Below are 138,460 nucleotides of genomic sequence, written 5' to 3' on the forward strand. Positions count from 1 at the left end.
CTACATTGTTACATAATTGCAACTGATCATACATGTGGGATGTCTTGTTACTATCATATGACATGCAGACAATTTAGCAACATGACACTCACTGATGTCATAGTAAGAAATTGTAATGGGAACCCAGGTATAGACAAAAGATTAGACAAAGGATTCTAAAAAAAGGCATCTTTCATAACTACACCATTTATTCTGGGTGTGCCAGTCAGGATAGGCAAGGTTAGGCTGCAATAACGTACAGTGCCAAAACTTCAGTAGCTTAAAACAACGAAGGCTTATGAGTCACTTTCAAGTCTAAAGCAGGTTTCTGGGTTGGGGAGGGGTATTGGGGATCTGCTCCTTGTGGTTAATGGAGCCAGGCTGATGGAGCCTCCATAGCAACACTTGCTTCCTTCTAGAAGAAGGAAGAGGATGTGGGGAGTCATGCGCGAGCTTCCACCAGGAAATGATAAACATCACTTCCGCTACTGTTTCATGGTTCAAAGTAAGTCCTACCTAACTTCAAAGAGCAAGGAGGTACGGTCTTTCCACATGCCCAGAAGGAGGAGAATAGGAACTTTGGGAAGTCCTGAGGGCTTCCCCAGTCTGCCCTTCTCGTCACCAGCATTCATTTCTCTTTTCTCCACACACACGGAGCATATTCTTCCCCATGGAAGAAAACCCAAAGTCCTAGCTCAGAGTGGGGGATCAATGGCTTACTCAGTGCTCTCCTGGGGCTTCTTGAGATCTTGAGATCTGGCTCTTACCCCAGACCAGTGGAATTCTAGTGCCTCAAACCAAGCTGGCTCCTATGAGGAGTATGAGGCCAAGAAGTTGTGTTCCCTGTACCCCAACCCACTCACCCTAGGGATAGCTCCTGGTTTGCTCTGCTGAGTGTCCTTGGTAAACTGTACCTTCCATATCATGCATGTAACACAGAGCCCATTTTCTTCAAGCCTACAGCCCACTATTAAAGGAAATATGGTCGGGTGCAGTGGCTCACTCCTATAATCCCAGCACTTTGGGAGGCTGAGGTGGGCGGATTGCTTGAGCCCAGCAGTTCGAGACCAGCCTGGGCAACATGGCAAAACCGTATCTCTACAAAAAATACAAAAATTAGCCTGCTGTGGTGGTGCGTGCCTCTAGTTCCAGCTACTCGGGAGGATGAGGTGGGAGGATCGCTTGGGAAGTTGAGGCTGCAGTGAGCCTAAATTGTGTTACTGCACTCCAGCCTGGGCAGCAGAGTGAGACCCTGTCTCAAAAAATATATTAAAATAATTTTTTTTTGAGACGGAGTCTCGCACTGTCGCCCGGGCTGGAGTTCCGTGGTGCGATCTCCGCTCACTGCAAGCTCTGCCTCCTGGGTTCACGCCATTCTCCTGCCTCAGCCTCCCGAGTAGCTGAGACTACAGGCGCCTGCCACCACGCCCGGCTAATTTTTTGTATTTTTAGTAGAGATGGGGTTTCACCGTGTTAGCCAGGATGGTCTCCATCTCCTGACCTTGTGGTCCGCCCACCTCGGCCTCCCAAAGTGCTGGGATTACAAGCGTGAGCTACCATGCCTGGCCTAAAATAATATTTTTTAAAAGGAACTATAGTGTTGTCCTTACTGGGAGTTAACAGGGAGTTCAGCATCTGCTCTTCCACACCCCCAAGCCTGGTGCAGTGTCTGCCAATGATGCTGATAGCAATCTTCTTTTTTTCTTTTTGGGATACAGTCCCTCTCTGTCACCCAGGCTGGAGTGCAGTGGCAAGATTTAGTCTCACTCCATCTCAAACTCCTGAGCTCAAGTGATCCTCCCACCTCAGCTTCCGGATTGCTGGGACTTACAGGGGCCAGCCATGACACTCGGCTGATTTTTTTATTTGTTGTAGAGATATAGTCTCTCTATGTTGCTCAGGCTAGTCTTGAACTCCTGTGCTCAAGTGATCCTCCCACTTTGGCCTCCCAAAGGTCTGGGAATTACAGGCGTGAGCCACCATGCCCGGCTGACAGTGACTTTTTAATCCCTAGTGCCATAGTCTTTTTCATGCTTCCGACCAGAGGTGGCCCAGGCTGGAGTCTTCAGGCTTCTGTAATTCTGGTTGTCTTTGATCGTTTGTGGTTTATTGTCCTTGAAAAATTATTTGCGAGGGTTTCCAAAGCCTAGGTTACATGTGCCTGGCTGAGAGAGGCTTTTAAATTCTGCATATGGAGATCACAATGAAAGCACTGTATCCGTCATTGAAATCCACATAATGAGGAGTAAGACATTGCTGTTGCAGGTTTCTTTGTGACCACGCACCTATTAGTGTGGCAGGCTGAGATTCAGTCCATTATGGAGAGAGGGAAGGCTGGGGTTGTTTGTGCTTCTTCTTTTTTTTTTTGAGATGGAGTCTCACTCTGTTGCCCGGGCTGGAGTGCAGTGGTGTGATCTCGGCTTACTGCAACCTCTGCCTCCCGGGTTCAAGCAATTCTCCTGTCTCAGCCTCCTGAGTAGCTGGGATTACAGGTGCCCGCCACTATGCCCTGCTAATTTTTTGTATTTTTAGTAGAGATGGGGTTTCACCATGTTGGCCAGTCTGGTCTCGAACTCCTGACCTCGTGATTCGCCTGCCTCGGTCTCCCAAAGTGCTGGGATTACAGGCGTGAGCCACCGCGCCCGGCTGTTTGTGCTTCTAATGGACATCTTGAATGGTCCTCAAGCCTGCAGCCTCCTCCTGGCACCTGCTCTGAGCCTGGGACCTGAGAGGTTGCTCACCATGGCAACCCAAGAGGAGCTAGGGATGCACACACATCTGTCTGTGTGAAACTTTTCAACCCTGTCTGTGCATGTGTGACCAGCGCTGCAAATAAGATCGGACCTGCTTTCCTCTCACTCCCCTCCCTGCTGATCTTCATCCTGAGAGATGCTGCCAACAGATGGTAACACAGGCATGGAGAGGAGGTCACAGAGTGTGCAGAAACAGTGTTTTCTGAAAATGAGAAATGGCATGTCCTGGTTAGCTGAGTCAGCAATTATCATTATGGGGTGGGATGCAGCCATCGGAGGATTAGTCATCATGAATCTGAAGTCTCCAGGCGAGGAGAGAGTCTGACGTCATGCAGGCCAGCTTCTCTCCCAGGGCCGGCATGCCCCCCAGAGCATCCCTGGAGGATGGTCAGACAGCGATGGGGAGCTCACTACCTCTCCAGACAGTTCAATTGTTAGGTTGCACACCGAGCTGACCGCCTCCTCATACCCTGTAGCAGTTAGTGTCAACACTGTGCCCTCTGCCCCAGGCACCTCCTGCAGGTTAAAGGAGATCCTAAGCATGCTAAACTCAAGCTGTGTGTATGTGGCGTTAGTATGGGTGGCCACTCCATTTCTGGCTCCTTGAGTCTCCCTGCCATGTCCAGGAGACAGGTGTGGACAGCATAGGTAGCCCCCATGGGCTTTTGGGCTCTGGCTCAGGGCTTCTCCATGCTGACCACCTCTGTGGGCCACCCCTTGCCCAAGGGCTTCTCTGGTCTCAGCCGTCTGGGCACCTGCCAACTCCTTTGACTCAAGGACCTTATTTAGAAAACTCTCTTCATGTAGTGACAATGAGTGTAGCACCATGTAGCATTTCTCAAACTATAATGTGGCCAGGAATCGCTTGGGTTCTGGTTAAAATGCCTGACTGGGTGACGTTTGGTTGTCTTTGTCGGGTTCCATGTCACAGCTATGCTAGATTTGTAAACTGAATCAGAGCACATTCTCTTTTTTGTTTTCTGGATGGCTTAAACAGCCTACAAACATTCTTTGAAAGTCTGAGAGAACTTGTCTGCTAAACTCTCTGACCCACACCCTGTTGGGAAATAGTCCTCTGTCAGTTTTAAAGTTGATTCCCTGGTTTTTTACTTCTCTTGGCAATTCTCATTTTTCTAGAAAAGTGTGCTGTTATGGACTGAATTGCATCCCTCTCAAATTCATATGTTGAAGCCTGTGACCCCCAAATATCTGAGACAGGTCTCAGTCGATTTAGAAAGTTCCTTTTGCCAAAATTAAGGATGCCCCCGTGACACAGCCTCAGGAGGTCCTGACGACATGTGCCCAAGGTGGTCGGGGCTCAGCTTGGTTTTATACATTTTAGGGAGACATGAGACATCAATCAGTATATGTAAGATGTACATTAATTCCATCCAGAAAGGCGGGACAACTGGAAACAAAGGCAGGACAACAACAAAGGTAGGGAGGGGGCTTCCAGGTCATAGGCAGATAAAAGACAAACAGTTGCATTCTTCTGCATTTCGGATTAGTCTTTCCAAAGGAAGCAATCAGATAGGCATTTATCTCAGTGAGCAGAGGGAAGACTTTGAATAGAATGAGAGGCAGATTTGCCCTGACCAGTTCCCAGCTTGACTTTTCCCTTTAGCTTAGTGATTTTGGGGTCCCAAGATTTATTTTTCCTTTCACAAGCCTTAACCCTCAATGTGACTGATTTTGGAGATAGGGCCTTGAAGGATGCAATTAAGCTTAAATGAGGTCATAAGGATGAGGCCCTGATCTGATAGGACTGGTGTCCCTAGGAGACGAGGAGGAGACACTAGAGCTCTCTCTACTCCTGCACAGAGGAAAGGCCAGGTGTGCACAGAGCAAAAAAGGCTGATATCAGCAAGCCAAGAAGAAAGGCCTTACCTTGCCCTGCTGGCACCTTGATCTTGGACTTGCAGCCTCCAGAACTGTGAGAAAGAAATTTCTGTTGTTTAAGCCACCCAGTCTGTAGTATTTCCTTAGGGCAGCCCGAGCTGAGGAAGACACGTGTTCTCCACTGAACTCTCCCAGCTGACTAGCACACTGCATGCATTTAATACTCTTCTAATTTGAAACCTCTCCTCTGTGTCTTTGATTACATTTCCTTGACTTCTCTACTGTGTTTCTGTGTTCTCTCTCGCTCACTTGCTTCCTACTTCCTCCCCCTGCCCACCCCACAACCTTTTTTTTTGAGTCGGAGTCTTGCTCTGTCACCCAGGCTGGAGTGCAGTGGTGCGATCTCGGCTCACTGCAACCTCCACTTCCTGGATTCAAGCAATTCTCCCATCTCAGCCTCTCGAGTAGCTGGGATTACAGGCGCCTGCCACCACGCCTGGCTGACTTTTGTATTTTTAGTACACATGGGGTTTCGCCATGTTGGCCAGGCTGGTTTCAAAGTCCTGACCTCAGGTGATCCACCTGCCTCGGCCTCCCAAAGTGCTGGCATTACAAGCATGAGCCACCGCGCCTGGCCGTGTGACCCCTCCCTTTATTGGGCTTCCACAAGGCTGGGTGTCCTACAGCTGTTTACAAGAAACCAAGTCTTTGATTTATCAGTTCTATGGATTTTTATGTTTTCTATTTCATTAGTTTTTATCTGTATTTCTGCTTCTCTCCCTGGGTTTATCGTGTTGCTTATTTTCTAGCTCCTTAAGTTGGATGCTTCATTTGCCTTCAGTCTTCCTTGTTGAATAACAGAAACATTTGCAGCTATGGGGCGTACTTCGGTTTCATTCCCTAAGTATGGCTACGTGGAGTTCCAATTGTCATGACGTTCTGAATGGCCCATAACTGCAGTTTTGTTCCTTTCTTTGATTCAAGTTATTTAGGCATAAATTTCCAAGTGATTTCATTTTTTTGTTGTTGTTGTCTATCCTTTTGTTTTTAATTTCTGTTTTTATTGCACGGTGGATAGATAATGTGGCCTGAGAAAACGATGGCTTGTTAGTGCCTGTGAGGTGTTCTTGGTGGCCTAAAATGTCATCAGTTTTGGTCACTTCCTTACAGATGTTTGAATTAAATGTCTTCCCTGTTTATACCTATTTATTAAATGATGCTTGTTTTTCCACGCTGGCATTGCTTGGAATGTGAGTCCTACAAGCTGCTCTGGGGATTGTCACACTGTACCTTCTCCTGGGGAATCTCAGTGGACATCAGCACAGATCCAAGAAGGCCTAAGGAAAAGCCAACCATGAACCTTTGCTTCACTCAGTGTCTCCCAGGTGCAGCCTTTTCTCTTTAGCACCTGTTGCTACCTCTACCAGCTAGTTTCCTGTGGAACTAGTTGAGAAAACTCTGTTTTAAGGTTTTCTCGTATTTCTTGGGGAGTAACTATTTGTTAAGGGTCATCAGTACTCATTTCTCAGGTATAACCTCACTCTGCCTCACCAAGGCTAGAGTGCAGTGGTGCAATCTCGGCTCACTACAGCCTCTGCCTCCCGGGTTCAAGCGATTCTCCTTCCTCACCCTCCCGAGTAACTGGGTTTACAGGTGCCCACCACCATACCCAGCTAATTTTTGTATTTTTAGTAGAGATGGGGTTTCACCATGTTGGCCAGGCTGGTCTCGAACTCCTGACCTCAGGTGATCCACCTGCCTTGGCCTCCCAAAGTGCTGGGATTCCAAGCATGACACTGTGCCTGGCCAAACTCTTCCTTTTTTTTTGAGACAGAGTCTTGCCCTGTCGCCCGGGCTGGAGTGCAATGGCTTGATCTCAGCTCACTGCAACCTCTGCCTCCCGGGTTCAAGTGATTCACCTGCCTCAGCTTCCCGAGTACCTGAGATTACAGGCATGCACCATCATGCCCAGCTAATTTTTTGTATCATTAGTAGAGATGGGGTTTCACCATGTTAGCCAGGCTGGTCTCAAACTCCTGACCTTGTGATCTGCCCGCTTTGGCTTCCCAAAGTGCTGGGATTACAGGCATAAGCCACCGTGCCCGGCCAACTTCCTCCTTTTTTTAAAAAATTAGAGACGGGGGTCTTGCTTAGTCACCTAGGTTAGAGTGCAGTGGTGCAACCGTATCTCACTGTAGCCTGGAACTCCTGGGCTCAACCAATCCTCCTGCCACCACACCTGGCTAAGATTTTAAAATTTGTTTTAGAGACAAGGTCTCACATGTTGCCCAGGCTAGTCTTGAACTCTTGGCTTCTGCCTTAGCCTCTTGAGTAGCTGGGATTACAGGCATGAGCCACAGTGCCCAGTTGACCTCTTCCTTTTCATCTCTGGGCCTATCTGTGAGTGCTGAGCTGCTTCTCTGCTGGAGTGGAGTGTGTCCGTGTGGCTTCTGTCTGATGCTGAGGCTGTCTCAGTTCAGGCTGGATTCTCTGTCCTTTTGCTCTTGGAGACTTGGTTATCGAGGGACCCAACCAAGGAGTGAAGCTGTGTAGTGACTTTACTGATGCGCCCAAGGGTTTTTCTCTTTGTTGTAGCAGCCCAAAGTTAGCTGGACCTCAGGAACAACCCACACCTCATTCCAACATCAGCGCAGGAGGGCGTGAGATGTGGCCACAGCCTGTGGCACCATGGGATGGGCCAGCCCTCCTGCCCCTTCAGCAGGGGCAACATCAGCGCTGAGCTTTAGTCCTCAGTGATACCTGGTGGCATTTGCTTCTCTGCCACCTGCTGCTTTGAGCTTTTCAGTTTTGTGGAGTTCTACTGGTATTATGCTAGAGTTCTTCCAGAAGTAGACCCTAAGATGAGATTTCAGATATAAGTAGTTCATTCGGGAAGTGCAGGTAAGGCTGTGGAGAAAGAGTAAGGAAGATACATTTATAGATGTACTCACATACCAATATTTAAAACTAATAAGAGTCAAAAATTATAACAATTTTTTGTATTTTCTTTTCTTTTCTTTTTTTCTTTTTTTTTTTTTGAGACAGAGTTCTACTCTTGTTGCCCAGGTTGGAGTGCAATGGCGTGATCTCGGCTCACTGCAACCTCCACCTCCCAGGTTCCAGCGATTCTCCTGCCTCAGCCTCCCGAGTAGTTGGGATTACAGGCATGTGCCACCACACCTGGCTACTTTTTTGTATTTTTAGTAGAGACGGGGTTTCTCCATGTTGGTCAGGCTGGTCTCAAACTCCCAACCTCAGGTGATCCGATCCCCTCGGCCTCCCAAAGTGTTGGGATTACAGGCGTGAGCCACTGCACCCAGCCTTTTTTTGTATTTTCTAAAGTTTTAATGGGCATATTTTTCTGTAACAAGAAAAATCAAGCAAAAATTATATTTAGAAAAGCATGGAAACTAGTAAAGACTTTCAAAGGTCAAAGTGTGAAAAATCCCCCACGTGATTCAGCTGTCTACTTCAGTGGGCATCTGAGGCCTTTAGGGGAAACTGTGGGAAGTGATACAAAACACTCAACTCAGAACTACCCCACCCAAGGGGTGGGGGAGCTGGGGCATTTACACCCCAACCCTCAAGAGAGTCATTTGTTAAAAGCTATTTCTGGGGTTGTGAGATAGGAGGTGAGACTTGACTCCAGAGGTGGGGCTCAAACACTGGTCTAGATTGAGGACTAGCTAAAACAGGGCTGGGGTGAAGGCAGCTTTCAATCTGACACAGCCACCAGTGTGTTAAGTCAGTTTACTGTTGCCATGGCAACACCCAGGGTTACCACCCCTTTTCAAAGCAATGACCTCAAAGTTACCACCCTTTCCTTAGAAATTTCTGCATAAACTGCCCCTTTATCTGCATGCAATTAAAACTATGTGTAAATACGATTGCAAAAGTGCCCTGAGCAGCTACTCTCTGCCAATGGGGTAGCCCTGCTGTGCAGGAACAGTCACAGAGCTATAACACCGTCTTTTCAATAAAGCTGTTTTCTTTTACCTCTGGCCCTTGAATTCTTTCCTGGGCAAAGCCAAGAACCCTTGTGGACTGAGCTCCACTTTGGGGCTTGCCTGCCCTGCATCATAAGGTCTTTGGCAGTTCCATCCTGTCAGGCATGGGCAGTTCTGGGAGCAAGAGCCTCATTTCTAGTTGCAGAGGCTGGAAGTGGAAGCTGGCCAGAGCACACTGAAAAGTCACAGGGATACAGGTGGGGTGCAGGCCACTTGTGCCATGGGTCCCTCCAACTTAGAGATTCATGTCTTCTTACTTGGTGACTTACGGGGTAGTCAGTCCCACAAATGCTTAAACAGCCAGCATTTTAAAAAAAGCATCCATTTGTAGCATCTGCCAATTTCCATGTTGTCAATATTCCCACCATGGCCAATTTCAAGCTACCAGTGGTTTAACAGCAGTCAACAGGCGAGGAAAACAGGTAAAGTAACACTCCTCGAGATAGACCTGTAGCAAGTGACAGAGTTGGGGGTGCAGCCCAAGCCTGCCAAACTAAAATACTCTTGCGCCCTTTTTTTTTTTTTTTTTTTTTGAGATGGAGTCTTGCTCTGTCACCTAGGCTGGAGTGCAGTGGCAAGATCTCAGCTCACTGCAACCTCTGCCTCCCGGGTTCAAGTGATTCAGCAGCATGAAAACAGACTAATACAGCCATGTTGGTCTGGCTGGTCTCCAACTGCCAACCTCAGGTGATCTCCCCATCTCAGCCTCCCAAAGTGCTGGGATTATAGGCATGAACCATCGCACCCGGCTTACTCTTGCACTTTTCGTGACATCAGGTTCAGGTGAGCTCAGGCGTTTACGGTGTTGACCTTGTGGGTCAAAGATCTCTGGTGGGAAGACAGACAGACATCCTTCTGATCAGGATACAGTGAGTGCAAGGATGAGGGGACAGCTGGCTGCTGTCTTTCAGATAAAGACTGAGCTGGCCTGGAGGATAAGCAGGAACCAACAGGCTGTAGGAAGGGTGTTCCTGGCAGGTGGACCAGCATGAGCAAAGCACCGAGGCAGTAAGAGCGGCTGGGCTGGGGACTATATATGAGATGTCCCCTACAAAGTGGGCTGGCAGGGGAGGGGTGGAAATGCACATGGAGTTCAGACCTGAGGGCATCCTTGCTGGGTGCTGAAGTGACGGGTTGCTGAGGAAGGCTTCAAGTAAGGAAGTGATGTGGACAGGTTTCCATCTTATTTTCTGTCTCTGGGGCCTGTGGTTTTAAGAGCAGCAAGAAAGGCAGGGGGCCTGGTTAGGGGGCTAAGGAGGCAGAGATTAGCCTGGAGTGGTGGCTCATGCCTATAATCCCAGCACTTTGGAAGGGTAAGGTGGGTGGATCACTTGAGCCCAGGAGTTTGAGACTAGCCTGGGCAACATAGTAAGCCTCCGTCTCTACAAAAAATGAAAAAATTAGCCAGGTGTGGTGGTACACGCCTGTGGTCCCACCTACTATGGAGGCCGAGGTGGGAGAATTGCTTGAGCCCAGGAGGTTGAGGCTGCAGTGAGCTGTGATTGTGCTACTACACTGCAGCCTGGGCAATAGAACTAGAACTTGTCTCAAAAAATAAAAATAAATAAAAATAAAAAAGCAGAGATTAGAGAAATCTGCCCAGAGAGGTGGTTTATAGAAGCCCACCCACACAAAGCCATGGTCTAAGCACAGCTGGACTGTACAGGAACCCAAGCACACAGCAACCACCATTCTCAAGCACAACAGGAGGATCCCCTCTGAAAGACCAGGGCAGGAGAACACATCCCAGACAGAGGACAGGACCCCCTGCCAGCCCTTGCCAGCCCCTCCCGGCCCCTCTCCCCTGGTGAGGGCCACACTGCTGCAGAGGGTAAGGAGAATTGGATTCAAAACCTAATAGACTGGTGGCTTTGAACAAACCAGTGCCCCTCCAGTGCAGGCTTCTCATCTGTAAACTGAAGACTGACTAGAAGATCGTATTAAACACTGCCGTGCTCAGGGCAATCTTTTCCTAGACTACGCATTTAGCAAAAGTGAAGCTGATTGAATTGAGAAGTAAATTCTAGCCCTATTGTTTCAGCTATCCTGGTCTTTCAGCCTTGTGGAAATGTGAGTGAGTCGGTGTGGGCCAATTCCACCAGACACAGCACTGGGCCGGTTCCTCACTCTGCGGGGTCCGCCTTATGTTCCAGTTCACCTCAAGGGCTTCTAGCATGTGTCTGGCCTCCTCGCTGGTTTACATGTGAATATAGATTTTCCTGTGTTTTTCCTTTGACCATTTTAGCAAGCATTTGGCAGGGAGCAGTTAAATGGATCCCAGAGTCAGTCATCTGGAAATCCCTTTGCTTTTAACCTTTATGTAGCATTTCATTGGCCCTGGGCTTTTTGTAAACAAGCTATTTGTGTATGGGGAGGGAAAGCTCTGCCCTTTGCTCTCACTCTGTCTTCTCTCCAGGAGGAGCTGCTGACCTGGTATTCCAGATTGAGGAACCCACTTTTCCTGGTGGGAGGGTCGCTCCCTCTTTTACTTTGCTCCTCCTGGGTCTGGGAGGGGGCCATCTGCCCCTTTCTTGGCTCTTATTTTCTAACACACCTGTTATGGTGTGCTGGGTTGCTACATGCGATCCAGGAGGCCAAGTTAAATTTCAGATAAACAATGAATAGTTTTCTTTAGCACAATGTCCCAAATATTGCTTGGGACATATTTATATTTAAAAAAAGTTTAGGCTGGATGTGGTGGCTCACGCCTGTAATCCCAGCACTTTGGGAGGCCGAGATGGGTGGATCACCTGAGGTCAGGAATTCAAGACTAGCCTGACTAACATGTTGACACCCCGTCTCTCCTAAAAATACAAAAATTAGCTGGGCGTGTTTTCCATTTTCTTTTGTTTCTTTTGAGAATCTGTTCCTTGGAACTTCATGAGGAAGGTTAATGGGTGCCTGCAATCCCAACTACTCTGGAGGCTGAGGCAGGAGAATCGCTTGAACCCAGGAGGCAGAGGTTGCAGTGAGCTGAGACCACGTCATTGCACTCCAGCCTGGACAACAAGAGCGAAACTACGTCTCAAAAAAAAAAAAAAAAGAAAAGAAAAAGAAAAAGTTTAGTGTTTGTGTGAAATTCAAATTTAACTAGGCGTCTTCTATTTTTATTTGCTGAATCTGGCAACCCATGTACTCTAAGAACTATTCTAAGGGGTTCTCTGGAACAGCTGGCCGTCAGATCCAGATTTGGGTTTCCATGGAGCCTCTGGTTAGGTCTGCAACGTCATTATAATAATGTGGAAACACGTTTTCCGTTTTCTTTTGTTTCTTTTGAGAATCTGTTCCTTGGAACTTCATGAGGAAGGTTAATGGGCAGGGTAGGACTTGGGTATTCCCTCCAGCGAGCTGCCATCATATATCATTAAAACCTCACTTTGGCTAGGCGTGGTGTCATGTGCCTGTAGTTGAAGCCACTCAGGAGGCTGAGGCGGGAGGATTGCTTGAAACCAAGAGTTCAAGTCCAGCCTGGGCAGCCTAGCAAGGCCCTGTCACTGAAAAAAAACAAACATAACCACCAAGCCAAAAACAAAACACTAAACATCTCACTTCTTTGAGGTCTAACAATCTGTAGTTTAGATTTTGCTTTTTGATTCAACCTAAGCATTTTAGATGAATTTAACTCATGCACATTTATTATGACGGCTGTTACCCGTGGTCTTAATTCTGTTATCTTGTTATGCTTTTTGTTTTTAGTGAGCCATGTTTTCTTGAATTAGTTTTCTTTGGTGTCTTAGAAGTTACACATCCTTTATTATATCAGAAGTTATTTTAAATAGAAAAATATTGAGACCATTTTGTTTACATATCAAATGGCAAGAATAAAAATAACCAGAATACCATCTCATTGGTTGACGACATCACTCATCTACTTCCATTCACTCCTGCAAACCAGGAGTTTTGATTCCTTTCTTTTCCTCCTTCCCCATGTCAAATCCATTATCAAGTCCTGCAACTCTTAACTTCTGAACAGTTTTTGGATCTATCCAATTTATCCTCATCACTACTACTCCAGTACTATTGACCATTATCTCATGTCCAGTCTAAGATATGATTCCCCATGCCATTCTTCTTTTACTTCCTTTCATGTATTTCTTTCTTTTTCTTTTTTGTTTTTTTTGAGACGGAGTCTCCCTTCGTTGCCCAGGCTGGAGTGCAGTGGCATGATCTTGGCTCACTGCAACCTCCGCCTCCTGGGTTCAAGCGATTTTCCTGCCTCAGCCACCTGAGTAGCTGGGATTACAGGTGTGCACCACCATGCCTGGCTAATTTTTTTGGTATTTTTAGTAGAGACGGGATTTCACCATGTTGGCCAGGCTGGTCTTGAACTCCTAACCTCAAGTGATACACCTGCCTCGGCCTCCCAAAGTGCTGGGATTATAGGCGTGAGCCACCATAGCTGGCCCTTTTCATATACTTCACACTTGGGGAAATTATTTGGGATTTTCAGAACCAGATGGTTATGACCTTCCTACCCTAACCTGGTCATTAATAAACAATTATTTTAACATATTGTGTATCTTCAGCTTTAATATTTATTTTGGACATATGCAATAGGTTGCATGCCTCATTATTTGTGGTCAGCCCTGTATTTTTGCATTTTCATTGTTGGCTTTTATTTTCTCTGTACTGTTTCTTCCCTATTTCTGAATTTGCTGTTTGGATTCCTCAATCTTATTCTCTGCTGCTAGGCCATCAAATGCTGGAGTCCTGTGAGCTTAGTTTTCTCTTCTCTCTTATTGTCTAGATGTAGATAACTCACCAGTATGCATCTGGAGGTCTAAACCATCTGCATAGTGCAAGCCTGTGAATCCACATTGGACATCTCATGGATACCTCATACTTAACCTTCTCCAAACCAATCTAAAACTGACCTTCCTGCCCTAACCTGGTCCTGTTTTAGAGTCTCCATCTGTACTAGTCAGGGTTCTCCAGAGAAACAGAATGAACAGGATAGGAAAAATGAGGAATTGGCTCATGTGATTATGGAGGCTGAGAAGTCCCATGATTTGCCATCTGTAAACTGGAGACCTAGGAAAGCTGATGGTAGAATTCAGTTCAAGTCCAAAGGCCTGAGAAGCAGGGGAGATGATGATATAAATCCTGGTTGGAGGACAGGAGAAGATGAGAAATGTCTCAGCTCAAGCGGTGAGTTAGGAAAAAAGGGACAAATTCCTCCTTCCTCTGCCTTTTGTTCTGTTCAGGCCCTCAGTGGATTGGATGGTGCCCATCCGCATTAGGGAGGGCCACCTCCTTTACCAAGTTCACTGATTCAAATGCTCATCTCAGCCAGAAACACTCTCACAGGCATACCCAGGAACAGTGTTTAATCTGGGTACCCTGTGGCCCAGTCAAGTTGATGAATAAAATTAACCATCACCCATTTCCTCTGCTGACATCACCCATCCACTTCCATTCAGTCCTGCAAACCAGAAGTTGTGATTCCTTTCTTTTCCACCTCCCCCATGTCTAATCAATCACCAAGTCCTGTTACTCTTAACTTCTGAACAGCTTTTGAATCAATCCAGTTCTCTTCATCCTCATCACAACTGTTCTAGTCCTATTGGCTATTATGTCTCGCCTAGTCTAAGGCAGTAGTCTACTAACTAGTCTCCCAACTCCCTTCTGGTCTCTGTCTTCTAGACCTGACCCTGAGGGAAGGTCTAGAAATGCAGGCAGGCTGTCCCCATTCTGCTTCCTCTACACTAAGATCTAGTCAGGATCCTTCAGGTGCCCACAAGGCTCTGCACCCTCCGAGGGCTGCCATACCTGGCCATACCTGGCATGCGCTTCCTTCCTATCCTCTCTGCACACCAGCCACACTGGCCCATCCTGGCCACTCCTGGGCTCCGTGCTCTCTGCCACCACATGGCCTTGGCATCTCCTGCTTTCTGTTGTCTTCTTTCTTTACGTGCAGAAGCTCCTGCCTGGCCTTTGGAGCTCAGCCTCCCCTGAACTCTCTGACTCAATTAAATTCCTCTATTCTTTACCCTCGTAGCCTCACATGCCTTTCCTTCATAGCATTATATGACAACTGTCATTTTACATTTATTTCTTTCTATTTTCTGATGAATGCCTGCCTCCCCCAGTAGACTATCAGTCCCCAGAAGCATGCACCTTGTCTTTTTCAATTCATTGCTGTATCTCCAGTGCCCAGCACAGCACCTGGTGCATAGCAGGTGCTCAAGAAGTATTTGTTTTGAATAAATGAATGATTTAGAGCTGATCACAGCTGGAAGAGCCACTGAAGGTCATCACTATTATTAAAAGTAGATCTCAAGGCTTAGATCCCAGGGAAGGGAGGACCCCAGAGAAGCCTGTGAAATGAGAGTCAAATTTTAGAGTGTTGCCGGGCATGGTGGCTCACCACGGCCATTTGGGAGGCCGAGATGGGTGGATCACCTGAGGTCAGGAGTTCGAGAGCAGCCTGGCCAACATGGCAAAACCCCATCTCTTACTAAAAATACAAAAACTAGCCTGGAATGGTGGCGTGCGCCTATAGTCACAGCTACTCAGGAGGCTGAGGCAGGAGAATGGCTTGTACGCGGAAGGCGGAGGCTGCAGCAGGTTTTCTGTGTTTTTAGTTTCCTAAGCTTGGCTTGGCACAGCACACACAAAGCCATGGGGACCCAGAGCTTGTGACTTACACCGTGAAGCACAGGGTGGGGAAGAATGAGTGACAGTGAAGAATGTTCCCTTGCCCAAAAGGAGATGATTCGGAAAAGAGCAGATGGAGGAGGTGTGGTTAGGGATAGGAGTTACTGGGTCCCCAAGAATGAGTCCAGCACCCCATCCCTCAGAGGATAGAAACCCATGTTAAGGTTGTAGGGATCCCGGAAGACTCACAGAGAAGCCCACTTTGGTGGAGCAGCAGTGGCAAAGGGAGGTGTTGGAATGCAGTGGCCTCAGGACAGCCTCCTGGGGATCTGGGATCCTGCACAGTGTGAGGGAGCAGATTAGAGTTCTCACACCCCTGGAGAGAGCGTGCACGTAGCTGGGGTGGATGACTGTCCTGGGGGGGCTCAGGCTCCCAGGAATGGGTGATCAGGGACCATGGCAGACCTATAGTCACCTCTGCAGAGGCAGTGGGGACTGGGGTGACTCAGACTCCAGCGAGGTCAGCGAGGAACCCTCCCAGCCAGGCGACTCACCCCAGATGCTGGAGTGGTAGGTAAGCCCCTCCCCACACCAGCTGCACCACCTCTGGGTGGAGTGTGTGTGTGTGTGTGTGTGTGTGTGTATGCATGCCGGATGCGTGTCTGAAATCTGAATTCAGTGAGTGTTTACCTAAAGAACAGTGGAGTGAAGTGGCTGCTGTACTTCATGTTTGCAACTGTTTCCCACCTTCAGTGGAAATGGGAGCTTAAAAGCTCAGATAAGCCGGGGCGATGGCTCATGCCTGTAATTCCAGCACTTTGGGAGGCCAAGGTGGGTGGGTCACTTGAGGTCAGGAGTTTGAGACCAGCCTGGCCAACATGGTGAAACCCTGTCTCTACTAAAAATACAAAAATTAGCTGGGAGCGGTGGCTCGTGCCTGTAGTCCCAGCTACTCGGGAGGCTGAGACAGGAGAATCACTTGAACCTGGGAGGCAGAGGTTGCAGTTAGCTGAGATCACACCACTGCGCTTCAGCCTGGGCAACAGAGTGACCAAAAAAAAAAAAAAAATCAAAAACTCAGATAAATTAAATATGCAGAAATAGAGAAAGTAATAGGTTTTTATCCCTGAAGATATAGTCTGGGAAATTTATACTCATTCCATAGTATTTATACGAGTATTTTTACTCATTCCTTGTATTGCTTGAAGTTCCAGCGAAGAACAGAATCCTACTCAGATGGATTTCATGGACTATTATGGAGAGGTGGGCGGGGCAAAGAGCCCCAACCAAGGCTGCAGAGGCTCCCAGGCACCAGCAGCAAGGGGAAGCCTGCCGGGGTGGGGTAGGGGATTATGCTGTTGAAGTCCATTGACAGCTGGAGACAGAAAGTAGAACCACCCAGCAAGAGCTGGGGTTGAGGGACTAAGCCACTGCCCAGAATGAGACCTGAAGAAGGAAGGAAGCAGGAAGAAATATCCCTACTTCTCTCTCTCCTCCCAGCATCCGAAACCTGGAAGCCAGCCAGCAACGATGTGTGGGTGATGCAGTCCACAGGGGCCAACCTTCCAGGGCCCACGGCAGGGTGGAAAGATGGGTGGAGGGGGGCTTGAGTTAAAGAACAGATGGGGAAACTGAAGCCCAGACAGGGTAAGGACTTGCCTAAGGTCATTTAGCAATTGAAGGGCACCATGAGGACTCAGCCCCTGACTTCCTTCTTCTCATAGGAGGGCTTCCTGCTCAACACCGTGCTTTATTGCCTGCACACACAGCTGCGTGGTCGCTTCTCATTTTCAGACTTTGTTGTAAAAAGAAGTCGGAAAATGCAAACATTGTATGAAGAAGAAAAGAATGTGTTGGCGTCTAGTCTTCCAGGCTGCCTCTCTGTGTGTGGACACATATTGATTTATTTTAATGTTCTTAATTTTAGATTCGGGGGGGGTGTGTGGGCAGGTTTGTTCCGTGGGTATATATTGTGTGATATGGGTTTGGGCTTCTGTTAATACCCAAACAGCGAACATAGGACCCGATAGGTAATTTTTCAACCCCTGCCCCTCTCCTTCCCTCCTTGCTTTTTATTTATTTTGGAGACAGGGTCTTGCTCTGTCTCCCAGGCTGGAGTGCAGTGGCACGGTCTCAGCCCACTGCAACCTCCGCCTCCTGGGTTCAAGCGATTCTTGTGCTTCAGCCTCCGGAGTAGCTGGGACTACAGGCGTGACCACCACTCCCGGCTAAGTTTTGTATTTTTAGTAGAGATGAGGTTTCATCACGCTGGCCAGGCTGGTCTTGAAGTGACCTCAGGTGATCCACCTGCCTTGGCCTCCCAAAGTGCTGGGATTACAGTCGAGAGTCACCACCGTGCCCGACTCCTCCTTGCTTTTAGAGTCCCCAGTGTCTTTTGTTCCCAAATGTGTGGACACACATTTAGTAAAAATGGGAGTGGGCTTTGTAAACCTAAAAGTATTTGAGACAGGCCTCAATCAATTGAGAAGTTTATTTTGCCGAAGTTAAGGACATGCCCAGAAGAACAGAACACAGAATCACAGAAACAGTCTGTGCCTTTCTACAAAGATGATTTTGAGGGTGTCAGTACTTAAAGGGGAAAAGCAGGCTGGAGGGAAACGAGGGAGGGTGTGGTCATATTACTGAATTCACATGTTGCAAGAGAAAAGGAGTAGATGGGGGACTCGTCAATTATGTATTCATCTAGCACTCAGTAAATTGGCACTTTAAGTAAGATAAGGTGAACCAGAGTAATTGGAGATATCTGGCCTTTTATCTCTACCTATCTGCTTAGGCACAAAAGGGAAGGCGTTTTCTTGCATGACTCAGCTTTCAGCTTAATTTTTTTCCTTTGGGTAGAGTGAATTGGAGTCCCAAGTTTTATTTTCCTTTCACAGTTTAGGAAGTCGGGAGAGGTGGGTTCGCCTGGGAACTCATAGTGAGACCTGCACTCTGAATTCCTTGGAAGACAGAGGAGAAAAATGAAGGGAAAAAAAAAAGGTGGGGAGGTGGTGGAGGGAGAGAGGGAATGGTTGGTGCTTTGGCCAAGCCTGAGTTTCCCCAGCTGCTCCTTGTTTAGGCAGGAGAGACAGGCAAACTGCAGAGCACTTGTGAGTTCCCATGGGAGCCCCTGCGCCCTGTGGGTCTGTTTCAGCATTGTCCTCCGTGCTGGGGATATCCCAGCTCCCAGCTTCCTGGAAGGCTGTCGTGTTAACCACGTTAACACTTTGTGTGGGGCTCAGCACTTGTGGAGTGCCCGTTTAGTTCTTAGAGTCGCCCTGTGCAGGGCCAGGTAATGCCTACCACGTCCTAAAATGCACTGCGTGCCCCACTGTGCCCCACTGGAGGTATGTGAGTGACATTTCATGGTGTTTTGGTGGACAGTTTTAATTTCAGTAATTACATATTGATATGGTTTGGGTTTGTGTCCCTGCCCAAATCTCATGTCAAATTGGAGGAGGGCTCTAGTGGGAGGTGGTTGGATCGTGGACGTGGATTTCCCCCTTGCGTTCTCGTGGTAGGGAGTGAGTGCTCATGCGATCTGATGGTTTAAAAGTGTGCGGCACTTCCCCCTTCATGCGCTCTCTCTCCGGCTCTGCCATTGTGAAGATGTGCCTGCTTCCCCTCTGCCTTCTGCCATGATTGTAAGTTTCCTGAGGCCTTTCAGCCATGCTTCCTGTACAGTCTGGGCAACTGTGAGTCAATTAAACCTCTTTTCTGTCTTTCTTTCTTTCTTTTTTTTTTTTTTTTAGACAGAGTTTCGCTCTTGTTGCCCAGGCTGGAGTGCAATGGCACAATCTGGGGTCACTGCAACCTCCGCCTCTCGGGTTCAAGTGATTCTCCTGCGTCAGCCTCCCGAGTAGCTGGGATTACAGGCATGCGCCACCACGCCTGGCTAATTTATTTTTATTTTTTTTTATTTTTAGTAGAGACAGGGTTTCTCCATGTTGGTCAGGCTGGTCTGGAACTCCCGAGCTCAGGTGATCCGCCCACGTCGGCCCCCTAAAGTGCTGAGATTACAGGCGTGAGCCACTACGCCTGGCCTAAACCTCTTTTCTTTATAAATTACCCAGTCTCAGGTAGTTCTTTATAGCAGTGTGAGAATGGACTAATACACATGTGTTTTAATGCATCTTAGCGGGGCTGATCATAAACATATTTGACAACTGAATGGCACAGGCATCAACGAATCAGAACGGATGCTAGCAGTAAATAGCCATGAATGTCTCTGGGACTCATAACTGAACTGAAAGGGGCTCAATTTTCCCCACCCGCCTGGTGATTGGGGTGCTCATAGTCCCCCAAGAGTGGGTTCCTGCTGTTTTCACCCCACCATCCTGGCCTCCAGAAATCCACTCTGAGCTTTGAGCTTCCATACAGGGAGCTCAGGGGAGGGTAGGGAAGAAGAAAGGAGCGTGGGGGTGGGGGGAGGGCTGCTGCCTGGAGCTGCCTCTCACACAGGACCCCCTGGATGGTCACTCTGTTTCTGGGATATTTAACCCCTGAAACTGTCCCCTGAGCAGCTGTGTCACCCCTGACCTGCTGCTCAGTGTCACCCCCTCTTTTATTTTAAGAAACAGAGTCTTACTCTGTTGCCCAGGCAGGAGTGCAGTGGTGCAATCATAGCTAACTACAGCCTCAAACTCCTGAGCTTAAGCAATCCTCCTGCCTTAAGCAACCCTCCTGAGTAGCTGGGACTACAGATGCATGCCACCATGCCTGGCTAATTTTTAAATGATATTTTGTAGAGACAAGATGTTGCTATGTTGCTCAGGCTGGTCTCAGATTTCTGGGCTCAACCAATCCTCTTGCCTTGACCTCCCAAAGTGTTGGGATTATAGGCGTGAGCCACTGCGCCTAGCCTCATCTCTCCTGTTTTCATGTGTGCCTTTGTAAATTACTTGTATTTCACTGGTTACTTTTTGTTTCTATAACATGTTTTATTGTGACACATAAAATGCAGGAAAAAATGCATAAAGCTCATATGTGCAGGTTAACACAGGACTGTAAAAATATCCTACACAAAGAAGGAGAACTGGGTTCCCTGGGGCCCCCACCATCTCTTCCCATGACAGCCTCCTGATCCCCAGAGAAAAGCACTATCTTTTTTTTTTTTTTTTTTGAGATGGAGTCTCTCTCTGCCGCCCAGGCTGGAGTGCAGTGGCACAGTCTCAGCTCACTGTAACCTCTGCCTCCCGGGTTCAAGCGATTCTTCTGCCTCAGCCTCCCGAGTAGCTGGGACTACAGGCGTGCACCACTACACTGGGCTAATTTTTGTATTTTTAGTAGAGACAGGGTTTCACCATGTTGGTCAGGCAGGTCTCAATATTCTGACCTCAAGTGATCCGCCCACCTCGGCCTCCCAAAGTGCTGGGATTTACAGGCGTGAGCCACTGTGCCTGGCTATCCTAATTTTTATAACGCTAATTTCTTTGCTGTTCTTTATAGTTTCACCACTTAGGAAAGCCCTTGTTTGTTTTGTTTGTAAAATGACAGTCTTTTTATTTATGAAAATCTTGGTAATCCTGGTTTTGTTTTCATCCCCTCCCCACCATGTCCCCTCCTCTCCCCCAGCCCACCATTTATGGCAAGTGAAATCCACCTCTGTTTACTGTGGGTATTCATTTCTCTCTTAACATGAATTATAATACATAAATACGTTTATTAAAAATTTTTTTTTGAGACAGGGTCTCGCTCTGTTGCCCAAGTTGAAGTGCAGTGGGTGATCATAGCTCCCTGCAGCCTCCAACTCTTGGGCTCAAGCGATCCATCCTCCTGCCTCAGCCTTCTGAATAGCTGGGACTACAGGAGACAGCCACCACCACACCCGGCAATTCAGAGAAAAATTAAGTAAAGAATAGCATGTATAAATGAGATGGGCAAGATGATGAAGGTGGTACCCAAAGAACTGAAGTTTGGGAAACGTTGATTATCTTCCATTTATGAAGAAAAAAAAAGTCTTGGGGAGGTCTCTGGAGGGTCAGGGACTGGAATCCAGGTGCGCTGACCTAGGCCGACGTGGGCCACCGGGACACCACAGCCCTTGGGGCGCCGGCGGCCGGTGTTCCTTCAGGGAGCCCAGAGGCTGCAGTGCCGCTATGCACCACCAGAGGGCAGCACGGCCCCGGCTTGCGGCTCCCGGCCACTTCCCACGCGGGCGGCTGGGGTGGCGCTGGGCGGCTCTCCCTGGGGATTCGGGTTTGCCTGGACTCATCTTAGTCCAGAGATCCTCAAACGAGCTCTGGGACACACTCCCTTCTAAATTACCTGGGTGCTTGTTAACAGTGTAGAGTTTGGGGCCTTCCTGGACCTACAGAATCAGCATCCCTGAAGCTCCAGGTGTGTGGCGTGGGAGCTAGGGGGTTTGGACAGTGGGGTGCTGGTCAGGGGAGTTTTGAGAACACTGCTCCAGGGAGGTGGGCACTGTCTCCCAGGGTCAGAGTTTGGGGGTGATGTGTGTGTGTGTGCGGAGGATTATCACACACACCGAGAGGGATTGCCGGTCGGAAGCCTGGGCTTGCATTTGGGCCCACCTCTTACTTGGATGGGTGGCAAATTCTTCGTTAAGCATTTTGCATCTACGCACCCTCCATTTGACCACCCATCCATCCATCATCCATAAATATATGATAACTAAACCCTTACCATGTGTCCCTTCTGTGTGTGGAGATATAGTGGTGAGCAACACAGACAGCGTCCCTGCCCTCCTAGAATTCATGCCTGTGTGGAGGAGCCAGATAGCAGCAAATAATCCCTCAAATATAAAATTACATGTTAGGCTGAGCGCAGTGGCTCACACTTGTAATTGCAACACTTTGGGAGGCCAAGGTGGGAGGGTTGCTTGAGGCCAGGAGTTCAAGACCAGCCTGGGCGATATAGCAAGACCCCATCTTTACAAAAAATTTAAAATAAAATTACAATTTATAGGAGCTGCCTTGAAGGAGGAGGGATTCATAGGGTGCTGTGTGGATGAAAAGAGCTCTAGGAACCTGAGGATGTGAAGGATTCTTCCCTTAGGAAATTATGCTTGAATTGAGATCTGAGGGTGAGAAGGAGTGAACCAGGTGGAGTCAGAGGGAAGAGTGTTTCAGACAGAGGAAACTCATGTGCAAAGGCCCTGAGGTGGAAATGAGCTCACTGCCTTGGCAGAAGAGTGTGGTTGGAGCAGGAAGGAAGAGAGGGACTGGCTAGACCTGGGGTGTGGGCAGTAGACAAGGACCAGTACCCTCAGGTTCTCAAATTTCCCATCTTCAAATGGGGCAACAAGAGAACCATCTATCTTGCAAAGAGGATAACATGTAATGATGAGCCCAAAGCATCTAATGTAGTGCCTGGTACACAGTTGGTGTCAATATTGGGGGTGGGGGTGGATCTGGGCAGAGGGTACAGCCTGGTTAGAGAGCTGTGGGGAAGCACTGGGCAACTGCGGGGACCAGAGCTGTCTTGGCCACCTGCAGGGACCAGCTGAGAAGTGTGTTTAACCACAGTGAACATTACCGTTGGCATCGCTGTCTTGTTGAAAACAAAGTGAAATTGGAGAACATACTGTTGTCTTGAACTAGGCCAAGATGACTAATTATTAGACTCACTTTTGAAAGGTTACCATATACAGACATGCGCTGAGGTGGAGAGAGGAGAGTTTGGAAATCTGATTCATTCTGAAACCCCAATAGATGGAACTCTTGCTCAGTTTCTGAGCATAATGACTGTGAACATTCGGTTTAACGCAGCTGTCACCACAGGCAAGGTGCAAAACAAAATGTTTCGTACCAGCTCCTTGGAGTGTCATGGGGCAGCTCATGGCAGCCCTGGGGAGATCTCTGCTAGATGGTGAAGGGTGTGCAACGTGGGTGCTGGTGTTGGGGAATTGAGGGGACGCCAGACCTCAAATCTGGGATCTGAGTCTGAGGGATGGCTTTGCCACAAGTGGACCATGTGGCTTAGGTTAACTTCCTCCTTTCTTTGGGCCTTAGTTTCCTCATCTGGAAAATGAAGGGCTAGACCAGATGCTCTCCAAGAACTTCTCTAGTTTTGTTGTTCTATGGCCTTTGCTGGTGGTGTGACTTTGGATGTTACCTTCAGCTCCTGGGTTTTAGTTTCCTTTTGAGCATTTTAGAGTTCCCCAAGAGTGTTGGTTTATTTCACTCCCCATTTGCTGCCCCCACCAATGAAGTCTAGCGACTCGAAATCTCCTTCTCCAGACTCCACTGAGAACAAACCACCCTAGTTCCTTGCCCTGTGGGTCAGTGGTTTAATCTGGGGATGCGTGAGTCCCTTGGTCCTGTCTGGAGATGCATAAATCCACTGTGGCCCGATGTGGGGATTCCAAGTCCTTGAGGTCTAATCTGGGGATGCATGTGGTCCAGTACTCACAGACCCAAGGGGGCCTGAAGGCACCTGGACCCTTCAGGAAGTCCTGTCTCTGGGACTTACAAGGGAACATTCGTGAAGCTGGTATCAGGGCTGAACGTGGATTGGGGCTTTCTGAGGGCCAAGTGCAGGCACTCATTTCCTTCTCACATTATTCCCACCTCTGAGGGGCAGAGGGTCTAAGTAATTTTCCCAAGGCCACACAGGGAGCAAGGGGCAGAGGTGGCATGTGTGCCCAAGCCTGTTTGATTCAAACTGTCGTTAACTTTGGAAACTGACCCCACCATCTCATTTATTTCTCACAACAAATACATCCATTAACAGGTATCAAGGCTTAGAGGCTTCATAGCAAAACAGAGTGGAGACCTGGTAGGTAAGCAGGCAGCTTCCAGATTTCTCCACCCAGCCCCCACTTCCTGGCCAGGAACTGGAGGCAGGGAAGTTCCATTGCCCATATAGCTGCATGACTTTTCATTTGCCCGTTCCTGTGGTCAGACTCAGTGGTGTGAGACTTCCTGTGGTTGAGCCGAGTGATGCAAGAACGTCGCTGTGCAGGGCTGTGGTCCTACACCGTCCACTTTATTGGTTGTCTAAGACATCTTCAATGGTAAAATGGGAAAGGCATAGTTTTTGTCCTGAACGTTGTCCTTACACCTAAGCCAGACTTGATCAGATGCCACATGGGGCGTATCCTCCTGAGCATCCCACGTCTACCGCCTGCCTTGGATGTCTGACATCAAGTATGTAAGTGCTTGTGTCTGGACCTGAACTTCACTCCAAATAGCGGGGTTGGCTACAGGTCAGTTACCCATGTGAGATTATAGTGCCCTGACTGGTTATTCTTTTTTTTTCTTTTCTTTTCTTAAGACAGGGTCTAGCTCGGTTGCCCAGGCTGCCGTGCAGTGGTGTGATTGCTCTGCCTCCTGGGCTCAAGCCATCCCCCCACCTCAGCCTCCTGAGTAGCTTGAACTACAGGCATGCACCACTGTGCCAGCTAACTTTTGCATTTTAGTAGGGATGGGGTTTTGCTATGTTGGCCAGGCTGGTCTTGAACTCATGGCCTCAAGTGATCCACCCACCTTGGCCTCCCAAAGTGATGAGATTACAGGCGTGAGCCACTGTGCCTGGCCACCTGACTGGTTATTCTTATCAAGATGAGAACAGAACTGAAATTGAACATAAGCCACCATTAATTATCATCAGTAATGTATTTAAGAATATAAGGCATAATTTTAAGTTACACTAAAATAAATATAAATGGCTTGACACAAGTAAACGTTCTTGCTCAACCCTTGATACCCTCTAGGGATGGATCTGAAGATCCATCCCCTAGACACATGAATATGATTTTTCAAATCATTATTATTACAGTTTTATAGAGACAGGGTCTTACTCTGTTGCCTAGGCTGGAGTACAGTGGTGTGACCACGGCTTACTCCTGGGCTCGAACTCCTGGGCTCCAGAGATCCTCTGTATTCATCTGTTCTCGCACTGCTGTAAAGAAATACCTGAGACTGGGTAATTTATAAAGAAAAGAGGTTTAATTGCCACATGATTCTGCAGGCAATACAGATGCTGGCATCTGCTTGGCTTCTGAGGAGGCCTCAGAAAGCTTCCAGTCATGGTAGAAGGTGAAGGAGAAGCACACGCATCGCATGGCCAGAGTAGGAGTGAGTGGAAAATGGGGCACTGCTACACACTCTTTTTTTTTTTTTTTTTTGAGGCAGAGTCTTGCTCTGTCACCCAGGCTGGAGTGCAGTGGCGTGATCTCAGCTCACTGCAAGTTCCGCCTCCTGGGTTCACGCCATTCTCCTGCCTCAGCCTCCCAAGTAGCTGGGACTACAGGCGCACACCACCACGCCCGGCTAATTTTTTGTATTTTTGTAGTAGAGACGGGGTTTCACCGTGTTAGCCAGGATGTTCTTGATCTCCTGACCTCGTGATCTGCTTGCCTGGGCCTCCCAAAGTGCTGGGATTACAGGCGTGAGCCACCGCACCCGGCCTGCTACACATTTTTAAACAACCAGATCTTGCAATAACTCACTCACTCACACAACAATAACAGTACCAAGGGGATGTCGTTAAACCATTTGTGAAGGACCACCCTCATGATCTAGTCACCTCCCACCAGGCCCCACCTCCAACCCCAGGGATTACAATTCAACATGCTATTTAGGCGGGGACACAGATCCAAACAATATCTTCCTCTCACGTAGCTGGGACTAGAGGTGTGCGCCACCAAGCTCGGCCTCTGGTTTTTCAAATGATATCCCAAATCGGAGCTCCTCTCACCACTTCCACTTTGCCACTTTTATTCAAGCCACTAGCCAACAACGTGGGTTATGACAGAAACAGAAGCCTCCGCGCTCCTTTCCTCCTCCAAACTTGCTCACCTTGTAGGTGACTCTCTATGCTGCGGGATCTGTTAAGGCTTGAGTCAGATGGCAAAGTCTCTGCTCGAGGCCCTCCGATGGTTTCCCTTCCACCAGGAGTCAAAGCCCAAGTTCTTACCAGGGCCTCCGTGACCTCACTGGGTCTGCCCTGGTTCTTCTCTGGGCTCATCTCCTGCTGTTCTGCTTTTGCTCACTTCGTTCCAGCCTCTCTGGCCTCCGCGCTATTCCTTCAGGCACATTTCTGCTGTGTGGCTTTTGCACTTGCTTTTCCCTCTACCTGGAGAGCTCTTGCCCCAGATACCCATGAGTCTCCCTCTCTCCCCTCCTTCCGGTTTCTGCTCCATTCTCTCCATCCCAGAGAGGCTCTTCTTGACCACTCTACCTAAAATATCAGCTTCCTGCAATAAAATATCAACTTCCTTCACTCTTTATTCTTTTTCCCTCTTAATTTTATTATATCTCCTCCTGACATGTATTTGTTGATTCTTTCCCCACTAGAATATAAGCTCCACAAAAGCCGCATCTCTGCTCCTCTCCCTGCTACATCCTTAGAGTCAAGCCTAGTGCCTGACCACATCAGTGACATTGGTTGAATTGAATGAAGGATCAATAAAGGAATAAACTGAGGTTGGGCACGGTGGCTCACGCCTGTAACCCCAGCACTTTGGGAGGCCGAGTCAGGTGGATCACCTGAGGTCAGGAGTTTGAGACCAGCCTGAACAATACGGTGAAACCTCGTCTCTACTAAAAATACAAAAATTAGCTGGGCATAGTGGGGCACGCCTGTAATACCAGGTACTCGGGAGGCTGAGATGGGAAAATTGCTTGAACTCGGGCGGTGGAGCTTGCAGTGAACCAAGATCGTACCACTGCACTCCAGCCTGGGCAACAGAGTGAGACTCCATCTCAAAAGGAATAAACGGAGCTTTCTATGGTAAGTATCTTTGCTCATGGCAGGAGCCTCACTGACAGTTTCCTGAGTCACACTTTCCGGTTTCTGTGTTGCGTGTACATTGAAGGCATTCCAATGGTGGATCTGAGCCTCAGGATAATTGGATATCGCTTTTCAGTATGTAGTTCCACATCATCATTTTTTTGGATGCCTTTAATCTTTCTTCACTTCTTCTTCTGTCCCATCACCAACATGAGCAGTTGGATTTATTTTAGGGCCCTTTCTCACAAAAAGCAAAGTTTCATCACTTTGTGGGAGTAGCTGGGGACACATAGGACCAAGAGAGAGGAGCAGAACCATGCTGAGAGGCCCTGGCGGTGGCTGCCTCTCTCGCTGGCTAAGGGACTCAGCTTCAGCACCTGCCCCCAGTTCTGCAGTGCACGATTTGAACCCATCCCTCAGTGAAATAACGAATGATCCCAATCATAGTCCTTGAGGACAGCTTACAAGTGATTCATGGTGAACTCAAGAATGCCAAGGAATCTTGTGGGTTTATTTGCTCCATCTCTGCTTTAACCTCGATGTCCTCCCGGCTCCAGTGGCTCCGTCATGTTCTCAACTTTGTGTACTCATGGTTCTAGAATCCCAACCCCTGGATTCCTGTCTAAGGCTCAGTCTCTTGCTAGGAGGAAAGACATCTTATCAGATGTTAGGTGTGAGATGTCGGAGGCTGTGTTTGGTCTCCCAGCATTCTTGTGAGCGAAGGGCTTTTAGCCACATTCTCCCTATCGCTTGATTTCTCTCTCACTTTGTGGGAAAGTAGACAGCAGGACCATCACCCCAGTTCAGGATTGAAAACTCAGATGTTTAACTTTGCAGACTCATGATGGGTTTCTCTCCTTGGCATGTGGTCTCCTTTATTTGAGCTGTATGTGTTGAGGACCTACTGTGTGCACTAGGGCACTCCATGGGTATGGGGAGGAGCAAGACAGAACCCTTGTCCCTCAAGACTGGAATCCAGAAAAGGGTGGGGATAAGTGTGGCAACAGCTCTGGGGTAGGAAGAGGGACATGGGTAAGAGAGAGGAGAGAGCTGTGACTCCAGCTGCAGTGGGGTCAGGGAAGGACTTACTGTTTTCATAAAAATAGCACAGATGAAGGCTGGGCATAGTGGTGGCTCATGCTTGTAATCCCAGTACTTTCGGAGGCCAAGGTGGGTGGATTGCTTGAGACAGGAGTTCAAGACCAGCCTGGACAACATGGCAAAACCCCATCTCTACAAAAAAAAAAAAAAAAAAAACAACCCAAACAAAAAAATTAGCTAGGCATGGTAGAACTCACCGGTTGTCCCAGCTACCCAGGAGGCTGAGGTGGGAGGATCACTTGAGCCCAAGTGGCAGAGGTTGCAGTGAGCCGAGATCGCACCACTGCACTCCAGCCTGAGCAACAGAGCCAGACTCTGTCTCAAAAAAAAAAAAAAAAAAAAAAAAAGCTCAGATGCCTTGAAAGGCAAAACATTTAGAAAAGCTACAATAGATAAAACAAAGGACATCCCAGGTTTCCTCCCTGCAAAACCATCATTCAAGCTATGTTTCTATGTGGAGTCTCTAGATGGAGAGATAGACAGGCCTACTTTTATAAAATGGGATACTTTTGAAAGTAAAAGTTATTAGAGGTAATTTTACTTAACATAAACAGAAGACAAGGAAACAAAACCAAAGGAATCTGAATCTTAAATAAATATTACATTATCACCAATGGAATTGGTTCCTAAAAGATCCCTCTAAGTTTTTTTTTTTTTTCTTTTTTTGAGATGGAGTTTCACTATTTTTGCCCAGGCTGGAGTGCAATGGTGCGATCTCAGCTCACTGCAACTTCTGCCTCCCGGGTTCAAGTGATTCTTCTGCTTCAGCCTACCGAGTAGTTGGGATTACAGGTGCATACCACCATGCCCAGCTAATTTTTGTATTTTTAGTAGAGACGGGGTTTCCCCATGTTGGCCAGGCTGGTCTTGAACTCCTGACCTCCAGTGATCCACCTGCCTTGGCCTCCCAAAGTGCTGGGATTACAGGCATGAGCCATCATGCCTGGTCAAGATCCCTCTAAATTTAACAAGAGATTAGGAAAAACATTGCGATTGGAGTTACATAGTTTTTTCAAATCTTTGTATTTTATTATAAGCACAATTAACAATGGTATTCTTCTCAGATAAAATACTTAAATTAATCCAATGATAGGATTTTTGAGAGTAATGTGAATTTGTTCATCATTAAATCAGAAGACAGGCATATTCTATGAAAAGTCTGTAACCAAGTTTTCCATTTGTATTAGTCCATTTTCATGCTGCTGATAAAAACATACCTGAGACTGTGCAATTTACAAAAAAAATAAAAATAAAAAAAGGTTTAATGGACTCACAGTTCCATGTGGCTGGGGAGGCCTCACAATCATGGCAGAAGGTGAAAGGCAGATCTCACATGGTGGCAGACAAGAGAACAGAAATTGTGCAGGGAAACTCCCCGTTATAAAACCATCAGATCTTATGAGACTTATTCACTATCATGAGACTAGCACGGGAAAGACTCACTCCGATGATTCAATTACCTCCTACCAGGTCCCTCCCACAACACATGGGAATTATGGGAGCTATGATTCAAGATGAGATTTGGGTGGGGACGCAGCCAAACCATATCACCATTCCTGTCCTTTTCTCGTGCACCCTTCACAGATGTGCGCACTTAGTGCTCTGAGTTCTGAATAAGCTTAGCCATGTGTCCATCAAGATGTGGAGTGGCTCCATCATCCCCAACAGTCTCTGCCCCTGATGGGCTCCTCCTTCCTCACTTGGACCCTGGCAATCACTGATCTGCCTTCTGTACCTGTAGATTTGCCTTTTCCAGAGAATCACATAATTAGAAGATAATCTGTATCAGTCCATTCTCACACTGCTATAAACATACTACCCGAAGGCTGGGCACCTGTAATCCCAGCACTTTGGGAAGCCAAGGCAGGTGGATCATGAGGTCAGGAGTTTGAGACCAGTCTGACCAACATGGTGAAACCCCATCTCTACTATAAATACAAAAATTAGCTGGGTGTGATGGTGCGCTCCTGTAATCCCAGCTACACAGGAGGCTGAGGCAGGAGAATCGCTTGAACCTGGGAGGCGGAGGTTGCAGTTAGCCAAGATCACGCCACTGCACTCCAGCCTGGGTGACAGAGTGAGACTCTGTCTCAAAAAAAAAAAAGATACTACCTGAGACTGGGTAATTTATAAACAAAAGAGTTTTAATAGACTCACAGTTCTGCATGGCAGGGGAGCCCGTAGAAACTTACAATCATGGCAGAAGGTGAAGGGGAAGCAATGTAAATCTTAATTCTAATGTTTTCATCACAGTATCTCATGCCTATTATTGGCTGTGTGTGGTGTTCCTTTTCAAGTCTCTGGCTTCAACGTCTGCAGGGAGTAAATTTCCCACCTGCTGGGGGTGGGGAGCACCATTACCTGACTATGCAGGCTCATAAAAGTGGGTCTGGGTTCTAAATGCTCATCAAACAGACTCTCAGCCACTTCTGTTTTCAGCCGCTCTTGCACCCCACCTTTCAGAGGGATTCTGGTTGATGCAGAGTTTTGTGGCTCAAATAGATTTTCTGTTCTCAGGTTCTTCACCCTGCAGGCACACATAGGACTTAACTTTCTCTCATTTGCTGGGCCAATTACCAATCATTCATTCACTTTTTAATCTTCCAAATTTTGATGACATCTTTTTTTTTTTTTTTTTTGAGTCAGAGTCTTGCTCTGTTGCCAGGCTGGAGTGTAGTGGCACAATCTCGGCTCAGCACAACCTCCGCCTCCCAGGTTCAAGCAATTCTCCTGCCTCAGCCTCTCGAGTAGCTGGGACTATAGGTGTGCACCAACATGACCAGCTAATATTTGTATTTTTAGTAGAGATGGGATTTCACCCTGTTGGCCAGGCTGGTCTGGAACTCCTGACCTCAAGTGATCCATCTGCCGCGGCCTCCCAAAGTGCTGGGATTACAGGTGTGAGCCACCACACCTGGCTCTGATTGCTTTCATATCTTTGTTTTTCTTAATATCTATTATCTGTCTATTCATAATTCCATTTTCAGCAGGGTCTCTTCTGATTTTGACATTTATCATTAATTTGGGACTTCTGTAATGTTATTTGATTTCAATTTGTTTCCTTAGGTCTCTCTTTTGTGTGTCATTCTGTTGTTTAATCAACTGATCTTTGAAAGTTTGTTTTACCAAATTCCTGTTCTTGTTCTGTCGTTTTATAGCAGAGAGCACCTATGTGAAGTTTTCTTCCAGTTTTGGGGTTATATCTCCTTCTAGGCTGGATTCTTTGTCTTTTGGGTGCTTTTTTTCTTGGGGGTTTTGGTGGGAGTGTGTGTGCATAGTTTCCATCAGTTTCTTACTTGTGTGTGGGCATTTCTGTTCAAATATTCTTTTTGCTGTTATACAGTGTGAACTTGGACTCATTTCTCAGTGTGTCTGAGATAGATTTTGCCATAGTTTGAGGTCCAGATATTTTTTGTTCTTAACATTTTTCCTTTAGCCTGGGATCATGGTGGGATGAGGGGTAGGAAAGTGGAAAAGCATATTGGGGCAGTGCATATTTCTGGAAGAAATATGTTCTCACTTCTGAGGGTGTGAAAATGTGCTAGGATTGCACTTCCCTGGGGAGAAAGATAGCTTCCCTTTAGAATGTGGGATAGTCAGCTGGGCATGGTAGCACACACCTGTAATCCCAGCTACTTGGGAGGCTGAGGCGGGAAGGTTGCTTGAGCCCCAGGAATTTGAGGCTGCAGTGAGTTGTGATTGTGCCACTGCTCTCCATCCTGGATGACAGAGCAAGGCCTTGTCCCTTAAAACACAAAAACTCAGACGCGGGGTGATGGCTCACGCCTGTAATCCCAGCACAGTGGGAGGCTGAGGCGGGAGGATCACTTGAGGTCAGGAGTTTGAGACCATCCTGGCCAAAACGGTGAAACCCCATCTCTATTAAAAATACAAAAATTAGCTGGGCATGGTGGTGGGCACCTGTAGTCCCAGCTACTCAGGAGGCTGAGGCATGAGAATCACTTGAACCCAGGAGGCAGAGGTTGCAGTGATTCAAGATGGTGCCACTGCACTCTAGCCTGGGCAACAGAGTGAGACTGCGTCTCAAAAACAAAAACCAAAACCAGAACGCAGGATATTTAATACTCATTGCCCCAGCCTTGTTGGGGAGGGGCACAATAAGAAAAATCCCATCTGGCATCCTGAAACAAATCAGTATTGGGGTGAGCCCAGTGGGGCAGCTGATGGCTGAGTCAGGCTGGTGCGATGGAAGGAGCTGTGAGGGCCCCGTAGCTTGGAGCATCCCTGGTCCCCTTAGCAGCCATCATAAGACGGAGCAGGCAGGGCTGTAGTTGGACAGCCCAGTCAGGAAATGCCAGCCATGAATGAGTGCCCCATGGCTGCCTTGGGAATGTGTGCCAGGATTGGAATCCTGCAGTTGAGGATCTGAAATGTTCTGACCAGGTGGCTAAAGAGTATGACTTCAGGCCGGGCGTGGTGGCTCACATCTGTAATTCCAGCACTTTGGGAGGCTGAAGCGGGTGGATCACCTGAGGTCAAGAGTTTGAGACCAGCCTGGCCAACATGGTGAAACCCCGTCTCTACTAAAAATACAAAAATTAGCCAGGCACGGTGGTGCACGCCTGTAGTCCCAGCTACATGGGAGGCTGATGCAGGAGAATGGCTTGAACCCAGGAGACGGAGGTTGCAGTGAGCCAAGATTGTGCCATTGCACTCCAGCCTGGATGACAAGAGCAAAACTCCTTCTCAAAAAAAAAAAACAAAACAAAACTGTGACTTCATAATAAGGTCATGTTGCTAGGGACCACGTATTGACGTTTCTAGGGAGAAATGAGAAGGAATACAGCAACCGAATAAGACGATGTTCGTTTATGACATCCATGATGTCTTTCAAGGCTTGAGATACACTGTCTTTTGTCTAATTAGTCATTGTGACCATATCTCCATGGAGACCATTATGTTTGTACTCACAATAGACACGTGTGCATCCATTAAAGGAACACAGTTGCCAAACGTACGCTCTGGGCCCAGGGTGGAGTGGCTTTTTACAGCACAGTCATCGGAGCTGCTGCAAAAAGTGTCAGAAAACAAGCAAGGAGCTGTCCTTATTCATGAAGAGAGGCTCTCTCTGGTATCAGGCCCTGGGTCTAGGGGAGTGTGAAACCCAGGAAGGCGGGGTGCACACGCTCATGACAAAAGTTCCAAAGGCGTAGATTCACTCTCTTTTTTTTTTTTTTCAAATGTGTGCCAAAGATTTTTAAGCTCATTAATTAATGAAGGGACCAGTAAGATGTTAAAAACTGGCTCAGGAGAGAATGCAGAGAACAGACATTAATATAGGTAATTAGGAATGTTTTGGTCAAGAGACACAAAATTGGTTTCTTCCAAGAGCAGTAAGGAGAATGGGGAGAAGATTTAGTCTTTCATTAAAAAAATTTGAGAGCCAACAAGTGCTCAGTAGAGTGAGTGGTGCTTGGACGGAGGGGTGGACAGGCCGGATGGGACTCAAGCGAGACTGTGCTACCCAGACCTGGGCAGTGCTCCAGGGATGCTTAGCAGAGGGGCAGGAGGCTGTGGGGGATGCCGCTGTCTGGGCCTTGTCCTTTTTGTGCTAAGCATCCCCAGCTCCCTGCACAGGCCCCAAATGTGGTAAATGCATGGCAGACCTTGGGGCATGAGGGGATGAGAGGGGACCTTCCAGAAGAGTAGAGTGGGAACAGACCATGAAAGCTTGGGATTGCAGACCCTAGCTCTGCCATGGGACAAGAAACCAGTCCCTCTCAGATACCATTCGGCACTCGTTTCTGCCTCAGAACTGAGAGCAGCAAAGGGCTTCTGTGTTTGTCCTGCTCCTGGCTTCTTTTTTCTTTTTCTAGAGACAGGGTCACGCTCTGTCTCCCAGGCTGGATTGCAGTGGCACAATTGTAGCTGACTGTAATCTCAAACTCACTTCTGGGCTCAAGTAATCTTCCCACTCCGGTCACCTGCTAATTTTTATTTTTGTTTTTTGGTAGAGACAGGGTCTTGCTATGTTGCCCAGGCTGGTCTTAAACTCCTGTCTCTAGTGATCCTCCTGAGTTGGCCCCCCAAGATGTTGGATTACAGGCGTGAGCCACTGCACCTGGCCTTCTCCTTGCTGCCTTGTCCAATGGGATTTCGGGACTCATGTGACTTCAGCTACCTTGTTTGTACTGACCATCATCACTAACTACAGAAATACTACAAGGCCGAAGCTCTCAAGCCCCTAACCTGGTAGTTACAAAGGGAGAAGTTTCCTAAGCTCACCAGAGTGGCACTTGACCTAACTACACACTTCTGCCTGGACTCAGGAAGCAAACTACCATGGACCTCGTCACCCGTAATCACATGCACAGGCAGGCACTTGCTCATGGCCATTTTCTTTTGTTTTGTACACAAGTCTAATAACTCCACTATTTTTAGTAAAGTGAGAGTTGATGGCATGGCTGTTGGTAGGCACATGGACACCAGCAGGAGGGAGTAGCTGGAAGCCTGTCAGTGAGGTCAGGAACTGGAGAAATATCAAAGCAATTACACGAGGCCAGGATGGCATGCTGGGGCCGCTCAATGTCAGAGCACAGAGCGCTCTACTCTGGCCTAGCGCAGCCACTGACCGTTCTTAGCCATAGCCTTGAGTCACCCAGGAAAGAGCTTACCAACAACCAAGCAGGAGCTTTGGGATCATAAAGTTCTGGGTTCAATTCTCTGCTCCCTGTTTGCAGGGCTCTAGGCAAAGAGTCTCCCTCTTTTGCCCAGGCTGGAGTGCAATACCACAATCTCAGCTCACTGCCACCTCTGTCTCCCAGGTTCTAGTGATTCTCCTGCCTCAGCCTCCTGAATAGCTGGAACTACAGGCGTGAGCCACCATGGCCAGCTACTTTTTTTGTATTTTTAGTAGAGATGGGATTTCACCATATTGGCCAGGATGGTCTCAATTTCTTGACCTTGTGATCCGCCCGCCTCGGCCCCCCAAAGTGCTGGGATTATAGGCGAGAGCCACCACGCTTGGCTTTTTTATTTTTATTTTTTTAAAGACAGAGTCTCACTCTGTCACCCAGGCTGGAGTGCAGTGATGCGGTCTTGGCTCACTGCAATCCTGACCTCCTGGGTTCAAGTGATTATTGTACCTCATCCTCCCAAGTAGTTGGGACTACAGGCACGCACCATCACACCCAGCTACTTTTTGTATTTTTAGGAGAGGTGGGCTTTCACCATGTTGGCTAGGCTGGTCTTGAACTCCTGACCTCAAGTGATCTCCCTGCCTTGGCCTTCCAAAGTGCTGGGGTTACAGACAGTGCCTGGCTGGTCTAGGCAAATCACTTTTAATACTGCTTTCATATTAGAGTGTTGGGAGGATTAAATGAGTTTACAGAGCACATAGTAAATGCTCATGAAAAATTAGCCGCTATTGGCAGGGAAATGAATGATGGTCAACGACATGCAACAACATGGATGAGCCTCAAAATCATTCTAATGACAGGAAGAAGCAGGCACAAAAGGGCACTTACCGTCCAGTTTCATTCATAGAAATCGCAAAACAGGCACAAGTCATCTGTGATATTAGAGGTCAGGATATTGGTTATGGGGGTTTGCCATTTTTGTTGTAAAATAGAACAGATAGAAATAATGCAGCAGGGAGGTGAATTTTGAAATATTGTATATTTCAAAATAGCCAAAAGAGGATTTTAAGTGTTCATACCACAAAGAAATGGTTAATATATGAGGTGATGGATATGCCAGTTTAATACCCTTATTTGATTATTCTACAATGTATACATATATCAAAACATCACATTGTACCCCATAAATACATACAATTATTATTTGTCAATTAAAAATTAAATAACAGCCAGTGTGGTGGCTCATGCCTGTAATCCCAGCACTTTGGGAGGCTAAGGCAGGAAGATTGCTTGAGCTCAGGAGCTCAAGACGAGGCTGAGCAACACAGCAAGACTTGTCTCTACTAAAAATAAAAAAAAAATTGGCTAGGCACGGTGGCACGCACTTGTAGTCCCAGATACTTGGAGGCTGAGGTGGGAGGATTGCTTGAGCCCAGGAGGTTGAGGCTTCTCTGAGCCGTGATAGTGGCACTGCACCACAACCTAGGTGACAGAGCCAGACCCTGGTTCAAAAAAATTAAATAAAACATTGAAAAGATTACATAAGATAAACCTGCTGCAGTTTAGGGAATTACTGTGAGGCTACCCCTGAAGCTAGTCCTGATCACAGTCTTCTTCCTCCCTCTCAATATTTTGTTTCTTGATCTGAGTGTTAGTTACCCAGGGGTGTTTATGAAAAGTGGGGGAGCAGTACACTTACGTGCGCTTCTCTATATGCATATTATGCTTCAATAAAAAGCTTAAAATTAGGCCGGGTGTGGTGGCTCACACCTGTAATCCTAGCACTTTGGGAGGCTGAGGCAGGCGGATTGCCTGAGCTCAGGAGTTCACAACCAGCCTGGGCAACACAGTGAAATCCCGTCTCTACTAAAATACAAAAAATTAGCCGGGCGTGGTGGTGTGCGCCTGTAGTCCCAGCTACTCGGGAGGCTGAGGCAGGAGAATTGCTTGAACCTGGGAGGCAGAGGTTGCAGCAAGCCAAGGTCATGCCACTGCACTCCAGCCTGGGCGACAGAGCGAGACTCCGTCTCAAAACAAACAAACAAAAAGTTAGCACTTATTATTTTTCTTAATATTATTATCAAATTAACTTATTGGAGCTTTAAACTCTTCATCTGTCTAATGGGGTTGATTACCCCATTTTTTGCAGAATTGTTAGAAGTTACAGTATTCACAGCATATTCGTTGGTTCATTCAGCAGATATTTACTGAGTGCCTGCAGGCTCGGGCACTGTTCTAGGTGCTGGTGATAAAGACGTGATCCAAACAGACAAAAATCATGGGGTTTACATGCTGGCGAGGGAGAGAGACATGCTAGGCACTCACAGAGAACTATGAAATTTGGACAGCACCCTCTGGTTCAGAAAATAAGATCCTGGACCACATCTCTATCCCATATGGTGAAGTTTGTTTGGTTTGGTTTTGATTTGGCTCCTTAAATAATTAGCTTCACTATTACAAAATCTTGGTTAGCACAAAGTCAGATGAGTGAAAGTGTGTGGATGCTACATAAACAATGCCTGCCTTTTCTAGAATTTCTAGGTGCAATCAAATTGCGAATTAGAGCAAACCACCCGTCATAAGCCGCTGCGTTGAGGACCAAGGAATGAATAGCCCAGCAAAGAAATGCTTTCTCTCTCCTGTTTTGAGGAACTCGGGCCCTGTTTTGAGGCCCTGCACCCTGCAGGCAGGAAAGCGTTAAGAAAGAAATGTGCATTTCCACTGAACAAGAAAATCAACTTAGAAAAGAAATGTGTATTGGAAAATATCTATTTGCCTGCAAAATAATGTAAAAATAATGAGCTCCTATTCCCCTTTGATGTGCAGCGCACGCTTTTAAGGAAAGATTCTGCATTTCTGAGATACTGGGCCTGGCGTGTAATGAAGTGGTTGTTATGGCAACAACTTTCAAAAGCAAGTATTTTCTGAGATGTGCTCCACACAGCCAGCGTGAGAGAGGAAAACATGAAAACAGAGACAGGGAGATGAGCTAAACAGAAGGCATTAGATGCGGAGAGCATCCGCTCCAGGTCCAAGGGGGAAGAAAAGTGCCCGCTGCCCCCACTTTCCCAGCCTGGATTTGCAAAGCTGCAGGGGAAGACAGACCCCTGCCCTGGAAGGGGCCCCTTGAGGAATGGAGCTGGGACAAGGCAAGGTTGGGGCTGAGACAGTGTGAGACTGTGGAGAGTGATAGGCGGCTTGAGCCTGGGGGCTCCATCACCAGTCCCTCACCACGGCCCCCTCCTCCCAGCCCGACTCCAGCCTCAGCCTCTGCCCCTCCCAGCCTCCATGCTCTTCATTCATTCCAGGTACCAGTCTTCCCACTGGCAGTCCGGGCCTTCTGCCCATTCCACCCCATCATGTGCCTGGGGTTCCTGCCAGGCTGGGCATAGCACCAGGAGCCGGCATTCATCACCCTCTTTGCTCTGCACAGCAACCCCAAGTGCCTGGCAAATAGTAGCTGCCCGATCTCTATTTGTGGAGTCAATAGGTGGTCCTTCTCTGACAGCTACTGCTATTGTCCCCATTTTGTTGGTGAGGTAGTTGAGGCTTGGAGATGTTGAGTGATTTGCCCCAGCCCTGCAGGCAGCGGGCAGTGGAGCTGGGCTGCCCCCACCCCTGCATCGTGCTGCCTCTCAGTACCCCGATCCCAGCCTCCCTGTCTTTGTTCATACTGTGTCTCTGCCTGGTGCACCCTCTCTTGTCTCGTAAGACCTGACCCAAAGGCCATCCTGTGGCCATGATGTCATGAAAATGCTGCCTCTAAATGAGACTCCTGGATGTGTCAGTGTCTGGGGATGGGGTCCTCACTACCTGCTAGGGAGTCTGGGCTGGGCACACATGTCCTGGCGGCTGGGAACTGCCAGGAAGAGAGCCGCCTCCAGAGGGACCGTGTCTGTCCCATTCACCATGCTCCTCCCCATGCAATGCCGGGCACAGCGGTGACACTCAGGAACCCTTGGGTGAATGAGAGACTTTGGAACGCAGACAGTTTGGAAAGGTCCTGGTCGGTCAGGTTTTGGAGATCTTTGGGGCTGCCCCAGCCAAAGCTTTCTTGTGATTGGATAACCTCCTCAAACGCAGCCCAAGCTCATATTTGACAGTGATGGTGAGGAGGGGTGCATGTGAGTGTGTGTGGCATGTGAGTGTGTAAACGTGTGTGCATGGCCTTGTTGGAGGTGATTTGCCTGAAAAAGGAGTCTGGGCTACACTCGTGTGTGCCTCTGTCAGGGGTGAGGGAGATGCGTGTGTGCACAGATTTGAGGAGATCTGTCTAAAGGGGCATGCATCTCAATATGTGTGTTTCAGGAGCAGGTAGTGTGTGTGTCTGTGTGCGTGTGAATGGCCTTGATTGACAGGACTTGCTCTGTAAGGGGTCGTATGTTTGTATGCAGGTGTGCCTGCATGAGGGTGTGTCTTGTGTGTGTGCACCTGGTCTTGATGTATTTGTGTGTGTGCATGTGTGAGAGAGATGAGCATGTGAAGGAGTGTGCTTCAAAGAGAGGTTTGTATGAACGTGTGTGTATCAGGGGTGTACCTGGGAATGTGGGTATAGATGCCGGGGAAGAGCAGTGGATACATTCCTGGCTGCTGCATTTGTCAGGTAGAGGGAGCCTGTTGAAGTAAATGGGCTGTATTTTTGGTTCTCTGCTGCGAGAGAGCTTCTGGCAGCTGTGCTGGCAAACCTGTGAGTCACAGAGAGAGAACTATGCCATGATGCTGTCCTCTGGATCATAAAATGTAAGTTAGAGCCAGAAGCAGCCTTGGCAGTCACCTAGTTCTATCCCTTGTGTTACAATTGATGGAAAACAGAGAAGGGAAGCAAATTCTCCAGATCACACAGCGAACTCAGGATAGAGCTGGAACTTGGACTTGTGTCTGGGTCTGGGACTTCCCAATCCTCCACTTCCTGCTGCCAGGTCCCTGAGGAGGAGAGAGAGGGTTAACCACAGAGTAATTAATACCAGGCACCAGAGTATTATAAAATTTCATTTCCACTTTAATTAGGGGAACTTAAAAAAATAGAAGTCTTTGTTGTGTCAATTAGTTGATTGACTATCGTTGGTTTCTGGGTTAGGGAAACTTGATCTGCAGTGAATGAATTTGTTTATCAGGGAAAAGGAGCCAGGGGGTGGAAAGAGAAATTCAATTAAGTGTCAGGCTGCTAAGTGACAGGCTGCATTTGATAGAACTTTTAGCTTAATTGCTTGTATTTCATTAAGAGTTTTATTTATCAGGAGCATTCTTCATGTTAAAAATCTCAGGTGGTGTCTGCGTGGCTTTGGGCTATTTTTCTGCATTGATTAAGGACATTGAATTGTGGACCTGAAGAATTACCTGGGACCTCAGAGACATTCTTGTCCGGGCAAAAACCGTCCTTTATCCTAGCTCCCGGGGCTTGTGTCCCCCTCATGCCTCCCCTCCCATAGTTATATCCAAAGTTTAGTAAGTGTTGCATTTCTCTGGGGAGAATAATCTGTATTTCTTCTTTAGATTTGCAAAGGGATAGGAGTTGCATAGACAATAATACTCAGCCAGGCTGACCAACTTGTTTGGTTTTGCTCTTTGTTGTTGTTTTTCTTCCCCATAAAAACACATTTAATTGCATGCATAGTTGTAAAATTGTACATGAAGGCAGTGCTAGAAACTAAGTTACTATTACTTTGCATTAACAAAAATGACTGTAAAAATAACTATCCTTGAGAAGAAAATGAGCCTGACAAGATTTAATTTAATTAGAGATATGATTACTATCAGGGTTTTCCAAGAATGTCATATCAGCTCAAAAGTAGATGCATTTTATTATAAATCAAATGGGTCCTGGTGCCCCAGAGGTATATAAAAAATATACAGCGTGGCTTACTTGAGTTATTCTTTTCTGAAGGCCTCCAGACCCTTCTTGTGAGGAGAACTGTCCAATGCATAATCTATAATGGCTATAGAAAGGGAGGGAAGGAGGCAGGGAGGGAGGAAGGGAGGAGGGAGGGAGGGAGGGAGGGAGAGACAACCTGCTGAGCCTTGGGGCTCTATCACCAGTCCCTCACCATGGCCCCCTCTGGCCATCTGTGTGCACCTGTGGTCCCAGCTACTCAGGAGGCTGAGGTAGGAGGATCACTTGAGCCCAGGAGGTTGAAGGGGCTCACTTCAATCCCCTCTGGGCCTCTCTGAGCCTCGGTTCTCTCATTTATAAAGATGACCACTTGTTTTATAAGTGAGAGAACCAAGGCTCAGAGAGGGCCAGAGGTTTTCCGAAGGACACACAGCTAGCTATGGGCAGAACCAGGACTGGCACTTGTTCTTCCTGCTTCTTTTCCAAGAACCTGGCTCTGTGTGGGGCCTCTGAGTTGCTGGGCTTAAGTCCTTCAGGGACAGTTCAGCGGGGCAGCCATTTCTTTTCCTTTTGATCTATTAGGGCAGGAGAACAGAGTGGTTAGGACTGCTGTCACCACCTGGGCTTAAATTCTGGATCTTCTGCTTGTTTTGTGAACCTGGACAAGTGCTTTGACCACACTGGTAAATGGGATAGTAAGATCATCTGTCTCACTTGGCTGTCAGGAGGATCATGGGGTACTCCATGTAATGCACTTAGACTATACCTGGTACATAGTAAATGCTCAGTAAATACCAGCTATAATTATTATTGAGCTTCCAAGTAAGATTTCATTTGAAAAAATGTTCCTATTTTTTTTTTTTTTTTTGAGACAGGATCTCACTATGTCACTCAGGCTGGAGTGCAGTGACACAATCACAGCTCACTGCAGCCTCAACCTCCTGGGCTCAAGCGATCCTCCCACCTCAGTCTCCCAAGTAGCTAGGACCACAAGTGCACACCACCAAGCTCAGCTAATTAATTTTTCTTTTTTTGTAGAGACAGGGTCTTGCTATATTGCCTAGGCTAGTCTTGAACTTCTGAGCTCAAGCAATCCTTCGCCTCAGCCTCACTAAATGCTGGTATTACAGGCATGAGCCACCACACCTGGCCTCTAATTCTTAAAAATAATTGAGGAGCATTGTGCTGGACTAAGTAGCTCCCTCTCCAATCAGTTCTTAAGAAGAAATAATTTACTCCAGGAGATGGGTGGACTCAGACGTGGTCCATGATGAGGGCTGGGGAACCGAGGTTTCCTACCACTTTGAGTTTTTCTCTTCCTGGCACTCCCTTTGGTCCCTGATTATTTTTCTTTTCTTTTCTATGGTAAACATCTATTCTGGCTCTATTCTCTTCCTCTTTCCTCTTCCCCACCTTTCCTGTCTTATCTCTCCCTCCCTCCGTCCCTCCCTTCCTCCCTTCCTGACTCCCTCCCTCCCTCATTTCCTTCCTTCTTCCTTCCTTCCTTCCTTTTTTCCTTCCTTCCTTCCTTCTTTCCTTCCATCCATCCATCCACCCACCCACCCATCTGTTGGGTGTGGGAGGTGGCTTCTACAGTCTCTTAAGAGCTGATTGTGCCTGTCTGTTTCTGACTCTGCATTTAATGATGTCACTTGGTGGCTTGACATCAGCCATGGTGGGAACGTTTACGCCATGGAAATTGGAGAACACTACAAATAAAGGCTTTTTTTGGGATTATTTGTTTGCTATTTTGAAAACTATTTTTCAGCCTACTGTTTCATCCATCCATCCCTGTATCATGCATCCCTTTCTCTGGATGTCCAGACATCCAACCACCAAACCATCATCCGTTGAACCATTCATTCATCTGACATGTATTAAGCACTTCTTGTGAGCCAGGCCCTATACAAGCTCCACTGGGAGGGCAGAATTGGCCGGAGCCTGCTCCCTGCCCTTGAGGAATTGACACTTTAGTGGAACAGACACCTTACACACTCAAGGACTGTCCTGGACATCATCTCATTTGATGGTCATGGTCGGTATTGTTATCTCAGTGTAACAATTGAGGAGATTAAGGCTCAGAGAGGTGAAATGAATGGCCTGAGGTCACACAGCTGGCTGTCCATTCATTTGTTTACTCGTATGACAAGGTTTACAGAGGTGCTTAAATCCAGCCAGATGCCAAGGTGAAAACTGATTTTCAAACCTGTCCTTCAGAAATAAACCTTCTTAAAAAAATAAAAAGAAAGAAAATAAAAGAATAGGGAAAGTTATTTTTCCATCTTGCTTAGATGGGGACAGTTTTGAATTTATTTTTTTCAGATTGAACAATCGTTCCTCAAATGGATAGTGATAGGTGATCTAAAAAATAATCTTTAAAAACGTCGCCGAGTTGGGCATTTCCTCTGGGTGACATAACTCAGTGTGACAGAATGCATTTAAATTCACAGAAAAGAAATGGCAAGGAGTGCAATGTGGAAGGTGTTTGTGTGGCTGCCAGCTCCTTAACCCTCTCCTTTCACCATTCTTCCCCCTTTCCTCCACTGCCCCTGGGCCTGTGGGCACATTCGCTTCCCTCACTGCCTCCAGCCATATGTCTACACATACACATACGCATACGCATACACACACGCATACACATACACATACGCATACACATATGCATACACATAGCAGGGATCAAAAGCACTTCTGAAGATCCTGGGTCCCAGAATGTGGGCAGCTGATAGGCTGGGGGAAGAGGGTGTGGGTTTCCTAATGGGCCAAAGAAAGAGGTGCCAGGAATGCGTGGAAGATGATGTCTCTCTTTTCTCCAGATTCCTGTCTGTTCCCATTGTATTTCCATTCCTGCACATGGCCACCATGGTAACAAGGGAAGGGCTTTGCTTTGGGAAGGCCAGGGCCAGGCCAGGTGAGGCTCACGGACAAAGCATCTGCTGGTAACTTAGATTCAGCGTGCGAGGAAACCATGCTACAATTCCTCCCTGGCTTGGTGGGTGGCCTCCCTGTAAGAGACAGAACCCCAGGGCCATGCTAGGGTTGCAGCTGAGAGTGTGGATGGCAGCATGGTGCTCAAGGTGCTAGAGTTTCTTCTTTGTGATATTTTAGTTGTACTTCCCAAGGTATGTTCCATTATTTGCACACTGGTTTCTAGTTTCTGGCATTCTGCATCTGCCATTATGGCTGGGAAGAAAGAAGAGAGTAGAGAACTCCTTAGGGAGGAGAAAGAGGATCTGATGGAGAGGATGTCTTAAGTCAGCTTTCCTAGATGGAGATTCTTGCAGAATTTTTGCAGAGAGTAAATTATTGCAGATGGGGAGTGAAGGGAGCTGGACATGGTAGGGGAAGGACCTGAAGCTGGAGATCAGCTTTAACCTGATCCACAGGAAGCTCTGGAGTGTGAATTGTACCACAGATTGGCCCCTACTTGAGGCCAGGGGACTGGCATTTGTACTTCCACGTCAGTCACTAGCTACTGGTTGCCACTGGTGGGGATGGGAGTGAGAAGAGAGTAGCTTCCAAGAGGGGGCAGATCTGCCAAAGTCAAGTCTCTGGGAAAGGGAACAGGGTGAGCCTTCAGGACTCACAAGACCCAGGGGCTGGGGTACTAGTCTGATAAAAGGGGTGTTATGGTTTGAATGTGCCCCCTAAATTTCATGTTGCGGAAACCAAATTCCCAAATCCATATGTTGATTGGAGGTGGGGCCTTTGAGAGATAATTAAGATGAGATAAGGTCATCAGGCTGGGGCACCCATAATGGAACTGGTGGCTTTACGGGAAGAGGAAACCTGAGCTGGCACACTCCCTGGCTCTCATCATGTGATGCTTTCACCACATTATGACACAGCAAGAAGGGCCCCACCAGATGCAGCCCCTCAGCCTTGGATTTCCCAGCCTTCAGAACTGTAAGAAATACATGTTTTTTCTTAATAAATTACCCAGTCCCAGATATTAAGTTATAGCAACAGAAAGTGGAACAAGACAGGGTGTATGGGTTGGGAAGCAACAGCTACTACAAGGAGAACCTCAATAAGACAGGATAAAGGGAGAGGAGGGACTGTTTCCTTCCCTGCCCTGGGGGACTGTGGGAGGAATTCAGCAGCAAGGAGGAGGCACTCTTCACTCACTGCAAAAGTTCACAGAAAGCCCTCTTTTAATAACTGGGTGCCATCAGCAGGTAGGGGAAGAAACTTGAAAGACACATTCATGAAAGAGAGACCGAGGTGAGAGATGGTTTAAATACTTGCTGCTTTGAGTAAGGCTCCAGGACCAGCATCACCATCATCACCTGGAGCTTGTCCAAAATGCAGGCTCTCAGGTCCCACCTGAGGCTACTGAATCCAATCCGAAATTTTAACAAGATTCCCAAGTGATTTGTGTATACACTTAAAGTGTGAGATGTTCTCCTTAGAAAAAAGGTATTACACCAGGAAATGTGCCTCTTGGCTGGACAGACAGCTGAAGAGTAGCACAATATCTTCATTCGTTTATTCTCTGTTCTTTATTTTGTTTGTTCTTTCAACCCATCACTGTATTGAACATCAGTTTTCCAGGCAATGTCCTAGGGAAACAAAGCTTCCTGCATTCCTGGAGCTTGCTGTCTGTGGGGGAAAGCAGACATTGGCCATAAAATAATACACATAGTTTATTACAATTGTCATAAGTATTACAAAGAAAAAGTACAGGTGACAATAACAGCATAACACAGGGAAGCTGACCTGGTCTGGGGCTTACGGAAAGCTTTTCTGAGGAAGCAACATTGAAAAATGGGCGACAGCCATGTTCTAGGCAGAGGGAAGAGCCCATGCAAAGGTCCTGAGGCAGGAAGAAGCTCTGAGACTCTGAGGATGTTTTAAAAAATTCCAGTCCTGGCCGGGCCCATTTGTCCACACCTATAATCCCAGCACTTTGGGAGGCTAAGGCGGGAGGATCACTTGAGGTCAGGAGTTTGAGACCAGCCTGGCCAACATGGTAAAACCCCGTCTCTACCAAAAATACAAAAATTACCTGGGTGTGGTGGTGCGCGCCTGTAGTCCCAGCTACTCTGGAGGCTGAGGCAGAAGGAGCACTTGAACCCAGGAGGCAGAGGTTGCAGTGAGCCAAGATCATGCTATTGCACTCCAGCCTGGCAACAGAGTGAGACTCAGTCTCAAAAAAAAAAAACAAGAAAAAACTCTCAGTCCTTGCTGTGGACTTGAGAAGAATGAAAGAGAGAGAGGAGATGGGATAGAGAGATGGAGGCAGGGGTGCAACCCTGCAGGCCCTTGCATGCATTATAAGGATTTTGGACTTTTATCTTCAGAGCAGATGGCATCCTTGAGAAGAATGCTTAGTGTAACTCATAAGAGCGTGAACTCTGCCACTCACTAGCTGTGAGACCCTGGATGGGTGGCTGAACCTTTCAGCATCTTGATCTTCTCATCGGTAACAGAAGAACAAACTAGTGCCTATGTCATAGGGTGGTTTTTAGGATTAAATGAGTTGCTATATGTAAAGGGCTTATAACAGTGAATAGCACATGAGAATTTACAATGACAGCTGAAGGGTTTTTTTTTTTTTTTTTGACAGAGTCTCGCTCTGTCACCCATCCTGGAGTGCAGTGGTACGATCTTGGCTCACTGCAAGCTCCGACTCCTGGGTTCATGCCATTCTCCTGCCTCAGCCTCCTGAGTAGCTGGGACTACAGGCGTCCGCCACCGCGCCCGGCCAATTTTTTTGTATTTTTAGTAGAGACGGGGTTTCCCCGTGGTCTCGATCTCCTGACCTCGTGATCCGCCCACCTCGGCTTCCCAAACCGCTGAAGGGTTTTCATCAGGCCAATAATGTGATAAGATTTGTGGTGCTTCAAGAAATCACTCTCACTACTGCACAAGGGAAACTAGACTGCAGAAGAGACACTAGACTGTGGAAGGGAAAGTAGAGTGAAGGCAGAGAGACCAGTCAGAAGATTACAGCTCCCCAGGAGTAGGATGATGGCAGCTCAGACCAGGGCAGAAGCAGTGGATGTGGAAAGAGGATGGATGAATAGACTTGGTGAATTGTCGGGTTTGTGTGCTAGGGCTGGGGGAAGGGAGTGGGCGTGAGGCAGCAGAGGAGTCGAGGATGCTTCCAAGGTTTCTAGTTTGGGCATCTTGGTGGTTGGATAGCCAGTTTTTTGGTGGAAGGTGATGAATTAAATTTTGGACATGCTGAATTTGGACATGTGAGATGTTAAAATGAAGATATTGAACAGGGAGACGAGACGTGGGGCTACAGATAAAAATTTAGGAGCCACTAACCTAAAGATGACCAATAAAACCATGGGAAGAGGCCAGGCACCGTGGCTCATGCTTGTAATCTCAGCACTTTGGGAGGCCAAGGCAGGTAGATCACTTGAGGCCAGGAGTTTGAGATCAGCCTGGGCAACATGGCAAAACCCCGTCTCTACTAAAAATACAAAAATTAGCTGGTTGGTGGTGCACGCCTGTGGTCACAGCTACTTGGGAAGCTGAGGTGGGAGGATGGCTTGAGCCCAGGACATTGAGGCTGCAGTGAGTTGTGATTGTGCCACTGCACTCCAGCCTGGGTGACAGAGCCAGACCCTGTCTCCAAGCAAGCAAACAAGCAAACAAACAAACAAAAAACACCACGGGAAGAGATGAAACTACTCAGAAACAGTACATGGAGTTTGGAGTTTGGAGTCCTATAGACTTGGGTCTGAATCTCCCCACCAGCTAGCCATATGGTTTTAGGCAAGTTATTTAGCTTCTCTGATAATCAGTTTTTAATCTGAAAAATGAGAATAATTATACCTATACCCAAGGGTTATTGTGGGAGGTAAATGAGACAATATGTATAAAACACCTGGCACGGAGCTCAGTCAATATTAATCACTTTTCTTCTTTTATCCTTCCTTCCTCACTCATCACATACATTTTTTTCTACCTTGGTTTCTAAAGCCTTCTACATTCGAGTACACCAGGCCTGTGTTCACCTGTTACCCAGGTGCTGAACCCAATGTAGTGCATGTCCAGATTGGAACCTGGCTGCCCCAGGCAAGGGTGCCACACACAGGAGAGTGAGTCATGTTGTGAAATGAACACTAGTCTTCAGGTCAAGTGGACCTTGATTCGAGTCTCATCTCTGCTTCCCACTTGCTTGGGATCTCAGGTAAATCAATGCACCTGCCAGGGCCTCAGGCATTCATCTGCAAAGTGAAGCATCAGGTGATTCTGCTCTGTATTAATTTGCTAGGGCTGCGGTAACAAAGTGCCACAAGCGGGGTGGCTTAAAACAACAGCCTCGGCCAGGCGCGGTGGCTCACGCCTGTAATCCCAGCACTTTGGGAGGCTGAGGCGGGTGGATCACGAGGTCAGGAGATCGAGACCATCCTGGCTAACACGGTGAAACCACGTCTCTACTAAACAAAATACAAAAAATTAGCCAGGCGTGGTGGCGGGTGCCTGTAGTCCCAGCTACTTGGGAGGCTGAGGCAGGAGAATGGCGTGAACCCGGGAGGCAGAGCTTGCAGTGAGCTGAGATTGCACCACTGCACTCCAGCCTGGGCGACAGAGCGAGACTCCATCTCAAAAATAAATAAATAAAAAATAAAAATAAAGAAAAAACAACAGCTTCGTATTCTGTCACAGTTCTGAAGACTCGAAGTCTGAAGTCCGCAGGACCATGCTCCTCTGAGACTCTGGGAAGGACCTTTCCTTGCCTCTTCCTGGCTTTTGGCATTGGCCAGCAATCCTTGCCATTCCTTGGCTTGCAGCTGTGTCACTCTAGTCTCTGCCTCTGTGGTCACATGGCATCCTCCTCTTGGGTGTCTGTGTCTCTTCTCTTCTTATAAGGACACTGGTCATATTGGATTAAGAGCCTACCTTACTCTGGTATGACCTCATCTTGACTAATTATATCTGCAATGGCCCTATTCCCAAATAAGGTTACATTCTCAGTTACTGGGGTTAGGACTTCAACCTATCTTTTTTGGGAACAACCCATAACATACTCCTAGTATATTTTTTTCCTTTAAATCTGTAGAAAGTAAGAAAAAAAATCTCTCCAGAGAAAAGAACTGTGGAACGTTAATTATATTTTCATTTGTTGTTAGAAAACAGTTTTCTGACTCCTTGGAAATATGTGTTTTCTCTGTTAATTATGATCTCCTTGTGGCAAGTAATCATTGCAGGTAAAAGCTCTTTCTCATTTAGAGAACAAACACAAAGGCAAGAGTTGGACCCTGCTACATCTGGGGAGAAGAGATTTGTGCTAAATTGGAAAATACAACCCTTTTCTCCCTTCTTTGTTCTCTGACACAATTTCTTTCTAGGGTGGGGGCATTACCGGGGGTGGGGAAAGTTTGCTTTCTCTGTTTCCGTTAAACTGGACCTCTAGAAATCATTTGCCTTCTCCTGATAGGGGCAGCGGTACACCTTTGCCTTCCTGCTTCAAGGACAATCCAGTGTCTGGGTGTGAGAGACTCTGATGGTCTCTCCATTTCATAAAATATCTTACCGGTCAACTCCCTTGAAGAAGTCATGCCTGTGGATGCTGGAAGTTAATAAAGGGCCCATGTCCAGGAGGTCCTGGTCACCAAAAACTCATGGCCAATCACGCTCCTTAATATTTGCTCAAATGAGTTGAAAAGTTAGGTCCAGACAAAATCCTATGCGTGGATGTTTACCGCAGCTTTATTCATAATTGCCAAAACTGGAAAGCAACCAAGATGTCCTTCAGTAGGTGAATGGATAAACAGCCTGTGGTATATCCCCATGATGGAGCATCACTCAGTGATTTTTTTTTTTTAAGCTATCAAGCCACAAAATGACATGGAAGAATCTTAAAGGCATATTGCTAAGTGAAAGAAACCATTCTGAAAAGGCTACATAGTCTGTGATTCCAATGATATGACATTCTGGAAAAGGCAAAACTATGGGGGGAGTAAAAAGATCAGTGGTTGCCAGGGGTTTGGAAGGAGGCAAGGAGGGATGAATAGGTGGAGCAGGGGCATTTTTAGGGCAGTGAAACTATTTTGTATGATGCTGTAATGGCAGGTACATGACATTTGCCAAAGCACATAGAATGTGCCACACAGAGAGTGAACTCTAAACTGTAGGCTTTAGTTATTAATAATATATTAGTATTCATTCATCAAGTACAACAAATGTACTACACTAATGCAATATATTAATAATAGGTCAACTGTTTGCAGGGTTCATGGGAGAAGGAGAGGGAATATATGGAAGTTCTCTGTACTTTCTGTTCACTTGTTCTGTAAACTTAAAACGTGTTCTAAAAAAAAAAACTCTTAAAAAACAACCAACCAAACAAACAAAGAAACAAAAACCCCTCACAGGTCAGTCACTTTGGGGAAGCTCCTGGGGTCTATAAGTGTGGGACCTCTTGGGATTTCCCTTGTGAGGCAGAAGGTACTAATACCTAATGCATCTCTTCACATCTGGGTGGCCTTATTTCAACCAGTGCCCACCCTGTCTAAAAGGTTATCAGCTTTGAGTGGAGCTGCAGGCAAAAAGAGGTCCTATAGCTGGTCCAACAGCTGTACAAGTGACCCCACCACTTGGCAGGCCTGGTGGCAGATCAGCATGCTGTTTGTAGTCTGGAAAATCTTAAGAATCCTAGCAGATGGTGCTAGGCAGTGACCAGGATAAGGCAAGTGAGACGCTTGCCTGGGGCACGAAATTAAAGGGGTTAGCCAATAAGCTTTAGCCACCAAGATTTTACTATTTTACAAGATTTTCCTTAATATTACTATTTTAAGCAATGCTTTAAAAAACAATGCAAAAAATTCGTTGTAAACAAAATATCCAAACTTTAAGGTGGGATCCAACCCTGCGCTTGTGTAACTTGGCCACACTCATCTCACTCTTGTCTTGGCCCCATCACATCCTGCTTCAATGTACTATTTTGAGATTTTAGTCATCTTGGCATTAATTTTTATTTTAAAAATTATTTTGGCAAAATATTGTTTATCTTGATGACTGAGATTTTGAGCACCTTCCTTTAAATTTTTTGCTCAAGGCAAGTGCTTGACTCATTTCACTCTAGTCCAGGTCCTGCCCCTATGCCTCTCAATGATCAGGTTAATATATTCATTCAGTAAATGTTAATTAAGTGTCTACCATGTAGGTACTTGGTAGACAACATAACTTGCCCCATGGGTGTCCATCCTCCTCATTCCCTGGTCAGCCCATTGTTCAAGAGACTTACCACCATGTTGCCACAGCAGTATGCATGTATCCGACACTAAGACTTCCTGGGCTGTCCCCTCTGCTCAGTGCTGGATGTTCCAGCAGCAGATGTCTTCACCAAGTCCTCAATGAGGTGCCATAGCACACTGAGGGGATCTGGTGGCTGGTTGATTAATAGGTCCCCATTTGCTATGGAGGGGAAACAATTTGTTCTTACCAGAATAGACACATGTCCTGGATTTTCATTTCCATTATGGCCTGGCAGCATCACCATCCATGAACTTGTGAAATGTGTCTTCATAGCCACAGTGTTCCCTTGGGCCACAGCAAGTGCAGTGAGGAAATGGGCTTGTGCTCACGGAATTTGCTATTTTTACCATGCAGACATGAAGTGGCTAGCTTAGTAGAAGGATGAAGTGGCCCACTGAAGACTCAGCTCTGCCACCTTTAATGCTGGGCTACTCTTGTGCAGGACATAGTAGTATATGCTCTGAAGCAGCAACTAGTATCTGATGTGTTGTCTTCCATGACCAGAATACATAGATCCTCTCCCTTGACTCTGAGTTGCATCTACTCGGAGATCCTGAATTACACCAGAGACCACTGCTTGCCCAAGTCCTGTTTCTCTACCCAGCAGTCCAGCTTCCCAAGCTGCATTCCTGTATTGAGGGCACCTACCATTTCTCACTGTCTCCTCCTTCTGGCAGTGAGGCATATCCCCCAGACTTTTGGGAGTAGCTTGGACTCTAGCTTTAAGATGGAGGACACCAGAACCGGGACACTTCTGTTGACCTCATGGTGCTCATGCTTTCCCACTAGAGACTCTGACATCCAGATCCTCTATGTAGCCCCATAGTTTGCTCTGAGTATGCTATGTACAGGAGTATAGGTTGTGCACTGCACAAGTCCATAGGACACCATTCAAATGGAATAGATATGAACAGTGCCCTTGGAGCTGTGCAATGCAGAAGGCTTGCCCGAGCAGTTAGGCTTAAGGAACTTGCACCAACATATTGAAGGAAGGGGGCATGGCAAAGTGACACTGGTGCCTAAATTAATGTGGTGATAAAACAACAACGACATTTATTTAATGTTTTGAAGCATTGTGCTTAGCCTTTTACATTGATCATCTCAGTTAATCCTTACAAGAGCTCTGTTAGGTAATATTAATATCATCCTCGTATTACAGATGGGGAAACTGAGACTCAGTGAGGTTGGGTAGCTTGCCAAGGACACACAGCTGGAAAGTGGTAGAGCCAGGATTTGAACCCAGGAAGGTTAACTCCCCAGCCTTTGCACATGATCCAGCACTGGTTGTATTGCTGACTTCATTTCAAGACTGGGAGCTGGATCCACTTCTCAGAAGAACCTAAGACCTTGCCAGGATCCTAAACACGTTATGGGGGAAAGAGATTTAGAACTAGGCAAATGTGGATCAAAGCCATGCTTCACCATTTACCAATGCAACTTTGGCCTCATCCCATCATCTCTCTGAGCCTCCATTACCTGTTCCAATTTGCCTGTAATTGCTAGAAGGTATTGCACACTTACTGGATGTCAGGCACAGCTAAGAACTTTAACCACATGACCTCCTTCAGCCCTTTCTGATAGGACCCTGGCCTGCAGGGACATCCACTTGAGAACATGTGTTAAAAGGACTTTCAAAGTATCACCATGTGATATGGTTTGGCTCTGTGTCACCACCCAAATCTCATCTCGAATTGTAATCCCCATGATCCCCACATGTTGAGGGAGGGACCTGTAGGAAGTGATTGGATCACAGGGATGGCTTCCCCCATGCTGTTCCAGTGATAGGAGGGAGTTCTCGCGAGAGCTGATGGTTTTAAAAGTGCTTGGAAGTTCCCCCTTTGAAGCATTCTCTCTCCTGCCGCCATGTGAAGAAGGTGCTTGCTTCCCCTTCTGCCATGATTGTAAGTTTCCTGAGGCCTCCCCAGCCATGGGAAACTGTGAGTCAGTTAAACCTCTTACCTTTATAAATTACCCAGTTTTGGGTATTTCTTTATACAGTGTGAAAACAGACTAATACACCATTCCATGCACACATGTTCGTTGGCAAGAGTGACAGTTGCTGAGTCTACTGAGCCCTGACTTACACGAGGTGTTCTGCTAAGTGGTTACATGCAGCATCTTGGTTACCCTTGCAGTTACTGCCACTTTCAGAGGCATCTGAACTGAGGCTCAAAGATGTGAAATAACATTCTGTGGGCCACAAAGCTAACAGGTGGTGGGGCTGGTTTTTTTTTAACTGAGTCAGGCTTATTGCAAAGCCCATGCTCTTAAGTGTTGCTACCCAAAGGCCTCTCTGGATGGTCTTTCCTCACGGGGCCCCTTCTCAAATGCTGGAGATTAATTTAAATGCCAATTTGATAGGTGAATGATGGTATCTCAATATTTTAATCTGTGTAATGTAGATTTCCAATGGTATTAACTTTGCTCTGTCACCCAAGTTGAAGTACTGTGGTCACTGCAACCCAGGTCCCTGCATCCTGTCTCCCGAGTAGCTGGGACTACAAGCGTGCACCACCACACCCAGCTATTTTTTTTTTTCTGTAAAAAATGGGGTTCTGCCATATTGGCCAGGCTGGTCTCAAACCCCTGGCCTCAAGGGATCCTCCTGTTTCTGCCTCCCATACTGCTGGGATTACAGGCATGAGCCACTGTACCTGGTAGCAATTAACTACTTCTTCTTCTTTTTTTTTTTTTTTAAAGCGAAATCAAGTTTATTAAGAAAGTAAAAGAATAAAGGAATGGCTACTCCATAGGCAGGGTAGCCTCGAGGGCTGCTGGTTGGTTATTTTTATGGTTATTTCTTGATCATATGCTAAATAAGAGGTGAATTATTCATGAGTTTTCCGGGAAAGGGGCAGGCAATTCCTGGAACCGAGGATTACTCCTCTTTTTAGACCATATAGGGTAACTTTTGGATGTTGCCATGGCATTTGTAAACTGTCATGGTGTTGGTGGGAGTGTCTTTTAGCATGCTAATATATTATAATTTGCATATAATGAGCAGTGAGGATGACCAGAGGCCACTTTCATCCCCCTCTTGCTTTTGGTGGGTTTCAGCTAGTTCTTTACCACATCCTGTTTATCAGCCGCTCTTTGTGGCCTGTATCTTGTGCCAACCTCCTATCTCATCCTGTGACTAAGAATGTCTAACCTCCTGGGAATGCGGCCCAGCAGGTCTCAGCCTCATTTTACCCAGCTCCTATTCAAGATGGAGTCGCTCTGGTTGGAACCCCCTCCATTTTACAAGGCGATTTTTTTTTTTTTTTTTTTTTTTTGAGACAGAGTTTCACTCTTGTTGCCCCGGCTGGAGCGCAATGGCCCGATCTCACCTCACTGCAACCTCCACCTCCCAGGTTCAAGTGATTCTCCTGCCTCAGCCTCCCGAGTAGCTGGGATTACAGGCATGCGCCACCACGCCCAGCTGATTTTGTATTTTTAGTAGAGACGGGGTTTCTCTATGTTGGTCAGGCTGGTCTTGAACTCCCCACCTCAGGTGTCCCACCTGCCTTGGCCTCCCAAAGTGCTGGGATTACAGGTGTGAGCCACTGCGCTCAGCCATTGCAAGGGGATTCTTAATCCTAAGGGTTGCAGAGGGACGAAGGTACATCTTCTGCAGCTTCTTTAGGCTGAATAGGGGCCACGATATTCCTGCTTAACTATTAGGGTCTCTCGTCTCCAGGGTAGAGAGGCGCTCAGTCAGACAGCATTGGTATGCTGAGGGCCATTCATAACTCCAAAATTTCAACAAAAGGTGATATCCAAAGTCGACCAATTGGTGCTGCAGTCTATTTCCTTTGGGTCAGGGTTCTCTCCAGTATTGTCCCTTTGAGGTTTGCTAGGAAGAGGTTACTGGAAAGGGATTCTGATCTAGACTCCAAAGGAGGGTTCCTGGATCTGGTGCAAGAAAGAATTCAGGGTGAGTCCACAGAGGAAAACGAAAGCAAGTTTATTAAGAAAGTAAAGGAGGCAGGGTGCAGTGGTTCACATCTGTAATCCCAGCACTTTGGGAGGCTGAGGTGGGCAGATCATGAGGTCAAGAGATCAAGACCATCCTGGCCAACATGATGAAACCCCGTCTCCACTAAAAATACAAAAATTAGCTGGGCATGGTGGCGCACGCTTGTAGTCCCAGCTACTCGGGAGGCTGAGGCAGGAGAATCGCTTGAGCCCAGGAGGTGGAGGTTGCAGTGAGCCAAGATCTTGCCATTGCACTCCAGCCTGGTGACAGAGCGAGACTCCGTTTAAAAAAAAAAAAAAAAAAAGAAAAGAAAATGGCTACTCTGTAGGCAGAGCAGCCATGATTAACTTCATAATGCCTTTTGGTCATTCCTATTTTAACTCCTGTGGATTGCAAGGTCGTGTCTTTTGTCCATTTAAAAAACGGGAGTAGGGTGTTGTCCTCTTCATATTGATGGAGAAGAAATTTTAGATCTTATGTTCTTCATTATATGACAAATAGTATTTTTTGAATTTTAATTTTGTTTGTGGTGCTTCCTGATACACAGAAGGTAGGCAGATGACTATAGTCAATATATCAGTTTTTCTTTTTTGAGTCTTTCCTTTTGTCTTTTTCTCCTCTTGCTTGAAAAGTCATACTTCTCTTGATATCAGAAAAAATATTAATCTATATTTTATCCTAGTTTTTCATGGCTTCATTAAAATAATAGCTCTTTGATTGATTTGAAATTTATTTTATTTTATTTTATTATTATTATTTTTGAGACAGAGTCTTGCTCTGTCACCCAGGCTGGAGTGCAGTGGCATGATCTCAGCTCACTGCAACCTCTGCCTCCTGGGTTCAAGCGATTCTCCTGCCTCAGCCTCCCACTTAGCTGAGACTACATGTGTGCGCCACTATGCCCAGCTAATTTTTTGTACTTTTTGTAGAGATGGGGTTTTGCCAGGTTGGCCAGGCTGGTCTCAGACTCCTGGCCTCAAGTGATCTGCCCGCCTTGGCCTCCCAAAGTGCTGGGATTAGAGGCGTGAGTCACCACGCCCGGTTGAAATTTATTTTGATATATGGTATGAAACGCTGAACTTTTTCCTGCCCCAAATTGTTAACGAATTGTTCCTGCATTATTTATTGAGCACCCCAGAAAATTCCCCAGTAATTAATTAATTATTATTATTATTATTTTTTTTGAGATTGAGCCTTGCTCTTTCGCCCAGGCAGGACTGCAGTGGCGCAATCTTGGCTCACTGCAAGCTCCGCCTCCCAGGTTCACACCATTCTCCTGCCTCAGCCTCCTGAGTAGCTGGGACTACAGGCGCCCCCACGGCACCCAGCTAATTTTTTGTATTTTTACTAGAGACAGGGTTTCACCGTGTTAGCCAGGATGGTCTCGATCTCCTGACCTTGTGATCTGGCCGCCTCGGCCTCCCAAAGTGCTGGGATTACAGGCGTGAGCCACTACACCCGGCCTAATTAATTAATTATTTTAGATGGAGTCTCCCTTTGTTGCCCATGCTGGAGTGCAGTGGCACGATCTTGGCTCACTGCCACCTCTGCCTCCCGAGTTCAAGCGATTCTCCTGCCTCAGCTTCCAGAGTAGCTGGACTACAGGTGCGTGCTACCATACTCGGCTAATTTTTGTATTTTTAGTAGAGACAGGGTTTCACCATTTTGGCCAGGCTGGTCTTGAACTCCTGACCTCAAGTGATCTGCTTTCCTCGGTCTCCCAAAGTGCTGGGATTACAGGCATAAGCCACCGTGCCTGGCTGAAATTCTCCATTAATTTAAGTGCCACTTTAATCAATACTAAATTCCTGTGTAGACTCGGGATGGTTTTCAGGCTTATTCTTTCATAGCTATGTCTATTCTTTGACACTGCTTTAATTATTATAATTTTACAACCCATTTTATATCTGGTAGATGAAATCCATTATTTATATTTTTGAAAATTTTCTTTATTATTTAACCTCTTTTATTTTCCATTCAAACTTTAGACTAATATTTTTAACTTGTAGAAACTTTGTAGCCAGGGCGTTTTTTGCTTTTTTTTTCAAGATGGAATTTTGCTCTTGTTGCACAGGCTGGAGTGCAATGGTGTGATCTCGGCTCACTGCAACCTCCGCCTCCCAAGTTCAAGTGATTCTCCCGCTTCAGCCTCCTGAGTAGCTGGGATTACAGGCATGCACCACCACACCCGGCTGATTTTGTATTTTTAGTAGAGATGGGGTTTCTCCATGTTGGTCAGGTTGATCTCGAACTCCTGACCTCAGAGATCTGCCCACCTTGGCTTCCCAAAGTGCTGGGATTACAGGTGTGAACCACTGCGCCTGGCCTTTTTTTTTTTTTTTTTTTTTTTTTTTTTTAGTTGGAGTCTCGCTCTTGTCACCCAGGCTGGAGTGCAATGTCCAGCTCTCAACTCACTGCAACCTCCGTCCCCAGGTTCAAGTGATTCTCCTGCCTCATCCTCCCAAGTAGCTGGGATTACAGGTGCCCGCCACCTAATTTTTGTATTTTTAATAGAGATGGGGGTTTCACTATGTTGGCCAGGCTGGTCTCGAACTCCTGACTTCAGGTGATCCACCCGCCTCAGCCTCCCAAAGTGCTGGGATTACAGGCATGAGCCACTGCGTCCGGCCCTAGCCAGGTTTGAATTGCAATTCCATTAAACTTTCATATGACTTTAAGCAGAAATAATCCATTTGAAATATTGTTTTCTTTTCCTTGAATATGGTATGTTCTCTAACTGTGCAGATCTTTTTTTATATTCTCCACAAAGTTTTGTCACTACTTCAAATACTTCTGCATATATCTTTTTTTTTTTTTTGAGATGGAGTTTCACTTGTCTCCCAGGGTGGAGTGCAATGGCGCGATCTCGGCTCACTGCAACCTCCTCCTCCCAGGTTCAAGCGATTTTTCTGCCTCAGCCTCCTGAGTAGCTGCAACTACAGGTGCCCGTCACCACGCCCTGCTAGTTTTTTGTATTTTTAGTAGAAATGAGGTTTCACCACGTTGGCCAGGCTGGTCTCAAACTCCTGACCTTAGGTGATCTGCCTGCCTCGGCCTCCCAAAGTGCTGGGATTACAGGCATGAGCCATCACACCTGGCCCTGCATATATCTTAAACATTTTATTTGTAGGTTAAAAAAATTAATCAATCAATCAATCATTTATCAATCTATCATCTGTCAACTGGGATCATCTCCCAGGAGACATTTGACAATCTCTGGGCATATTTTTAGTTGTCACAACTGGAAACTAGCTATTGGCATCTGTTGGGTAGAGGCCAGGGATGCTGCTGTACATTGTACAATGCCCAGGGCAGCCCCTACACACAAAAATTATTAGTGTCAGATGTCAGTAGTGCTTACATTAAGCACCTGTCATCTGGCCTGGTGTGGTGGCTCATGCCTGTAATCCCAGCACTTTGGGAGGCTGAGGCGGGTGGATCATGAGGTCAGGAGTTTGAGGCCAGTCTGGCCAACGTTGTGAAACCTTGTCTCTACTAAAAATACAAAAAATTAGCTGGGTGTGCTGGTGTGTGCCTGTAATCCAAGCTACTTGGGAGGCTGAGGCAGGAGAATCGTGTGAACCTGGGAGGCGGAGGCTGCAGTGAGCCGAGATCATGCCATTGCACTCCAGCCGACAGTGTGAGACTCCGTCTCAAAAAAAAAAAAAGAAAAAGAAAAAAAAAAGAAACTGTCATCTATCTATATTGTGAGTGAAGTCTTTTCCCCACGGATTGTCCTACTGACATAGCTATCTTGGTCAGTAACAGAGGAGATCTGTTAAGCGTGTGAGGGGTTGGTCCATGTTCTCTGGGTGTTTGCTCCAAGCCCTGGGAGGAGCAGCCTCCTTTGAGAGGCAGCATCCCTTGACTTCCACAGAGCCCAAGAACACGATGGTGTGTGGCCCTTGACCGTGGCTCCGCCTCTTACAGGTCTCTTAGAGAGACTAGGTGTCCCAGAGGAGGTGTCTTCTGGGGAGAGACCAAGAAGGGCTGAAAGAAAATCCATGATTCCATTTAAATAAATGTCAAGAACTGGCAAAACTCACATCTGGTGATGGAAATCAGAGGTGTGGTTGCTGGGGTTGGGGAGAGGATTGAGTGGAAAGGCTGCAAGGGAAGTTTTGGGGATTATTTCTGGCACAATGAGCCTGGGTGATGGAGAGTGTTTTTCCCCAGGACTTTTTATTCTTTAAAGAAGGCACAATTATAGCTGCAGTAACCCCCCCTCTTTTTTTTTGAGACAGGGTCTCGCCCTGTTGCCCAGGCTGGAGTGCAGTGGTGCAATCACAGTTCACTACAGCGTCAGTCTCCTGGGCTCAAGTGACCCTTCTGCCTTAGCCTCCTGAGTAGCTGGGACTACAGGCATGTGCCACCACGCTTGGCTAATTTTTTTATTATTATTTATTTTTGGTAAAGACAGCGTCTCACTATGTTGCCCAGGCTGGTCTCCAACTCCCGGGCTCAAGTGATCCTCCTGCCTTGGCCTCCCAAAGTGCTGGGATTAATTACAGTTGTGAGCCACTGTGCCCGGCCATCAGAAGCCCCTTGATATCCTGCTCTGGCCCCAGCTCATTCCCCTTTCTGTCTCCCCAGAGGCAGCCAATGTCCAGAAATTGATAAGTTATCTTTCACATCCATGTTTTTGTATTTTTTCAAGCAGCGTAGTTTGGTGTGTTTTTTTTTCAATTTTTTTATTGCAGTAAAATATACATAACATAAAATTTACCATCTTAACCATTTTAGTATATTAAGTACATTAATTTAATTACTCACCTAATTAAGTAATTAAATAATTTGGTATATGAAGTCCATTTAGCATATTAAGTACAGCGATATTAAGTATATTCATATTGCTGTGCAACCATTACCACCATCCACCTCCGGAAGTCCTTTCATCTTGCAAAACTGAAACTCAGTACTCATTAAGGAATGACACTTCCATTCCCCCAGCTCCTGACAACCACCATTCTACTTTCTGTTTTTATGAATTTTGCTATTCTAGAGACTTCATGTAAGTGGAATCATATAGTATTTGTCTTTTTGTGTTTGGTTTATTTCACTTAGCTTAATGTCCTCAAGATTTATCCATATTGTAGCATGTGTCAGAATTTCTTTCCTTTTTAAGGCTGGATAATATTCCATTTTTGTGTGTGTATGTAGATACACACACACCACACACACACATACATATGCACACATACATACGGTACCACATTTTGTTTATCCACTCTTTCATCAATGGACACTCGGGTTTCTTCTACCTTTTGGCTATTGTGAATAATGCTGCTGTGAACATGGGTGTACAAATACCTCTTTGGGACACGGCTTTGAATTCTGGGTATATATCCAGAAGTCTAATTGCTAGATCATATGTAATTTTATGCAGAACTGCCATATTGTTTTCTACAGTGGCTGTATCATTTTACATTCCTACCAACAGTGTACAAAAGCTCTGATTTCTCTGTATCCTTACCAACACTTGTTTTCTCTCTCTCTCTCTTTTTTCTTTTTTTGAGACGGAGTCTTGCTCTGTTGGCCAGGCTGGAGTGCAATGACATGATCTTGGCTCACTGCAACCTCTGCCTCCCAGGTTCGAAGTTTCAAGTGATTCTCCTGCCTCAGCTTCCCGAGTAGCTGGGATTACAGGCACACACCACCATGCCTGGCTAAATTTTGTATTTTTAGTAGAGACGGGGTTTCACCATATTGGCCAGGCTGGTCTTGAACCCCTGACCTCAGGTGAAGTGCTGGGATTACAAGTGTGAGCCACCGCACCTGGCCTCTCTCCCCTTTATTAATAGTAGCTATCCTAATGGGTGTGAGGTGGTATCTCTTGTTTTCAATTTGCACTTCCCTAATGATTAGTGATGTTGAGCATCTTTTCATAGGCTTATTGGCCATTTGTATATCTTCTTTGGACAAATGTCTACTCAAGTCCTTTGTCTGTTTTTGATTTGGGTTGTGTGTTTTTGTTGCTTACTGAGTAGTGTGTTTTTAAACATTACTCTTAAAGTATCACATTGTGCATATTTTTTCTGCATTTTCTTTTTCACTTAATATTCTTTTTAAATTTTTTTCAAGACAATGTCTCGCTCTGTCATCCAGGCTGGAGTGCAGTGGTGCGATCTTGGCTCACTGCAACCTTCGCTTCCTGGGTTCAAGCGATTCTCCTGCCTCAGCCTCCCAAGTAGCTGGGATTATAGGTGCCCGCCACCATGCCAGGCTAATATTTGTATTTTTAGTAGAGTTGAGGTTTCCCCATGCTGGCCAGGCTGGTCTTGAGCTCCTGACCTCAAGGGATCTGCCCGCCTCGGCCTCCCAAAGTGCTGGGATTACAGGTGTGAGCCACCGCACCCAGATCCACTTAATATTCTTTACTTAATTTATTTTAACTGCTGTATAATACTCTACTGTGTTGCATACTTCTCTTCTCCAATCTTCTATTATTGGACATTTAGGTGGTTTCCAATTGTTCAGTATGACACTGCTTCAGTGAACATCACTACTTGTTTGTGTATATTTATTTTTTATACAGTCATAATATTGTTTTTCAGTTGGTTCTCTTGTGTTCTCTAGAAAGACAATATTATCACAAACTGAAAATAATACTTTTGTTGCTTTCTTTCCTGTAGTTATGATTCACATCTATTTCTGGTCTGGTACATTGCTTAGAAATTTCAGAACAGTAGTAAACAGCAGTGGGAACAGTGACTATCCTTGTTTTGTTCTTGACATTAATGAAGTTGCCTCCTGAATTTCACTGTTAAGGATGACTTTGGCATTTGGTTTGAAATGTTAATTTTTATTTATCATCTTGAGGTATTATTTTTCATTTGAATTTATTAAATGAATTTTATAGACTAATTTAAATATTATTATAGTTTTTTTCTTCTACAAATTGTTATAGTAATAGACTTCTAATATTGAAACAACCTTGGAGTTTTTTGATGTATTATTCTCCCAGTCTATTGCAGGATTATGTTTGCTTGTATCTTTTTAGTATTTTTGTATGTATAACATATTAAGAGTGATTGGCCTGTTTTTGTTGTTGTTGACTATCTTTTAAGTCACAGTTACAAGGTTTTGTCTTTCCTAATAGGACATTATTGAGATATCATTTACATAAACTACACACACCTTAAGTGTACAGCTTGATGAATTCTGACAAATATGTATACCTCAGTCACCATCATCTAGATCAAGATATAGCACATTTTCATGGTCCCAGAACATTTCCTCATGGCCCCTCCAGTCAATCTTCGATCCACACCCCAGCAACCACTTCCCTGATTTCTATCACCAGAGATTAGTTGGGTCTGTCCTGTCCTTGAACTTGTCCTATATATGATCATATAGTTTGTATTCCTCAGTATCTGGTTTCTTTCATTCAACATAAAGTTTTTATTAAAAAATTAAAAAAAGTTTTTTAAATTTGTTTTTTGGAGATGGAGTCTTGCTATGTTGCCCAACCTGGAGTGCAGTGGCTATTCACAGACGTGATCATAACTCACTGCAGCCTCAAACTTCTGGGCTTAAGTGATCCTCCAGCCTCAGCCTCCTGAGTAGTTGGGACTACACGGTGCCTGGCTGCATAATGTTTTTGAGATTCATTGAAAATATTATATCAATTGTTTTGCTAGCTTTGTAAAATGAACTGATAAGATTTACATCTTTTTGGCCAGGCATGGTGGCTCATGCCTGTAATCCCAGCATTTTGGGAGTCTGAGGCAGGAGGATTGTTTGAGCCCAGAAGATGGAGGCTGTAGTGAGCTATGATGGTGCCATTGCACTCCAGCCTGGGTGACAGGGTGAGACCCTGTTTCAAAAAAAAAAAAAAAAAAAGATTTACATCTTTTTCTTTTCATGCCCTGAAAGAGCTAATGTTACAAAATTTATTTGTTTTGTGAAAGGTGAGGTAACTCACCTGTGAAATCATCTGAGGCTATAACCATTTTAGGAGGCAATACTTTAAGAACTTTCTTTAAACTTTTCCTTTATTATTGTTCTATTCAGATAGTCTAGTTTTTGTTGAAGCAATTTTTAAAGCAATTTTTTAATGTTATGTTTTCCCAGAAAATAATCCATTTCATTGCAGTTTTGAAATTATAAGCATATAATTGTAGGTAGAGTCCTCTTAGAGTTTTAAAACCTATAGTTTCCCTTTTGGCATTTATAACATTTATTCGTGTTTTTTCCTTTTTCTTTTTTTTTTTTTTTTTGAGACAAAGTCTCGCTCTGTCACCCAGGCTGGAGTGCAATGGCGCAATCTCAGCTTACTGCAATCTCTACCTTCTGGGTTCAAGAGATTCTCTGCCTCAGCCTCCCAAGTAGGTGGGACTAGAAGTGCACCACCATGCCTGGCTAAGTGTTGTATTTTTTGTAGAGATAGAGTTTCGCCATGTTGGCCAGGCTGGTCTGGAATTCCTGGCCTCAAGTGATCCACCCGCCTCGTCCTCCCAAAGTGCTGGGATTACAGATGTGAGCCACCATGACTGGCCTGTTTGTGTTTCTTCTAAAGGTAGAAGCAAAGCTGTTTCATGAACCAACTCTAAAATTTATTTATTAATCCTACTGTCTTTCTGACTGTTAAGGTTACTAATCAATAATATTTGCTTTTAACTGTTTTACTGCTTTCTTCCCCTGGTTATTTTGATGTTTTATTAAAACCAAATTACTTAAATGAAAGTTTATTTTACCTATTTTTATTCTTTTCTGATTAGCCATAAAGGCCATTTAAGGCTACAAATTTGCCTATGAATCAGCTTTGTCTCATCCCATGAGATTTCTTATATGTTTTCTCTTTTCCATTGTTTTTAACTAGTCTGTTTGCCGCTTTGATTTTTGCTCTTTAGCTCAAATGTTATCCAGGAGAGCACTTAAAAATATCTAAGTGATTGGGTTGTTTAATTTGTGTGATAGGAAAGAAGTGTTTATTATTTAGAATTCTCCATGGCTTCCTAGGGAGGGTGGTTCCCATCTCTTTAGCATCGTTTGTGTTATACACAGCAGTGACAGATGTAGGTGTAGAAGCTTTAGGGGAGCTCAGTCTGAGTCCAATTACTCAGCATAAAAAAGGGTGCAAGATGGATGCCTTTTCAGAGCTATCAGGGAGATGTGAGAGGGGAAGGGTGCAGATGACTTGTGACTAAGACACGGGAAACTCACAGAATTTCCCGTGTAATTCTGTGACCCAAAAGTAAATGGGTCCAGTTGGAAGTTGGAATGTGGGTAGGAAGGGAGCTGGCTGAGAGTTAATTTTGGAATAGCATATTGGAATGAGCAAGATTTAACTGCTTTACTTGTATAGACTCTAACCTGTAGACAGTGAGGAATCATTTGGGATTTCTTGCATGCAAGTGACGTGATTGAGATTTATTCTCAATGTTAAGATCCCATTCACCTCCCAGAATGCTGGTAGCCAGGCAGAAGATGGAAAGATTCTTTTTTGGAGCATATGACAAGCCCAGGAGTAGAGCCCTAAAGACACTGACATTGGAGTCTTCTCAACAAAATGTCCTGTTCAGATCTCCTTGTATGACTCTTTGTTGAAAAGCTCAGAGGTCCCAATCAATTTTTAGTGTCTCAGTGTTTAATATGAGCAGAAAACCAAAGGTCACTTGACATTTAAGTAAAGCCTCTACCATGAAGGACAGAGACAAACAAATAAGCAAAGAAAAGAAGCAACCTAGAGGAGTTAGACGATGCAGGGAGAAGAAATCTTAAAAGCGTTAACATTCTCAGAGATACAACACAAGATAGAAAGATATGGCATTCATGAAACAAGTAAGGAATGCTGATGAAAAGAACACACAGAATTCAGAGAACAATAAAACACCAGAAACTCAAAGAAATTAAAAGCAAAAAATGCTCAAACGTGAACAATTTACCAGAAGGATTGAATGATAAAGTTGAGTCAATATTTCAAAAAGAAAGTGATATCTACAAAAAAATGGAAAACAGAAGAGAAAAAGATAAGAAAAACTAGAGAAACAGACTAGGGCGTCCAACATCCAAAAAACAGGAATTTAAGAGTGAAAGGGTACAGAAAATGAAAGGGCAAACATCATCAAAGAAATAATTTAAGGAAAATTTCTAGAACTGAAGGATGTGGAATTCTAGATTGATTGAGACCCATCATAATGCTCAATAAAACAGACCTGCACCTTTGAAAAGAGAGGTTTTTTTTTAAAGAATTATGCATCTGAAATTTCTGTTTTACTTAGAAGATAATTAGTGCTAAAATTGAAGAATACAAGTTAACTTTATTTTTTATTTATTAATTTTTTTTTGAGACTTGCTCTCGTCACTCAGGCTGGAGTGCAATGGCATGATCTCGGCTCACTGAAACCTCCGCCTCCTGGGCTCAAGCGATTCTCCTGCCTCAACCTCCCGAGTAGCTGGGATTACAGGCGCCTGCCACCACGCTCAGCTAATTTTTGTATTTTTAGTAGAGATGGGGTTTCACCATGCTGGCCAGGCTGGTCTCGAACTCCTGACCTTGTGATCTGCCCACCTTGGCCTCCGAAAGGGTGGGATTACAGGTGTGAGCCACCGTACCTGGCCCAAGTTAACTTTAATGGCAAAGTTGGAGAATACAAGATAACTTGTGATTTGCATGTGGCCAGACTGCATATAAAAGGACCTCTGGCAGCATCTGTAACAAAGTGGACTGGTGTGATGTCAAAGAAATAGACATTCCTATAATGAAAGAATGTCATGTAGAAATGTAGCATCCTAATTTTTAAAGTATTTTAGATTTGGTTGGGAGAAGAATCTGTCACTTACAAAATAAGGAGGAGGAAAAAATAAACAATTTAGCTTTTTTTTTTTTTTTAGAGCTATACGGTTTACAAAGTGCTGTGGCCTATATGTGATAAACTATTTAAATTTATCTTTTTTTCTCAGAACAATACGAACATATCAATTAATCTTAACAATATTGCAAGTGAGGCATTATGACTCCCATATTGCAGACAAGAATGAGGCTCAGAGAGGTTAAGCAAATTGTCCAAGTTCATAGAATTTGCAGGTGGCAGAGGTGGGATTTACATGGCGGTCTCTGATTCTCTTGGCCTGTTCCTTATCATCACCACGAGGTCACAAGATGGTTGAAGAAGGAAGAAGGAGAAAGGGTGGCAAACAAAGGGCAAAAAAGAATGTGTACCAGCCCTGCCTTTTGTGACATCTCTCTGAAGTCCACCCAGCAGCCTCTTCTTAAGTATCATTTGCCAGACTATGCTATGTGGCCACCTCTCTTGGCAGAGGAAGCTGGGAAATGCGGCGTTTTAATTGGACTGCTTCCTTGGGTGAAACCAAAGCTCTGTTAGGAAGAAAGATTTGAGTTGGCAGCCAGGAGTCTCTGTGAAAGCCAGGAACAAAAGCAGCTAAGGTATCCCTTTCTTTGGCTAGCTAGAAGCTGTTTACATGGATAGCCTTTTTTTCCTCCCCCCTTGGCTTTGGATAATGTGGATTATTTTCATGCAGTAGAACCAAATTTTCAATATAGTGCATGTATTTAATATTTCAATATGGCGAGTTCACTGGCTTTTTCTGTCTTCAGACAAGATTTTTATGATGGTCCCAAATCCTGTTAAGATTTGATCTGAGTTGTTTTGCTAAATAGCACTCAGTGTTTTAAGCTCCCTGAAAGTGGTTACCCATAGTTTTCTAGGCTTTTCTTTCTGTGCCCTCTTCCCCAGGACCATTTCCCCTCTGTCCTCTTTCCCAGGACCATTTCCCCTCTGTCCTCTTCCCCACTTCCCATTCTCCTTCTCCACCAGTTCAATTGCTGTCAACTCTTACTGAAATCTCAGCTCATGCAATTCCAGAGAGAATCTCTAGTTCAACGAGTTGGGGTTGCAGACAGGGAAACTGAGGCCCAGAAAGTCAGGGTGATCTCTGGCAAGGACTAATGTCCTCTGGCTCTCCTCAGTCTTCTTGAAGGAAGGTCAGTGATTCTTACTCCCAGGAGGAAAGACAGAGAGCGAAGGCCCTGAAGTAGGAAAGAGACTAGGGGCATTAAAGGAAACAAAAGGGGGCTGGCATGGCTGCAGCACAGGTAGTGAGGAGGAGATTGGCTTGAGCCAAAGCTAGAAGGGTCCTCAGGACCATGGGAAGCCAAGGCATGCAGGTGATGCTGAGGATATGGGGTGTATCGGCTTCTGAAGGGTATCAGCTGGGAAATAGTGTAATTTAGCTTAAAATCTTAAAGGGTCCTTATGCCTGCTTCATAGAGACATATTGGGGAGGGCAAGAACACAAAAGAGGAGAAGAGTGAGGGCTACTACAGTTGTCCTGGTGAGAGATAATGGAGGCTTGAACTAACGTAGAGGCAGTTGGGTTGGAGGGATGAGTGGATGGACGTAGAGTATGTTGTCAGGCTTTGATGACAGATTTGGGGATGGGAGTTTGGGAGAGGGGAAAGGGAAAGAATCCTAGGGTTCTGTCTTGTGCAAGTAAGTAGATGAAAGAGCGCTTCATGGAATTAGGGAGCACTGGGGGAGGAAAATATTGGAGTGGAAGATCCAAAATTCACTTTTGTGCTGAAATTTCTGTGATACATTCTTATGGAGATGTCAGTAAGGTAGCTAGATGTATATCATGAACCAGATTTTTCTGTTTTATTTCTAATTGGCTATTGTTATATATAGAAAAACTGTTGCTTCACGCAAATAGATACTTTTTTTTCTGAGATGATCTCACTCTGTTGCTGAGGCCGGAGTGCAGTGGTGGGAACATGGCTCACTGCAGCCTCAACCTCCTGGGCTTAAGTGATCCTTAAACCTCAGCCTCTCTATTAGCCTGGACTATAGGCATGCACCACCATATCTGGTTGATTTAAAAAAATTATTATTTTTTTTTCTGTAGAGACGGGTCTCGGTATGTTGCCCAAGCTGGTCTCAAACTCCTGCATTCAAGCAATCCTCCTAATTCAGCCTTCCGAAGTGTTGGGATTATAGGCATGAACCATTGAGTCCAGCTGCAAATATACTTTGTATTAGACCATTTTACTGGCCTCTCTTGTTAGTTTGAATAGCTTTTCTGTGATTTTTTTGGTGTTCTCATATGTAATTATATTGCCTGCTAATAATGATAAATGTATTTCTTCCTTTCCAACCATTTTACCCCTTATTATTTTTCTTGTTTTATCACATTGGCTATAGTAGAGGTCCTTTTGAAGTTAGCTTTTTTAATGTATATAATTTTTTCTTAAAAAATATGGAATGCTTCATGAATTTGCATGTCATCATTGTGTAGGGGCCGTGCTAATCTTCTCTGTATTGTTCTAATTTTAGTATATGTGCTGCCAAAGCAAGCACTACAGTTAGTTTTAATGGTAAACATAATATTGATATTTGACCAGCTAAGAGGAAGATGATTTTGAGACAAAGCTTCGAGGCAGTGTATACAGCTCAAATTATGACAGAAGCTTAGATGTGGTGTGATAATACATTTGAATAAGGTGGTGTCTTAGTTCTTGCTGCTGTAACACAATGCCACAGACTGGGTAATTTATATTGAGCAGAAGTTTATTGGCTCATGATTCTGGAGGCCAGGAAATCCAAGATCAAGGGGCCGGCATCTGACAAGGGCCTTCTTGCTATGTCATCTTATGGTGGGAGGGCAAAGAGAGGGCGAGAGAGGGAGCAAATGGTCAAACTCACAGCCTCAAACCCTTAAATTCATTCATGGAGGTGAAGCCTTCATGACTAAACACCTCCCATGAGGCCCCGCCTCCTAACAGGCCCCACCTCCTGACACTGTTGCATTGAGGATTCTGTTTCCAACACATGCTTTTTGGGAGACACAGTCAAACCATAGCAGGTGATAACTGAAGACATAAAAAGGGATATAAATACCAACTCTCTTACCCTCATACTCATAGCCAGAAGAATGGTCTGTCCATAAAACATGATCACAATGCTTCAAACCTGAAGCATGGTGGTCAAATTGACAGGAAACTAAGAATATCTAAAAGTAAAGGTTAAAGTTGGGTAGAGTGTGTTCATTTGGAAAAGAGAACAGAGAAGAAATTGATCATAATTCTCAGTTTATGAACACCTGTAAAAAGGTAGGATGAAAAGAAATAGACAGATAGGTATATTTTAAAATCAGTGTCCATGGTTGAAGCTTAATCTTCCAAAATATCCTGTAACAACTATAATTTATGTAATGCTAGTATGCATATAACATATCACTTGGTTTCCCCATCACCTCAGTGATATAGGTAGTAATTCACATTTATCCATAGTTTGACATTTTCTAACATGCTTAGATTACCTCATTTGATGTTTACATTCTCAGGGCTTGCTCCCTTGCAATTAAGGCTACAATAAAAATCCATCTGCTTTTAGTTCTTTGAACGCAATGTCCTGCATTCTCTCTACTCGGCCTTTGTCCATGTGGCCCACCTTGTGATGCCTGTTTCTCCTTCACAACCCAGTTCAGCCCCAAGGAAAGGCCTCTGTTCCATTGTCAGAAGGGAGAGGTGAGTGTAGCCAGCCAGGCCTTGAAGGAATTCAAGCCAGGTAGCAGGTATAGCACAACTCAAATATGCTGCCGTAAGCTTTGCTGAGCTCCCTTGCTTTAGGGAAGAAAAGAAAAAGAAAGTCCTCTTTAGCCAGCTGCATTTCTTCTTCCCATTTCCAGAGTGTACCAGGGAGGGTACACATGTGATTGTCCATGGGCTCACCTTTACCCATCACTCCTCTGGGGCAGATGCCAAATCATGTGTCTCGTGATGCAAGAGCTTCATGGGGGTGGAGCAGGGTTGGGTGCTGTCTAAGAGGGAATGAATGGCCCAAAGCTCCAGGTCTGGACAGTCTGAGACCCTCTTGCTGGGGAGTAGCGTTTTGGGAAAAATGAAATACACTTGGCTGGATCTGAAACTTTCTGTAGTTAGGTCTGGTTGGGTGGAAGGGGATCTTGGGTGGCCTTCAAGCCTTGGAGACCCCCAATCCAAGATCTCTAAGGACGTATACCTAGAACCTTCCAGCTTATCTGCATCGTCAGTGTTTCTCACTCTTCTGTGCATGCCCCAAGTTGTCTCTGCTGTCAGGCTGCAAGATTGTTGTGGAAACAGGCTGAGCCTATTCCATCTTGCTCAGTCACAGGGCCTTGTCTGGTGCCTGGCACACAGAGGGCTGCAGCAAGTGTTGGTTGATTTGAAATCACAGTTGAGCCTCCTGCCTCAGCATCTCAGTCAGTGCTCCATAGCCAGTCACGTGGCTGCCTACAAAGGAGAAGAAGATAAAAGAATCCCAGGTGACTTTGTGGGTTAAAGGGGTTTTAAAGCTCTTGCTTTAGAAGCTCAAGTAAAACTTTCATCCTGTGTTGACTGGATAAAGCATTCTGTCAGCCATCCGGGGCTCGTCTAGGACTGGGGGCAGGGGAGAAGGGAGAGCAATGTTGTCACTTTAATTGCATTGGCATAAATATTTGATATTCAATAAATTAGATCTGGAGCAAGGAAAACATTCTTGCAAATGGATTTTTTACCTGGAGCCCAGCCCCATTAGCAGAGGAGTAGAGGGCAGCCTGCCCCAGGGCCGGTAATTAACTCAAGTGGAGCAGAACTAAGCATTTTTGACAGCCTTCCTAGTCTGGAATTAACTGTCATCTTGGAGGGAGAAAGAAAGTACACTGTCACATTACGGGCTTATGAGAGGTTCTCCAGTGCTGCCAGCCCCCTGAGTTTACTTATGTCTCCCCTTCATGCCCTGCAATGTTATTTTCATCATTAGAGACAAGTTTAAAAGCAACTAACGATGTATTTTATATCCACGTACCAGAATCACAGATTTCACCAAAAGAGAAGACATTAGCATGGTAATTCAATTTTTTTTTCTTTTTGGCAGTTGTAATGAAACAAGATACAGTGGATGCTGTTAGAAGTCACAACACTGATATCTGGAGATAGTACAAGCTGGATTTTTTTTCTCCTCTCTGTATCAGCACTTGCCTGTAATGAGCATAGCTTAGCCACTGTCTGTGCTATCTCCCCCCGCCCCCACCCAGCGTTTATGAAAGTAGCAATTGCTTCTGAGAAAAGGCAAAACCGTTGGAGCCTGAAGCTCCTTCTAGAAGCCACTGCTTGTCTTGTTCCGTGGAAACTGATACTGTGGAAATTGGAGTTGTGCCGGGTCTGGTCCTGGCAATGTGTGCGCAGGCAATTTTTTATAAGGTTGCAGATCTCAGCCAGACTCTCAGCTAGGCTGGGTGTGAGGATGGCGTCTCCAGCGATGCTCAGCTGGCTTCAGAGGGAAGGGCTGCCTGTGCATTTGTATGTGTTGAGAGGGGTGAGCTGTGCAGCCTGGTACACAGATCATGAACATCTGCTTCTCTTAGATCTTCTGCCTACTACCACAGCAGTAAAACCACGACTCACCGCCTTCATCACTCAGCCTCAACACTGCTTCCCTCATGCCCTACAGACAATGGGAGCTGGAATCGCCCTTGATTTCCCCTTTCTGTCATCTTAAGCACAGTGGCCTGAGGCTGACCCTCCTCTTAGAACTTGACCCTCTTCCTCTGTCCGGCACCACTCCCTGCACAGTGGTAAGTCTGAAGATGTGATCATGTTCCTTCTCTGCTTGAAAGTCTCCTCAGCTTTGGCTTTCTTCTTGATGCCCCAGCAGGGGCCCCAAAACTTGGCTGTTCATTAGAATCTTGGAGACCCAGGCTGGCTGGACCAGAGTCCACAGAGTTCGCGCTCAGGCAGTGCGGAGGGCAACCCATGGTTTACAGGATCAAGCCCTAAAATCTTAGCCTAACATCTCAGCCTCAATGGCCTCCTCCCCTTTGGGCCCCAGAAGGCACGGGGCTCAGCCACAATCCTCAACCATGCACACTGCCCCTCAACTCTTCCCCTGGTCAACTTCCACTTATCCTTTAGGACTCAGTGAAATGTCACCTCCTCTGTGAAGCCTTCCCTAATTTCTCAGGCAGAATTATGGTCATTCATTCATTCGCCCATTCTCATTCAGCAAACACTCGCAGGATGCCTGCAGGTTCCACGTCCTGTGCTGGGTCCTGAAGATGACTTAGCAGCAAAAGGACAGATGCCAGGAGCTTTTCTGCTAGTGGGGAATACAGAGGAGACACGAGCAAAGCAGACAGAATCAGGGGAGGCTTCCTAGAGGAAGTGACACATCAGGGTGATCTGAAGGGTGTGTATGAGTTAGCCACAGGAGTGAGGGTGGGGAGAGGGGAAGGCCTTGGGTAGGAAGAGAGTGTGTTAGAGGACAGGAACGGTGAGACCAAAGCATAAACAGGCCAGGTTCCAGCCATCTCCCCGCAGCATGTGGTGTGTCTCCAGTGGGAGAGTGCTCAGTAGGTTTTTGTTTGTTTGTTTTTTATTTTATTTTATGTTTCTTTAGAGACAGGGTCTCGCTCTGTTGTCCAGTCTGGAGTGCAGTGGTGCAGTCATAGCTCACTGAAGCGTCCAATTCCTGGGTTCAAGTGATCCTCCTGCCTCAGGGGCCCAAGTGGCTGGGACCACAGGTGTGTACGACTGCACCCAGCTAATTTAAAATTTTTTTATAAAGACAGGGTCTCACTATTTTGCCCAGGCTGGTCTCGAGCTCTGGCCTCAAGTGATCCTCTGGCCTTGGCCTCCCAAAGTGCTAGAATTACAGGCATGAGCTGCTGCACCCAGCCTCAGTAGGTGCTGGTGGAGTGTAAAGTCAAGCGAGAGGGCCAGCTGTGGGCAGTGGTGGACATTGAGGTAGAAAGCCAATGTCAGGGATGGGACAGGATATTCCATCCATTAAGATATAGGCGATGGGGTGTCCTTGCACTTTAAAGATATATACATAAGTTTAGGGCCCTGTGAGGCTGGTATTATTATTTCCATTTCACACAGGTAGAATTTGAGGTTCCAAACAGTTAACTGACATGCCCATGGTCATTCAGCTAGTAAGGGGCAAAGCTGGGACTTGAACCCAGGCAGGGTGGCTCTGGAGCCTGTGCTTTTAACCCAGACTGTCCCATGCAGCTACAGCCTGACCTGGCTTCTCACCAGAGCTGGTCGTTCCTCTTTCACCCGCTCAACCAGCCCATGCCTGGCTCAGGGCTGTTTCCCGGCATCTGTGGGACATTTGAATTTTCAACGATGACGTTCAAGAGGGAAACAGAATTTTTGTAAAGAGAGTTCAGAACCCTTTGAGAGAATGACATGAGACCTGTGGTAGCTGTTGCATTACCTTCAGGTGTTGGGGAAATGCAAGAGTAGTCAGCTGCCCTCCTGAGAGCCAGGCCTGGGGAGAGCACAGTTCGGCACCCCCCTTGTTGCTGCTGGGCTCCCAAATGCTTGGGGAGCATTTTCTGTGCTCTGTCCATGTCAGCACCATATTTTATTAAGACATTATTGGCTGGGCGCGGTGGCCGGCCAACATGGCGCAACCCCATCTCTACTAAAAATACAAAATTAGCCAGGCATGGTGGTGCACACTTGTAATCCCAGCTACTCGGGAGGCTGAGGCAGGAGAATTGCTTGAACCCAGAAGGCGGAGGTTGCAGTGAGCCAAGATTGTGCCACTGCACTCCAGCCTGGGGGACAGAGTGAGACTCTGTCTCAAAAAATAAAATAAAATAAGATAAAATAAAATAAAATAAAATAAAATAAAATATATATACCCATTTACCACCCCCCAGATCTAGATATAGAACATTTTTAGATTTCCAGAAAGTTCCCTTGTGCCCCCTTCCAGTCAATCTCTGCTTCCCACCGCTAGGTAACCACTGATTTCTATCACTATAAGTTATCAGCTTTCTATCATTATATGTTAAATTTGTTGTGCCTGTGCTTGAACTTCGTATGATAATCATAGGCATATACTCCTATTTTGCCTGGCTTTATTTGCACAATATAACGTTTTTGAGATGCATCCAGTGTTGTTGCTGGTGGCAGTAGACTGTTTTTTCTCATTGTTGTCTATAGTATTTTGTTGTAGGAATACATGCAATTTCTCCATTCTTCTGTTGATGGACATTTGTGTGGTTTCCAGTGTGAGGCTATTAGGTATAAACTGCCACGAACATTCCCATGTAGTTGTGTCTGTGGACAGGCCGTGCTTCAGTTTTGACAGTCCAGGTGATAGTGGAACTTTCATCTCTTCAGCTTTCACTCCTAAAGACTTTCTAAAAATACCCTCATTTGCTCTCTCTCTACAGATGGGTGAGGGAAGAATAAAAGCCTCTAAGGAACAGAGGAAAAAGTTCTTGCTGGGAGATGGACATTAGTGCATCAGCAAATCTCATCCACTCTAGCTCCACAAGCTTTCTTTTTTTTTTTTTTTTGAGATAGAGTCTCGCTCTGTCACCCAGGCTGGAGTGCAGTGGCACGATCTCGGCTCACTGCAACCTCCGCCTCCCAGGTTCAAGGAATTCCCCTGCCTCACCCTCCTGAGTAGCTGGGACTACAGGCACCTGCCACCACGCCCGGCTAATTTTTTATTTTTAGTAGAGACGGGGGTTTCACCATCTTGGCCAGGCTGGTCTTGAACTCCTGACCTTGTGATCCACCCGCCTCGGCCTCCCAAAGTGCTGGGATTACAGGCGTGAGCCACCGCGCCTGGCCAACAAGCTTTCTTAAATGTGTCCGCTTGTCTCTGTTTTCCCAGCTCCCACTGGGGATAGGGCCATGTCCATTTCTTCCCTCCTCTCTGATCTGGTCTACTCAATTCTACACTTGCTACCCCCCCAGTTTATTCTAAACATGAGAGCCAGGGAAGTCTTTTCAATACCAACCAACCCCCAACCTTCCATGTACCATTAAGGCCCCCCAAAGCTTCCTTCTACCTTAGGAGAAACTTTAAATTCCCCATCCTGCACTCTAGGCCTGACAGCACATAGTTCTGCCTACCTGCCCTGCCTCCTATCCCTTCCCACAAGCTCCGAGTCTTTGCACTGGCTGTTCCCTCTGCCTGGAATGTGCTTCCCAAGGGAATCTGCATGACACACCCTGTCAGGACTCTTCCAATGGTACCTCTGTAGAGAGGCCTTCCCTGATCACCCAGTCAGACATAGCAGCCCTTTCCTCTAACCCACTAATCTGCTTTCTGTCTCTACAAATGTTCCTATTCTGGACATTTTATATGAATGGAATTATACAATATGTGACTTTTTGTGTTTGCCTTCTTTCATGAATCATAAAGTTTTCAAAATCCATTCATGTTGTAGAAGAACTCAGTACTCAACTCCTTTTTATGACTGAATAATATTCCATTGTATGGATATACCATAATTTATTCATTCATCAATGGGTAGGCACTGGGTTGTTTTCATTTCTTTGATTATTATGAATATGCTTCTATGAATATTTGTGGACATGTTTTTATTTCAACATGTTTTCACTGCCCATGGCTGTTTAATTAGTTCAATTGCTCAGTCCCTCTATGTTTAGTTTTTTCAGGAACTGTCAAACTTCTTTCCCAAAACAGCTGCATGATTTTACATTCCCGCCAACAACGCACAAGTCTTCCAATTTATCCACATCCTTGCTGACATTTGTTATTCTCTGTCTCTTGGATTATAGCCATCCTAGTGGATGCTAAGTAGTATCTCATTGGGGTTTTGGTGTACATTTCTCTCATAACGAATGATATTGAGCATTTTCTCATGTGTTTCTTGGCCACTTGTATATCTTTGGATGTCTAAGCCTTTCACTCATTATAAAATTGGATTATGTGTCTTATTATTGTTGAGTTTTAAACATATTTGATATATTCCAAATACTCTTCCCTTATAAGATACATGATTTGCAAATACTTTCTCTCATTCTGTGAGTTGTCTTTTCACTTTCTTGATAGTATTCTTTGGAGCACAAAAGTCCTAATTATTATTATTATTATTTTTTGAGACAGTCTCAGTGTGTCGCCCAGGCTGGAGTGCAGGGGCGTGATCTCGGCTCACTGCAACCCCTGCCTCCTGGGTTCAAGTGATCCTTCCGCCTCAGCCTCTGAATTAGCTAGGATTACAGGTGCATGTGCCACCATGCCTGGCTAATTTTTGTAATTTTTGGTAGAGATGGGTTTCTGCCATGTTGGTCAGGTTGGTCTTGAACTCTTGACCTCAGGTGATCCTTCCACCTTGGCCTCCCAAAGCACTGGGATTACAGGTGTGAGCCACTGTGCCTGGCCAAAAGTCCTAAATTTTGATGAAGTCTAATTTATCTATTTTTTTCTTTTGTTGCTAGTGCTTTTGGTGTCATATCTAAGAGATTCTTGTCTAATCCTAGGTCACAAAGATTTCTACCTAACTTTCTTCTAAGAATTTTATAATTTTAGCTCTTGCATTTAGATCTTGCATCCACTGTGAGTTAATTTTTATATATAGAGTGAGGTAGGGGTTCGATTAATTCTTTTTGTAAAGAAATTTTTTTGGCTAATTATCCTAGCACCATTTGTTAAAAAGACAATTTTACCCCCTCTGAAATTGTTTTGACACTTTTGTCAAAAATTAATTGATCATAAATGTAAGGGTTTATTTCTGATCTCTCAATTCTATTCTTTTGGTCTATATGTCTATCTTTATGAAAGTCTCACACTGTTTTGATTACTGTAGCTTTGTAATATGTTTTAAAATTGGGACGTTTCAGTCTTCGTACTGTGTTCTTCTTTTTCAAGGTTACTCTGCTTATTAAAGGTCTCTTGTATTTATATGTTAATCTTAGGATCAGTTTGACACTTTTTGCAGAAAAGTCTGCTCGGATTAGATTGAGATTGCTTTGAATCTGTAGAGCAATCAAAGAATTTTGCCATCTTAGCAAATTAAATCTTGCAATCCATAAACGTGGACGTTTTCCCATTTGTTTAGGTGTTCTTTAAATCTTTTCAAGGATGTTTTGTAATTTCAGTGTAAAAGCCTAAGTATTTTATTTTGTTGCTATTTGAAATGAAATTGTTTTTTAGGTTTCATTTTCTGGTTGTGCATTTCTAGTATATAGAAACAAAATTGATTTTTCTATGTTGATTTTGTATCCTGCAACCTTGATGAACTTGTTCAATTATTTTGTGGATTCCTTAGGATTTTGTACATACAAGATCCTGTCTCCTGTGAATACAGGCAATTTTACTTCTACTTTGGAAAAATGGATGCCTTTTATTATTTTTTCTTGTCTGATTGTCATGGCTAGACCTTCCAGCACAATGTTGGACAGAAGTTATGAGTGGAGACATCCTTGTCTTTTTCCTGATCTTAGGCATAAAATTTGCAGTCTTACACCATTAACTATGATGTTAGCTGTGGATTTGTTTGTTTGTAGATGGCCTTTACCAGATTGAGGATGTTTCCTTCTTTCTATTTTTTTTTTGAGTTTTTTTTTTAAATCATAAAAGGTAGTTGGATTTTCTCAGTTGCTTTTTCTGGGTCCTTTGAGATGATCGTGTGTTTTTTGTCCTTTATTCTATTAATATGGTGTATTATGTTGATTAATATTCATATGTTGAACCAATCTTGTATTCCTGGGATACATTTCACTAGGTCATGGTGTATAATTCTTCTTATAAGTTGCTAGATTTGGTTTGCTAGTATTTTGTTGAGGATTTTTATGCTTATTCATAAGGGATATTGATCTATAGTTTTCTTTATTGTCTGATGTCTTTGTCTAGTTTTAGTATCAGGGTAATATTGATCTCAAAGAATGAGTTAGAAGGTGCCCCTTCCTATTCTTTATTTTGGAAGAGTTTGTGGAAAGTCGGTATTAATTTTACTTTAAATGTTGGGTAGAACTCCCCAGTTAAGCCATTTGGTCCTGGGCTTTGGTTTGTGGGAAGTGATTTGATTATTAATTTAATTGCTTTATTTGTTATAGTTTCATTGAGATTTTCTATTTCTTTTTGAATTGGTTTTGGTAGTTTTTTTCTTCCTAGAAATTTCTCAATTTTTCTCTAGGTTATCTAGTTTGTTGGTATACAATTGTTCATAATATTCCATTGTAAACCTTTTTTTTTTTTTTTTTTTTTTTTTTGAGCCACGGTCTTGCTCCATTGCCCAGGCTGGAGTGCAGTGGTGCAAACATGGCTTACTGCAGCTTTGACTTCCCAGCCTCAAGCAATCCTCCCACCTCAGTCTCCATAGTAGCTGGGATTACATGGGTGGGCCACCACACCGGGCAAATTTTTGTATTTTTTTTTTGTAGAGATGGGATTTCTCCATGTTGTCCAGGCTGGTCTTGAACTCCTGGACTCAACCAATCCTCCCTCCTTGGCCTCCCAAAGTGCTGGGATTTCAGGTGTGAGTCACTGTGCCCAGCTTATAAACCTTTCTATTTCTGTAAGATTGGCAGTAATGTTACCTCTTTCCTGATTTAGTAATTTGAGTCTTCTCTCTTTATTTTCTCTTGTCAGTATAGGTAAAGATTTGCCAGTTTTGTTGATCTTTACAAAGAACCAACTTTTGCTTTTATTGAGTTTTCTCTATTATTTTTTATTTTCTGTTTCATTTATTTCTGCTCTAGTCTTTATTATTTCTTTCTTTTTCTTGTTTGGGTTAAGTTTGCTCTTATTTTTCTGGTTTCTTAAGGTGGAGGTTTAGGATATTGATTTGAAATCTTTCTTAGTTTGTTAATATTGACATTTCCAGCTGTAAATTTCTAAGCACTGCTTTAGCTGCATCCCATGTATGGTATGTTGTGTTTTCATTTTCATTCATCTCAAAGGATTTTCTAATATACTTGTAATTTCTTCCTTTTGGTTTTTTATTGATACATAGTACTTATATGCATTTATGGAGTACATGTGATATTTTGTTGCATGCATAGGATCTGTAATGATCAAGTCAGAGTATTTAGAATATCTATCACTTTGAGCATTGGTCACTCAGGAGTGTGTTAATATCCACGTTTGTGAATTTTTCAAATTTTCTTCTGGTAGTGATTTCTAATTTTATTTCATTGTGGTTGGAGAATATACTTTATATAATTTCTATCATTTTACATTTATTAAACCTTGTTTTATGGCCTAATATATGGTCTATCCTTGAGAATGTTTTATGTGCACCTAACAAGAACAAATTCTCTGCTGTTGTTAGGTGGAATGTTTCATAGATGTTAGGTCTAGTTGTTTATAGGATTGTTCAAATCTACTATTTTCTGGTTGATCTTCTGTCTAGTTATTCCATCCATTATCATAATGGGTTATTGAAGTGTCTAACTATTGACCTTTTGTCTATTTCCTCCTTCAATTTTGTTGGGTTTTGTTTCATGTATTTTGGAGCTCTGTTGTTAGGTTCATGTATGTTTATACAGGTTGATCTCCTTAATCAGAAAATCTGACATCTGAAGCATCTCAAAATCCAAATCTTTCTGAGTGCCAACATGACTCCACAAGGGACAAATTCTAGTCCTGACCTCACGTGCTTTGTGATGGTTCAACGTACCTGTATACAAACTTTGTTTCATGCATAAAATTATTTAAAACATTGTATAAAATTACCTTCAGACTATGTGTACAAAGTGCATATGAAACATAAATGAATTTCTTGTTTAGACTTGTGTCTCATCCCCAAAATATCTCATTATGTATGTGCAAATATTCCAAAATCTGAAATACTTCTGGTCCCAAGCATTTTGGATAAAGGATACAGCCTATAATTATTGTGTAGATTGATCCTTTTATTATTATAAAATTTCCTTTTTCATTTCTAGTAAAATATCTTTGTCTTACCATCTGTTTTATCTGATCTTAGTATAGCTACTACAGCTTTCTTTTAGTTACTGTTTTCATGGCACATTTGTTTCCATCTTTTTACTTTCAACTCATTGGTGTTTTTGAATCTAAAGTGTGTCTCTATAAATAGCACATAGATGAAAAATGTTTTAAAATCCATTCTGTCAGTATCTGCCCTTTGATTGGAGTGTTTAATTCATTTATATTTACTGTAATTACTAATAAAGTAGAATTTACATTTGTCATTTACTATTTGTTTTCTATATATGTTGGATCTTTTGTATTCCTCTATGCATCCATATTGTCTTCTTTTGTATTAGCTAGGTATTTTCTTGTGTACCATTAAAAAACCCTTTTTTTCCCCTTTACTATGTGTTTTTTGAAGTAAATTTCTTAGTGATTACCCTGGGAATTGTAATTAACAACTTATAACAATGAAGTTCAGATTAATCCCTTCTCAATTTCAATAGCATACAAAAACTTTAAAAAAATAACTCTATTACCTCCCTCCTACCTTGTGCTGTTTTTGTCATACTGATTACATCTTTATATGCTGTATGCCTATCAATACAGTTTTTTTATTAAGAGATAGAATTGGCCAGGCATGGTGGCTCATGCCTGTAATCTCAGCACTCTGGGAGGCCGACGCAGGTGGATCACCTGAGATCAGGAGTTCAAGACCCACCTGGCCAACCTGGCGAAACCTTGTCTCTACTAAAAATACAAAAAATTAGCCTGGCATGGTGGTGTGCACCTGTAATCCCAGCTACTCGGGAGGCTGAGGCAGGAGAGTCGCTTGAACCTGGGAGATGGAGGTTGCAGTGAGCCAAAATCACACGATCTCACTCCAGCCCGGGTGACAGAGTGAGACTCCATCTCAAAAAAAAAAAAAAAAAAAAGATAGAGTCTCATTCTGTCACTGAGGCTGGAGTGCAGTGGCAAGATCATAGCTCACTGCAGCTTTGAACTCCTAGACTCAAGTGATACTCCTGCCTCAGCCTCCTGAATAGCTAGGACTACAAATGTGTGCCACCGTGCGTGGTTAATTAAAAAATTTTTTGGTAGAGGCAGGGTCTCACTATGTTGCCCGGGCTGGTCTCAAACTCCTGACATCAAGCAATGCCCATGCCTCAGCCTCCCAAAGTGCTGGGATCACAGGTATGAGCCATCACACCTGCCCTCAATACAGTTTTGTAATTATTGCTTTATGAAATTGTCTTTTAAAACAAATAGAAGAAAAAGTTACAAACAAAAAATGCCTATACACTGCCTTTTAATTTACCTGTGTAGTTCACCTTTACTGATATTCTTTACTTCTTCATATTTATTCAAATTGTTGTGTAGTGTTCTTTTATATTAGCCTGAAGGACTCCCTTTAGTATTTCTTACGTGACAGGCCTGTTAGCAACAAATTCTGTCTCTTTTTTTTTAAATATAGGAAGTTCTTATTTTTCCTTCAGTTTCGAATGATAGTTTTGCTGGATATAGAATTTTTAGTTGACAGTCATTGTCTTTCAGTGTTCTGAATATGTCATTCCATTGACTTTGGCATCCATACTTTCTGACAAGAAGTCATCTAAATTAATCTTATTGAGGATCCTTTGTATGTGATGAATCACTTTTCTCTGGATGCTCTCAAGGTTCTCTCTTTGTCTTTGGGTTTTCACCATTTAATTATGGTGTGTCTAGGCATGGCTATTTGAGTTTATCCTACTTGGAGTTCACTGAGCTTCTTGGATGTGTAGATGAATTTTTTTTGTAACATTTTGGAAGTTTTTGCCCATTATTTCTTCAAATATTCTTATCGCCTTCTCTTCTCTACTTCTGAGACTCCCATGGTGTGTGTGTTGGTACACTTAATGGTGTCTTACACGTCCCTAAGGCTCTGTTCATTTTTCTTAATTCTTTTGAAAAATTTTTCTCAGACTGGAAAACCTCAATGGATTAATCTTAAAGGCTGCCTTATTTTTTATCTTTCCTGCTCAAATCTGCTGTTAAAATTCTCTAGTGAAGTTGTCATTCCACTTCTTATACTTTTCAATTCCAGAATTTCCATTTTATCGATATTTTCTATTTGGTGAGACATTATTCTTATACTTTCCTTTAGTTCTTTAGACATGATTTCTTTTGTTTTTTGAATATATTTAAAAGAGCTAATTTAAAGGCTTTGTCTATTAAGTGCAATGTCTGTGCTTCCTCAGGCACAGTTTCTGTTGACCACTTCTTTCCTGTATATGGGCCATACTTTCTTGTTTCTATGCATGTCTTGAAAGTTTGTTGTTGTTGTTGTTGTTGTTTGAAAACAGGACATTCTAAATAACATGTGACAACTCTGGAAATCAGATTCTTGCTTCTTCCTAGGGTTTGTTGTTTTTGCTGTTGGTTATTGTTGTCATTATTTGTTTATTTGGTGACTTTCCTGGACTAATTCTTAAAGTCTGTATTTTTTATTGTGTGTGACCACTGAAGCCTCTGCTCAGGTTAGCTTAGTGATCAGTTATCGATCAGGCAGAAATTTCCTTAAATGTCCAGAACCAGTAAGTCTCCCAGTCTTTGTTAAGGGGCTCTGTTTGCATGCTGGGGCACACTTTCAATACTCGGCCAAGCAATTTGTAACTCTGGTTTAGTCTTCACTGTCTGCTTGCAGAGAGGCTGAAGGTCAGCCAGAGGTGAGTGCTTAGGCCCTTCTCATGTCTTTCTTGATCATGTACACAGCCCTACACATATGTATGGCCTTCTTTTCAAAACCCACTATGGAATTTCTTTCTCTAGGTTTTCCTTTTAAGCTTTTTGGTTAGCTTGTTGTTTTCCCAAACTGTTATCTTCCCTTCAGGCATGTACAATGTTAAATAATTCTGCATATTGTTTTTGACAAAAGCCCCCAAAGGGGGAAAAAAGAATGTTCACAATGGATGAACTCTGAGTCAGGTCAAATAAAGACATGGCTTGTGAGTGGGATTTTGCAGGGGGCTTCCAGACAGGTCAAATAATGACAATTCTCTGAGAATGGAGGTTTAAAGGAGCTCCAGCCCCCTTCTAACTTCTCCAGGGGCTGGTAGGCTATTGGTTATTCCTGTGATTATAGGCTGTTAGGTTTCAAGGTTACTGTGGGCTGAAGAGCAGGAATGGGTTGAGGTCAAGTTAAAATGTCACAAAGCTCAAGGTTCTTATGAAGATTCATTGTTTTCCTTCAATAAATGCTCCTCAGATTGCTGTAAGCTTTGATTTGTTTCTAGAGTTCTGAAATAGTTGGTTCTGACAAATTCTGCCAGTGTTCTCATTGCTTTTATGGAAGAAAGAATTTTTGGAAGTTCTCACTTTGCCATTTTTTGATAATGTCACTTCTTTGTAGACAAGCATTGTCTTCTTTGTGACATCTTTTTGTTTTGTTTTGTTTTTTTTTTTGGAGACAGAGTCTTGCTCTGTTTCCCAGGCTGGAGTGCAGTGAGGTAATCTTTGTTCACTGCAACCTCTGCCTTCTGGGTTCAAGTGACTCTCCTGCCTCAGTCTCCTGAGTAGCTGGGATCACAGGCACACACCACCATGCCTGGCTAATTTTTGCATTTTTAGTAGAGACAAGGTCTCACTATGTTGGCCAGGCTGATCTCAAACTCCTGACCTCAAACTCCTGATCTGCCCACCTCAGCCTCCCAAAGTGTTGGGATTACAGACATGAGCCACTAGTGCCCAGTCCATCCCGTGGTTTTTAATGCCACTGTTAATATTCTCCAGCCAAATACCACCATGCATATCCTATATTTGAACAAAGTTGAGTTTATTGACCTTGCAACAAGAGAGACCACACACCCGGGGGAACTGTGAGGCACCTCATGAGAGGTATCACGAAGGATCCATTACAGGATTTGTGTCAAGTGATTTTGAGGAGGTTTCAAAGAAGCAAGGCTTTTCTCTGAAGTGGAAGCTTTCTGGAAGTGGAGGAAATTCTGTGATTGGATATTTTAATAAATCTTGTTTAGAAAGTGGGAAGAATGAAGTGCGATTAAAGCTGAAATTGGTAAGGAAGCAGCAGCCACCCTCATTAGCTAGCATATTGGGTATAGTAGGCTGAATAATGGCTGCCAAAGATATCAGGTCCTAATCCCTGAAACCTGTGAATGCTGCCTTAGATGGAAAAGTTGTCTTTGCAGATTAAATTAAGGGTCTTGAGATTGGGGAGATTATCAGGGTGGGTCCTAAATATGATCATAAGTGTCTTTATAAGAGAGAGACAGAAGAAAACTCTCTCTCTCTCTCTCTCTCAGGAGAAGGCAATATGAAGATAGAGACAATGGAGATTTTAAAACGTTGATTGGTGGAGACTGGAAAGTTGTGGTCAGAAGCCAAGGAATGCTGACAGCCACCATAAACTGGAAGAGGTGAGGAATGGATTCTTTCCAAGAGCCTCTGGGGAGGGAGTGCAGACCTGCAGACACATTAATTTTGACCCAGTGATACTGATTTCAAACTCTGACTTTCAGAGCTGTGAGAAAACATATTTCTGTTGTTTCAAGCCATGAAGATTGAGGTAATTTGGTATAGCAGCCTTAGGTAACTAATACAGAGGGTGTTTGTTCATTTTTGTGGTTTGGACAATGTCCTTATATTTGCATTAGTTAATGGGTTATAGATATAATCATGTTCCTCAAATTCATATGTTGAAGTCCTATTCCCCCAGTACTTCAGAATGTGACCTTATTTGGAAATGGAGTTGTTGCTGATGTAATTAGTTGAGATGGGGTCAGTAGAGTGGGCCCCTAACCCAATGACTGGTATCCTTATAAAAATGGTGAAGTTTGGACATAGAAACATACACATAGGGAGCACACCATGTGAAGATTAGAGTTATGCTTCTATAAGCCAAGAAAGTACAAGAATCTTGAGAGGAGCTTGGGACACATTCTTTCCTACTACTCTCAGATGAAACGTGGACCTGAAGTCACCTTGATCTCAGACTTCTAGTCTCCTGAGCTGTGAGATAATAATTTATATTTATTTATTTATTTATTTATTTATTTATTTATTTATTTTTGAGACAGAGTTTTGCTCTTGTTGCCCAGGCTGGAGTGCAATGGCGTGATCTTGGCTCACTGCAACCTCCACCCCCTGGGTCCAAGCAATTCTCCTGCCTCAGCCTCCCAAGTAGCTGGGATAACAGGTGTGCGCCACCACACCTGGCTAATTTTTGCATTTTTAGTAGAGACGGGGTTTCACCATGTTGGCCAGGCTGGTCTCAAACTCCTGACCTCAGGTGATCCACCCACCTCGGCCTCCCAAAGTGCTGGGATTACAGGTGTAACACGCTTCAGATATGAGTACAGAGTGGTCTAGCTTTTGTCTTGCTCCAGTGCAGTTACATAATGGCCCTGTCTGATGTTGGTGTTCTGCAAGATTGTTTATGTCCAACAAGAAAACACCAGGGCCCAACCATGGGTGCCAGGTAAGCTTCCCAATGCCAGGGGCTGCTTTTCTCTTTTTCACTACAAAGTCTTTATTCATCAGATAAATGTTCATTTTAGGTTGTCTTTAAGGGTTTTAACTAATTTATTTATTGATGTATTTATTTTTATAACAGGGTCTTGCTCTATTGCACAGGAGTGCAGTGGTACAATCATGGCTGTCTGCGGCCTCAATCTCCCTGGCTTAAGCAATCCTCCTGCCTCAGCCTCCCAAAGTAGCTGGGACTACAGGTGAGTGTCAACGTGCTCCACTAATAATTTTTTTATTTTTTTATTTTTTTTTGAGACGGAGTCTCGCTCTGTTGCCCAGGCTAGAGTGCAGTGGCGCAATCTCGGCTCACTGCAAGCCCCGCCTCCTGGGTTCACACCATTCTCCTGCCTCAGACTCCCGAGTAGCTGGGACTACAGGTGCCTGCCACCATGCTCGGCTAATTTTTTTGTATTTTTAGTAGAGATGGGGTTTCACCCTGTTAGCCAGGATGGTCTCGATCTCCTGACCTCATGATCTGCCCGCCTCGGCCTCCCAAAATGCTGGGATTACGGGCGTGAGCCACCATGTCTGGCCAGTTTGTATTTATTTATTTATTTTTAGTAGAGATGACGTCTGGCTATGTTGTCCAGGTTGGTCTTGAACTCCTGGTCTCAAGCGATCTTCCTGCCTCAGCCTCCCAAAGTGCTGGGATGACAGGTGTGAGCCACCATGCCTGGTCCAATTCTTTTTCTAAACATTAAAATATTCAATCCAGCTGCCGTTTATTTTGGAGTGGGGGATGGAGTGAGAAGTATGTGGCCTCAGGTAGAGGGCATGAGGTTCAAAGTGATTATAGGGGTGTTGGCGCTGAACTTGCTGAGGTCTTCATGGACCTGGGTGGTTGACCTGGCAGCCTGCTATGGTCTCAATGTTTATGTTCCCCGCAAATTTGTATGTTAAAATCCTCAGCCCCAAGGTATTAAAAAGTAGGGCCTTTGGAAGGTGATTTGTTCATGGAGGCAGAGTCCTCATCAATGGAATTAGTGCTCTTACAAAAAAGCCCTGAGAGAAACCTCTCACCCCTTCCACCGCGTGAAGACACAGCAAGAAGGTGTCATCTATAAAGTAGAAAGTGGGCCCTCGGGGAGGAGCCAAGATGGCCGAATAGGAACAGCTCCGGTCTACAGCTCCCAGCGTGAGCGACGCAGAAGACGGGTGTTTTCTGCATTTCCATCTGAGGTACCGGGTTTATCTCACTAGGGAGTGCCAGACAGTGGGCGCAGGCCAGTGGGTGCACGCACCGTGCGCGAGCCGAAGCAGGGCGAGGCATTGCCTCACCTGGGAAGCGCAAGGGGTCAGGGAGTTCCCTTTCCGAGTCAAAGAAAGGGGTGACGGACGCACCTGGAAAATCGGGTCACTCCCACCCGAATATTGCGCTTTTCAGACCGGCTTAAAAAATGGCGCACCACGGGACTATATCCCACACCTGGCTCGGAGGGTACTACGCCCACGGAGTCTCGCTGATTGCTAGCACAGCAGTCTGAGATCAAACTGCAAGGCGACAACGAGGCTGGGGGAGGGGCGCCCGCCATTGCCCAGGCTTGCTTAGGTAAACGAAGCAGCCGGGAAGCTCGAACTGGGTGGAGCCCACCACAGCTCAAGGGGGCCTGCCTGCCTCTGTAGGCTCCACCTCTGGGGGCAGGGCACAGACAAACAAAAAGACAGCAGTAACCTCTGCAGACTTAAATGTCCCTGTCTGACAGCTTTGAAGAGAGCAGTGGTTCTCCCAGCACGCAGCTGGAGATCTGAGAACGGGCAGACTGCCTCCTCAAGTGGGTCCCTGACCCCTGACCCCCGAGCAGCCTAACTCGGAGGCACCCCCCAGCAGGGGCACACTGACACCTCACACTGCAGGGTATTCCAACAGACCTGCAGCTGAGGGTCCTGTCTGTTAGAAGGAAAACTAACAAACAGAAAGGACATCCACACCGAAAACCCATCTGTACATCACCATCATCAAAGACCAAAAGTAGATAAAACCACAAAGATGGGGAAAAAACAGAACAGAAAAACTGGAAACTCTAAAACGCAGAGCGCCTCTCCTCCTCCAAAGGAACGCAGTTCCTCACCAGCAACGGAACAAAGCTGGATGGAGAATGATTTTGACGAGCTGAGAGAAGAAGGCTTCAGACGATCAAATTACTCTGAGCTACGGGAGGACATTCAAACCAAAGGCAAAGAAGTTGAAAACTTTGAAAAAAATTTAGAAGAATATATAACTAGAATAACCAATACTGAGAAGTGCTTAAAGGAGCTGATGGAGCTGAAAACCAAGGCTCGAGAACTACGTGAAGAATGCAGAAGCCTCAGGAGCCGATGCGATCAACTGGAAGAAAGGGTATCAGCAATGGAAGATGAAATGAATGAAATGAAGCGAGAAGGGAAGTTTAGAGAAAAAAGAATAAAAAGAAATGAGCAAAGCCTCCAAGAAATATGGGACTATGTGAAAAGACCAAATCTACGTCTGATTGGTGTACCTGAAAGTGATGCGGAGAATGGAACCAAGTTGGAAAACACTCTGCAGGATATTATCCAGGAGAACTTCCCCAATCTAGCAAGGCAGGCCAACGTTCAGATTCAGGAAATACAGAGAACGCCACAAAGATACTCCTCGAGAAGAGCAACTCCAAGACACATAATTGTCAGATTCACCAAAGTTGAAATGAAGGAAAAAATGTTAAGGGCAGCCAGAGAGAAAGGTCGGGTTACCCTCAAAGGGAAGCCCATCAGACTAACAGCGGATCTCTAGGCAGAAACCCTACAAGCCAGAAGAGAGTGGGGGCCAATATTCAACATTCTTAAAGAAAAGAATTTTCAACCCAGAATTTCATATCCAGCCAAACTAAGCTTCATAAGTTAAGGATAAATAAAATACTTTACAGACAAGCAAATGCTGAGAGATTTTGTCACCACCAAGCCTGCCCTAAAAGAGCTCCTGAAGGAAGCACTAAACATGGAAAGGAACAACCGGTACCAGCCGCTGCAAAATCATGCCAAAATGTAAAGACCATCGAGACTAGGAAGAAACTGCATCAATTAACGAGCAAAATCACCAGCTAACATCATAATGACAGGATCAAATTCACACATAACAATATTAACTTTAAATGTAAATGGACTAAATGCTCCAATTAAAAGACACAGACTGGCAAGTTGGATAAAGAGTCAAGACCCATCAGTGTGCTGTATTCAGGAAACCCATCTCACATGCAGAGACACACATAGGCTCAAAATAAAAGGATGGAGGAAGATCTACCAAGCAAATGGAAAACTAAAAAAGGCAGGGGTTGCAATCCTAGTCTCTGATAAAACAGACTTTAAACCAACAAAGATCAAAAGAGACAAAGAAGGCCATTACATAATGGTAAAGGGATCAATTCAACAAGAGGAGCTAACTATCCTAAATATATATGCACCCAATACAGGAGCACCCAGATTCATAAAGCAAGTCCTGAGTGACCTACAAAGAGACTTAGACTCCCAAACATTAATAATGGGAGACTTTAACACCCCACTGTCAACATTAGACAGATCAATGAGACAGAAAGTCAACAAGGATACCCAGGAATTGAACTCAGCTCTGCACCAAGCGGACCTAATAGACATCTACAGAACTCTCCACCCCAAATCAACAGAATATACATTTTTTTCAGCACCACACCACACCTATTCCAAAATTGACCACATAGTTGGAAGTAAAGCTCTCCTCAGCAAATGTAAGAGAACAGAAATTATAACAAACTATCTCTCAGACCACAGTGCAATCAAACTAGAACTCAGGATTAAGAATCTCACTCAAAGCCGCTCAACTACATGGAAACTGAACAACCTGCTCCTGAATGACTACTGGGTACATAACGAAATGAAGGCAGAAATAAAGATGTTCTTTGAAACCAACGAGAACAAAGACACAACATACCAGAATCTCTGGGACGCATTCAAAGCAGTGTGTAGAGGGAAATTTATAGCACTGAATGCCCACAGAAGAAAGCAGGAAAGATCCAAAATTGACACCCTAACATCACAATTAAAAGAACTAGAAAAGCAAGAGCAAACACATTCAAAAGCTAGCAGAAGGCAAGAAATAACTAAAATCAGAGCAGAACTGAAGGAAATAGAGATACAAAAAACCCTTCAAAAAATCAATGAATCCAGGAGCTGGTTTTTTGAAAGGATCAACAAAATTGATAGACCACTAGCAAGACTAATAAAGAAAAAAAGAGAGAAGAATCAAATAGACACAATAAAAAATGATAAAGGGGATATCACCACTGATCCCACAGAAATACAAACTACCATCAGAGAATACTACAAACACCTCTACGCAAATAAACTAGAAAATCTAGAAGAAATGGATACATTCCTCGACACATACACTCTCCCAACACTAAACCAGGAAGAAGTTGAATCTCTGAATAGACCAATAACAGGAGCTGAAATTGTGGCAATAATCAATAGTTTACCAACCAAAAAGAGTCCAGGACCAGATGGATTCACAGCCGAATTCTACCAGAGGTACAAGGAGGAACTGGTACCATTCCTTCTGAAACTATTCCAATCAATAGAAAAAGAGGGAATCCTCCCTAACTCATTTTATGAGGCCAGCATCATTCTGATACCAAAGCCAGGCAGAGACACAACCAAAAAAGAGAATTTTAGACCAATATCCTTGATGAACATTGATGCAAAAATCCTCAATAAAATACTGGCAAACCGAATCCAGCAGCACATCAAAAAGCTTATCCACCATGATCAAGTGGGCTTCATCCCTGGGATGCAAGGCTGGTTCAATATACACAAATCAATAAATGTAATCCAGCATATAAACAGAGCCAAAGACAAAAACCACATGATTATCTCAATAGATGCAGAAAAAGCCTTTGACAAAATTCAACAACCCTTCATGCTAAAAACTCTCAATAAATTAGGTATTGATGGGACGTATTTCAAAATAATAAGAGCTATCTATGACAAACCCACAGCCAATATCACACTGAATGGGCAAAAACTGGAAGCATTCCCTTTGAAAACTGGCACAAGACAAGGATGCCCTCTCTCACCGCTCCTATTCAACATAGTGTTGGAAGTTCTGGCCAGGGCAATCGGGCAGGAGAAGGAAATAAAGGGTATTCAATTAGGAAAAGAGGAAGTCAAATTGTCCCTGTTTGCAGACGACATGATTGTTTATCTAGAAAACCCCATCGTCTCAGCCCAAAATCTCCTTAAGCTGATAAGCAACTTCAGCAAAGTCTCAGGATACAAAATCAATGTACAAAAATCACAAGCATTCTTATACACCAACAACAGATAAACAGAGAGCCAAATCATGAGTGAACTCCCATTCACAATTGCTTCAAAGAGAATAAAATACCTAGGAATCCAACTTACAAGGGATGTGAAGGACCTCTTCAAGGAGAACTACAAACCACTGCTCAATGAAATAAAAGAGGATACAAACAAATGGAAGAACATTCCATGCTCATGGGTAGGAAGAATCAATATCGTGAAAATGGCCATACTGCCCAAGGTAATTTACAGATTCAATGCCATCCCCATCAAGCTACCAATGACTTTCTTCACAGAATTGGAAAAAACTACTTTAAAGTTCATATGGAACCAAAAAAGAGCCCACATCGCCAAGTCAATCCTGAGCCAAAAGAACAAAGCTGGAGGCATCACACTACCTGACTTCAAACTATACTACAAGGCTACAGTAACCAAAACAGCATGGTACTGGTACCACAACAGAGATATAGATCAATGGAACAGAACAGAGCCCCCAGAAATAACGCCGCATACCTACAACTATCTGATCTTTGACAAACCTGAGAAAAACAAGCAATGGGGAAAGGATTCCCTATTTAATAAATGGTGCTGGGAAAACTGGCTAGCCATATGTAGAAAGCTGAAACTGGATCCCTTCCTTACACCTTATACAAAAAACAATTCAAGATGGATTAAAGATGTAAACGTTAGACCTAAAACCATAAAAACCCTAGAAGAAAACCTAGGCATTACCATTCAGGACATAGGCGTGGGCAAGGACTTCATGTCCAAAACACCAAAAGCAATGGCAACAAAAGCCAAAATTGACAAATGGGATCTAATTAAACTAAAGAGCTTCTGCACAGCAAAAGAAACTACCATCAGAGTGAACAGGCAACCTACAACATGGGAGAAAATTTTCACAACCTACTCATCTGACAAAGGGCTAATATCCAGAATCTACAATGAACTCAAACAAATTTACAAGAAAAAAAAAAAAACAACCCCATCAAAAAGTGGGCGAAGGACATGAACAGACACTTCTCAAAAGAAGACATTTATGCAGCCAAAAAACACATGAAAAAATGCTCATCATCACTGGTCATCAGAGAAATACAAATCAAAACCACTATGAGATATCATCTCACACCAGTTAGAATGGCCATCATTAAAAAGTCAGGAAACAACAGGTCCTGGAGAGGTTGTGGAGAAATAGGAACACTTTTACACTGTTGGTGGGACTGTAAACTAGTTCAACCATTGTGGAAGTCAGTGTGGCGATTCCTCAGGGATCTAGAACTAGAAATACCATTTGACCCAGCCATCCCATTACTGGGTATATACCCAAAGGACTATAAATCATGCTGCTATAAAGACACATGCACACGTATGTTTATTGTGGCATTATTCACAATAGCAAAGACTTGGAACCAACCCAAATGTCCAACAATGATAGACTGGATTAAGAAAATGTGGCACATATACACCATGGAATACTATGCAGCCATAAAAAATGATGAGTTCATATCCTTTGTAGGGATATGGATGAAATTGGAAATCATCATTCTCAGTAAACTATCGCAAGAACAAAAAACCAAACACCGTATATTCTCACTCATAGGTGGGAATTGAACAATGAGATCACCTGGACACATGAAGGGGAATACCACACTCTGGGGACTGTGGTGGGGTGGGGGGAGGGGGGAGGGATAGCATTGGGAGATATACCTAAGGCTAGATGACGAGTTAGTGGGTGCAGCGCACCAGCATGGCACATGTATACATATGTAACTAACCTGCACAATGTGCACATGTACCCTAAAACTTAAAGTATAAAAAAAAAAAAATGCAAATAAATGTGAAGATGAAAAAAAAAAAAAAAAAAGAAAGTGGGCCCTCACCAGACACCAAATCTGCTGGTGCCTTCATCTTGGACTTCCAGCCTTCAGAACGATGAGAAATAAATTTCAATTATAAGCCACCCAATTTATGGTATTTTGCTCTAGGAGCCCAAAAGGATCAAGACACAGGTATGAGTTTGGCTTATGCCAATTGTTTTTAATTCCCCTCAAGCTGACTTGTACATAGAAATGACCTCAGAACAACCACTCAGAGCATCTGGGGAGTCATTCCTTTCCTCTTCCTTGTTGTTTTTGATGGAAGGAAAAGTGTCAGGCCCATTGAAGTTACCACGTGCCATGGCTGTGAGTGCCTTCACTACTTGGAGTAGGCTCATCAGTAGACAACCCTCCCAGAGCTCTACGTGCAGCCGGCATCTGCGCGGTCTGTTAGGGTAAGTGCAGTTCAGGATCAATTATGGATGAGGCTCCACAGCAGATGAGTAAGTGGGCTGTTGTCTACTTTGAAAAATTAATGGGATCTGATTAATACGGGAGAACAGTCCCTCTCTTCCTCAACCCAGAGAGGCTCAGATCTCTGTGGAAGCTTGAGGGTTTGGCGGTTGGGGAGGAGGGAGCTCCTGTGTCTGTGGGTGTCAGGTTTGATTCATAGGATCATGCTTTGGAATTTTCTGCTCCTTTGACAGATGAGGCTGCTGAATTCCATCAAGGTGAATCAATTTGCCCAGACAGGTAGAAGGAAAGAGAATAGTCAATTAGTATTATTTTAAAAACTTAAAAGCTTTTCTCATATGGAAAATTAAAAACATTTACAGAAGTAGAGAGAGATCGATATCATGTAGCCATTCTCAAACTTTTTGGTCTTAGGAATGTTTTATAATTTCAAAAAATTATTGAGGACCTCAAGGGGCTTTTGTTTATTTGAGGTGCATCTATTGATATTAACCGTATTAGACGTTAAAACTCAGACACTTAAACATATTTATTAACTCATTTAAAAAAACAATAATCCTATTACATGTTAACACCAGTAACTTTTTTGTTTTTGACACTTTATGTCTACTATAAGCTTTCAGATGACAATTATACGTTCTCCATTAGATTTGCTTTTATTTCATTTTTATTGTAGTAAAATATATATAACAGAAAGTTTACCATTTTAACCTTCTTCTTTTTTTTTTTTTTTTTTTTTGAGACACAGCCTTGCTCTGTTGCCCAAGCTGGAGTGGGCAACAACCCATCCACCTTGGCCTCCCAAAGTGCTGGGATTACAGGTATGCACCACTGTGCCTCACCCCATTTTAACCATTTTTAAATGTACAGTTCAATGGCATTGAGTACACTCCCATTGTGCAACCATCACTGTTATCCATTTCCGGAAACTTTTCATCATCTCACACTGAAACTCTGTACCCATTAGCAACTCTCCATCCGCCTTCCCCCAGCCTCTTATGAATACTGTTCTACTTTCTGTCTCTATGATTTTCACTACTCTGGGTATTTCATATAAGTGGAATGATGTCATGTTTGTTCTTTTGTGAATGACTTATTTCACTTATCATAATGTCCTCAAGATTCATCCACATACTGTAGCCCATGTCTGAATTGCCTTCCTTTTTGAAACTGAATATTCCTTGTATGTGTACACCACCGAGTGATCCTCCATTGACAAGAGGCTGTGGCTGTTTCCACCTTTCGGCTGTTGTGAATGCAAACATTGGTGTACAAAGATACGTTTGAGACCCCGCTTTCAGTTCTTTTGTGTGTTTACCCAGAAGCGGAATTGCTGAATCACACGGTAATTCTGATGTTTCTGTTTTTGAGGAATCGTCCCACTGTTTTCCATCGTGACTGGAGCATTTTACATTCTCACCAACAGTGTGCATGTGTACCAATTTCTTCACATGCACTCCAACACACGTTTTCTGTTTTTCTTAATAGCAATCCCAATAAATGTTAAATACATTCTTAATTTAAAAACCCCAATATTTCCCAAACAAAAAAATTAGTGAGAAAAAGACATTGTATTACATTTTGTAAATCTTGAATGCCTGGCTTAATGGGCAGCTGGATTCTCATATCTGCTTTTTCATTTAATCTTTGTGACATCACATGCTGTGTGGCCTCTAGAAAACTCCACAGTACCCTCATGGGAGAAGGAAAGGGAGAAACGCAAATGACATGCTAGTATTATTAGGAAAATAGGTTTTTTTAAAAAATTTTTTTGAGATGGAGTCTCACTCTGTCACCCAGGCTGGAGTGCAGTGGCGCAATCTCAGCTCACTGTAACCTCCACCTCCCGGGTTCAAGTGATTCTCATGCCTCAGCCTCCTAAGTAGCTGGGACTACAGGCATCGTGCCTGGCTAATTTTTGTATTTTTTGTAGAGACGGGGTTTCACCATGTTGGCCAGGTTTGTCTCAAACTCTTGACCTCAAGTGATCCACCTGCCTCGGCCTCCCAAAGTTCTGGGATTACAGGTGTGAGCCACCACACCCGGCCAGGAAAATAGTTTTGATTTTGTGGACTTCAGCTTTAATTATCAACTCAGGGTCAATCTCGTTTCATCTCTTCTCCCTCTTGCCTCCCCTCTTCATTAGTTTGGAGCAAACCTATAACCATCAGTTACTATCAGCATTGCATTAGGCGCGGTCCTGTATCCTTTTCCTAACTGTCATAAGAAATCCACTTTATTAGCAGCTATGAGTATCTGGTTGTTCACACGAGGAAACCAGGCTTTGGGAACATTGGGAGATTTTCTCAGGTTCACACTGGAGAAGCTGAGGGCACACAGGCTGGAGCCCAGGTCAGATATTTATTATACCGTTTTCTTTTTGTTCTTGTTGTTGTTTTTCTTTGAGACAGAGTCTTGTTCTCATGCCCAGGCTGGAGTACAGTGGCACAATCTTGGCTCACTGCAACCTCCACCTCCTTGGTTCAAGTGATTCTCCTGCTACAGCCTCCTGAATAGCTGGGATTATAGGTGCCTGCCACCATGCCTAGCTAATTTTTGTATTTTTAGTAGAGATGGGGTTTCACTATGTTGGCCAGGCTGGTGTCGAACTCCTGACCTCAAGTGATCCACCTGCCTTGGCCTCCCAAAGTGCTGAGCTTACAGGTATGAGCCACCATGCCCGGTCAATATTATACTGTTTTCTACACTTGACATAAGACCATGAGCACTATTGGGTTGGCCTTCTGTCTGTGTCTTTTTCCCACTGGGACTTTAGGAAAAGCTCTTGTTTTCCTCCCTGCCTCCATCTCTCACATGTGGGTGCTCTTTTGGTAGGTTTTTGAGTAGCCCTCTAGCCAGGCCTCGCGCAGGCTCCTGGACAGATAGCTGAACTGGATGCTGCTGTTTGAAGCAATTCTGGATCATTTGTTTGGACTGGATCTGGATCATGAGTGGAGACACCTCTATTCACTGTCGAATTAATGGAGTCCACACAATGCAGGATCTGAGGTCATCCAGTCCTGACTGCCTCCCAAGACTGAAACCCTCTCTAAAACACTCTGCCCAAAGGTCATCTGACCTCTGCTTGTATACCTCCAGTGACGGGGAACTCACTACCTACCTCAGCAGACAGCCAGACCATAGATGGTGCTCTTATTGTTAGAAAGCTCCACTCACATTGCATAACATTGCAGGAACAACCTGGATTCACGCTGTGGTGGGAAAAACTCACACTGGGAGTTGAGATTCCTGGGTATGAGATTGGGGTCACTGTGGTTAAGTCCCATCCCCTTGAAGGGTTTCAGTTTCTTCGCTGTGAAGAGCACTTATCTCTGGTTCCTTTCACCACTAACATTCTGATGTATTTTCTAATTTAGCCACCTATTCTAGAGGAGCAGTATTGAAGGGCTTGGGGAAACCGAGTGCTCTCTAAGTGTGGCCCTCACCATCCTTCCTGGTGCGCTATCTCCAGCCGTGCATCCGAAAACATCCCAGTCTGCCCCTGGCCTCTGCATGGAGCCTGACCCCCAACACAGACCTCTCAAGAGGTTCTGGATTCACTGGTGCTGCTACAGCCCTGAGCAAAAACACAGCTGTTTCGTTTACCACCCCACCCCAACATAAGCTGTCCTCAGACTTTACAAAGACTTAGGGATTGCACAGTCCACAAGACTTTCAATGCCTTTGCCCTGTATCTCAACTAACTTTCAAATAGAGGGACCTTCTTATAGGAAGAAGAAGGAAAAATCAAGTGGAAAAACACCTTGATCAGGTAATTGAAGGAGAACTGGGGCTCAGGCTGCCACTTGGTTTGGAAAGGGTGTGGAGGTGGCTAATCTGGCCCTGGCCTAAGAGCAATTCCAGGCTGGCGGGCTGGACCGCCTGTCTCCATAGCAACTGTTGTTATTGGTAACTGAATAACCATTTCCTAGAACAGCGGCTGGAGCTGCTGATGGTTTTCCCTTCTACTTGGAAGCGAGAGGAGCCAGGCTCTTTGCTGATTGATCCTAAGTGCTGAGCTCTTTGCTGATTGGGATCTTCACTTGATATTGGGCAAGCTGAAGCCACCCTTCTGTTTTATCTCTGACCTCTGCCAGCAGAGAGGGTGGGACAAACTGACTTAATGTCTATTTTCCGGCTTCCTCTGAGAGGTTGAGAAAGGTGCTCAAGGGCATTTAGCTAGCAAGATCTAGAACTTGAACTTTGCCCTGTCTGATTCTGAAACCCATGCTCGTGACCACATGGCTGTTCTGACTCTGTCCCATTCCTCTGAGATCTCATGAAAACCTGATTAGCCCTTTCTCATGACACCATGAGCTGTCTAATTATTTGTGAGGACAGGTAGCATCTTACAGTGATCCATGGTCTGCACAAAGGCTGTTCTAGAAGCTGTCTTACTTGATTATCCTGCAGTGGTGTCAGTGGGACCTTAAAATGCTGTAGCCCTAGAGTTATTAGGGTCATGCTCACTGAGGCCATTGCCTCAAACTTCCTGCTCTCCCCCTGCACTCTCCCTCCATCCTGGGGAGTGATAGGTGGTGGAGCAGACCTGGCTACAGGAGTGAATTCCAGATCACTTTCATGGAGGCACTTAGGCTATTGTGTTTGTTACCAAGCCAAAGGAGCTTGCTGCCCAATGCACTAGAAGCCAATACTATGACACTGGGTTTTTGAGAAACAAAAAGCTTTTTAAGTCGACTAACAAGGAGACAGGAGTCCGGCTCAAATCTGTCTCCCTGTGCTGGCTTTCAGTCATTTCATTAAAAAAGGTTGAGGGGGTAGATTCTGGGATTAGCGGATGATTGGTGGAAGGAAAGGGGAGGTCTGGAAAGTCCTCGGGCACGCGCAGTTCTCTCTCTATGCTACCACATGTGCAAATTTGCGGGGAGTGTTCATGTGGAACAGGCAGTGTTTCCTGTTTCCAGACCAGGCAAGGTGGCTCACAAATGGCTCTACGATCCAGAGAAAGTCAGCAGGGAGGGTTGTGATTTGTTATTATGAAAAATTAACAAATTACATCCAAAATGTGTTTAACTCCTATTCCCTTTGAAAAGGATCTTTGGGTACCTAATTGACATATTTTAAGAGACATATTGGCTAGTTAGACATCAATTGACATCCTCATTAAATATCAATTAACACATATCCTAACGTAATATTTAATTAGCTTGCTGTAGCTATTCTTTTAAAAGTCAATTAAATGCTTGGCATATTCTTACAAGCCGACTCCATTGATAGCAATTATGGATGAATTCCTGTCATAAGTCATTTTTAGTGGATAGCAGGGCAAACTGATTCTGAATATACACATCAGGTCTTTCAAGAAGAATTTAAAAATCAATCATTAGATATCTAATGAACCCTCTTCTCTGCTGATTGTGAATAAAAGGCATGTTCGGCTCTTGGACTGTAGTTTAGTGCATTTTCACATGATTGTTGGAACTCTAGGTCAAACAGAACAGACACCTGCCTCCAGGGAGAGTCGTGCTTCATTTGAAAAGAAAATTGTGGTAAAATAAACATAACATAAAATGTAGCATCTTAACCTTTTAAAAATGTATAGTTCAGTAGAGTTAAGTACATTTGCATTGTACAACCAGTCTCCAGAACCGTTTTAATCTTGCAGTTCTGAAACTCTTGTACCCATTAAATAATGATTCCCTTTCCTCTCTCCCCTGAGCCCGGGCAACCACCATTCTAATTTCCATCTCTAGGAGTTTGACTACTTGAGGTGCCTCATATGGAATTATACAATATCTTGTGTGTGTGTGACTGGCTTATTTAACTTAGCATAATGTCCTCAAGGTTCATCCATTTTGTAGCATGCATTAGAATTTCCCTCCTTTTAAAGGCTGAGTAATACTGCATTGTATGTCTAGACCACATTTTGTTTATCCATTCATCTGTTAATGGACACTTGCATTGCTTCTACCTTTTGGCTATTTGGAATAATGCTGCTGTGAACACGGGTATACAGGTATCTCTTGGAGACCCTGCTTTCCATTCTTTGGGTACATACCCAGAAGTAGGATTGCTGGATCATAGAGTGTATTAGTCTGTTCCCATGCTGCTAGTAAAGACATACCTGAGACTGGATAATTTATAAAGGAAAGAGGTTTAACGGACTCACAGTTCCACATGGCTGAGTAGGCCTCATAATCATGGCAGAAGGCAAGGAGGAGCAAGTCACGTCTTACACAGCGGGTGTCAGACAAACAGAGAGAACTTGTGCAGGGGAACTCCTCTTTATATAACCATCAGATCTCTTGAGACTTATTCACTATCATGAGAACAGCACAGGAAAGACCCACCCCCATGATTCAGTTACCTCCCTCTGGGTCCCTCCCGTAACACGTGGGAATTGTGGGAGCTATAATTCAAGATGAGATTTGGATGGGGACATAGCCAAACCATATCATAGAGTAATTCTATTTTGAGTTTTTTTTGTGGACATTTTTAAGTTAATTTATTCAATGCACTCATTAAGCACCTGTGCTAGTGGACATTCTTAAAAAAGGTGAGCTCAGTCTGGTGAGCTGGCCGGCCCAGGAGTAAGCCTAACCTGTTAGGGCTACTGCTGCAGTAGTGATAATGTGAGCCCAGATGGTGTGATCAGTGCATTTCTAACAGTGTGGCATGGATCAGGCATAGCAGGGAGGAGAGTCAACACAGCTGGCCTGAGGCTGCATCCTCAGAAAGGTCTACTTGCAAGGTTGGCCCTTGGCTGGTGTCTGGGTACTTGGGTTTTGGGAGGATTCTGCCATTCCCGTAGCTGATAATAGTGGCTCACTGTGCCTAAACTGTTTGTAGGCATGTGCTGAGCCCCTACTTTCCTTCTGGGAGTCTGGAATTTCAGTACATGTTAGGCAGAGTGTGCTTATATGACCTGTCCCAGTAGAAGCCGTGAGTATTGACTCTCTAATGAGCTTTCCTGGTAGGCAACACCTCACACATGTCAACACCTGTCCCTGGGAGAATGAAGTGCATACTGTGTGACTCCACTGGGAGAGGACTCTGTGAAGATCGCACCTGGTTTTCTCTGGACTTTGTCCCATGTGCCTTTTCCCTTGGCTGATTGTTTCATATCTTTTTGCTGTCATGAATCACAGCCATTACTATGACTCTGCATTGAGTCCTGTGAGTCCTCCAGAGAATCATGGAAGTGTTCCTGGGGACCCCTGACATAGGTGATACCCTGCAGGAGGCCTTATAGAAGCAGAGGGGACATCCGAGGTAGCTCTTGAAGGACAGGGAAGAGTTTTCCAGGTGGACAAGGGAGGGGTAGCCGTCTAGCCAAAGGCACATCATGAGCTCAGGCATAGAGCCTGGAGGAGAGTGGCCTGACTAGGCAGCTGCAGCTGAAACAGAGGACAGCCAAAGCCAAAAGGGTACGGGATGGCCGCTCATGACAGGCCAGGAGCTGAAGAGCTGGGACTCTGTCCATCAGGCAATGAGGAGCCCCAGTGGAGTTTGGAGCAGGAGTGAGGGATGAGGGTTCTGCTGAAAGCCCCAGTGGGGGATTCCAGGTGTAGTGAGAAGAGAAGGAAAGCAGACAGAATGAGAAAGCAGTTGATAGAGTAGCCAAGGGGGTGGAGAAGAGGGAGGAAAAGGGAAGGAGGCTGGAGAAGGAGGAAAGACAGTCATCAGGTACCCATGGGAGAACAAGTCATCCCTGCCTATGGTCCACAATAGGGCAACCACCACTGCCCAAGTCCTCAGAGGATTTCCTCCACATCCTGCAGGAGAGAGGCTGCCCTGGCTCTGTTGGCCAAGGCAGCTGGGGTGAGCCATGTGTCTCTCTCTGCCTCAGTTTGTCTCTCTGTTAAATGGGAATGCAACAACACCTACTTGATGGTTGTTGTGAGGAATTCCTGGAATAACAGATGTGATTCAACTTTTATCCCCTAATGTGATGTCCTCAGGTGGAGGTGAAGATGGAGGTAATTTCTAAGTCTGGGGCCTGAAAGCTGGGTTCAGAGACAGGCCACATGCCACGTCAGGTCAGACAGTGAGGTAGCTTTGCAGAAGGAAGCCAAGTGTATTAGTCCATTTTCACGCTGCTGATAAAGACATACCTGAGACTGGGAAGAAAAAGAGGTTTAATGGACTTACAGTTCCACATGGTTGGGGAGGCCTCACAATCATGGTGGAAGGCAAGGAGGAGAAAGTCACATCTTACATGGATGGTGGCAGGCAAAGAGAGAGCTTGTGTAGGGAAACTCCTGTTTTTAAAACCATCAGATCTCATGAGACTCATTCACTATCACGAGAACAGTGCAGGAAAAGCCCACCCCCATAATTCAATCACCTCCCACCAGGTTCCTCCTATGACACCTGGGAATTGTGGGAGTTACAATTCCAGATGAGATTTGGGTGGGGACACAGCCAAACCATATCACCAAGCTTCTGGAGACATCCATTCCTGATGTGGGAAAGTGATGCCACGTATTCTGGCTGAATTAGTGAATTCAGTCCCTCCTAGGACACTGTATCTTGGCTACAGAGAGGCATCTTCACCCTGGAGGTGGGGACCACATGGTGGCATGGGACGGGGAGGAATAGCACACTGCACAGGGTGCTGGGGGCCTGCTCTGGTGCCTGCTCCCTCTGTGTCCTGGGTGGCGTGTGATGTGGCTAACGTGACTGCTCTGTGTCTGGATTCTGCATTGTGCCTGTGCCTGGCCTTGGAACCACTTTCACCCTGAAAAGTAACTCCAGGACTGTTGCTTCTGCCCATTGCCACTCCCCTGCCTACAAGATAAAGGCCATGCTTCTTAGCTTGGCATTCAAGGCCCCCATAATGACCTCCAACCCTTTTTCCTGATGTCTGCCCTGGCTCCGCCCCCTGGCACCTCCTCATTATATTCTCTGACTGCACTTTTTACCCCATTCCTGACATTACACCCACCTAGTCTAGTCTACCACCAAGGCAATGACCCCCACGCCTCAGTAGCTAAAGCTTTTCCAAACTGTGATCTTGGGCAAGTTCCCTCTGGTGCCTCAGTTTCCTCATATGTAGGAAGGACATGACACGAGAGGCTGCCCTGTTGGCAGCTGGGACTACTTCATTGTTTGTCTTGGGGATTAGGCAAGATGGGGTTGAACCAGTGACTACCTGAGGCTTCTGTCTACTCTGCCCCAAGACCACCTGCTCCCAAGCCCCTCTCTGGCACCATCTGTCCTCATTTCTGCCCCCAAGCTTCTGGCCTTTATTCTCAGAGATGGCCCTGGGTGTTGCACAAGCAAGGTTTGGCCTCAAACAGACCTGGTTTAAAACTCACAGGTTGGGTGCCCCTAGACAAGTCACTCCTCTCCTCTGATCCTTAGGTGGGTAACAGGGGGAGCTCATGGAGACTGATGAGTTAACACTTGCAAAATGCCCAATGTCCAGGTGCTCTGTGAATGTCAGTTTCCTCCCTCCTTCCATGCCCAGTGCGGGTCTGGCTTCAATTCTGACGTTAAGTCAGCCCAGCAGCATGACTGGGAAGAGTGGATTCTGCAGTCTGCCGGGAGTCAGCTTTGCCATTCACTGGCTGTGTGAACTTGGGTGGGCCACTTAAACTCTCCAAACTCTGAGTTTCTCATGTGTAAGATGGGGGCAATCAAGTGTCCACCCCTAAGCGTTGTTGTGAGGAGCTGGCAAGAGATCACAGCCCCGTGCCTGACACATAAGAAACTCTTAGGTAAAGCTTTGCTGCTACTAGTGATCTTTTCTTTCCCAACTCTAGTGGATTGTACTTTCCAAAGGAGGCTGCAACAATAGCTCCCATCCCATATGCTCTTCTTACAAGGTGACCTTGATACACCCCATCAGGAGGTGAAGTCTATGTCCCCAACCCTTGAAGTTGAACAGACCTTTGCAACTGCTTTGACCAACAGAGTATGGCACAATGACGCGATGTGTCTTCCAAAGGGAGGTCATGATAGGCAATATAGCCTTGCCTGGCTCTCCCTCTCTAGGCACACTTGCTCTAGGAGCCCAGCCACCATGCTGTGAGGAAGCCCAGGTGACCAGGAGAGGCCATGTGTAGGCGTTTTGGATGACAACCAGCCTCAGTTATCAGAAATGCATGAGTGAACCTTTAAATGATTCCAAGCCCCAGCTCCTGTCTGAGCACAACTGCAGGAGAGAGCGGAGAACCGCCCAGCTGAACCCAATCAGTCCCCAAACTGTGAGAGATAGTGATAATGATACTAATAAAAAAATTCTGTGGGCTGAGCACAGCGGCTCATCCCTGTAGTCCCAGCTATTTGGGAGGCTGAGGTGGGAGGATTGTCTGAGCCCAGAAGTTTGAGACCAGCCTGGCCAACGTAGTGGAACCCCATCTCTCCAAAAAATTAAAAAAATTAGCTGGGTGTGGGGGCACATGCCTGTAGTCTCAGCTACTTGGAAGGCTGAGGTGGGAGGATTGCTTGAGCTTGGGAAGTTGAGGCTGCAGTAAACTATGATCGCATCATTGCACTCCAGCCTGGGTGACAGCAAGACCCCATCTCAAAAAAAAAAAAAAATCATTTGGTGAATATTTTTAAGGGAAAACAGCAAAGTTTTTTCCTATTAGTCGGTGACCTCAGCATGGCATCAATAGAAAAACAAGTTGGGAGGAGGGGTTGCTGGTGGCTATTGATAACTGTCATGGAGGGCTTAGGATGACAGCAGAGTTGTCCCTGGGGATCGTCGTGAACCTCAGCTTCGAAGCTAAGCACAGACAACACAGAGGCGGCAGCAGCCGGTGGGGATGTGTGTGGGCCTGCAAGTCAGACCTGGGTGGATCCTGCTTCCAGCACCCACCAACTGTGTGGCTTTGGGCAAGTCCCTTCCCTATTCTGGACCTCACTGGAGACATGTTTAATACACAGGGGCTGGGCTTGAATGTTCGTAAAGATGCTTTGGCCACACACAGGGCTGTGATTCTCAGAGAGAAAACCCCCCTTCCGCGCCCTCTCCCACTGCCAGGTGGAGATGGTTAGGAGGTCGGGAGCCTCTGCAGGACACAGGGCAATCCCCATAGAGACACCAGCTTGCTCAGTCCGTCCGCCATCTTCATGGTCTTCTCTGCCGGCCCTCTTTACCTTGCATTTCCCAGCATCACCTCACCGACTCCTCTCATTGCCACATTTCTGTCCTGTCACCTCCCCTCACATTTTGCTGTCACCCACACCCTTGTAGCCATCCTGACAGGTTCCCACTGTCTCCCCAATGCATTCATAGACTCTCCTACAACTGCCATCAAATCCCACCCTCTTGCTTCACAATCCCTCACAATCCAAATGTCAATTCCTTTTACAATTTCAGGTCACATGCCAACATCCATCCTCTTCACCCCTGCAACCCCCAGATGCTCTACAACCTCAAGGCACCACCTCCACTCTCTACTACCACCCCTGAAGCTGCCCAGCCTTTGCCTATACTTTTGTGGTCACCTGGACCATGGTAAACGCTTCCCCTGTCTTCTCATTGTCCCCCTCACCCCACCCAAAACCAGCCTGAAAATTACTGAGTTCCCATTTGCTGCCTGGATCTCTGCTCCGTTTCCTCGTTTGATAATGAAGAGTTGTTAGTATAATCTCTGCTTTGCACGTGGAGGACTTGAGGTTCAGGGAGGCTAACTAATCTGCTTGGAGTTTCACGGGGCCGATGCCTGAATAGCCGACACCTGGCTAATGTCATGCCTGCCCCTGCTGCCTCCTGCTTCTCTTACCCGCATTGTCTGACTTTCATCCTATTCTCTCTCCCTCCTCCTGCACACCCCCTCCCCACACCTCCTCCCTTCCAAGTGCCCTGTGTCGAACTGAGGCAGAATGATCTGAGTACAAAGGATGGAAAGATCCAGCAAGCATGGAATCCTTTGGCTCTTGGAGCCTCAGATTTCTTAACTATAAAATGGGAGCAAGAGATGGTTCCTTCACGTGACTGCTATGAGCATAAGCAAGAGCATACCTGTGGCGTCATGTAACAGAGTTGGGTGCACAGAAAGCATTTAATGAATGAACAAAAATATTCCAGGCACAGGATGCCATCAGGTCATGAAAAACATCTTTTCCAGATCCCCCCACGAGGCCCACCTTTGTCCCCCTGCCTGTGCTCTGGGCTGGTGGGATGGTGGCACAGTCAGCTCCAGTAAGCCCTGTGGGCCAGAGGCTTTTACTCTGCACCTTTACTCAGCCCCTTAGGGAAGAAGACCCCAGATGAGGCCCCAGGGCACAGTTATCAAGAGGCTGAGCAGAGCTTGGAGCCGGAAACTAGAGTTGAAATCCAGCTCTGCCACTCAATGGCCATCGAACTTCATCTCTTTGTGCCTCAGTTTCATCATTTGTAAAATGGGGATATAGGCTGTGCCCGTCTCATTGGGCTGGTTGTGAGAATGCAATGAGTAAATCCAAGCACCTTGGCACATGGTGAGTGCTCAGTAGATGTTAGCTACTGTTCTCACCACGGAACCCGCTGAGCCCCAGGAGCCAGAGATCCCTGCTTGGCACCAACAAGGGACCTGAGGTTGTGAGCTGTGCACAGAAGGCCAGGCCCAGGTCCAGGACGGTCTTTCTCCAGCCCCCTTATGTGCCAGGCTTTGTCATCGGCTCTCTCCACACCCAGCTTTTAGGAATATAATTATGAGACCCACTTCCAGGTGAAGAAACTGAAGCTCAGAGATGCTGAGAAACTCCCCAGCTGGTAAGAGGCAGTCGGGATCAGAGCCCGGATTGGCTGTTACTTCAATTGCTCATCTCCAGCCATTCACCTGGCACTGAGGACCTGCTATGTGCCAGGCACTGTTCCAGGTCCTAGGGGTACTCTGCAGAGAAACATGGATATGATGCCTGCCATTCCTGGATTTCTACAAGGGCACGCTGCCTCAGGAGCAGGGGAAATTCAGGCCTCAAATCTTCTGGGCAAGCATTGTTCATAGGGTCAGCTGAGCTATGCATGGACAGGTATAAGTGGAGCTTGAAGAGTTAAAAAATAAACAAGAGCCAAATATTTCTCTGGGTACTGATGACTGCTTGATCAATGAAGAAGGAAGAAAAGATTGGGGTGACTGGGGCTGCATTAATAGAGGTTTAATAATCAGAATAAAGGAGGTGAGAGTCCCACTTGTTGCAATCTGGATCAGATCTCATCAGTTCTACACTCGCATGATAAGGAGAACATGGGGTCATTGAACAGATGATATCAAAAGCAGCTAGGATGGCCTGTGGGCCTTGGCTGAAGAGCTGGGGAGGTGCATCAGGCAAAGAGGCAGCTTACTTGGGGCATCAGTGTTGTTTTCAGCTGCCCAAGGGTGTCTTATGGACTCACTTCAAGGAACTTGGAGGGCCTTAAGGTCATAACCTGGACCAGATAGTGAACATTACAGAGTTCTTATGAGAATGAACTTTGACCTATCAAAATCCTCAGTAATGGGAGGCAGTTACTAGAAGCAGTGAGTTCCTTGTCACGTAAAGAGTGTGAGCAGAAGCTAGAAGATCATTTAACTAGGGCACTTGGGAGGCGTGTCGGACTAGGAAGCATCTCAGGTTTCCATGCAGCTCATGCCTAGAGTCTCTGCTTTTACTGTTCCTTCTGTGTGGAAGGCGTTCCAGGTAGTGCCTTCTCATCCTTTAGGTCTCAGCTTTAATATCACCTCCTCAAGGAAGTCTCCTTTGATCACGCAAGGTAGGTTTCTTCCTCTCCCACCCCACTATTCTCTATTTCAGAGACCTATTGAATTCCTTCACAGGATTTTCCACAATTTGTAATTATTTAGTTTGTTTTACTTGTTTGATGTCGAATGCCCTCAAAAGACTGCAGATGCAGGAAGGTAGAGACCAAATTATCTCTGTTTGTTTTGTTGTCTTGTTTACCAGCTGTGCCTCCAATACCTGGGATATAGCAGGTCCTCAGTAAGCATTTCTTGGATGGATGGATGGATGGATGGAGAGATGAACTGATAGACAGATAGATGAATGATGGATGGATGAATGGATGGATGAGTGGATGGATAAGTAGACGGGTGAATGAATGAATAAATGAATTTATGTGTGGGTGGATGGATGACTTCCAGCTCACATATTTTCAGGTGTAAATTCTCTGTGTGTTCAGGACATCCTTATATGTAGATTATCAGCAGAGAGCTGAGCTATGTGCGTGTTTCATTTCCAGTTCCTGTGGACAGGAATTATGACGTCTCTGGGGAATCACTGTAGTGAACTGATTAGCAGCTAATTACAGGAGGACATTTTATGTTTTGACCCCAGAATTAACCACATGAACTTTGATGAAGAGGAAAATCAAGGACTGGGTGAATTCATTTAAATTTAGTTTAATATGTCCTTTCAGCACATAAGCAGCTAATAAAAATGGACATCTTTCATGTGCAAATCTCCTCGGAAGGGTCCTCCGTGGATGTTCCAGGGTCACAGCCAATTCTCTTTGAAGTGTGGCCCAAAGATCTCTAGAGGCAGGTTCGTGAGCTTTGTTAAAATGTAGATTCTGGGGCCCACCCCAGACCCACTGAATGGGAACTTCGGAAGTGGGGCCCAGGATGGGACATTTCTGAAGCACTCTTGTCCGAGCTTAGGCTCCTGGGAAACCATCTCAGACAGACCCTAACAGATAATGAAACAGGCCAGCCACGCACAGTGGCTCATGCCTGCAATCCCAGCACTTTGGAAGGCCTAGGCGGGCAGATCACTTGAGGTCAGGAGTTCGAGACCAGCTTGGCCAACATGGTGAAGTCTCATCTCTACTAAAAGTACAAAAAAATTAGCTGGACGTGGTGGCACGTGCTCATAATCCCAGCTACTTGGGAGGCTGAGGCACAAGCATCACTTGAACTAGGGAGGTGGAGGTTGTAGTGAGCTGAGATCGTGCCACTGCACTCCAGCCTGGGTGATGGAATGAGACTCTGTCTCACAAAAAGAAAGAAAATTATTATATTAAAAAAAAAAAAAGAGAAGCAGCAGCTGAGGCCAGAGAGGGACAGTGACCTACTTAAGGTCACCCAGCAAATCCATGGCACAGCTCAGACTAGAACCTTCTCTTTTGTCTGCCAGACCAACAGCCTGTTCTTGATGATGGGTGAGAGTGAATGGAATTTAGGGTTAAAAGTAATCATATTGCTCCCATCTTAAACTTACATTTTCCAGTCCCAATTTTCTATGAGTAATGTCCATTAAATAATTAATGTTCCTGAAAATAGTCTGGGCTTCCTCATGCCTTTTTATTCCTGGAACATCAAACCTTTTCAGATCATAATTAATTAAGACTCTTGATGTCCCCGAGAGGTAGCCAGACACCCGCAGAAACTTGGTAATTGGTTCCGAATACCAAGAGACACAGTCTGCATTCTAGAATTTCCCTGATTTGAGAAGGGGATGGGACTGGAGAGAGACTAACGTGGCCCCGAGGGCTGCCACGCACCAGGCAATGTGCAAGTTGCTTCTCATATGTTCTCACGTCTCAGTCTTGTGACACTGGGAGGTACGTGGAATTATCCCCATTTTACAAATAGAGGCAATGGAGGCTCAGACCACCCAAGGTGGCATTCTTCAGCCTGGTGGCATTGAAGGAGGTGGCAAATCTGTGTTACAGAACTCATCACATTCTCACAAATTGAGGTCAGCGTGGTGATTGTTCTACGCTGTTTTTTGTTTTGTTTTGTTTTGTTCTGTTCTGTTTAGAGATAGCGTCTTGCTCTGTAACCCAGGCTGGAGTTCAGTGTGGTCCAACCATGGCTCACTGCAGTCTTGACCATCTGGGCTCTAGCGATCCTCTCACTTCAGCCTCCCAAGTAGCTGGGACTACAGGTGCATGCCACCACACCTGCCTAATTTTTTTATTTTTATTTTTTTGTAGAGACAGAGTCTTGCTGTGTTGCCCAGGGTAGTCTCAAACCCTTGACCTTAAGCAATCCTCCTGCCTCAGCATCCCAAAGTGCTGGGATTACAGGCATGAGCCACTGCACCTGGCCTATGCTGGTTTCAAAACACGCTTTGCTCATGGCTTGACCACACTTGGTCAGCGTGGCTGAGAGGAGTGGAGTGAGTGTTCCTGGGACGCACTAGGAGGGTAATGAGGAAGGGTCAGCAGAGCTGGGGCCTGGGGTTAGACAGAGGCCACGCTGCAAAGAACCTGCCTCCAGGCAAATAGCTTGTTTTGTGCTATTTCTAAATAACCACTCCTCACACCCATCAAAGCCTTCATGGGGGTACCACACACAACCACCCCTAGCTGTTCATTCATTCATTCGTTCGTTCAACAAATATTTACTGAGCACCTGCTATGTGCCAGGCACTGTCTCAGGCACTGGGGAAACAGCAGGGACCTCGGTGGTGACACAGACAATAAAGCAGCAGCAAGTTCATTACTGTGAACCCTTGAACAATGCGGGGGTTGGGGTGCCGACCCCTTACCCCGTGCAGTGGAAAATTCTTGCATAACTTTAAAACTTAACTAACCGCTTCACTGTTGGCCAAAGCCTTACTGATTACATAAACACTTGATTCACAGATATTTTATATGTTTTATGCATTATATACTGTGTTCTTATAATAAAGCTGCAGAAAAGAGAATGTTATTACGAAAATCATAAGGAAGAGAAAGTCTATTTATTATTCATTAAGTGGAAGTGGATCATCACAAAGGTCTTCATCCTCGTTGTCTTCATGTTTAGGCTGGGGAGGAAGAGGAGGGGTTGGTTTTGCTCTCTCAGGGGTGGCAGAGGCGAAAGAGGTGGAGGAGGTGGAAGGGGAGGTAAGAGAGGCAGACACACTTGGTGTAATTTTATCACAAAAAATCTGCGTATAAGTGGTCCCGCACAGTTGAAACATGTGTTGTCGAAGGGTTGACTGTCATTCATTAATTACCCATTGTCATCCATGCAATGAAGGTCCAGGGTGTTGGGGGGCACTGTAGAGAGGGCAGTTAGGGAAGGCCTCTGTGCGGGGCTGACGTTTTAGGTTGAGAACTGAAGGCTGGGGAGGAAGCAGATGTGGAAGATGGGGAACAGTGTGCTGAGGCTCAGAGTGGGGGAAAAGTGCCATAGGATTGTGGACTGTGGACTGTGGACCAGAAAGAGGACTCCCATTCCTGCCACTCCTGCCCCAAGAAGGGGGAGCAGGTATGTGGGGAGGGCGGGGCGAGGTGGTCCTGGCCAGCTGAGAAGTAGTGTTGGAACATGAGGGTGCTTTAGCCCCGGGTTAGGAAATGGGGGGCCATGGAGGGGTGGGGGCGAGGAGTGACACGGGCTGACTTAGGATGTGTAAGCGCCTTGTGGCTCCAGTGTGGACTGCAAGTGGGGGCAGGTAGGGGCTGTGGGTGGCTGCAGGGAGCCCAGGTAAGAGGTGCTGGCTGCTTGGTCTGAGGAGGGAGGGATGAGGCCTGAGCCAAGGGCAGACCCAGATATATCTAGCGCAGGGAGTGCACCTCACACAGGCTGACTTCTGGGTATTTGGAGACTCCCTCTGGGCCAGGGCAGGGACTTTTCTCCCATTCAATAGGTGGGAACACTGAGGCCTCCAAAGTGAAGTGATGTGCCTGAGTTCTCTCCGGCAGGTGCAGCGCTACACAAGGCCTCTGCCCACCTTTGTGGCCTGGCTGGACCAGGGATCTTGTCCCTCAAGAAGTAAGCGAGTCCAGCTCAGGAGAGAACCCAGCCCTGCAGGTGCTCAGGGCAGACACAGCCTCGATTTACAGTGAACCCCTCCCCTGGACTGGACAAGGAGGGCTCAGAGAGGCTTGAGATGGAGCGGGGCTTGGGAGGAGGCTGCAGTCAGGTGGGGGAAGAAGATGAGAGGCCCGAGCACAGTTACATAATGACAATCAGCAGCAGCTGAGGACAGGCAGCTTTGATGGTGGTGGTGGTGGTGAGGTGGGGCGGGGTGGGGTCGGGGGTAGCAAGAGTGATCAGAGAGGCCTTCCTGGAGGAGGTGAGGAAACCACAGACCAAAGACGTGGCCAGCAGGGTGTGAGAGATGCCAGTGAGAGTGGAGGGTGGGTTTGCGTGGGAGAGACCATCTAGGTGAGAGGATGGGGTGTGGGTGTTTTAGGATTAGGGGTGAAGCCTCATCATCTAGGCTGGGAGGCAGGAGGCCTGGCCTGTGGCCCCAGTTCTTCCCTGAGTGATCAGCTGCCTAGAGTGGCCAGTCACATCCCCTCTGGAGAGCCCTTTCCCCTAACTGAGCCTCGAGGGGGTCCTGGTTGTGGCAAAACAAGCATTCCCCATTCATGGTAAAAATAATCTCTCCAACCCTCTTAGAAGATCTGTAATTTCTTTCATTTCTTTCATATGGTATATGTTAAAAAGTAGTTAATTATTTGGATAGCATACTGTTAAAGACTGTATTACAAAGTTCATGTTTAATGCAGAAAAAGACATTTTTATAATCTTGTCTCTTGAAAAAGAGATACACACAATTTCTTGTGAATTAATTTCTTTTGAATTAATTATGTAATAAACGGTACAATTTGTTGACAAATATATCTTTGAAGGACATCTCATGATTAATTTTGGGGAATAAATGCATATGAAAGTGTAGATTGATGTTTCATTCTGTACGTAATTGAAAAACTGCTTTCATAGCCGGATGAGAGGGATTTGTGTGTTTTGTGCCTAAAATAAAAGCCATGGGATTATTGGTGAATTTGGAGGTTTTGTTTCAAATTGACTATAAATAGGAGAGAAGGCTCCAAGCTGATGTTGGTAAGACCCACTCAGGAAACCCATTGTGGCGTGAATAGCTTTTTTCCCCTCCAATAAATGAAAAGTTAAATTGGTTGTGCCCATCTCTGTATTTTCTCTCTTTGTAATTGGTTTTTGTGGTGCTGGAAACATATGGATGTGTTTTATAAGAATTCTGATCAGATGGCACCAATGAAAGGTAGCACGAGGCACATCCAGTGAATTATCATTTCAGCGGTGCCCATTCACTTGTATTTCAACTTCACTGTCCCTGGCTTCCTGTTCTTAGCTAATATTCTGTTGTGGGTATAAATGAAACAGGTATGAGTAAGAATGTGAGCAACTGGAACTGTCAAACAGTCAACATCCTACAAACAAATGTAAAATTACAACAGTGATAAGATTCATAAGATGCTTATAACACTGGAATATAGTCGGTGGCCAACAAAGGTTAGCCACGGTGATGATGATGAGGGGTGCTCAGAGAGGGAGTGCTCTGGAGCTGAACTGCTGTGTGACCATGGGCAAGCTGCTTACCCTTTCTGTGCTTCAGTTTCTTCATTTGCAACATGGAGACAATTAAGGTATATGCCTCATAGGTTCGTTGTAAGGTTTAAATGAATGAACGTAAAAAGTGCTTAGAGTGTTCTGAGCAAATGGTAAGAGCTAAAAAATGTTACCTATTTTTAAAAATCATTATCACTGTTATTCTCATAATTAGTCAAGGAAGGCTTCCCAGAAGAAATGACTTGGAGCTGAGCTGTAGCAGTAGCAAGGCAACAATGGAGGCATAAGCATTCCAGGCAGAAGGAACAGCATGTACGAAAGTCGTATGGTGGGAACAGACCGTGGTACATTTGGGGAGCCGAACAGGGCTAGTGGGGCTGGAGCAGAGTGATCAAGGAGGAGTGGGAGGAGACCTGAGGCTGGAGAGATCAGCTGGGGGCCTGAGGAGGTAGGGCCTGGGGGCTTTTTTTTAGGGCTGTTAGTCTTTATGCTGGAAGCAATAAATGCCAACAAGGGGTTTGTAAGCAGTGGGGAGGCAAGGTCTCCCTGTTGATTTGCAAAGCTCCCTCTAGTGGTTTTGGGGAGGGCTGAGGATGGTGGATGAGGGCTTTTGGTGGGGTGGGGCTGGGAGGGATGGAGAGATGATTGCAGAGAGGAGTCTAAGATGCGCGCCCGCAGGAGTTGGTGATGCATGTGGTGGTTGTGAAGGGTGAGGAAGAGAAAGGGGACAAGGACAACGCCCCTCTCTTTTGGTTTGTGTAGCCACTGGGTGGGTAGTGGTGCCTGAGAATGATGGTGTGGGGGGTGAGATTACTTCTCTGAGCCTCAGCTTCCTTATTTGTGCTCCCAGCCTGTGGTGGGGATTATTAAGTGAGAGAATGCATGAAAGAGCGGTCAGCGCAGCCCCCACAACGTGTCTTTTTCCCCCAGACTCATCACCTGGGATCTGCTTCCTTCCTACCACGGCATTGGTGGAATGGAAGGTAAATATCACTCACGCCCAAGTCCCTGGATCTTGTTTCCTCATCTATACGATAGGGACAAGGGCCCTTAACCTACAGGTTTCTATGAGATTTACAGGATGACACTTTATGTGAATGAAGGGCCGTGGGCAAGCCTGGGTCCGAGAGACGTTTCCTCTTCCTACCTCCTCCCTTCTGCAGCATGCCCTAACAGAAACTTTTTTTTTTTTTTTTTTTTTGAGATGGAGTCCCACCCTGTGGCCCAGGCTGGAGTGCAGTGATGCAATCTTGGCTCACTCCAACCTCTGCTTCCCATGTTCAAGGGATTCTCCTGCCTCAGCCTCCCGAGTAGCTGGGACTACATGTGTGTGCCACCACTTCCAGCTATTTTTTTGTTTGTTTGTTTGTTTGTAAAGACAGGGTATCACCACGCTGGCCAGGCTGGTCTTGTACTCGTGACCTCGAGTGATCTGCCTGCCTCGGCCTCCCAAAGTGCTGGGATTACAGGCGTGAGCCACCGTGCCTGGCCCTGACATAGGTACATTTACGTGCATGAAACATACGTGTACATACTTGTGCTCACACATTCCTCCTGCCAATTTCTTCCCTCAACACACGCATACATGCACACACTTACACACACATTTATGGTACCCACCTCCACACATCCCTTGAAAAATTCAAACTCAGAAGGTCTCTAGAGCCCCACTTGCTATCAATGAAAATACAATGCAAACCATATATATCATTTTAAGGTATCTTGTAGACACATTAAAAGTACAAAGTAAAAGTACACATTAAAAGTACAAAGAAACACTGAAATTAATTTTAATACGACATTTCATTTAACCCAATATGTCTAAAATATCATTTCAACATGTAATCAAAACAAAATTTGTTTGAAACTTATTCAAACTTATTTTGATATTCTTGGTGGGATTTTTTGTGCGGTCTTAAAAATCCATGTGTATTTTACACTTACAAGACGAGTCACATTTCAAGGGCACAATCACCACATGTAGCTTGTGCTATGACACTGGATAGCACAATTAGGGATTATCTACTCAGAACCCTCATTCAACAGATGGGGAAACTGAGGCCCTGAGTGGGGCAGTGACTGGCCCTGAAGAATGCAGCCTGGCCGCTTTATCCCACAACACCCTGCTGTGTAAGGTATCCAAGGCCCCCATCTACCCCTGCTGTCTGCAGAGTGGCCCCGGCAAAGCTCCATACCTGGCCTTCCAGAAGAGGTGCTGCCCATGCATTAATCAGGCTGGGGGTGGCCTGCAAAGCCTACTCGTCTATCATTCTCTCCTGGGGGTGCATCATTTGGAAGCATCAGGGTTCCCTGCAGGGAGGGAACACTTGAGTCCTCCCCCTTTTCTTACAGCCCCCACATGGGGTGGCTGGAATGCAACCACGTGGAAGCCAGGCAAGGCTGGGACAAGGGGAACATGGTGACTCTATCTCCCTGGTGGGCCTGGTCCTGGGGTCAGGAAATTCATTCTGCCTGCCTTGGTTCTGCCATTAGCTACTGAGGCCAGAGTTCACGGACAGTGGGCAGCTGACCCAGATCCCATATCTCTTCCCAGCTGTGAAAGCTTCTCTGCCAATCAGCCACCAGAGTCTTCAAGGCTAAATAAGAGGTAATGAGTCCGCTAGAAAAATGGGTCAGAGGCCAATTAACTCAGGCTCAGATGTGGCTGAGAGCCTGCTTTAACTATGGCAATGCCTACAGCACGAGGCAGAGCTGGGGGATTGGACCTTTCGAGAGAGGGGTTGAAGATGGAGCCTCAAATGTCTGAGGGGCCCAGGGCTTGCGGGTGAATCAGAGTCCCAGGCCAGCTTCCTGGGGACTTGCTACCTGCCCTGCCACCTGGCCCTTGGAAAGCAGACAAGGGCATATGCCACATACTCAATGCTTTGAGTATCATCTCATTTAACCCTTTCAACAACACGGTGTGAGATGCTGTACAGTGGCTGTCCCCATTTTATAGATGAGGAAACTGAAGTGCAGCAGGGGAGGGAACCTGCCCAGAGTCTCACAGTCAGTAATGGGAGGAGCTGGGATTCACACCCAGGTGAGCTTGACTCTGGGGTAGGGCTAGAAGGTGCACTTTCTGTTATAGTTTCACCCAGGGTCAAAGCCAGGCTCATTTAGGCCAGGCTCTTTCGTGCAGCCAGATGTCTCTCTGAGCTCTTGTTCCAGAGAGCCAGCTGCACTGGGAGGTATCTCTGTAGGTCCTGGGTGCCTCATACCCTCCACACTCAAACCTGAGCTCCCCTGACCTGCCCCTGCCCTGTCCGCCTCATGGAGACAGGAGACTGTCCACATGGAATTAGACTCCCAAAGCCATTCTGATCTCCTGCTGCTCCCTCAACCTCATACGCAGTGATCCATGCAACAAACATACACTGAGCATCTGTGATGTGCCAGGCACTGATCTACGTTCAAAGGAGGAACCAGTGGACAAAATCAACAAACATTCCTACGTTCCATCTCTCAGGGGCTGACTCAAGAGGAAACATGAATAAGCAAATGATGTGCCCCGGGGACTGCCTTGGAGGATGTGGAGCAGGGTGAGGAACTGGGAATCTTGGAGGAGGTTGCAATATTTATTGGGGTAGTCGGAGTGTGCCTTATTGAGAAGCTGACCCTTGAGCAAGATTTTAAAGGATCAAGAGAATGAGTCATGGGGGTATTGAAGGGAAGAGCATTCCAAAGAAGGGGAACAGCCAGTGCAAAGGTCCTGAGGAAGAAATGGCGCTTGCAAGCTCAAGGAATAGCAGAGTGTGGGTGAAGAGGAAGGAGTAGGAAGAGGAGAGAGATCTTAGCAGGAGATGAGGTCAGAGAGAAGACAGGGAGCGGGCAGATCATGCGGGGCCTTGTAGAACAATGCAAGGCCTGGCTTTGACCCTGGGTGAAATGATGCCATCTGATTTACCTTCAAAAAGGCTCACTTGGAGAGGGGAGGCAGGGAGGCCAGTGAGGTGGCTGCAGCCAAATTCAGGTAAGAGAGGAGAGGGTGGCTGGGACCGGGGAGAAGGGGTCAGATTTGAGTGTGTTGTGAAGACCGAGCTGCCAAGGCCTCCTGATGGGTTGGACAGGTTGACAATTGAGAAGGGGGAGTCTGCAGGTGGGGCAGGTTTGGGGAAAGATCAGGAGTCCCGCTTTGGAGCTGTGATGTGGAAAGCCCTCCTAGACATCCCAGTGGAGCTGTTGAGAGAGTCAGGTTTATGGGCTTCCAGATGGGGACAGAGGTCTAGGCTAGAGTGGCTGGCATGTGGGTAGATATGGTCACCAAGGGCTGGCCCCCAGGGCCTTGGGGAGAAGAGGAGGGATGAACAGAGGCAATGAGAAGGAGTAGTTGCAGGGTTGGAGGAGAACTAGGAGAGCTGAGCTGTGCCGGGTCAGGTAAGATGAGGACTGAGCATCGCCCAGGAGACTTAGCGATGTGGAGGTCATCAGGGGCCATGTGGGTGAGGCCTGGCAGGAGATCCTGTGTCTGAGCAATCTATACCTTTTATCCATGTGGCAGGCTGAATAGCAGCCCCCATGAGGTGCCAGGCACTAATCCCTGCAGCCCCTAAATATTGATATTAGCTTATGTGGCAAAATGGTCTTTGTGGCTGTGATAAGGATTTTGAGATAGGAAAATTATCTGCTAATTTATGGGCCCTACATACAATCCTTATAAGAGAGAGGCAGAGGGAGATTTGACACAGACAGACAGATGGCAATGTGACACCGAGGTAGAAATTGGAGTCATGCTGCTATAAGTTAAAAAGTGGCACAGCCACCAGAAGCTGGAGGAGGCAAGGAATGGATTCTGGCCTGGAGCCTCCAGAGGGAGCACAGTGCCCTTGACTCTTTAATTTCAGCCTAGTGATAATGACTTCAGACTTCTGGCCTCCAGAGCTGCGAGAGAATAAATTTCTGTGGCTTTAAGCCATCATGTTTATGGTAATGTGTCATAGCAGCTACAGGAAACAAACACGCCCCTTCTGGCATCAGGTCCCCTACTTCCCACCCTCCTTAGTCATCCTCTGTCCCTCATCCAACAATTGTCACAGCCTCATCACCAGGCTCCTGCTCCAGGCTGCCCCAGCACCTGCCCTCCCCACACAGAACCTGATGGGGTAACTTCGATTCCTAATACCCTCTGCATGGAGCCCACATTCATTAGCCTGAAGCCCAGTGCTTTTCCTGATAAAGCCCTAACAGTCTCCACACTCATTTCTCACCACTGGCTCCCACCACTTATGCTCCATAACCTCCATGCAATTTTCCTTTGCTACATGTTCTCTTAAGCTTCTGAGCCATTGTACTTGCTGTTCCCTCTGCCTGGAACACCCTTCCCTATCCCAGAAATAGGCATGGTTTGTTTCCTCATCGAATTTAGGTCTTTACCCAAAGAGCTTTTCTGATGACCATTTTAAAAGTGCAACTCCCTTTTCAGCCCCACATTCCTGATTCTCTTCCCCTACCTTGTTTTTCTCCGTGGTGCTTATCACTCACTATATATGTATTTAACTAATTTGTTTGTTGTCTTGTGCCTCCAATTAGAATTAAATTCCACAGGGGCAGGGAATGTAGTCTGTTTTGTTTACACTTGTATCTCCACCACCAAGGAATATGTCTGACATGTAATAAGAACTCAATAGATATACGCCGAATGAATGAGTGGGTGTATGAATGAATGAGCAAAAGAGACAAAAAACAAAACAAAACAAAACAAAACAAAAAACTAACCAGGTGTGGTGGCACATGCCTGTGGTCCCAGCTACTCAGGAAGCTGAGGTGGGAGGATTGCTTGAGCCCAGGAGGCGGAGGTTGCAGTGAGTTGAGATCATGCCACTGCACTCCAGCCTGGGTGACAGAGTGAGACTCTGTCTCAAAAAAAAAAAAAAAAAAAAAAGAGACTCAGAAGGAGAGGTCAGTGATATAGGAGAAAAGAAAGCCAGGAGCACATGATATCTCTGAGGCCAAGAGAGTTAAGTGTTTCTTAAAAATATAGAAACTTCTGAATCATCCATTGTAAAAATGAGTCAAGTCTAGGTATAATGCTAATGTATTTTTATTGCATAAAACTTTTTCGGGGATTTGATTATTGGCATGGCCTACCTGTGAGCCACAATATTTATTCAACAAAAGACCCATTCAGCTAGTTCCGCCAAACTCTTACATTCTCTGTAGATGAGGACGCCTTAAGTGCTGAGCCCTGCGCTATGCTTCATGCTGTGATTTTCCCACCAACCCTTTCCATGGGGTCTAGGGGCAGGTAAACAGAGTGGCCCCTCACCGTTTCCTGATCCCATTTCCAGGAAGTAACTAGCAGGAAAAGCTTGATGTGTAGCATGGTGTGTCTATATAAGGAGACACAAAGCTATGTCATTTTGAAAGTGGTAGTCCACGAATCCTATTATCTCGCAACTGTTCTCCCTCCCCAGTCCCAGTCATCTGTGGACATCTTTCCATGTCATTATTGAAAGATCTGTGTCATTTCTCCCATCACTTTAGGGCCACCTCATCCCACCCCAGAGTAACTATGGAGACCAGTTTACTGTGCGCCTTTCCTGGTGTGTCTGATCTTAGTCTCACCATGATCTGTCTATATAAACATACACATATATACACACAAACAACGCTGTGGGGAGGGACGCACGCCCTGTCACAGAGCAGCAGCTGCTTTCTGCAGACCAGCTCTCTCACCTGGGAGTCCCCCACAACCCATTCCCAGCCTCTAAGAAGCCCACGAGCAGGTGTGGGCTCTCCAGGGAGGTCGTGGTGGGGAAAGCAGCCCTTTCTGTGAGAGATGAGAGCGGGGAGCTGGGGATGGGCGTGTTAATAGTCCTCTCTTGCAACCTACACATGCTACTTTAGTTTTAGCAGGTCATGGCATCACACTTGAGTATCGGCCTGCGTCTTGCTTCCTTCACTCACCAGCTTATCTTAGAGCACTCTCCATGTGGAAATGTACAGGTCCACCCCATTGTGAGTGAGGGCTTCATAGAATTCAACAGGATGGCCAGGTCACACTGTATCCAGCTTCCCTCCCAGGGATGGATCCCCATGCAGTTCCGATCTTCTCCTTGCACGTTTGGAGGCTGGGGCTATTATCAATATCTTTACACACTAAACATTTACTTTGTGTAGGTAGATTCCTACACAAGTAGTAGGATTGCTAGATCAAAGGGCAAGGACATTTAAGATTGTAATTGATGCTGCTGCCGAGTTATTTTTTGCTATTATGGTAGCAAGTCACACTCGTCCTCCGTGCGGGTGAATGGATCCAGATGCACGTGGTTGTCAGTCCAGGCAGGGAAGTGGATGAGTAGGGAGGCACAAGGGAGCTTAAGAGGAATGGGGGCGTGTTCTGCCTTTTTTTTTTTTTTTGAGGCAGAGTCTCGCTCTGTTGCCCAGGCTGGAGTGCAGTGGCACAATCTCGGCTCACTGCAAGCTCCGCCTCCCAGGTTCACGCCATTCTCCTGCCTCAGCCTCCTGTGTAGCTGGGACTGCAGGCGCCCACCACCAAGCCTGGCTAATTTTTTGCATTTTTTTTTTAGTAGAGACAGGGTTTCACCGTGTTAGCCAGGATGGTCTCGATCTCCTGACCTTGTGATCCACCTGCCTTGGCCTCCCACAGTGCTGGGATTACAGGCATGAGCCACCGCGCCCGGCCTGCCTTTTTTTTTTTTTAAGAGACAGGATCTCACTATGTTGCCCAGGCTGGTCTCAAACTCCTGGGCTTGAGCGATCTACCCACCTCAGCCTCCCAAAGTGCTGGGATTAGAGGCATGAGGCACCGTGCCTGGCGTGAGTTCTGCTTTGCAGAAAGGATGCTGGGGGTGAGATGTATCAAAGACAGTGCAGCGGAGTGGATGTCACTCCCTCCCACCCCTATGTGGACTTCTTTCCTATTCTTCTTTTCTTGTGGGCCTTCTTATATTCCTGGGCAAGAGGGAACATCCAGGGTCAGGCTAGTGAGCACCTCCTTACATTTTGCACTTTGTCCCAGACCTGGCAAAATCATACCCATTTTACAGATGAAGAAAGTAAGGCTCAGGGCAGTGCAACGAGTGTCCAAGATCACAGGACCTTTAGCTGTGTCCCTTCTCCGAGGACTCCTGTGGAATGTAAGGGAGGCAGGATGGGGTCCTCCAGGGAGAACAGCCTGGCCAATAAGCAGAAGGGGCCTGGAGTCGGGGTGATTCTGGGGGTGCCACTAACTTAGCTTGGCAATCCTGGCTCCCCACCTCTCAGGCCACAGCTATGGCACCTGGAAAATGGGTGGGTGGACTTAGATTAAGGGTTACAAAAAGAAATGGCTACAGAGGACCCAGGAGACAAGTAGATCTGGCCGGTACACGGTTCTGAGACTTTGTGGATGCCAGGCCTGGGGTACTGTGCAATGATGGGGCATGCTAGGGCCTGGGCACTAGAGATGATGTCCTGGCTGAAGGAGCAGCCTCTACTCATGCTGGGAGCAGGGTCCCAGGAGGGGAGGCTGGTGCAGTATTGCCAGCATTTTTTCTTTTCTTTTCTGTTTTTTAAGACAGAGTCTTGCTCTGTTGCCCAGGCTGGAGGGCAATGGTGCAATCTCAGCTCACTGCAACCTCCATGTCCCAGGTTCAAGCAATTCTCCTGTCTCAGCCTCCTGAGTAGCTGGGATTACAGGCACACACCACAATGCCCGGCTAATTTTTTTGTATTTTTAATAAAGATGTGGTTTCACCATGTTGGCCAGGCTGGTCTTGAACTCCTGACCTCAAGTGATCCACTCACCTCGGCCTCCCAAAGTGCTGGGATTACAGGCATGAGCCACCATGCCCAGCTCCAGCATTTCTTTGGAGAAAGTGAAAACTTGGGTTTTCTTTCTCTTTTTTTTTGAGATGGAGTCTCACTCTGTCTCCCAGGTTGGAGTGCAATGGTATGATCTCGGCTTACTGCAACCTCCTCCTCCCGGGTTCAAGCGATGCTCCTGCCTCAGCCTCCTGAGTAGCTGGGATTACAGGTGTGCGCCACCATGCCTGGCTAATTTTTGTATTTTTAGTACAGACAGCGTTTCACCATGTTGGCCAGGCTGGTCTCGAGCTCCTGACCTCAGGTGACTCGCCTGCCTCAGCCTCCCAAAGTGCTGGGATTACAGGTGTGAGCCACTGTGCCTGGCCAAAACTTGGGTTTTTCCAGCAGTATGGAGTTGTGAAAGGCTGGCCATTCGCGGGGTTTGGGAGCCATCCCTTAGGCCTCCTGGGACTCTCAACCCTTTGCAATCCTCATGATCAAACACTCCTGACCTTTCTGAGCCATGGGCCTCTTCTCTGAGCACATCTTTTAAATGCACAAAATAAAAATATATTAGATTACAAAGGATTCCAATTATGTTGAAACATGGTTATCAAAATATTAAAAACACTTTTGATATAGTAATAAATGTACTTCTTCATTAATGCACTAAATAACAAGCGCTAGGGACAGGTCTAATTAGCATCTTAACTTTGAAGTGGTACTGGGTGTAAACGATCTATGGAGATAGTAGCAATGACTGTAATGCGATATGAAAATATCTATATTTCTTTTGGTGACAAAGCCAAGAACACCACTAATACAACTGTGGTTTGTTGTTGACATTCGCAAGGGAAGGAAATGCTAACTTTCAGGGCAGTGGTGCTGAAGAGACAGATGTAATATTTTTTCCACCTCCCAAGATTACCAACTCCCTCCGTGAGGATCCCCTGTCATTCATGGGGTTAGGGGTGAACAGGACGGGGCTCGGACCCCAGGGTGAAGTGCTCATGACCAGAGGCCCTTCCATGGCTAAAACTAGGGGCGCAACAGGAGCTGATCCCCAGGGCAGGCCTCCCGCAGCAGGCAAACCTGAGATCTGGGAAGGGCCTGCCCTTCCTCCCTGCGGCCCTGGTGAGTCACAAAACGTCCTTTCTCAGGAAGACCAAATATAAACAGTTCAGGATTATCTTGAGAACAAGATGTTTGTTTACTTTCTAAAATTGCAGACATGGCAAAGTGCTGAGGCCTACAACTGCAATTAATAATAATTTAGGCCCATCGCTCCCAGGGCAGAGCTGCATCTCCGTGTTAGAGACAAAGACCCATCTTTTCCTTGTTTTGTGTTCAGGCAACATGACGTTATTTCTCCCTAGTCATAGATATTTTTATTGCTTGTATCACCCCAGATTATACAAGCAATACATGCTCATTGTAAAAATTTCAAAATACTACAGAAAGTAAAATTTTCCCCATTTTAACTCATTCCCAGAGAGAACCGCTAATAATGTATTCGATCCACTGTGCTTTTCGTCTCCATGCCTGTACTCACACACATTACCGTTCATATAATTTCTTTTTCCAAATGGCATTCTGTGAAAATTGTTCTACAACTTGCACTTTTTTTTTTTTTTTTTTTTTTTTTTTTTTTGAGATGGAGTCTTGCTCTGTCACCCAGGCTCGAGTGCTCGGCTCACTGCAGCCTCTACCTCCTGGGTTCAAGCGATTCTCCTGCCTCAGCCTCCCAAGTAGCTGGGACTACAGGCACCTGCCATCACACCTGGCTAATATGTGTACTTTTGGTAGAGACGGGGTGTCACCATGTTGGCCAGGCTGGTCTCAAACTCCTGACCTCAGGCGATCCACCCGCCTCGGCCTCCCAAAGTGCTGGGATTACAGGCGGGAGCCACTGCGCCTGGTCTCAACTTGTACTTTTCACTGAAGATATCATAAATATTATTTGTTGATATGTCTGTCTCCTCAATTAGAAATTGGAGTTTCAGAAAAGGAAATACAGTACTTTATAAATCTTTTTAAATCAATGCGCCTTACCCAACAATTCATACATAATAGGATTCAACAAATATTTGCTGAGCTAGTGACCAAATTAATAAATACATAAATTTGTTTTTCAAAAAATAAATTGTGAACACCTTTGTATGTTCATTAAACAATACTTCATTGTTGCAGGGCTCCTGAGAGCTAAGTTGTAGGGACGTGACTGAATTTTTCAATGACCACTCACAGGTACATGGGTTGTTTCCAATTTTTCAAACCTGTTCTGCCCCAAACATCCTTAAAACATATATATCTTTGTATGCTTCTTTATGCATTTTTTAGACTCAAAGAAAGGCCTATTTAGATTGTACCAAATTACAAACCTATCACCACAGAATCTTTTTTATCTGTTCCCTCACCAACACTGAGTGTTTATTTATTTAGTGGATGTGAATGCACTTTATTCAACAAAAATGAGGCCTATTTCAAATATGCCAAAGGTGCTTCTATAATTCTTTCTAGTAACATTTCTAATTGGATTTTTATTCTTTTGAATATTTCAAAAGATAATATACTTTGAACAATTTCAAGCTTGTGGAAAAATTGCTAGAACAATACATAGTACTACCATATAGCCCTCACCAAGATCATCAAATTCTTAACATTTTATCACATTCTGGCTTGTGCGTGTGCTCTCTCTCTCTCTGTCTCTCTGTCTCTCTCTCCTTCCATTATTCTCTTTCTGAATCTTTGGAGGGCAAGCTGCACACATAGTATTCCATCATCTTTAAACACAGTCGTGTGTATTTCACCAGACCAAGTTCATTCTCTACCTAACCCCAATGCAACCCTCCAAATCAAGAAATCAACATCAGTACAAACACCACCACCCAATCCATGGACCCCATTCAAGCGTCCCAACAATTTGTCTTTTCCCCTCTGGTCCAGAACCTTCTCCAAGAACATGTATTGCATTTAGTTCTTGTGCATTTTCAGTTTCCTACAAGCTGGAACAGTTTCTCATTTTGCCCTGTCTTTTGAATCCTCAATGGTTTTTTTTTTTTTTTTTTTTTTTTTGAGACGGAGTCTCGCTCTGTTGCCCAGGCCGGACTGCGGACTGCAGTGGCGCAATCTCGGCTCACTGCAAGCTCCGCTTCCCGGGTTCACGCCATTCTCCTGCCTCAGCCTCCCGAGTAGCTGGGACTACAGGCGCCCGCCACCGCGCCCGGCTAATTTTTTGTATTTTTAGTAGAGACGGGGTTTCACCTTGTTAGCCAGGATGGTCTCGATCTCCTGACCTCATGATCCACCCGCCTCGGCCTCCCGAAGTGCTGGGATTACAGGCGTGAGCCACCGCGCCCGGCCTCCTCAATGGTTTTAAAGGGCTCCATTCTCTAGGGTGATACTCAACTCAGATCCATCTGAAGTTTCCTTGTGTCCACACTCAGCCCATGTTCCTGGGCAAGGAGGCCGCAGGATGCTGCTGCATTATTTCAGTGTATCATCTCAGGAGGCACAAGACGGTGACCACCTCTGGAGGTGTTAATCTCGACCACCAGGTCATCTTGGTGCCTGCCAGGTTTCCCCAGCGTATTTTTATTTTATTTTATTTTATTTATTTTTGAGACGGAGTTTAGCTCTTGTTGCCCAGGCTGGAGTGCAATGGCGCAATCTCAGCTTACTGCGATCTCCATCTCCCGGGTTCAAGCGATTCTCCTGCCTCAGCCTCCCAAGTAGGTGGGATTACAGGCGCCCGCCACCAGGCCCAGCTAGTTTTTTGTATTTTTAGTAGATGGTGTTTCACCATGTTGGCCAAGCTGATCTCGAACTCCTGACCTCAAGTGTTCTGCTCGCCTCGGCCTCCTAGAGTGCTGGGATTACAGGTGTGAGCTACTGTGCCCGGCCTTAGGTTTCCCCACCATAAACTCACCATTTCCCTTTTGTAATTGATTGGTATGTTGTGGGGAAGTTTCTGAGATGATGCCAATATTTTCTGTTCCTTGTTAAACCCCCTTCATGGATGACTTCTGGATCAGTCACCTTTGTGATATTGGCCAAATGGTAATTTTTGTATTCTCATCATTCCTTCTATACCTATGAGTTGATATTCTATTGTAAAAAAAGTCTTTTCCTTTTCCTTTTTGTATGTACGGGTGTATTTATATCAGCAGGAGCTCATGGATTTCTATTTTATAATTCATTTCTATCATTACCTAGTTTGACGATCAGAATCTTGTCTCCAGCCTGGGCAACGGAATAAGACCCTGTCTCAAAAAATAAAATAAAAATCCAGGCACAGTGGCTTATACCTGTAATTCCAGCACTTTGGGAGGCCGAGGCAGGCAGATCCTTTGAGCTCAGGAGTTCGAGACCAGCCTGGGCAACAGGACGAAATGCTGTTTCTAAAAAAAAATGCAAAAGTCAGCCGGGCGTGGTGGTGTGCCCCTGTAGTCCTAGCTACTTTGGGGGCCGACGTGGGGAGGATCATTTAAGCTCAGGAGGTGGAGGCTGCAGTGAGCCAAGATCACACCACTGCACTCCAACCTGGGTGACAGAGCCAGACTCTGTTGAAAAAACCAAGTCTTTTCCCAGATGGCAGGGACCCCTTCAAGAACACAGTGGCTGCCATGTCCTTTTGCTATGACTTCATCTTTCATTCACCATTTCCTTACTTTCTGGCATAATGAGATATTCTAGGTTCATCTCGTCATCATGCATTTTCTGCCTCAGCCTTGGCATTAGTCATTTCTTGGAGTAGCCCTGATTCATTTCAGTGAAGGGTGATATTTACAACCAAGATCTGGGCACTCAGTGTACTCATTACACCTGGGATGTAGGTATATGTGTGTGTGCGTGCATGCACATGTGTGTACACACATACTCCTGCTTATTCAACTAAAAATTATTTGCATGTGTGTCTCTCTCTCTATATATATATGTACATACACACACACACGCACACACACACGAATCATGAGTTTATACCAAAACCTCCAAATCCAATCCAATACCTCAAGGTTATTTCTAGCCTTCTCCTTTTACATTTGTAAATATCTTAGGCAATGAGAATCTTGGCTCTCATTATCCCCAATATATGTACTAATTTATTCAATTGCTTTGCTTATTTGTTTCATATAACCTATCTTCCACCATCGCAACATCCTCTCACCGTCCTGCATCTGCGGCTGCTGTGACTGTCAGCCCACACACCTCCACAAAGCCCCCCCCGACACCACCGCCCCAGCCAGCCTCCTCGGCCATGAGGCCCATGGGCCTCACACTTTGGCATGACCCCCCACCTCCAGCCCTGTGTCCTTGCCACTGACTAGTGCCTTCACCAGCCCACTTCCTGCATTATTTCCAATCACTCAATTTGGCCAATCTTACAGTTTCAACAAAAATATCAATGTTGTCATTTTAACTTTTTTTCTTTTTCTGAGACAGAGTCTCACTCTGTCACCCAGGCTAGAGTGCAGGGGCGCAGTCTCAGCTCACTGCAACCTCCGCCTCCCGGGTTCAAGCGATCCTCATGCCTTAGCCTCCTAAGTAGCTGCGATTACAGCCATGTGCCACCACACCTGGCTAATTTTTGTATTTTTGGTAGAGATAGGGTTTCATCACGTTGGCTGGGCTGGCATCAGACTCCTGACCTCAGGTGATCTGCTTGCCTCGGCCTCCTGAAGTGCTGGGATTACAGATGTGAGCCACCATGCCCGGCCTCATTTGAACTCCTTAATCATCAACAAGGTTGAGTATCTTTTCTTGTTGTTTCTTATTTGAATGGCTTGTTCATTTATTTTGCCCATTTTTCTACTATGTTGAGCTATTCTCTTCTTGATATGAGAGTTCTTTGTACTGTAGAGATGTTGGATCTTGGTTCCTTGCAACCAATTATCTTTTGATTTTGCTTATGGTATATGTTACCATTTAACATTTTTATGTAATAAAATAAGACTTCTTATTTAGGGTTTTATATTCCCCAAGTTTTATATAGATATATTTTTCCTACCATTTTAAACATTCAGAAAATATATACCTCGCTCATCTCTCTGGAATATATTTTGGTATTTGAAGGAAGTTTGGAATTTTTTTTTCCTCCCAAATGTGTAGCCATTTATCTCAACATCTTTTTTTTTTTCGGATGAAGTCTCACTTTGTCACCCAAGCTGGAGTGTAGTGGCGGAATCTCGCCTCACTGCAACCTCCACCTCCAGGGTTCAAGTGATTCTCCTGCCTCAGCCTCGTGAGTAGCTGGGATTACAAGCACCCACCACCATGCCCAGCTAATTTTTGTATTTTTAGTAAAGATGGAGTTTTACCACGTTGGCCCCACTGGTCTTGAACTCCTGACCTCAAGTGATTCACCCACCTCAGCCTCCCAAAATTTTGGGATTACAGGCGTGAGCCACTGCGCCCAGCCCCTATATATTTTATTGTATAATCCATAAACTTCTGACTAATTTGAACTCTGCCTTTATTACAAATTAAACTTTGGTATACACTTGGGTGTAATTTGGATTATCCATTCTGTTTCCCTCATTTGTCTGTTTCTTTAGGCAACACAATATGTTATTGATTACTGTAGTTTTATAATACTACAGTAATTTTTAAATATCTGGTAAGGAAAATCCCCCTTTAATGTTCTTTTTAAAGGATTTTTACAGCATTATACATTTATTTTTGGGGGCAGAATTTAGAATTATTTTTTGTTAAAATCCGAAAAAGTGTTTTTGATATTTTAATTTGGATTGCATTAAATTTTAGACTATTTTGAGGAGAATATATATTTTTATGGTGTTAGATCTACATACAAGGTACCTATCAGTATTCATGCAGTCTTTTCTTATATGTTAAGTTTCTAAGCCGTGCTTTACATTTCTCTGCATTACAGGCTCTGCACGTTTCCTATTATGTTCATCCCTAAGAATTTTCTGGGTTTTTTTTTTTTTTTTTTTTTGCTATTGGGAAATGAATCTTTTATTCCATCATATTTTCTAACTAGCTGTTACTTATATATGTCAGAGTATAGAGGGAGGAAGTAGTCTCTGGTGGTTAAACACATGGGCTTTGGAATAGGACCACCTGGGTTTTCATCCTGGCTCTGATATTCAAAGCTGTGTGAATGCAGCCTGGTGACGTCACCTCTCTGAGCCTATGTCCTCATTTTTACCATAAGGATAAAAATAATACCTATTTCATGGAAATGTTCATGTTACATAGTAAGTCCTTAACAAATATTAGCTATTATTTAAAATTTTTGTAATAAGCCATTTTAGTGAGCTATTCTATTGTATATATATTTTCTAACTTATTATATTGTTATTCCTGTATTATCATATTATATTGAATTATTATTTTATTTCTAATGGTTTATCAGTTGACTCTCTTAGATTTTTGGGAAGGTGATTATATAATATATAAATATTTTGCTGCCTTCTTTCCAAAAGTTATATCTTATTTTATTTTTTCTGTAGAGATGAGGTGTCGCTATGTTGGCCAGGCTGATCTTGAACTCCTGGCTTCAAGAGATCATCCTGCCTCGGCTTCCTAAAGTGCTGGGATTACAGGTATGAGCCACTATGCCTGGCCCCTCTTATATTATTTTCTTATTTACTTGTGGATGCCCTGATTCTGTTTTATCAGAAGAAATGCTCCTATGGCTGAAGTTTTGAGTAAGATGTTAGTTATTGGAGACATAAATATGTCTCCATACAGTAGTTATCTATAGATAGCTAAATACCCAGATATTTAGCTTACAAAAGTTACAAAATTATTTTTAACTTCATTATAAATTGATATTTCATTTTAGCTAATACCTTTTGGGAGGGCATGAAGGAGATGACTTTGTCATTTTTCTATTTTAACCCATTGATATGGTAAATCATATCTATAGATTTCCTAATATTGAACCATCCTTGTAGTCTTGGTGCAAACCCCTGCTTGGACATATTATGGTAGTTATATGATGTACTGTTGTAAGTGATTCATTAATATTTTATTTAATGTTTGGGATCAATTTGCTTTTTTCTTGTTGTTTTCAGCTTTTAGTGCTACTTTTATGCCTGCTTTATTTAAAATTCAAAAAAATTCTTCTTTCTAAATGCATTGGAACACTATTTTTATTCCTTAATTATATTTTTAAAATTGTATTTTACCATACAGTAAAATTGACTTTATTTGGAGAGTGTACAGTTCTATGAGTTTTGACAGATATATATATATAATCAGCACATATCAAGGCATAGGACAATTCCATCATTACATAAAGCTCTCTTGTGGTTGCTAACCAGCAGGGAAGGCAGAGGAGGAAGGGAGGGAAGAGGAGTAAGAGGAAGAAGAAGAAAGAAAGATGGAGGGAGGGAGAGAAAGGGAAAAAGAGAAAGAGAAAGAAAGGAAGGGAGGAAAGGGGGAAAAAGGGAGGAAGGGAAGGAGGGGGAGGAAAAAAGGGAAAGAGAGGTGAAGGGAAGGAGAGAAAAGTGTGAGAGAGGGAGGAGGGAGGAAGGGAAGGCTGAAGCAGGGAGGAAGGAGAGGAGAGAGAGGGAGAGGGAAAGGGAGAAGGGGAGAGAAGATGATGATGATCAGAAGGAACTTGTGGAACAGAATCAAACATTCCTCAGGGGTTCCCAGAATTGTTTTTATGGGGAACCTAGCAGAAGGATGGATTATGGTTGGGAAGGCTAAGAGTCATAGTAATTTGGATCTTAAAATTACTTTCTGGTCAAAGACTGTTGAAACCTGAGAACATATTGGTGAATGTTTGTTTGGAAGTAACTGTTGAAGCCTATTAATTTTCTTCTGAATACAGCTTTAACTGTTTCAGTTTATTTGTCCTTTCAGCCAGGAGTTGTTGGTGGGGAGAAAATGTCTGAATTTTTATTTTTTGGTTTGCCTTTACTATTAATTTATGCTTCTATTGCATGAAGTTCAGAGCTTGTGAACTGTACTATATCTACTATACAAATCTAAAAGATATGTACTATATCTTTTAGATTTTTTTAGGTTTCCTTTGTAGCCTAGCACATGTCAAATATTCCACTGGCATGTGAAGAAAAGGAATATTCTCTGTTTTCTGTGGACAGAGTTTAACATATTATATATACACATATTTGATCAATGTCATTAATTATATTATTTAAATTATTTATAGCTTTAATTATTTCTGAGAGGAGGGAGTTAAAGTTTTCTATTCTTGTGTTTCTCCTGATTTCACATTGTATTTATCTAAGAGTTTTTGCTTCATGTCTTTTGATGTTACATTATCTGGAATGATGTCATTGACAATCATTCTCATTGTGTTTTACATCCTTTATCAGCATGGGTAATGCTTTGTCTCATTTGATAATTTTTTTGGTTTCATTTCAACTTTGTTGATATTAGTGTCATGAATCCTAATTTCTTTTAGTTCATATTTGCCCGGCAGGTTCCCAAAAATCATTTCTTTAAAATTCCTTCCCAATCCTTTCCTTTTCTCTCACTCCCTCCTGCCCCCATCTTAACTATCCAGTTACTGATATAGTTTATCACATGTTTTTACTTTCTAAAAAGAGATATATTTATCTCTCTTCCTTGATTTCTTAGCTCAAGATACAAAACAATGTATAATAGTGTATAGTGAGTCTCTACCATAAAAAATTACAAGATCTGTGGATTCATACTTCCTCCTTATTTCAACTTTGTTATGATCTGAGATTTTTATCACAGGCCATTGTAGGTATTCCATTTTAATTGTTTATTTTTACATAATATAGATTTTCTTTGAGGAGTTATAATTTTGACTTAAAATTAAATTTCACAGTTTTTGAGGCTTGATTTTATATTTAAAAGGATCCAAGATTCACTTTTTTTTCCCCCCGAGATAGGGTCTCACTCTGTCGCCCAGGCTGGAGTGCATTCTTGCAGTCATGGCTCACTGCAGCCTCCACTTCTGTGGCTTAAGTGGTCCTCCCATCTCAGCCTCCTGAGTAGCTGATGGTACAGGCATGCGCCACCACACCCAGCTAATTTTTAAATTTTTTGTGGAAACTGAGTTTCTCTATATTGCCTAGGCTGGTCTTGAACTCCTGGGCTCAAGTGATCCTCCCACCTCAGCCTCCCCGAGTGCTGAGATTACAGATATGAACCACTGTGCTGGGCCCAAGATTCACTTCTTAACCTCTTCTTTACCCTTCCTTCAATAGCTTTCCTATTCCTGACTTCTTTATTTTGAATTATCTTTTGGTTTTCTGGGTTTTATTATTTTCTTTTTCTTTTTCTTTTTTTTTTGAGATGGAGTTTTGCTCTTGTTGCCCAGGGTGGAGTGCAATGGCGTGATCTTGGCTAACCGCAATCTCTGCCTCCTGGGTTCAAGCAATTTTCCTGCCTCAGCCTCCCGAGTAGCTGGGATTATAGACATGCACCTCCATGCCTGGCTGATTTTGTATTTTTAGTAGAGACGGGGTTTCTCCATGTTGGTCAGGCTGGTCTTGAACTCCCAACCTCAGGTGATCCACCTGCCTCATCCTCCCAAAGTGCTGGGATTACAGGTGTGAGCCACCTTGCCCGGTCTGGGTTTTATTATTGAAAAGCATTTTTTAAAAGAAATGTTGATGAATCCTACAGTCCCTGAATTTAGGTACTTCTATGCACACAAGGAAGATTATGTGAGATGATGGATATGTTAACAATTTGCTTGACTGTAGCAGTTATTCCATTGTGTATATGTACATCAAAACATTTTATTATACCTTAAATACATACAATGAATTTTTTAGAAGGAAAAAAAGCTAAAAACAATGACAAAAATAAAAAACCTCACATCCGTTTATTAGGTATAAAGTTTTTAAGTCATACTTTTATGCCCTCAAACCTCTGCAGATGCTATGCTGGTCTTCTGATATCAAATATTAATATGGAGAAATCAATGGGGGCAGTCTGATATTCTCCCTTTAATTGGTAACTTGGTATTACTGGCGAGGCACTTATATAATTATCCTTCTTAAATGCCTTAAGTTGAAGATCTTTATCACAATATATCTAGATTTTCATCTTTCTCTACTAATGTTTTTTTGAAAGCCATATACTTTTCAATCTTCACATTCAGTATTTTTTCTTTATTATATGATGGATCATTTCCATGGTACATTTTTTCTGTTCTCTCCTTTAAGGATGCTACTTATCGTTATGTTTACTTCCATTGTGTGTCATACATAACAATCATCTGCTCTAAATTGTTTCTGACTCTTTGACCTTTTTCCTTTGCATTTTGGGTGATTTTTCTATTATCCTATCTTGAATTCTCCCTCTTTATATTCCTGCTGTTGTCAGTTCTGTCCTGGCTGTTTCTTATCTATTTAATAAGAACATAATCCAATTATTCTGGTTCACAACTTATTAACTTGGCTCTGCAATTCTTCCAATCTTATCCTGCTAAATTTTCATCTCATCTTTGGCTTTTTTGAGACTATGATACATCTGTGGTCTAATTTTTTTTTTAATGTTTCTAAAATGTCTTCTTCTGAGATGAAATCTTTTTTTTTTTTTTTTTTGAGACAGAGTCTCGCTCTGTCGCCCAGGCCGGAGTGCAGTAGTGCGATCTCGGCTCACTGCAAGCTCTGCCTCCTGAGTTCACGCCATTCTCCTGCCCCAGCCTCCCGAGTAGCTGGGACTACAGGCGCCCACCACCACGCCTGGCTAATTTTTTGTATTTTTAGTAGAGACGGGGTTTCACCCTGTTAGCCAGGATGGTTTCGATCTCCTGACCTCGTGATCTGCCCCGCCTCAGCCTCCCAAAGTGCTGGGATTACAGGTGTGAGCCACCGCGCCTGGCTGCCTTGAGCCCTTTCCTAAGGGTACTAATTTCATTCATGATGGCGGAGCCCTCATGACTTAATCACCCCTCGAAGGCCCAACCTCTTAATACCATCACTTTGGGGGTTAAGTCCCATTGCATGAATTCTGGAGGGACACATACCTTCAAAGCATAGCCGTCCCCGTTGCTAGCTTCAGAACTGCTATTCTTGGTCATTTAAAAGTGTATGTCTATTTGTGGTTGTCATTCTATTCAATTTGGGGAGAGAGACATTGAGTGAGCCTGCATTTACTTTACCATCTTTCCTCGGATGTTTCAGATAATTTTAGAGCAAACCTCACAAAATAATTTAGTTATTCAATTCCATATTTCAAAAGTAGCTGTAATTACTCTTTGCGGCACATTTTCATATCACCGTTTCCTTACATTACCTCATTTAATCCTCTGGCAGCCTATTGAGATAGGAATTATTATGCCCATTTTCTAGTGGCTTTCACTCATCCATAGCAGTGAGTTGATGTGGATTAGATTTGTTCAACTCTAAATTTTGTGTCTTTTCCACTACACTGCACTTCTTTTCAAAAAACGAAATAATAACCTCCTGGCTCTATGCTGGCGAGTGCGTTTGTCAGAGAAATTGGATGCTACAAGGCATCACTTACTGTATCTACTCTACCTAAGGGCATGTTTAATTGAACTTAATTGGAACAACTACCCAGGGTTTTAAATTTTTATTATTATTTTTTACTAGCTCACTCTTAAGCCAAAAACTCACCCTCATTTAAAGCAGGTGTTATTATAAATTCAACTATATATAAATGTGGTGTTCGTCTCTGTTGGAAATAGGAGAAATATAACAAAAGCACTGGCTCACCATTGGGTTGGGATTTTCAGCCTGCCTCCTTTTTCCGTTCCACTGTGGGATGGACCACTTTCTTGTTATGCAGAGGAAAAAACACTGTGATCCTTGTCTTGGCTGTGTGACCAGAACAAGTTACTTAACATCTCTGGTCTTCATCTCTCTCTGCTGGGAATGAAAATATAAGGTCATATACTCTTCCTACCTTTAAGGTTTCAGACTTCATGAAATCCAAGTCTGGGAACTGACTCCAGACCATAGCTTCAGCATGGGCTTTGCTATATTGCTGGGCAGTCTTGGGAAAGTTCCTTCCTTTCTTTGGGTCTCAGTTTGCCCATCTGTAAATAGCCTTGTTAGGTAAGTTCAGTGGTTTTCTTTTCTTTTTTTTTTTGAGACAGAGTCTTGCTCTGCCACCCAGGCTGGAGTGCAATGGCGTGATCTTGGCTCACTGGAACCTCCACCTCCTGAGTTCAAGCGATTCTCCTGCCTCAGCCTCCTGCGTAGCTGGGACTACAGGTGCCTGCCACCACGCCTGGCTAATTTTTGTATTTTTAGTAGAGACGGGGTTTCACCAAGTTGGCCAGGCTGGTCTTGATCTCCTGACCTCAGGTGATCCACCCGCCTCGGCCTCCCAAAGTGCTGGGATTACAGGCGTGAGCCACCATGTCCGGCCAGCTCAGTGGTTTTCAAACTGTGTTCCAAGGAACACTAGGAACTGTGGAGGTGGAAACAGAAAGACTAGGCTTGTGCTTTATATAGTCCACCTCTGGGTAAGGTTACATTTGTAAAAAGTGTTCTATTGTTAACAAATGAAAAAATTGTTCTGAGATATTTCGTCCCATACAGTCTCTCCCTGAAGGAGATTTCTCCAGGTGAACGTTCTTAGAAACTAAAACTTACTACCTTAAGCACCATTTTGGTTTGATATTGAATGGAAATCAATATAAAGTGGAATTAGACATCTTGCCTTATTTACAGTAAGGCACTGAACATTAACTTTTTCTTGCTGTTAAGGATCACTATTTTGAATATCAACGTGACTCACTGATGTCTTGAAGACATGGGCAGGTGAAAATGACCCTCGGCCCTTTCCATGACTGTCTCCACATGACTCTTCCTTCCTTCCTTCCTTCCTTCCTTCCTTCCTTCCTTCCTTCCTTCCTTCCTTCCTTCCTTCTTTCCTTCCTCTTGCTCTGTTGCTGGAGTACAGTGGCACAATCATAGCTCACTGCAGCCTTGAACTCTTGGGTTCAAGCAGCCCTCCTGCTTAGCCCCCGAGTACCTAGGATTACAGGTGCGTGCCACTACACCTGGCTAATTTGTAAATTTTTTGGAGATGCAGAGTCTTGCTATATTGCCCAGGCTGGTCTCAAACTCCTGGCTTCAAGGGGTCCTCCTGCCTAAGCCTCCCAAAACTTTGGGATCATAGGTGTGAGCCACTGTGCCTGCCAAGTATGCTTCTTTAGTTTGTATACTGTTTTCTGTGATTCCCTCTTTACCCCATGGCTGTCAGGAGGTCTGAAGTCCTTACTCCTTTTTGCATTGAGGGGTCCTCCTAGGCTCTGAGAAGAAAGTCTCCCCATCTTTGTAGCCTACTTTTCTCTCCACAAATTTAGAGCCAGAAACCTGGTTGTCTCAGGACATCTTTCTTTTTTTTTTTTTTGAGACGGAGTCTCGCTCTGTCGCCCAGGCCTAGAGTGCAGTGGCACAATCTCGGCTCGCTGCAAGCTCCACCTCCCGGGTTCACATCATTCTCCTGCCTCAGCCTCCAGAGTAGCTGGGACTACAGGCGCCTGGCCAATTTTTTGTATTTTTAGTAGAGACGGGGTTTCACTGTGTTAGCCAGGATGGTCTCGATCTCCTGACCTCATGATCTGCCCGCCTCTGCCTCCCAAAGTGCTAGGATTACAGGCGTAAGCCACCGCGCCCGGCCGTCTCAGGACATCTTTATTGGTTACTCCAAAGATTACCTCCAATCTAACACCCTCCCTTCACTTCCCCAGCGACAGCCTCTTTCCTGCGAAGCCTTCTCCTCTCTGTGCATGGCAGGAACCCGTGACTCATTTTGGATTCTCCCATCTTCCTCAGCTTCGCCATCCAATTAGTTACCCTGGCCAGTCCTGGTTCTGTCCCCAAGACAGCTTGATAACTTTCAGCACATCCTTTAACCTCTCTGGGCCTTAGTTTCCTCAGGAAGGAAGAAAAGGAGGTACAGAAAGATAAAAAGGAAGAAACGTTTACTGAGCTCCTTCTCCTTGCTATAGGCAAGGAATTTGACACCAACCAGATTGGTTCAGATCCATCCTTGCTACTTGTTAGTTTTGTGCTCTTGGCAAAATAACACATTCCCTTTCTGAGCTTGTTTCCTCATCTCTAAAACGGGGGTGGTAATATGTATGTTGAGGAAGAAATGACAGTGGGCCTGGCACGTAGTAAGCATTTGGTATATGTTAGCCAGCGTGCCTGTCCTCCCTCCTGTCTCCCTTCCGCTTTCCTTCCTTGCCTCATTGAGAGCCTGTTTGGCTGTATTTTTCCATCCAGGCAATTACTCTCCCCACAAGTGTGTGCATTGTTTGGGAGTCGGGCTGTGAGATGAGGTTATGAGTTGCAAACACAACAGCTCCTCCAGCTTCTGTCGCTGGCCTACAAATGTCACGTTCATCCAAATAGCAATTTCAGGGCACACTTCTTTCCTGATTTGTTAGTACTTCTGAAAAATTAAATGGAGAGAACTTTGAGGTGCCAAGGAACATGATGAACTCATTGCAGAAGCAGAGCCAGCTCTTCCTCCACCCTCCAAAGCTCTAAAATTAGACTCAGCAAACCCTGCGAGGAGAGCTCAGCCCACTCTTGACCCCAAAGCAAAGGGTGTCCTGTTTGCCATGAGGTCTTGGGTAGCCTGAAGGCCTCAGTTTGGGGGACAGACCCTCAAGACTGAAGCAGAGCCTATGACGTCTCTCCCTCCCTCTGTCTACTTCCATCTGGAACTAGGTGCCACTGGAGATGCTGAGCAGTGACGAGCCACATTTAATTGTTTCCTCTTTTAGAATCAACTTTATTGGGGTATAATTGATGAATGATCAAATGCACCAGGCCGGGCATGGTGGCTCATGCCTGTATTCCCAGCACTTTGGGAAGGTGAGGTGCGTGGATCACCTGAGGTCAGGAGTTCGAGACCAGCGCCAACATGGTGAAACCCCGTCTCCACTAAAAATGCACACACAAAATAATAATAATAATAATAATAATAATAATAATAATAATAATTAGCTGGGTGTGGTGGCACATGCCTGTAATCCCAGCTACTCGGGTGACTGTGGCAGGAGAATCACTTGAACCTGGGAGGCGGAGGCTGCAGTGAGCCAAGAGCGTGCCACTGCACTCCAACCTGGGCAACAGAGTAGGCCTCTGACTCTAAAATAAAATAAAATAAAGCGCACCCATTTCAAGTGTCCAATTCAATGGGCTTTGACAGATGTCCACATTCATAGAACTATCACCACAATAAAAACATAGAACATTTCTATCACCCCAGCAATTTTTATTTAAAATTCAGAAATATTATAACCATCCAGAAATGTTCAGAGATTAATATAATGAAATAATGCTTACAAATCTACCACCAAGGATTAGCAGATGTTACTGTGTTGCTACATTTGCTGTGATTTGTCCTCATTTCTTTCTCTCTCTCTCCCTCCCTTCATGTCCACTCTGAGAAAGAAAGAAAATTAAATAAAAACTCTTTTAAAGAAATGAAACATTATCAGTACAGTCAGAGCCTTCCTTATCCCAATGCTCATAGATAACTACTGTCACTACCCATGTTTTAAAGGGACATGTCTTACTCATGTTTAAAAACTTAACTGCCCTGTGCATGATCACAAAAAATATACAGCTTTGTTAGGTGGGCTTTTGACATTTATGTACAATAATGGTGTATGTGTCCTTTTGTAACTTACTGTAACTTGACATGTGCTTTAAAGATTCATTCACCTTTTTTACAAGTAGATCTAGTTCATTTGCCTTAAATTAGTATTCTAGTGTAAGAAGGTTTTAAAATTTACTAACCCAATCCCCTACTGATAGGCATTTAGGCTGTTCTCTTTCTCTTCCCAATAACATCAGTGCTGCAGTGCAAATCCTGAGCCCATGTATAGGAATTACTCTTTTGGGATATTTATCTGAAAGTGGAACTGTTGGCTCAGAAGGCCCCAGGGCATGAACCTCTCCAGCTTTGCTAGATATTGCCAAATTGCTCTCCCAGGTAAGAGTATCAACACCCTCTTCCTAAAAGTTCCTGTCTTTCCCATCTCCTCTGCAACATTTGGTTAGATTTTTTTCCCCCACTCTGATGTTTATGAAATAGTCTTTTGGTTGCTTTAATTTGCATTTCCTTGGTCAACAGTGAAGCTGAGCGTGTATTTATAAATTTATTGGGCTTTAGAGTTTCTTCTGTGAATGCTTGTGGATGTTTTTGTCTCTTTTTCCGTTTGCTTTTTAAATTGGATTGTAAAAATTCTTTATGTATTATAGATATTAATCCCTTATCAGTTATATGTATCGTAAATATTTTCTCCAAGCCTGTGGCCTCTCTCTTAATTTTGGTTTTGGTGCTTTTTGGTCATAGAAATTTTAAGTTTTAATGCAGTCAAATTTTTCTCTGTGGTTTATGCTTTTTGTGAATTGTTTAAGAAATCCTTCTCTACTCCAACAACATTTTCTACACTTTCTTCTAAAAGAGATAAGGGTTATTCTTCCCATTTGACAGATAAGGAAATGGAAGAGGTGACTTGTCCAAAGTCCACGGATGTAGGTGGCAGATCCAGGACTGGCCCGCTGTGTGCTGATTCTAAACCCAGCATGCTTTTCTTCACTTGGGGCCCTGGTGTTGAGAGCCGGATCTGGGAAGCAGATGATCGTGGTTCAGTGTGGTCTTGACCTGTGGTGGATGGACACTGGGCGGACCATGTCCTCTCTCTGTGGCTCCTCTTGGTGGTCCTATGGTCAGGGAGGCTCATGACTTTTCCTTTGCCGGATGTGTCAGTGAATACTGAGTTCCTAAAGGTCAGCTTTGGAAGAGATTTGGGGCCATGTGTTATACATGGAGAAACTGAGACCCTGATTGGGGGAGAAAGTTGCTCTGGACTTGCCCGTGGCTTATCCCACCTGCCAAGGGGCACAGTTCCAGCACTGCCTGGCTCCCATTCTGAACCCACTTGGGCCTCGCCATCCTGGCCTGGCCACTGGACAACAGTAGCCACCAATGGGGAGGACACAGGCCACCTGCCAGGTGACTGCACATCTGCCCCTTGACTTTGTCCTCATAGCAGCCTTAGGGCTGGCAACTGTCATCTCCATTTTACAGAGGAGGAACTTGAAATTTAGAGAGGGTAATTGATTTGGCCAAATTCATACACAGAGGCAGGAAACCCTGATCCCCATGATTCCAAAGCTCATCCTGTGTGACCCAGGATCCTGCTCTGTATTGGAGGTGACTGAGTCAACACTGAAGAAGCAGCTCCTTCTCTGATTGACCCTCAACTGTTAGAGAACCTGTGTCCCCAGCCCCACGTAGTCACCTCTGCCCTGAGC

At 45.0% G+C, this 138,460-nt stretch overlaps 3 long non-coding RNA genes and 1 pseudogene across 4 annotated transcripts in view, besides 11 other annotated features; 2 read left to right on the forward strand and 2 right to left on the reverse strand.

Moving 5' to 3' along the window:
- Positions 1 to 275: 275 nt before the first annotated feature.
- Positions 276 to 92,252, forward strand: LOC101927200 (uncharacterized). Its single transcript, XR_936741.3, has 4 exons — positions 276 to 484; positions 83,512 to 83,625; positions 84,822 to 84,936; positions 92,165 to 92,252. It is a non-coding gene; the product is annotated as an uncharacterized LOC101927200 (long non-coding RNA).
- Positions 17,026 to 17,845: an enhancer, noted in NCBI's record as "H3K4me1 hESC enhancer chr20:42374309-42375128 (GRCh37/hg19 assembly coordinates)". NCBI's record gives its function as "activates a minimal SCP1, AML or CMV promoter by ChIP-STARR-seq in primed H9 embryonic stem cells {active_cell/tissue: H9 hESC(primed)}" and the evidence as "EXISTENCE:reporter gene assay evidence [ECO:0000049][PMID:30033119]".
- Positions 21,221 to 21,380: a silencer, noted in NCBI's record as "silent region_12930". NCBI's record gives its function as "represses an Ori minimal core promoter by ATAC-STARR-seq in GM12878 lymphoblastoid cells {active_cell/tissue: GM12878}" and the evidence as "EXISTENCE:reporter gene assay evidence [ECO:0000049][PMID:35858748]".
- Positions 22,820 to 23,019: an enhancer, noted in NCBI's record as "active region_17910". NCBI's record gives its function as "activates an Ori minimal core promoter by ATAC-STARR-seq in GM12878 lymphoblastoid cells {active_cell/tissue: GM12878}" and the evidence as "EXISTENCE:reporter gene assay evidence [ECO:0000049][PMID:35858748]".
- Positions 23,210 to 23,279: an enhancer, noted in NCBI's record as "active region_17911". NCBI's record gives its function as "activates an Ori minimal core promoter by ATAC-STARR-seq in GM12878 lymphoblastoid cells {active_cell/tissue: GM12878}" and the evidence as "EXISTENCE:reporter gene assay evidence [ECO:0000049][PMID:35858748]".
- Positions 23,780 to 23,859: an enhancer, noted in NCBI's record as "active region_17912". NCBI's record gives its function as "activates an Ori minimal core promoter by ATAC-STARR-seq in GM12878 lymphoblastoid cells {active_cell/tissue: GM12878}" and the evidence as "EXISTENCE:reporter gene assay evidence [ECO:0000049][PMID:35858748]".
- Positions 37,567 to 38,067: an enhancer, noted in NCBI's record as "H3K4me1 hESC enhancer chr20:42394850-42395350 (GRCh37/hg19 assembly coordinates)". NCBI's record gives its function as "activates a minimal SCP1, AML or CMV promoter by ChIP-STARR-seq in primed H9 embryonic stem cells {active_cell/tissue: H9 hESC(primed)}" and the evidence as "EXISTENCE:reporter gene assay evidence [ECO:0000049][PMID:30033119]".
- Positions 38,068 to 38,568: an enhancer, noted in NCBI's record as "H3K4me1 hESC enhancer chr20:42395351-42395851 (GRCh37/hg19 assembly coordinates)". NCBI's record gives its function as "activates a minimal SCP1, AML or CMV promoter by ChIP-STARR-seq in primed H9 embryonic stem cells {active_cell/tissue: H9 hESC(primed)}" and the evidence as "EXISTENCE:reporter gene assay evidence [ECO:0000049][PMID:30033119]".
- Positions 67,794 to 67,900, reverse strand: RNU6-639P (RNA, U6 small nuclear 639, pseudogene; annotated as a pseudogene).
- Positions 70,636 to 70,735: an enhancer, noted in NCBI's record as "active region_17913". NCBI's record gives its function as "activates an Ori minimal core promoter by ATAC-STARR-seq in GM12878 lymphoblastoid cells {active_cell/tissue: GM12878}" and the evidence as "EXISTENCE:reporter gene assay evidence [ECO:0000049][PMID:35858748]".
- Positions 70,746 to 70,885: an enhancer, noted in NCBI's record as "active region_17914". NCBI's record gives its function as "activates an Ori minimal core promoter by ATAC-STARR-seq in GM12878 lymphoblastoid cells {active_cell/tissue: GM12878}" and the evidence as "EXISTENCE:reporter gene assay evidence [ECO:0000049][PMID:35858748]".
- Positions 86,078 to 86,691: an enhancer, noted in NCBI's record as "H3K27ac-H3K4me1 hESC enhancer chr20:42443361-42443974 (GRCh37/hg19 assembly coordinates)". NCBI's record gives its function as "activates a minimal SCP1, AML or CMV promoter by ChIP-STARR-seq in primed H9 embryonic stem cells {active_cell/tissue: H9 hESC(primed)}" and the evidence as "EXISTENCE:reporter gene assay evidence [ECO:0000049][PMID:30033119]".
- LOC105372625 (uncharacterized) lies at positions 92,035 to 96,282 on the reverse strand. Of its 2 annotated transcripts, none has more exons than XR_936740.4 (3): positions 96,077 to 96,282; positions 95,435 to 95,562; positions 92,035 to 92,552 (listed from the first exon to the last, which is right to left on the reverse strand). It is a non-coding gene; the product is annotated as an uncharacterized LOC105372625 (long non-coding RNA). The 2 variants fall into 2 exon arrangements; XR_936739.4 differs by having other exon boundaries at positions 92,035 to 92,555; positions 96,077 to 96,281.
- Positions 96,976 to 97,085: an enhancer, noted in NCBI's record as "active region_17915". NCBI's record gives its function as "activates an Ori minimal core promoter by ATAC-STARR-seq in GM12878 lymphoblastoid cells {active_cell/tissue: GM12878}" and the evidence as "EXISTENCE:reporter gene assay evidence [ECO:0000049][PMID:35858748]".
- LOC124904907 (uncharacterized) overlaps positions 136,997 to 138,460 on the forward strand; it is a 3,176-nt gene continuing 1,712 nt past the window's right edge. The window contains exon 1 of the long non-coding RNA XR_007067594.1: positions 136,997 to 137,132. This is a non-coding gene — a long non-coding RNA (uncharacterized LOC124904907). The remainder of the gene's footprint in view (positions 137,133 to 138,460) is intronic.

This window comes from Homo sapiens, chromosome 20, assembly GCF_000001405.40.
Source record: "Homo sapiens chromosome 20, GRCh38.p14 Primary Assembly".
Classification (NCBI taxonomy): Eukaryota; Metazoa; Chordata; class Mammalia; order Primates; family Hominidae; genus Homo; species Homo sapiens.